General features: G+C 40.2%; 1 protein-coding gene across 1 annotated transcript; it reads right to left on the bottom strand.

Annotated features, from left to right (window-relative positions):
• Positions 1-18,884: 18,884 nt before the first annotated feature.
• LOC135478096 (inhibin beta A chain-like) lies at positions 18,885-112,068 on the bottom strand. The gene is made up of 3 exons (XM_064758367.1): positions 112,026-112,068; positions 21,777-22,178; positions 18,885-19,759 (listed from the first exon to the last, which is right to left on the bottom strand). The coding sequence occupies exons 1-3, from the start codon at positions 112,066-112,068 to the stop codon at positions 18,891-18,893; spliced, it is 1,314 nt and encodes a 437-aa protein (XP_064614437.1). The 3' UTR covers positions 18,885-18,890.
• Positions 112,069-119,649: the final 7,581 nt, after the last annotated feature.

Raw genomic sequence — 119,649 nt, 5'->3', positions numbered from 1 at the left:
TTTCCTCCGTGAGTTGACGTGAGATCTACGACCTTTTCCCTGTATACCACCACTGTATAACATGGTCTCAACGCCATAGCTCTAAGTCGGGGACTAAAATAACACTGCTGTGTAAACGATGTCGCTCGGACGACCTTAAGTCAATATGAAAACAGGTAAAATTAACTCGCGCGGTTTTGTACACGTGCGCGAGAAGCAAACGTTAGCTACGGATGAAACACTAAATAAACATCATCAAGACCTGTTCACTTTGTATACACTAATCCACGAACTAAACACTAAATTTAGCGTGATTCTGTTGATACGGTGGAAATCTTTGTGCGGCCATCTGTATTCTGTCATAGACACACTACTGTTGCAAATTTGGAATTCAACTCCAAAAACATACCTAAAATTTAGCTACCAGCAGTTCATGTACATATTTATGTATATTTCCTACATAGCGTATCCCTCAAGTTAATCTTTCTCGAAAAACTCATATTGTTTTCACAAGAACATTATAAATTTGCAAATAATTTCCACGCATATTTATGGAAAGTACGAATTTTCAAGCACGAACCACATAAAGCTTGATAAAATTATTCATTAATAACATTTGATACATTTACGTTGGGTTTCGGTGAGACTCAAATATTTGGTAATTTTTTTGACAGGTGCTCTACGCGGTTTATTTGGCAAATATCACACTGTCGGTCGCCTCTCTGGTTATACCCTCTATGCTATTGTCTTGTATGGTATATTCCACGTTAACTGTCACCTGTAACGTAAAATGTCTACGCAGAAACTGTTTGACGGAATGTTGATATTAATGTGTCGTTGTGGAAACGGTGACGTTTTGATCTCTTGAAAATATTTATCAATGTGGGGTAGAGTTTTGATCTCTTGAAAATATTTATCGCTGTGAAGTATTAAATAAGATATATGGAAACCGTTAAAATTTTTTTTATTTAGATCTGGACTGATCAATGAACCAATCAATAAATCACTCAACCAATGTGCCTAAATGCTTTGAATATTCTCGCAATATTCAAAAACAAATTTTGAGCGGAGGCGATTGATAATATCTCCTTGACATGGAAGCTTCAATATAGCAATAACCCGTGACATGGATTGATGTGGACATGAACAGGATACATGCGTGCATAAATTCCATTAGCTGATCTTTCAGGATTGAATATTTCAAGGACGGACGTTCGAATCCAGAATGCGCCTGGTTGAAGTGCACTATTGAGAGCTATTGATTAACGTCACTGCCATGCTCAAAACAAATATGGCAACCCTTGACGATCAGCAAGCACGCGAGTGGAGTACTTGTAATGGAGGTAGCGTGAAAAAGAAAGAAAACATGGCAAAAAAAAGAAAAAAAAACATCTGGCAGGAATGTGAAATTAGGTTTGGAAATGCTTCCTGTCTCGGTGGGTAGTGTTCGGGATTTATGGCAAATGTCTTTTGATATTCTGTTTGAAATACTAATGGAGGAGTAAGAATATTCTCCATACGTTGATACAGGAAGCTAAAAATTGCCACCTCTAAATAAGCCACCCACGCATACACCAGTCACAACTGTGTTACCGTGTATCAATGGACAATGGTAATTTGTGTCGCGGAAGAAGCGCATAACGGCTTAGGTAAGCCTGTTACCCTTCATATCTTACTTGAGAGCTTATAATAAAGCAGCTTATGTCTTATGGGATTTCACCTAGTCGTACAGTGCTATCTGTTGTAACGAGATGTTCAGTGTGTTTCTTCACTGGTAAACAATTGTATGGTTAACATGTTAGATGAATTAAGCACACAGCACATGGTGCGAAGTGTCATTAATGCATGTAGGGGGCCTCCGTGGCTCAGTTAGTTAGCGCGCTAGCGCAGCGCAAGAACCCAGGATCCTCTCACCAATGCGGTCGCTGTGAGTTCAAGTCAAGCTCATGCCGGCTTCCTTTCCAGCCGCACGCAGGCAGAAACCTGCGGATGTGCGTGGGTTCTTTCCGGTTTCCGCTTACCATAATGCTGGCCGCCGTCGTATAAGTGAAATATTTTTGAGTACGGGGGAAAACACCAATCAAAATAAATAAATGCATGTACAGCGTACGAAACATGAGCAGTTACTTATTGCGTTGTCTTTCATGTACTTATTGTGGTAAACGAATGCTGTCTGACATTACTGGAAATATTGTGCGCAATAAACGTCATATGGTAATGGGCTGTTTCATTATCCACATACTATATGTTTGTTTATTTATTTATTTATTTGACTGGAGCTTTACGGCGTATTCCCAAATATTTAAGTTAAACGATGGTGGCTAGAATTATGGTTGGAGGAAACCCTCGACGATCCGCAGGTTGCGGACAGACCTCTCCACGCACGTACAGGCCTCCCCACTCTCCGGAGAAAAAGTCAGCATGGGCTGGACTTGAACTCACATCGATCGTCTTGGTGAGAAGCTTCTGGTCTTTGTCCACATGAAATTTAAAGCAACATATTCGGAAATAACTGTATAAATCAGCAGACATGAATATCATAATTTATAGTAAAAAAATTACATGCAAACGTGAATCACCAATTAACATAATACGTGAACCATATATTATTCCTGAGCATATGGCTTTAGAAACATAATAAATAAATCAATCTTATATTTTGTGAAACCAAAATTTATTGGAAGCCACCGTAGTTTGCAGAGTGGGGTTAACTTTCATCCAACAATAATGCGTTGCGAGAGTTACAGAGAGAAACAATCCCAAATGTGACAATTGCAAGGATCTTTCGCGAGCGTACTAAAATCCACTTGACCAAAATCGCCGATAAAAATCTATTGATACTGCACGACAATATGTCTCCATACGTCCTGGTAGCATTTTTCTACAGATAACAGCACTGTCAAAAATTTACAAAGACAAACGGAGTAGATGTACAAAAATATTATAACAATATAGGTGCCTGCTATAGGTTTAGCGCATTGGCCTATACCATTGATTTGCGGACACTCGTTTAGCTGTAATTTTACATCATGTTGACATATACTTGTGTGGCATTTTCACCTTTACAATACTTTGGCTTCAAAAAAAAAGAACACATTAGACGACCTTGTGCTTTTCACAACACTTTGCCTTGGTAACTACGCAACTGGCTCTACATTTTTCAATCAGAAGGGAGATGTTTATCTCCAGGAAACTGCAGTTTAGGCCAAGCTGCCAGCAACTTATTTTCTGTGAAAATACAAGTTTGAAAAAACTGCAAAAGTTATTGGTTAACATGGTCTAAACATCAAGAAACAAGAAATGTGTAAACATTTGCCAAAATAGAATTTAGATTTGTTTTCAGCTAAGACATAGGTCTATACTACAATTCAAAAAATGTTAGAAACATTCGGTGTCTTTAATTGTAATGTCTTTGACGGTTTATCATTGACACGGAGCCGTCTGATAAATATGACATACGGGAGCGTTTTAGGCGTGTTTTAATATTAAGTCAAATGCATGCAAACTGAAATTTCGAAATGCACCTTCACAACATTCACATGCGAATGATGTCATGCAAAATGTCGGAACGGTATTGGTGTGTTTTGATGATCATCATGACAGATTAACAGCATTTCTGTTTCATTCCCATTTAAACAGTCATATTTTCGAGAAAAACGAACTGAAATATACCGAACTTTTTTTTGTATAGCATAGGTATCCAGCAATGTATTTGTGACTAATGGGGTGGGAATAACACGGTCTTCCAGAAAGAACTAGGCTACAAAGAATACCAGGGTAGGGTGAAGAGAAGGCCCGAGTATGGGCTTCACATTCAATCACATAGATAACCATGGCACGCTTTGATACACATGCACTACAAAAGGATGTATGAGTAAGAAATCAAAGGTCGGCATTTCGTGGCTCGATTTAGCCATACGATTCAGTGTTATTTTTTTACACCTTTCGCGAACGACCGGGTACAATCTACGGGAGATCACCAGCCTTGATATATTCCATTCATCAAGGCGTATAGAAAATAGGAACGTGTCGTTTGGGATCTTATCCAAATAGATACATGTTTTGTTTGGGACTGAGTCATTCCCCTTGGTTTAGCGCACCTCCAATCCTCCAGGGGTCGAACTTAAGACACCCGGCTACCACTTACCACATTTTCGTCCCGTGAAATTTGTTTGCTTCGAGTACAATCTCTGATCCGAATGATCGACATATGGATGTGATATTCATCACCGACATATGAAGCGACAAAGTCTTGACTGATCACAAAGGCCTACGTTTATCACTCACGACAAAATTATCCGCCAAAAACATTCATAGATCAACGAAAAGTCATTACATGGTCATGTCACATGGCTAAAGCCAGTCAAGCTGACAAGAAACTAGCATAAGCGGAAGGTAATACTGTTTATGTATCTTCTTACAAAGATTTACATTAGGTATGTACTTTTTCTGAAATAATTTTAAAAAATGTAATTGCAGTGGTTATTTTGGAAACGGATGTCATGATTCCTGAATTATATTTCGACTTTATGTTTTGGGGAAATCTTAATAAACCAGTTTTAATTGTTTCTTGTATAAAATGGCGTATATTTAAGGCCGAGGTTATACCTCGCACCGGGCTGACGTAAGAGCAGGCGAGCTCAGATTGGAGAACGTATTTACCATACACACCTCTCATCTTAAGACCTTATTTCAAGGGATTAAAAGTCGTGTATATATATGGCTCTAGGGCGGAGTGAGCAAGGATCAGTCAAGTGGTGAGAAGTTGACGTCAGCCTGTAATCACTTAAGCTCATTTCGACATCAAAAGACACTCTAGGGAGTTCTCTGGCGCCTCTTCATTCTTACAGCCGCAAGCGTTTAAATTATCTCTATCATTCAAATTACACGCGCCAAGATTCCACTGCCAATTATTGACGTCACAGTGCGAGAAGGTGTTTTTTTAAGGACACGCCCTCTTTGCCACTTTCCCATCTGAATAACACAAAGTGAATGGTGATCTAGGCCAGGGGAATAAAAAGAGCGAGAACAGGGAAAATTCGAGATCAATGCGATACAATTGTGAGATAACTTGCTCGTTATTCTTCTGCAAGCGAGATTTGTGCCATTATTTGAACAGATTTGAGAAAAAACTGGAACGCCCCAGGTCGTGCTGCTTGTTTAGAATCCGTTAAGCTCTGCAATTTGTCTCATCAAAAAACAGCGACTTTACACAGATTTCAACTTTACGTTTGATGGTGTTCGACATCTTGAAGAATGGATCCAGTAAAGACATCAAAGCCATTTAAGTGTGGCCTTAACATGTTGGCCACTGGTGTCGTAGAACGACAAATGGCTTTATTATACGAGTCAGGGAATCTTTTTTTTCCACATCTCATGACGTGATAAGAAGAGAGAGTTTGGCGAACAAGCGTTTAACTGCAACGAGTTCAGCAATGCTATAAACCGTCAGAGCATTGCTTCAGACAAAGGAATTATTTCTGCCATTGTGCGCATATATATTTGATCTTAGGCTTAAATTTTCTCAAGCAGCCTCCGTGAGGATTTATTTATTTATTCATTTCATTGGTGTTTTACGTACTCTAGAATATTTCGCTTATACGACAGCGACCAACATTATGGTGGAAGGAAACCGGGCAGAGCTTGGGGGAAACCCACGACCATCCGCAAGTTGCAGGAAGACCTTCCCACGTACAGCCGGAGAGGGGCCTCCGAGAGGAGGTTATCGTGCTAGCTCAGTACAATGATCCGGGAGCTTCTCAACGATGTGATCGGTGTGAATTCAAGTCCAGCTCTTGCTCATGGGATGGTCGACTTCAGATGGTCGTAGTTTCTCCCTAGTTACACGTCTGCTGTGGCGTCACGCTATTGTTTCGGCAGTTGATTATTTTTCAAGAATCAACACTTGCGATTTTGTGGCTTGAGTGGTGATGGGTGACGACTTGTACCACCCGAGTTGTACCACTTGAGTGGTACCACATTAGTGTACGGTAGAGTGGGATTCGAACCCACGAACACAAGGTTTTAAAACAATCCAATATCCCGGAAGACCATAAAACCATCTCCTAAATCCTTTGTCTAACCGATCATAAGAATGTTATATATGAAAGGTTCAGTCGTTTCTGATCAATGTGAAATTTATTTTCTAACAGTTTCATTCTTCGCCTTTATTTCAAATACACCAAATGTTGCCAGTGTGAGCAAAGGCAGAGTGGCGTCATCAATTCTCTTAGGCACAAATATGAAAAGCAAAACAGAGTTAGTACTAAGGTGAACTGGTGGGTCTAATTTGTGGCATTCTGATTACGAACATTTTGGATATCTCGAAGTCAATGTAATAGAAAATCTACTATGAGACTTTCCCGGATTTTATGTAAGCTTCAATCAATTCAGATTTACATTCCCGCATAACTAATCATAGACCTAGTCACTGTCCATAATCTTGCACTAAAACTTCATGTAACCCCGCCACAAAAGATCAACCATGCTACGTATTATTTTAACTATGCAAATAATGTGGCTCAACCGGAACAAAAGAGCATTCATTGACGCTAATTGTGATGTAAGGTTTTTTTTTTAATAATTTGTTTGAAATGACACAGCGCGTTTAAAATGACACCGTTCCACGCTTTGTCGATTCTTTTCAAGAACCTGTGCCTGGTTTTTTCTCACCATAATGCTTGCCTCCAAAATATAAATGTAATATTCATAGGGCGTAAAACACCAATCAAATAAATAAATCAAATAGACGGTCTTAATGGACCCAATAGTTGACGCAGATGGTTTAAAGCGTTGGTTCTTGCCACTGTCAGGCCAATGGCGGATGAGGTTGCGATTGCGAACCCTGCCCTTGTAAGTTCAGATGTTGTATAACATGTAAATCCGGAGTTTTCATAAAATACCTATATATGTCTTTTGTGTTATCCGTAAAAACTTCTAAAGCAATGGCGTGTTAAATTTTCAAAGAAGAAATGGGGAAAAGGTATTATTTTGATGATAAAGAAGGCGACACTGAAACAGAATTGATCGTGAACTTTTCGAAGGATACTTGCCGCAAGTCCAGAAATGGCCTAATAAATTGAAGACATGCAGCATAGAGAGTAAAACCAGAATAGCGACGACAGTGTGATAGCTGGCAAATGGCCACAAGTAACCGGTGAAATATGGCCTTTTGTCAATTTACCTCAGTCAGGGTTTTATTTTAAATGTTTCTGTAAATGTATAAATAGTAGCAATTTACACGCCCCCTAGCACCATAGCTTAAGCAAACTTAGGTAAAAAAAATGCAGTGATATTAATTATTAGACGTCACTAGTGTAGAATTACTCAAAGTGTTGTCGGGCGTTAGAGTATCCATACTTTGCGATAAAATATGGTATTCTTGGTAATATGTGGTTCCGAAGTACCGCATGTGGTTGTTCACAAACTTGAAGACATACACTTTTCATAGTCAATGTGACGTCGTATTAACCATCAGAAATGACTACAGGTGTATAAATTAAGCATTCCTCAGAGCTGATGTCACTTCTGAACACTCACGAGCTAAACTCTCTTCCTACCTTCCTCTGCCAGGTCAGTGTGTCGCTGAGCTTGTCCCGTTTTCCTGGCCATCTTGATGAAAATTTCCACACCGTTTTGGTGACTGGAACTTATACACAACCCTAACCATATACAGTTATGTTTATTTTGATTCCTGGCCAACAAATGTTTAAAAATTCCGTTTCAAAATGCTGTTAAACAAGTCAAATGGTAGAACACCAGTTTCTATTTTATTTATTTATTTGTTTGATTGGTGTTTTACGCCGGACTCAAGAATATTTCACTTGTACGATGGCGGCCAGCATTATGGTGGGTGGAAACCGGGCAGGGCCCGGGGGAAACCCACGACCATCCGCAAGTTGCTGGCAGACCTTCCCACGTATGGCCGGAGAGGAAGCTAGCACACCAGTTTCCATGGAAAAACTTCGTGTCTTTGCATCCAGGTGTGACTAATAAAACGTAGGATGTTACGATTTAAATCCGAAATCATGCATGAAAGAGATGGCGTCACCCTGTCCATAAAATTGTTATAAGGGGAAAATGATGTTTAAATATTAGGATAAGCTGGCAAGGACTACTCCTTTTAGGATAATTAGATGTGTCATCATTTTGCCAGCTGTCACACTCTCATCGCTGCTCTGGTTTTACTATCTATGCAGTACGTCTTTAATTATATTTCGATTGCTAACATAATAGTCTGTGTCTTTGTTATCATCATGTCCAGTACCATGCTATTTCACAGCTAGGACAGAACAGTTAGGAATATATTTACGTACGACTACAACGCCACCATGTGATTTTTTTCTTAACTGGTTTGAAAATCTCCATTTGTGAGTATTAATTTTTTCCCTCTTAATATTTTATCTTACTTATTTCACTTTTGCCTTTTTGGTCGACATAGACGTAGCTAGTAATCAGGCCTCATACAGATTTTCCCAATTTTCACAGACACAACAAAATCAATACAAGTCGGTTGGATCTCCGCTATTTATCATTACATCTAGGGATTTTTTTCACGAGTGGAGCGGATTTATAAAATGACAACAGTGGGGTGGCCTGACCAAGTGCGAAGTGATTAAGATACTAATCTTTCAGTGGCTAGAACACACGAGGATTGGGTTTGAATCCGATCTTGGACAGGGATTTTGATAATTCCCGTGCTCGCATTGTTTGTGGAGCCTTGCGCTTGAAGATCCCTTATTTTTTACCAGTATGGTGTGCTTATCTCTTCTTCACACTTCAGAAAGTTGGTCAGCAACGTGCCGAAAGTCGACCGTTTCCTCTGGATACTCTGGTTTCCTGCACACACTCCTGCAGCTGACCTCTATCAAAAATTCTTTGAGTATGGATTTTAATAGCAATCAAATATTTAAAACAAGATTTAGTTCACAACGAGAAGCCAGGAGCCCTGTTACACGTGTACTTAAACATTTATATTCTAGGCTATCTTCACGCCCAGTTATGAAAGAATTTTCTGTCGTCAAAGATTAGACGTAAAGTGTAAGACGTTAAGTAGATCAGAATGGATAACCAGTGATTTATATTACTGAGTGAGTGCTTGGGGTTTAACGTCGTACTTAACAATTTTTCAGTTATATGAGGACGAAGGAAGCCTTAGAGTGCATGTAATGTGCCTCCATGTTGCAGGTCGGATTTCCACCGCTCTTTTATCTAGTGCTGCTTCACTGGGACGCCTTACCGAAGGCAAGTAAGCCGCACCGCCCGAGCCATTATACGGGTCAACCAGTCGTTGCACTATCCCCTAGCTTAGCTGAACGCCAAGAGAGGAAGTTACAGCTTCCTCTTTTGAGGCCCTAGGTGTGACTCGACCCAGGATTGACCCTGGATCTACCGCTCCCGAAACGGACGCTCTACCAACTATGTTATCTTGGCCGGTTTTAAATCATTGAAGTAGCCCCGCTGACTCAGATGAGTACAGCGCTACCTGGCTACATGTATGAATATCATGCATGATCGGGCTCTTCACCAATGAGGTCTGCTGTTTGAGTAAAAACTCTCGCTGTTTCGCCTACGGCTTTAAAGGCAAAGAGTACTCTAAAATGAAGCATATATCAGGTGAAAGGCCATTAAAAACTGTCCCGGAAGACATTGGGGTTTACTTTTTATTACAATTTACATAGCCTAGTAAAAATGCATTTGTATATTTTGTCCTGGCCTTTCTTACCACAATGGGAACAGTGACGTCACATAAGGCTTTCTTGCTATTTAAAACACATTAAACCGCTACATTTCATCATTCAATATTCATACACATATAGATCTATAAATGCATTCGCTGATTTGACCTTGAAACCAATTATATGAGACAAACAGTATAGATGTAACGTAATTAATACCTCCTGGGTCAAAACAGACTATCGTAGAATCCGATCTTTGAACACAATTATACTCGGCTAGAAAAATTCTAAAAACATAAATCCAACTATTTTTCTGGACAGTGTTTCATGTCCTTTCATCTGATATATACTTCATTTTAAAGTGGTCTTTGCCTTTAATGTTAAAGAGTCCAGCACGGTACTAGCGGTTTACTTCTAGAACAATGATTAGCTTCACTCATAAATGTTACCGCAATCATATAAGTGAGAAGTTCACCTATTTTTAATAAACAAAACAAATAAATAAATAAATAAATAAATAAATATTCATAATTGGTACATCTCCCCTAGCCTGTGAACATTTAAAAAACATAGTGAACACGAAAACAAATAAACGGAATTTACAATACATGTGATGTCATTGGGTTTTGTACAAGCTTCAACGTCTCACAAAAAGCAAAGAGTTGTTGAGGATGTTTTGCATAGCGGTATTGTTTACTTAACTGTTTTCAATAACCGAATAACCGAACTCTTGGAAAAGATGTCCTTAATAGGCTTCCATATACCAGTAAAGCCTGTAGAAATAGGTGAGAAGGCCTGGAGACAGGCACACACAAGAACCTGCTTTACCCTGAACTATGACGCAATTTGGAGAGCCCTTGTTCGAGCTAGCCTTGAGTGTTTCATTTGTGTCTAGCACACTGGTACACGGCGTAGAAAGGAGACGCTATGTTCATAAACTACCTTGTTCAGTGCTGCTAATCCTTCTACTTCATTGACATTCAACTCGATCAGTAAATCATTTAGCTATTGATTCAATCAATTAATGATCCTGGGTACAACAGGCCAATCAATTCTCCATGCCCATGTCGGTGGGTTGGTGGAGAGAGTTGATGAGGAAACGCAATATACCATCCGTCTGTCGTTGGATCTTGACAAATGCAGCAGGCCACGTTGAAGCTATTACAACCCGATCGGCCTCAGGCAAACTGCAGTTTTCCGAACAGTCGATGCATGTGTTAAAAAATACTACCTAATACATCACTGTGGAAGCCAACAAACACGGTGTGGCAGACTTACTGCGTCTTTCTCTTACATGAACTCTGAGTGAACTCCACGCTTTACCAATAAATGTTGTTTGTTGTTTGCCAGTAGGCCTAACCACTTCACTGTGTTGATAAACAAATGAGGTTATGCAATGTTCAAATCAGACTACAACTAACTGTCTTCCGCGTATATTAACCTTTTTTGTTTTGTTTTGAAACACCCCTTAAACAAAGGTGTTCATTAAATCGCTCCCGTATGGAAGCCGGTTTGAGCGAATTTTATTCCATCGTCCCACTGTAGTATCACGAAGTGATGGCGCAATGGTGCGAAGCGATGACACCAAGATACGAAGCGATGTCGCGATAACCATGGGTTCTTATCATAGTGACATCGATTCATATCATGATCAGATCGGTTTTTACCGTAGTGCCATCGCTCCAGGCCATCATGTCACTGGTTCTTACCACAATGTCATCGCTCGTGCCTTGGTATATTACTAGTCTTTTTACTTAATCCATGGTGCTAGAAGGACGTGCAATTGGCTACCATTTAAGCATTTACATGAGCAGTTGGAATAAATCCCTAACTGAGGTAAATTGACAAGAGGCCGCGTTTCACTGGTGACCATTTGCCAGAGACCACACTATCGTCGCTGCTCTGGGTTTACTCTTTATGGTGCACGTATTTAATTATATATTATTTTGACGTATATTTGCAAACAAACTATTGTTTATTTCTGTAAGTATTACGGTTGAGTCTTTGTTCACACCAGTACATCAATTAAACTGTCTTTGGATAATTTCATTACGTTGCCTTAGCGGTACCGTCTGGAGCTCTCGAATTTGTGACATTTAGTCTATGGACGAGTTGGAATTGGGCGACATATATATAGTATTATCTGGGAAAGCGACATTGTTCATTAGACAAAGGATATTATCCCTATGAGTGAGCGACACTATCCACTTGACCAGAGACCAATGCCGACCAGAGACCAATGCCGTCCACTGGGCCTGTGACTTTCAATGGAGCCAGCAGGCGTATGTCTGATCAACAACGTTAAGGAACGGGCCAGCATATTTACCCTTTGGACTATTGGTTTTGTGCACAGGCTCACCAATGAACCATTGACAGTATCACCAACTTTGCTATAGAGGTCAGCAAAAATCTGTCGAAGACCTCATCATGATCGTGAACTTTCTGTCAACTTTATCCACTTCAACAATGGCCACAACTTCATTTCGTTCGACAAGTGTAACTTTATTTGCGGCGAGAGATAATATCCACTGTACCAATGGCTCGATCCAACTCTTACATATCAGTCGATTCCCCATTTAGGAAATTTAGCGAACATCAATCACAAAGACACCCAATAGTTATACAAAAGACGAAATTGGTTAGCAGCCCATGAGCAAAACACTCAGAAAAAAAGCCCAATACGTCTGACAACATAAAATTGTAAACGCACGGTTACATAAGACTTAAATGTCCAGATCTACTTCTTTATATGTTATATATAGACTGTTTATTACATATGTCTGGCCTAGTGGCTAAAAAGGAACAAATTAATCAATTCTTTGTCATATGAAGGTTTTTTTCAAAACATTGAACATGTATTTTGCGGGAAGATTGAGTAAGGAAGATAGTGTCATGCGTATTACCTTGTAGAATCAAGAAGGGGTTCGATTGTAAATCGGTCATGAAAATTTGCACTGTCAGTAGTATGTTATTTATTTGTTTACTGATTGTTCTTTAACGCCATACTTAGAATTTTTTCACAGTACGCGATAGAGTTCTGGTGATCACTTACTGACAAACTTTCGCACACGTGACCAACAGATATGCACACCATATTGATGGAAGACACGTGGCCTTCAACAAATTGAATATATATCATTAAAAATGCACAGTATAGAGAGCAAAACTCAGAGCAGTGACTGCAGTGTGTTAACTGATAAATGGTCACAAATAATCTGTAAAACACGGCCTCTTGTCAACATACCAGTTAGGGTTTTATTCTAACTGTTCGTGGAAATGCTTAAAAACTAGCAAATATACACGTCCTCTAGCATTAACTAGTTAAACAGAATACGTAATGATGGTAATAGTAGACGTCACTGGTCTAGAATTACTCAAAATATTGTGTTGTCATCATATTTGACATACAGTCACATTAAAACAATGCAAAGGGCCAGGCATCGGGGGACCAAATTGTCCAGAATGCCCGAACGAGTGTCGTCCATCACGTAAGGCCACTAAGTCACTAAGTCCCCACGAAGAATGAGAGAACCGGATTGTACAAATTCCTTATCTGAGACCAGAACTGAACCCGCGCCTAGAGTACCAGAACTTTCTTTCTATAGCTTCTTACCCTATATGCTGGAGGAATCATTCACTATATAGCCATTTGTGAAAAGTTCCATTACAACATCGTGGAAATGAGTGGCTTCCGTCATTTTGGAGGAGGGCAAAAAATTTTTTTAAAAAGACAAGACAAAAAACATTTTTCACACATTTATCACTATTTATTGCACCATAATAATAGACTGTCATATTCGAGTAACAGGAAAAAACAATGAATAATGCTTTGTTACAAGATACGATAGGCTGTTACAATAATAAAGACTTTGCACAGTATGAAGTGCCTGTATTATTGCTCACAACGAACACGTTGTAACAGCAATATGCAAGTTTGTCGGAGACGATCTGCGTATAAAATTGCAGAGAGAGAGACATACAGCTATTTAACTTAAGAAAAAAAATGAAAACATCTTTAAACAAAACATTTAATATAAACCAAACTATTCAGCATTAAATTGGTTTCTATTACAAACACTAACGCACAGACATAGATGAAGTTAACATTGCACCGGTGTCTAAGTATTGTGCACTATTTTCATTCATTATCTTACTCATTGTGAATTGATTAATGTAACCATGTTACGTTTTCGCCATCTAATATGCGTTATTAATAGGTATGATCATTAGTTTTACTATTTGTGAAGGTGAGTTACTTACTGTGGTTCCTCCATACTCTCCATACTCACTCCAATTACGAATAACTCCAAATCCCCCCCCCCCCGCCCCGCCCCGCCAAATGTGAACTAGTTATTCAGAGTATCTTACTTTTGGCCCCACCCTCCTCCACCTAGCCATTGGGACCATCCTCTGATTAGAAAATAACGGTAAAGAAAAACTGGGGAGAAGTTTCCTTGTATTTCAGCCAGTATGCATTTATGGTAAACATTTTCTATTCGTGTAGTCCTTAGAGGTACATTGATTTGCTTTCTGTTGCTTTTTTTGTTATAGTTTTTGGTAGGATGGCGCAGGCGAACGCATTAAGACATAAACAAATGACAGAGCATGATGTTTGTTCTACCTCTACCATCAACATTACCTTCATAGAATCACACGTTTACGCCGCCTTCACGGAATCAATTTGACCAAACTGTTATACATGTAGATAAACGTTTTTCCTCAAAATCCTAATTTATGCTCACTTCTAAGGAAGCGTTTATTCTCCTCTGACAGGTTGTGGGAATAGCCTTCTGTACATAAAATGGTACAAGATACATGTTACATGACGAGATGATCTCGTGATAACTTCTCTTCCGCCACTGGTTCAACCCGGTCACGTTGTTAATCCATTCACAGTCGTAGCCGTGTCTCGGTCAGTAATAACAGCATAGAGATATCTGTAGCAAATGTGAGTCACTCTAAGGCCATGCGACGTCGAGTAGCAGGGACTGACCAGAAAAAAAGGTCGAGATTTTTGAGGGATCATAGGTGAAAGTAGCCTTTTTTCTACATTGTTTCAATGAACAGATTTTTCAGCACCACCTTAGAGTTAATAATAGAATGGACCTTCTTTCTAATGGAGCAATTTTAAATCTTAAATCGACAAGTAGCCGGACGAAGACAACAGAGCGTACAGTATATGGGATATAAAACACAAAAGCATTCGGCTTGTACCACAGAGTACACTCATGTTCATAACTTGTTTGAATCATATAAATACAGCCCAATTAGCAAGTACAATTAACATACTTATTTTATCAAGACTTGGTTGCAAATATAACAATATAGCATTATGTGTGGAAGTGCCGAGCTGGCGTATATACAGAGACAAGTGCACGCATACGAATCTCTCAAGTCAACGTCTAAACGCGTCGTGTCCACGTACATGTCAACTGCAAACATCTGCACGCCACATGTCAACATACCCGTCAACTGCCAATAGCTAAACGCAACATATATGTCAATTGACATCAGTTGCTCAGAGTTCAACATATATTTCAGCTATCAACGTCTGCATGCAACATGTCGACATATATGTCAACTGTTAACATCCGCATATGACATGTTCATGCATATGTCGTTTGCTAACAGACATACGCAACATGTCACATGACATATATGTCAACTGTCAATAGCTAAACGCAACATGTCAACAGATATATCAAATGTCAACATTTTATAAATACATAGTTATCACTCCATTTCACCAGACAAATGCGATATCTGCCATCACTCTGAATCTGAAATATCATCGCCTTTATAACCGTAATATAGCACGTTAATAAACGTCACCCAAAACATACAACGTGTCAGCATGTAACGGTTCAGAGGCAGTACCATCGTTAAACACTGTAACCAGTCTACAGCAATGACAACAAAGCTGATTAAATTGTCAACAGCCAGCAACAAGGGAACCATCCAGCGCGTTTGGCAACTGTTGCACCTTGTGAACATATCCGTGTTTTTTTTTTTTCTCGAATAGAGAAAAAGAAGTTGTACTCACTCAAAATACAAATACAACATCGAAATTATGCCCAATCAGGAAATCACATCACTTTAATTACAACACTTGTGTGTTCAACATAAGTATTACCCTGACGTCATATAAACATATGTCCTACATCACAGGCAACATAGTGAATGATCCACTACGGGACAAGGTAAACCAGAAATATCACGTGATGTAATGACGTCATGTTTCGTAACGAACGCGTCAGCTGACTTATAATCGAACTTACGTTAGCCAAAATTGTAACAGGGCTTGAATCAACTACGTAACAAAGGTACATGTATTTTCGTGGTTTTTCGAAGAGCCTGAACTGATGTTGCGACGTCGAGTGAGACTTGGGCACCCTTCGTGTCACAAAAAAAAGAGAGAATGGGATCAATGTTGGGATAACTGGGATAACTGGGATAACTGGGATAACTGAGTCAAGGAAAGATCAGCTGAATTATTGGTATTGCACGAAAAACAGACATTGTACGCCATCAGGAAGGATCAAGATCAAATTCAAGATCTCCCATTGTGACTTCCGGCTCATTTTTTATTCTATATTTGCAATCTCAAAGAGAATATCTGCCCTCTCCACAACGGAGTGGGGTCCGAGCTGTTAAGGCCATAGCTTATATTGGTGTGACAATTTTCATATTGTCTATGTGATTTATGCGTCAAGGTCAAGAGCTAATGTACACTATGGCTTGGACTAAAGTCGCTTTTAGGCAGGGAAGTTTATATTCCGTAGTTGATATAATTCAGGGCAATGTCCCACAGTGTTTTCGTAAACCTGTTTCATTGTAACAAAATATCTGCATATATTTTTAATGTGTGTTGCTGTAATACTTACACAAAACTTAATCTACGATATCTTAACGGAACACGACCCACAATGATCCCATACTGTAAGGACGCTTAGTACGACGCGCAAGGAACACATATCTCTTACTCTTTGTCTATTTATACATTCTCTATATGTTACACGCACAATAACAATCATTTACAGCAAGACATAAACACATATACAGAAGGTGAATGACATAATAGGTAACTACTGACACATTTATATATGTGGCAGTTGGGATGATCGGCAATGCTGGCAAAGTACCATTTGAATCGTGCCACATCACAGTAACGTTAAATTAGCTGGCCCCGGGATCACGAAGCGATCTTGGGTTTAAGTCAAACCTTCAGTCATTAAAATTAGTATGTTCATTTCCGTTATATTTTAGCTGAAAATTGTCTTACTTGCCCAGATTTTACATTTTCCATCAAAATCTTGAACTTGTAATGTAACAAACAACAATTTTGAAGTGGTTTGAAATTTTGCCTCAAGCCTAAGGTCCCTTCCCGGGCTCTCATGTTCAGCCCACTTTAGAAGGGGTTTTAACAGAAACCAAGAGGAGGGTTTCGGGGCGACAAATGCGGGGTTTCTGGCAAAGACGTCGGAATTTTCAAGCCAAGTAAAATCGGTAAAAGAGATTTGTAAAACTAACTGTAAAATTCTCCGTTACCAAAGTTTTACCGGTAGGTTTCAGATTTGTTATTATACCATAACTACAATGGGGCGTTCAGTTTAAACCGATACAATGTCATAAACTCTAGACATGAAGCTAGCATAAGTAGCTATGGTCGAGCACACGCTTCATATCTTAGCCAAGCACATCAGAGACACCATTCACACACACAATATTATTGGCTAGATAACATAGCTGAGTGAAAGAAGAAAAAGGGCATGAAGAAGATTGTAGCCTTACCTAGCATTGCATTAATAAATATGTCATTTGGATACTAGCTATTTGGGCGCGGTCTTCACAATATCATGTAAAATTGGAAATTTGTCAGAACTTTAAGCTTGATCTTGTATCATTCGTACATGTGACTGTAAACTTACACACAAAAAGCATTTGTGTTGAAATCTTGCACGAGAACTTCAGCACAAGAAATACGTTCCCCCAACACAAACACGTGTTACAAGAGAACAGAACACAAAATTGTGTTACAAGAGAATAAAACACAAACTTGTGTTGAACCAAAATAAGGTAAGTTATGCAATACAACAAAAACTTGTGTATTTTATTTACAACATGTATTCTTTCAACACAAGACCTTGTGTTAAACCAACACAAGATATAATTTTTCAAATATTGCACAAGGTTTTTGTTGGAAAGAACACAAGTTTGTGTTTATACAACACAAATGTTTTCTGTGTTTACAAACATGTTAAAATGGTGTGTTAAGAAACCTTTGCTCACTATAGGGACTGCTAACTATATACTGTGGCCTATAATTACCTAAGTGAATATTGGGTTTTCGACTTACGCTGGAATCTCGCGAGAGCCACGTGATTTTGCGAGCATAGGTTGCAACTGCAAGAAGGCCAGTCACTTTACTCTGGACATCTCGATTTGGCCAGTGAGTACAGCCCAGTTATGAATTAATATGAATATAAATTATCCATCTTTCTTTTGTATGTCTCTACAAAGTATTAGATGCATCATTTTGATGGAATGCGTTGGAAGATAAAAAATAAGATTCAAAATAAATAATAATCGAAAGGTGCAACCGTCGTCCATGAAATCCTGCTTAGTAGCTTCAGGCCTTTCCGCAATCTGTTGTTTGCACTCACAAATCTCATGGCTCTTGTGAGATTTTCTTGGAAGTCGAAAATCGTTTATTCTTCATTGTTCTGAGTGCGAGGAAGCTGCAGGTTTAAGCTATGCTATGATAATGCGTTTGTAGCACAAAATGACGAAAATGTTACACGTATATGGGTTTTAACTGAGGATTATCGAATACTACTGTACAATGAGTCCCTCTCTAGGGGCGTTGAATACGTCAGCAGCTTTCGCCAGTAGGCTAGATACATCAGCGACCATTATCGATTTAATATACAATGTTTCATAAAGCGCTCGGTGTTCTCTTAGTAGTCGGCGCTAAATGCATTAAAACATTTTACATGTAGAACTAACAGCAAATGGCTCTTGTTCAAAGTGCATTTAAGAAAAAGAAAATGAGAAAAACAGCCACGTTGATATGTTCACACGGCACAACTATAGGAGCATACGGCTCAATGCGATGAATACCGTGAGTAGATCAAAGTGATGTTTCGTCGATGATAGCGTCTACACAAACTGAGAACGTCAAAATACCGCGGATGGTGAGACGGGTGGGTCCCATATATATACGTCTGTGTTTTGTTAGTTCGCTTGCCGACATCCACAGCTCGAGACTATCATGTCAGGTATTCGTCTCTGAACGACGTGGAGAGACTCGTTAAAATACACCATGACAAGTGGCGAGCTTCTCGTAGGACGACATTGTCTGTTCCGCTGACGGCGCCCTCTACCGGAAGGCTGTCCGCGTGACGACACGGAGTCCAGGAAGGAGGTTGGCCTCCTGTTGCCACAACGGCCGTTGCACTCAGCGACAACGGTTCCTTCCGGCGAAATGATCCAATCGTCCCAGCCTATATCCGTAAAGTTTAAATAATAGGATCTTTTACAACAGTTGTTGTTGATTTCGCCTACAATGCTGGCGTTATGGGGATGCGCATGCTCGCTTGATCCCCGCACACAGCTGAGCGTATGCCTCTTAGAACGCGTCCTCAAAGTTCGTGTGTGGATGACTATCAGCGGACGCTTTTTGTTCAAAGATGGCTTCCTATTCCGATGCTGTTTACGTGTACGACCTTTTCTTGTCTTACGTCTGTTCTTGTTTGATTTAAAGAGAAGAATGGGTTTGACACTTTTCTTGCACTTTTTACACCGCACATGTAGCTTAAGCGGAGAGCTAGGGTTTTTCAACACCCCATTTAGAAGGTCAGAGGGCAGGCCGATTTTTTGCCATTTCGATTCTTTTAGTCGCATTTTCAGCGAAGTCAATAATTCATCGGGTTTGCCCTTGTCATCGACTGTGGAAATTCGCAAAGTGATGCGTTTGTTTCCTTTCAATTTTTTCCCGCGTTTCTTCAGGAAGACGTAAAGGTATCCCCTATGGACACCCACGCCGTCTTCCTTCTTTTTCTCTTGCACTTTAAACTGAAGAACGCTTTTATCGTTGATACCATCTGAAAAGATAATGCGATACAGCCTTAGTACTTATGCAGATCATTTTTTTTCTGTTGAGGTGAAAAGGACTAGTTTTCTGACAAACACACTATGTATAATCTAACACTCCCGTCCATATACCTGCAAAGTTATTGTAACGTTTACCTGATAATAAAAACATTACATGATAAGAAGGGATAAGACATACCGCTATAGTCTTCCAAAAAGCAAACACAATGTCAATATATCCATACTTTTGTTTCACGGAATTGTGCCGGAAAACTGATTATTTGTTTGACTGGCCTGTTGGAGTGAAGATTATTTCATCTTTATGAATACTACCTTTATGTCCATGACCTGGCTAGTAGCTTTGCTTATAGCTGTTCATATAGTTACAGAATCGAATTTCTTCTCTCGCTACACAGAGTGAACCCAGTGACCGGAATGACAGGGCCCTCAGCACCTTTTGCAAAGCCCATTTTCATTTCAGTCAAAATTACAAACGTCAGAATACTGATTTCCAGTATTAATTGAAATTTCAAGATATTTGTCTTAATATATTGTTATCAGGGCGCAAATTAATGTCAACATTGTATTTACTATGTCCATTGCAATAATCTGGTAATTGTGCGTCAGCCCACTCATAGGTCTGCCGATGAGCAAGGCCATGCACCTGCTTTGGCTTGAACTAGTAGACCTATTGTTTATTAATCTCACAGATTTGGCCGGCAGACGTTTTGATACCAATCCCGTAAGTTCCTTTCACCTGCCTGCCTAGCAAGTCAGAGCATGTCAGGTACTGGTACTTAATTAGATGTTTGATTTAGTATAGAAGGCCTTACCTTAACTTGGTAAGGCAGATAGGAACTTACTGTCACACTAGTAGGTTTGTGTACTCCTACACTGCAAATCCAGAGTGTGTTCTGGTTCGCATTTAATCAGTTGTATTGGATATTCCTACCATTGATAAATTGTACATCGCTGATGTTGCGTTACAACGCTGTCTTCTGAATTTATTTGGTGATCATCGAGCCACATCCCCGCTAGCTCCCCAACCAGCGATTTATGGATAGTGGCTCGGTGATGATATCACCTGTTACGAGGTCAAAACAAAATCATATGGAATCTCAACCCAAACATTTTTATTAAACCTTTCGAGATTAAAGGTGTAGAGCAAAACTAAAAATGCATGCGAAAGGACTCCGTGGTTAAGATTGTGTGTGGTGGAGGGCATAGGCTTTACATAGAAGAGTCCATCTTTACGAAGACGGCAATGTCACGGTAGGCCATCGAATGTGCACCAAACATATTCCGAGTTTTAGTGGGCTATGATGCAATTTCAAATACGTCTTTTAGGTTTTTCTGAGAATCCGTTTACTTTCCGGTCACCATAAATCTGAGTGTCACAATATCGGTGAAATGGCTTTCAATGTTTTTTTTCAAAATTCTAAATATTTCATTATTTTTAGCATTTAAACCGTTAAAGTCGTACCAACGCCTAACTTGTATTGAATTCTTTCTTCCACCAAGTCCCGGCAAGGTCACTGGCAAGGTCACGATCCACTCTGACGACACTCCGATGATGACTAATTACAATTTTACTGGAAAACTGATAAATTCATCTTAAAATTCCTATCCAGGGGACTCTTATTCATTGATCAGAGGGCTCAAGTTTTCAAGGCAAAGAAAACTCGAAAATAAAGAATATTTGAAAGGTCATTAAACATTGTTCTGGAAAACAAATCGTTTGTTTTTTAAAGAATGTTTCCAAAACAGTAAAACGTTTTTAACAAGTGTGCGGTAGTCTTTGAGTCCTTATATATGTTTTTCTAATGCTGTGATACGTCCAAGTGCGTTAAGTGGCAATAGCTGATGTGATGTCACTGGTCAATGTACAGCCAGAAAAGGCCACTGTCGAATCCAATGTTTTAAATGCACTTTACTAGAGAGAAAGTGGTCTTATTTTCCTGCACAATGTTTCATCTGACATATATTTCAAGCTAATGCTTCCCTAGACTTTGAAGAGCTTATGCTTACCTGGTGGCTCTGCTTTGGAGATGATGTCGATGTACTGGTACATGCCCGGTTGATCATCCTTAGGCGCCTTGCTGACATTCACTTCAGATTTACTAACTTCAGTTGTCGTAAGCGCTTCTGCAGTTAGTCCTGGTATAGTTTTCAAGCCAAGTTTTCTCATAATCCGGTCTTTAATTCGCTCCAGTTCAATTTTCTCCGTCACTGATCTGTTAAGGCCTACAATCGTTCTAGTACAGTTAACACAGCGACCGACGCCAGGGCGAGCTTTGTACAGCTGCTCCGGAAGTGCCGGTGTGTAGGATGACGTCACTTCCACCGGAGCTATCACAATGGCCACCAAACTAATTGCCAACCTCAGCAAGGCCTGGGTTGGCAGCATGTCCAGCGCTGTCAGTGGCAAGGCTGAAACAAGTACAGGTAAAGGTAAATCCACGGAATTTCCGCAAAAATCTGCTGTAAATCAAAGAAATAAATTGACAATATGAAGATGAGATATTGGAGAAAGGCTTTAGATAAATAGCTATAGATATATGACAGAAGTGTTTCAACGCTAAGTGAGCTACAAGAATATACTCCAGATTCCGAATCGCTTATGTGAATAAATGAGTGAATAATTGTTCATGAATGTTTATGAGCTAACAACACTTCAGTCACCTAGCAGCCATATCGTGGCGATAGACTTCTACGTATGCTCATTATCTGACAGATAATTTTAGTTCACATTCAACATACACATAATGTCCGTCGTATTCTGTTTCAGTAGAAGGAGATTAACAAATATCGTCCCTAGTCCGAGAAGTCGGCCTAAAACTGGTAAATTAAGATGTAGGATCGCATGTTATATATACAATATGTGGTACATTTAAAACTTTTAAGAGAGGGCCGGTTTTTACAAAGAGATGTACACACATCTAATGACTCCTCGTCGTTATGTGACTGATTTTTTTTTACGTAGGCCTACCACGTAAAACCCCAAGCATACTTACGTCCATACAAAGAGATGTTTGATAGAAATAAATATCTGAAGAATTAACCAGGTGAAAGTAAGAGTAGAGATCGCTAAAGCAAGCGTTTTGTCTTTGTTCAATTAAGGAAAAAAGTCCTAAAACTGTGTATTAAAACGTACGGAAAAATTGACCCCCTGATAAAAAAAATTTACACAATTAAAAATGAATAACAGAGCCTTGCGTATCGTTTAACTTACGAAACGAGATTAATGGACAACAGGTATTCTCTGCTCTTCACACAATCTTGTGGTGTGTTTGCGGTTTTGGATAAATATAGACATCTGGCAGGTGTTTTACGAAATGTTGTTGGTTTGAACGAAATCTGTCTGCTTCATCCACTCATAAAAACTAGTTATGTAAGAGAAAAAGTGGATTGACTGGTGGCACGTGCTCCTCAGAAATAAGGTCAATAAGAACTAACCGTTACGACATCATTATAATGCGAAATTTGTGTTCAACAGGAAAACAAGCAAAATTAACATAAACGATGAACACTAAAATTCATGGGTGCTTTCAAGTTTAAAGCAATAGTGAAAAGAAACAAATTGGCTCCTTTAATCAAGAACAATGATGATGGTATGATATTTTTTTTTTAATATCCTTGGGGCGAATGGACTCAAAATAGGGACAGTCGTGAAGCTTGGCGTCGAAACAGTCTCGAGCTCCTCGTTTCCGGCACAAGTGTAGTTTTTAGACACGTCTCAAAAAGAGCGTAAAAGGAAATGCACAACCAAGCTAATTGCAAAGTATGGTGGCGATGATCGTCACTAAATGCGGTTGATTCATTTATAAACTGTATCCAAATACAGACGAGGATTGGCACCATAATGATATATATATAACACACGTGAACAAGAATTCATTTACTTTGATGTTGTGTATTCATTTACTTTGATGTTATGTATTTACAGACAAAAGGTGATTCGCCACTGTGTTTATACCCTTATTCAACGATTTTCGCTTGCATAACCCGTATGACCAAGACGTATCCCCGCGTGTTTCGCGACAGCTTCAAAGTCTAAAGCCTGGGCTCAGATTGAAGTCTTGAGCTTAGATCTGTCCACTACAAACTATTCACTCTAATCGACTACAGTATTACATTAATAAACCCTGCCTACTTCATGAACACTAAAAAGATTGGAGTCCACTTACTGCACCTGTGATCATGCATCCAGAGCTGACCTACCTCTCTCTGTCCAATATTGAACTAGCAATTTACTTTTTTGCCAAGTCACTACCCGATTTCCATTAAAGTATTAAAGCTTCCATACAATGCCCACCGACTTCTCCCTGGTGACTACACTATGCCAACATTAAAACCCGTCTGTCCTCAATAACACTTTCCTTACTGAATTCCCTGTCAAAATCAGTACGGTCTATCCATCTTAGTACTGATTGAATAGTCCCTGCCCACTACAGCGCTATCCACTACACAACACAGTACTGACTGAATAGTCCCTGCCTACAGCGCTAACCACTAGACAACACAGTACTGACTAAATAGTTCCTGCCCACTACAGCGCTAACCACTACACAACACAGTACTGACTGAATAGTCCCTGCCTACTACAGCGCTTACCACTACACAACACAGTACTGATTGAATAGTCCCTGCCCATTACAGCGCTATCCACTACATAACACAGTACTGACTGAATAGTCCCCATCTACTACAGCGCTAACCACTACACAACACAGTACTGACTGAATAGTCCCTGCCCACTACAGCGCTAACCACTACACAACACAGTACTGACTGAATAGTCCCTGCCCACTACAGCTCTAACCACTACACAACACAGTACTGACTGAATAGTCCCTGCCCACTACAGCGCTATCCACTAGACAACACAGTACTGACTGAATAGTCCCTGCCTACAACGCTAACCACTACAGAACACAGTACTGACTGAACAGCCCCTCCCCACTACAGCGCTAATCACTACACAACACAGTACTTACTGAATAGTCCCTGCTCACAACAGCGCTATCCACTACACAACACAGTACTGACTGAATAGTCCCTGCCCATTACAGCGCTATCCACTACATAACACAGTACTGACCGAATAGTCCCCATCTACTACAGCGCTAACCACTACACAACACAGTACTGACTGAATAGTCCCTGCCCACTACAGCGCTAACCACTACACAACACAGTACTGACTGAATAGTCCCTATCTACTACAGCTCTAACCACTACACAACACAGTACTGACTGAATAGTCCCTGCCCACTACAGCGCTATCCACTACACAACACAGTACTGACTGAATAGTCCCTGCCTACAACGCTAACCACTACAGAACACAGTACTGACTGAATAGTCCCTGCTCACTACAGCGCTAATCACTACACAACACAGTACTGACTGAATAGTTCCTGCTCACTACAGCGCTAACCACTACACAACACAGTACTGACTGAATAGTTCCTGCTCACTACAGCGCTAACCACTACACAACACAGTACTGACTGAATAGTCCCTGCCCACTACAACTCTAAACACTACACAACACAGTACTGATTGAATAGTCCTTATCTACTACATCTCCAACCACTACACAACACAGTACTGACTGAATAGTCCCTGCCCACTACAGCGCTAACCACTACACAACACAGTACTGACTGAATAGTCCCTGCCCACTACAGCGCTAACCACTACACAACACAGTACTGATTGAATAATCCCTGCCCACTACAGCGCTAACCACTACACAACACAGTACTGACTGAGTAGTCCCTGTCTACTTTAGCGCTAACCACTACACAACACAGTACTAACTGAATAGTCCCAGCTCACTACAGCGCTATCCACTACACAACACAGTACTGACTGAATAGTCCCTGCCTACAGCGCTAACCACTACACAATACAGTACTGACTGAATAGTCCCTGCTTACTACAGCGCTAACCACTAGACAACACACTACTGACTGAATAGTCCCTGTCTACTACAGTGCTAACCACTACACAACACAGTACTGACTAAATAGTCCCTGCGTACAGCGCTAACCACTTCAGAACACAGTACTGACTGAATACTACTGACTGAATAGTCCCTGACTACTACAACGCTAACCGCTTTAACCACTAAAGAGTACCACAGTGGCTACATAGTTCCTACCCACCACACAGGTAACCAACTAAGTACTGCCCATATAGTGCTGATTGAATAGTTCCTACCCACTACGTGGCTTGCTAAGTAACCGCTGTTGAACTGTTCCGACATATATGCCTCCCGAAATGAATGTTTAAGACATAAGGCAATCAGATTTTATTGTGAAGAAAACCTGAACGAAAATGCTATCCGAGTAATACAACGAACTAATTTACAAAGCGCTCCTAAATCGTCGCAAGCTTCACCACATTTCTGGAGGGTTCTTGCGTATTGGATCCGATTGGGTTGAATATTTTGCCTCCGAACTGAAGAGAGCTGGAGCACTGGGCACTGTTTATATATGTTCAATGGTTTTTCTGTGTTTTGAAAGATGTGGAAATTTTCCACATGGTCATTATGGTGACAAAACGTTCTGTTTCTCCCGAATTCTGCCCGGTTTCCTCCCACCATAATGCTGGCCGCCGTCGTATGCGTTAAATATTCTTGAGTAAGACGTGAAGCACCAATCAAAAAAATAGACAAAATGTTTTGACCTCAATTCAAGCAAGAATAATTAAAAGCGTTGATGATCCCACTACATGTTAGTTGAACTTTTTCTATGTAGCAGACACCTGCAAGTTACCCACAATGGAATGTGATAGTAACGCACGGATATTGGGTGATACAGGCACGCAAAGTTTTCCGTTCAAGTTGACAAATTTAATACATAAATACTAAGAGAAATACATGTGGTCAGTAACATTGACATATCACTGTGCTAAAATAGCGCAATCGGATGTGCAAGCCGTCCTGAACAGCTCAAGTTTAATCACACTCTTACCTATGCCTACGTCTTTGTAAACAGTAACGTCATCTGACTAACCCTATGTTATACACCAGTAATTGACAGCGCAAACAAAAGACAAACAGGTTTTTTCCCTAACAGAGGATTTAGAGGCATTTCCGGAAATTCCTTTATCTCACAGCTTTACAGAGAGCACAGAAAGTGGGAGAGCAATCGAGCTGCGTGACTACTTTGTGATTACAAACGGCGCTGAACATATGAAGCGTGACTGGGCATTTTGAAACAAAAGCCGATAATGAACAGGTTCAGCATTTCACGGCGTAACACCGGTACAGGTTATACACACAATTCAGCTTCTATAACCTCCAGCGTCAGGGAATGGTTAATGGTCATCTGACCGACAGCAGTGAAATCTAGCTAGACCTTAAAGGGACAGGTTCACATTACCGGGTGTATGACTGCTGAAACACCCTCCCAATATACATTGTACTTCGTCTTAGAAATTTGGCTTCAGAGTTTAGCTGTGCGGTTACTTTGTAAAGCGGTTTCGCTAAGAGAGATATCTTTTAATCTTGTTTAAACAATACTATCTTTAATCGGGGTGTAACACAGATTCTAAAGCTGAAAATTAGTCGAGACCACTCCTGGTTTCGAACCATTAAACCCAGAGTCAGGCACCTAATCGCTAACGCTATGTGTTCGTTGATAGCTTAGGCCACTTGGCCAGCACCGCAAAATGAGAGTTACAGCGGGTAAAGAACATACCCTGTTTAATGATTTAAATTTTCACTTAAGTGTAAGCTCGCTTCGTGATAACGGGGTCAGATCCTGCAAGTTGAATACTAAAGGTCAGAGCCCGATTCCACAAATCCAAATTTGAAACATGATTTTAGAGCTCATTTTCAAGCCTTTTTCAAGTCAAAATTTTGAAGACCTAATCAATCTTATCTTAAGGCCAGTGTTTAAAAATTTCAACTTCTAAATCCAAAAACTAAGCCTTGTGACAACGTTCGAAATTTTAACTTAAGTCAGACATGTCTTTGCTAAACTGGCCCTGGATATTTGAGTCTAGGCGTCGCAACACACATACGGATGCCAGCCGTCAACCAAAATGAACGTGACAGGTCAATAATCACATGGCCAAAATTCCCCCAAAACTATACCTTTAACACAAACCACCAAAGAGCTAAGAAAGTATATAAAGTACGAAATTAGGTCAGATTCATGCAAAGAGAAGCAATTAACAGTTTTCAGTGATGATGGAATGACGCAAGGAATGTTCAAGGCAATTGGATGAGGTCAGATCACTTGGAGTTCTCGATGGTTTCATAGCAATGCTACGTAGACTTATGTGGATACAAAACCCTGATCGTGAGCCTATTCCAGAATGACGATAGTCTTGTAAAGCCTACATAGACTGGGCTACAATACACCCGTATCGCTGAAGAAATACGAGGTTAAGAGGTCTACTATATCGCCCCAACTAACTAGCTCTACACTACACGTATTCTTTAATTAGTGGCTGTGAGCCGTTCACAAAGGCAAGCCTTTGTCTGCGCGGGCTATCGGACCACTGATATGTAACCTATTTCCAGCTTAACCCGGGATGTGGTTGCTACAGTCGTTGTTAACCTTCAGTGTTGTTACGCTGGCCTAGATCGCTACTCTTTACTTGAGGACACCTTTCCCCCAAAGAAAAAAAGGCCATCAATCTTTGAAAGTAATTTTAATTTGGAGTGACCGATGCTTGCTTGTTAAAGACCCTGTCGAGAAAAATAAAGAGAAATGGCAGGAGTAGGCGATAAGGAAGAATTGCGCAAGTCCGTTAGCTTCTGGCTTTAAACGATATTACCAGTCATTTTCCTGCCACTGGCGTCAAGGCCGAATTAAGCTTATTACCGGGCACTTTGCAGGCAGCCAAGGGATTTCCATTACCAACGATGGCCAGTACGGAAGGGATAATCCAACCGCGAGCCGTGCCAACCAGTGATAAATTAACTTCCACGCGCGACGAGTAGCTTGAAACAGTACAAATTGATTTCCTTCGGTAAGAAGTGATTAAATATCATTGCCGTATCTGATGTGATCGTGCCTCTATAGCTACGCCCGTATCCCGGACTGTGCACCACCCACAAACCCTCTGGCGGCTCGTGCGTTACTTTCCCAAGTATACACAGAGTTTCAGATGCTGCAGCCGCCAACAGTTAAACTAAACACAAATTGAGGTCTAGGGTAGACAACCTACTCAGCCTTGGAGAATACGGATCGCGCAGATGACGAGCTGTTATCTAGGATAAATCTAGAATTGCAGATTAAAAATATTGATCCAACCCTTAACATGTACAAATCAACGGGTGCATGATTAGATGATTAAATTTTTTGACATCAACTACATAATGGTCTGGCATGTTCTCTATGCAACCGAATTATTTTATGACCTGTCTATAAGGTTATGTTATGGATTTAGCCTTTTATGGCCTGCCCATTGAGTGTTTTGCTTCACTGGTCGATTGAACGACATGTTAATAAAATTCTCCTCAAAATAAATAAATTAAACGTCAAACACCAAAATTCTCCCATCGGCTCATTCACTTATATGTTCAAACAAAGAAAAAAAAACACGCTCTGCTTGTCTGTCAGAAGTATTGTAATACAGTTGGTCCATAAGAACTTAAAATCTTAGTGACACATGTGTGGAATATCTCAAACGAACCAGAGCTCCTAGCAACACAAATTGCCGTCAGACTTACCTTTGACTGTATTATCTGAAGCGTACGTTACAAACGGGTTCGCGGACTCCGGCCAGATGGTAATGTATCCGGATAGCTTGCCTTCACTACTAACACGATAAGTGTGCGTTTCCGGCCCTCTAAGCTATCGACTCTATTACGCTTTCGATTGCCAAACAATGGCTCGATACCTCACCTCCCTCCAGTGCTGCGCAGCCAGTCCGTTCTCGTTGTTCCGTTGACCAAACTTCCCTTTGGGAGGCTGGTAAACTTTGGCGCTCTCTACACTCACACTCTGCATGTGGAGGCAACTGGTCCTCACTGAGTTTATATAAAAGAATAAGATCAAACTCCCACGCTCATTGCTGTTTTCGGCAAAGATCGGCAGGTTCCGCCAGCCTGAGCGTGTAACTCACAGTTGTTGGTGATCAGCCGACCGACAAAACAGAGTTACCACCATGCGTTCAAATTCGTGTGTGGCACTTTTATATAGAAATTTAATCATACGGCTTTGTCGGCGACTCATAACGCAACGTAGATTTACGAGGCTAATGGCCGGAGACTGAAGAGAATATGATGACATCCGTTTTAAGCGTCCTAGCCTGTATTCACGTGATGTGTTTCTTGTCTACACATGTCAGGGTTCGAATCCCATTAGCGTCGATTTGTTTCTGTCCTATCCACGCAATCATTGAAAGCTAATTTAACGCTGTAAACTACTGAAGATATAGTGTGGTAAGTTTTGAAATCATCATTATCTCGCCTCTTGTCGCCTGCTGATGATTAGAAGCTGTTGAGGGGAGATGTTATCCTCCTTATGAGACGTACGTGGGAAGGTCTGTCAGCAACGTGCGGATGGTCCTGGGTTTCTCCCGGGCTCTCACCTGTTTCTTCCCACCATAATGCTGCCTGCTGTCATATAAGTGGAATATTCTTGAGTACGGCGTGAAACACTAATCAAATAAATAAATAAATCCTTCTTATGAAGGTTAACATTGATGATAGGGTATCTATATGCGATATTCGTGTGTCATACCAACAGTGAGTGTGGGGTATCTCCATGCGATATGTGCGTGTGATATCAACAGTGTGTGGGGGTATCTATATGTAATTTGCGTGTGACGTATCAACAGTGAGTGTGAGGTATCTGTATGCGATATGTGTGTGTGTCATATCGACATTGCGTTTGTCATATCAACAGTGCATGTGGGGTATCTTTATTCTGTATGTGTATGTAATATCAACAGTGGGTGTGGGATATCTATATGAGGTATGGGTGTGTCATATCAACAGTGAGTGTGTGGTATCTATATGCGATATGCTTGTGTCATATCGACATTGCGTGTGTCATATTAGCATGTGAGTATGGGGTATCTATATGCGTGTGTGTCATATCAACAGTGAGTGTGGGGTGCCTATATACGATATGCTTGTGTGATATCGACATTGCGTGTGTCATATTAGCATGTGAGTATGGGGTATCTATATGCGTGTGTGTCATATCAACAGTTGTTTGTTGCGTAGGAGCTTTAAAGCCTGCAGGAAGAGATGTATACGCATTCCATTCATTTTTATTGATTGATGACAGAGAGTTAATTTATTTATTGCGATTTAATTACTTGCTTGGCGTCTCAAAATAGGGCTCATGGAAGCCAAGTACCGGTGAAGCCCATGGAAACCACCGCCATTCGCCATTTCGTGACAAACCTCCTGATTTAATGTAGTTGGATTCGACGTAAAGCACTATTTTCGACTTTCAGGCAATGTACCAAGTAGGTCAGTTCGAATCCATGTCTTACTGCTCCAGCCACGGCATTTAATCAGGTGATTTGTCAGGCATCTGTCAAAGGGCGGTGGTTTACAGGGCACTCCGATTTCCTCCACACACAAACCTGGACAGCATTATGGAAGTTAAAAAGATCTGTACGCTACTAAACACAAATCATCAAAAAATACATAAATAAATAAGTATTTGAAAATAAGTTTAAAAATCGTGATCAGAGGTGCGTTGTGTAGTTTTGTCTCTTGTATTAAAGTTTGTCGTGATCAGAGGTACGTCGTGTTGTTTTGTCTCTTGTATCAAAGTTGGTGATCAGAGGTGCGTCGTGTTGTTTGTCTCTTGTATCAAAGTTTGTCGTGATCAGAGGTGCGCCGTGTTGTTTTGTCTCTTGTATCAACGTTTGTCGTGATCAGAGGTGCGTCGTGTTGTTTTGTCACTTGTAACAAAGTTTGTCGTGATCAGAGGTGCGTCGTGTTGGTTTGTGGTTCTCCTGCTGAGGAGCGCCTATTACTGGCCTGTGCCACGTGAAGATATTGTGTGGTGAGTTTTGCCAGTGGTCAAAGAGATGACTATGTACTATTCGCAGGAATGCACGGTCACGTGGCACTGTTTTACAACCACGTACACCTGTTTGCCTAATAAAAATTTAATTACATTAGGAAATCTACAGCAATAAAAATCTGTCACTGGTGTTTGACTGTCATATTTCATTACTAGTTTCGCTGGGAAAGTCCATTGTTTTGGTGAATTGATTTTATTGAATATATCGCATGTGACGCTACGTCCTAAAATAAATCTACATCACCGACACACTCTGACTGAAACACTAAACAGTACACGTAACAATGTAGGCTTGGATAACTCGCACTGGTCGCGATTGGCGTCTCAGTGAACAGCGAACTCATTTGAATGCATTACTGCTCCAACTGTGAAGAGCAAAAGCCACCCTATCAGTCGCGCTTCTCAACCTACTAATTCCCGAAGCAACGGATTCAGTAGATGCAGCTTTGGCTGAGCCAATTCTTGCTTTATACTCCCCGGAGTTCTGAGCTACAATCGCTTGTGTTACACACATCAAGAGACATGGTCATTTATCACAGACAACAATCAGTCACGGAAAGACAACACAAATTCGAAACCACCCGCAATCCAACTAACGAAACAAGCTGATAAGGGCGCACGTGGGTTTCGTCAACACTGGCACAACCCGTGCCCACGAGTATAAACCGAACGAATGCTTTTGTATTATTGCATTCAGGCCTACTTCTGTCTCTTTTCCGTTGGTGTCACTTATCTATCCGTCCGTATAATCCTTCGGCGGAAGGCCCTGTCCGTTACACAGCCGTTGTTGCTGGTGAAGTTAATGGAATGTCTGTCCCACGCGTCCCATGGTGTAATACTACGTATATTTTGATTATAAGCTGATATACTGTGTCATCTATGTAAACTAAGGCGTGTCTCAATCAAGTCCCACACACGCGTTCGCCTACATTCCCAATGACCTGTGTCTGTTTCAAACCCCTATTTACATTCCTACCATACGGCACAGGAGTTTTGATGTAGTATGACAATGCGCATACATCTCACCCTGCCGTTACTTCAAGCATACACGTGTATACTAGCGCACGTCAAAATATACGTGTGTAGAGATAAAGTAATACACTGTTATAACACATTTATATTTCTATATCAACATTTCCTTGGTGCACTGCTTTTTACTGTAGATATACAGCTCTCTTCTCGTCGTAAATTTTTACAGCCATTTGCCCACTTACATACGCAAGGGGTTGTAAAAAGTACAACATCGTGTCATGTTTTTTCATTACCAAAGCGCTGTAAATCTGCAAACGTCAATCGAACACACAACAACATATATACGTACACTTATCGCTAAAATGAGAGATTGCAAATGGACGATGACTCAGTTTGGGAAACCTTCAGTAGGTACTTGTATTTGAACCTTGTATTTACCATTTCTTTGATAAACCTGCTTCATTTGTGTTGTACAAGTTGACAGCACATTCCCTGCTGTAAAATTCAGCCAGATATTGTCTATGTTTACAGCTAGTTTTATACAATATTGGCACGGAGGCACTTGTTGGTGTCTGATGCACAAATCGAATGCAAATAACAGAGCCTCAATTTCACATTTTAGTTCTCAGTCAATTTCCAAATCAAAAATCCGCACAAATCCAGAGAAATGCTACAAAAGCTCTTCAAGTCCGTTTGCCAAATCGCACAGCGTGAACGTGGCTTAAGATCTAGGCTACTCAAAACTACTGTACCTAATTTAAGATAAGTCATAATACATAAAGCATAATACGAATGTCGAATCAGATATTGCCACAAAACGCGCTTTCTCAGGTCTATTTCCAAACAAAATCTAAATACAAATCCGCAGAAATCATAACACAGGAGAAATATTTTGACACTCGGCGTTACTTGTTATGTAGACTGTAGACTGACCGCTATGTCGATCGTACAACGGACCCAAGGTAGAGTAAAACAAACAAGCTAAATACAAATATCCAAGAAGGACCTTTTGTAATTCACTATATTTCAAAGTCCTAGTCCATCCCAAGTGGAATAAAATTGATGTCATGATCACTAAGAACGCTTATTTTGTCATAACCGTCAGAGTGGCATGTAAAACTGGAGAAAACAAATAAATAAAGAAACAAGAAAACCAGACGCAGAAGTATAAAAGTGTAAGAAGGTGTACATGGTGTCTAACATATGAAGATGGAAAGAAACAAATTAAGGAAACAAAAATAAATAAACAAATCAGAACAGAAGTACTAAGGTACAAAAGTGTGTATACAACGTCCTTCGAAGAAACAGGCCAAGAAAGAAACAAAGAAACAAACAAACGAAGCATACAAGGAAAACAAATGCTAAACCAGAATCAGAAGTATAAAGAAACGAAGTGCGAATAGAGCGTCCTACAAGGCACGAATGAAACACGCACGCCAAGAAACACAATTAACAAAAACAAACAAACAAATAAACCAGAATCAGAACTATAAAAAAATAGTGCGCATACAGCGTCCTACAAGAAACAAATGAAACACACACGCAAAGAAACAAACAAAGCTAACAAAAACAAACAAACAAATAAACCAGAATCAGATGTATAAAAAAAATAGTGCGCATACAGTGTCCTACAAGAAACAAATGAAACACACACGCAAAGAAACAAACAAAGCTAACAATAAATAAATAAGTAAATAAATAAATCAGGATCAGAAGTTAAAAAATTACACAAGTGCGTGTGCTGTGTCCTACTTAGATGAATCATCATGGACACCTGGTGGATGACAGTTTTATCCAGTATCTGAAACTGTTCTTAATTGCGATTATGGGGCGAAATGGCTTAATTTATAATTTTATGACATGAACTTGAGGTATCTGTTAGTTTACGATCGAATTACAAATTGGAATTTTAATCTGCTCTTGTTGATTGGCTTCACGGGGGATATAAATCAAAACCCCAAAACAGCTATGTATCATCTGTACTTAAGCATGACAAACATAGAGTTTAATAGTTCTTCTTGCACATGAATTCGTACAATGCGTGGGAATGATAAAGCAGTGGAGATACTGAGCGACGCTGTGATAGATGACATTGCAACATTAGGACGACCTGCAAAGAAGGCTCTCTAGCTCATGTGTCAGCTGGCGAATATCATAGCATCAATTTCTCCAGAGATGGTCAAGTGAGATAAACCAAGTATACTGGAAGGATTATCTTCCACCTACCAGGCGTTCTATAATAACTTACTGCATGTATCATGATTTCGATAAAAGCAATAGTTGCTAGCTAAAATCAATTTATCCGTCTTGAAATTGGTTTGTTAGCTTCTTTACTCCTGATATCCAGTTTTGTTTCAACGTTCTACAAAGACGCGTGGAATTATTGTTATGTTCATAAACGTCACGACGTTTGAAATTAAATGGAGATTGAATGAATTACACAGTTTGCAAGTGTGGCTTATCTAGTTCGATGCTGAGTTTTAACAGTGTAAGATAAGTATGTGGCTCTCAGTGAGGACGCATCCTCTCAACAGCATGACTTACCAGTTTCCCATTGACTTCTTACAGTCCTAAACTGCGAGTACTTGATTCCCTTATTTCCCTTATATTAGAAAATATACAGATGTAGCCTATTTGAGACCAATGCACAGTGAATGGAAAATAAATTGGCTTTATATCAAGTAGCTGTTTACGAACAAGATGTGTTAGAAACTTATCAGGTGCTATTTGTCCAAAGTGATTTTAAACAGCTTTATAATGATTTTTGCTCTTTCGCTGACGATACCTTGTGTGTGTGTGTCGGTCTGTTTTAGTTTTATGGCATGTCACATACATGTAAAATGTAAATTCATTTCTCATATCGACATATCACCAAAGACGAACGAAAAAATGAATAGGCCTACATGAATAAATGAATCAAACAATCGGACACAGAGCCAGATTGTCTAATTTCCGGGACGTACCACCCACAATGAGTCATTAACAACAGACCATACGATGTTCAAACTGTAAAATAATAACTCTTAGAACGACGTAAAATACACAAAACAGGATCATAATGCAAACGGTCATAGCTACAAAACGCAAGAAAGCGCTCAATGAGGGTCACATGGCAAGCCTAAAGGAGACTATCCGATTAAAACAAGAAGGTTCCTCAACAAAGGGGAAGCGTGATACAGAAAGAAAAATGATCTTCCTCACAGAAAGAAGCATGACCTTGCCAAAAAGCAGTGATGCAGTGATGCTACGCAAAGTGTAAGCAAAATACAGGTTAATAAACTTGTGGATTTATTGGTTCGCAGATTGAGGAAACCGGAAAAGTCCGCAAAAGATCACCCTTTTTTTTCAGGTACGTAACAAACTTCCAGACTAAAAGCCGTAAAGCCGTAGCCAAACCGCAGCGTACTGGATTGCATCCCGGCCGTGAACTTATTGTTCGACATCAACACCATAACGCAGTGAGTACGGATGGGGGTGGGGGGGGGGGGGGGGGGTGCTGCGGTGGAGATCTTTTCAACACTACTTCTGACAAATTCAAGGTTCTTTTGCAAACTCTCTTTTTTCACGATTTACGCCGTCTAGGACGCTTTATACAACAACAATCTGTTAACAGCCTACAAAGCTACAGTAACGGCAAAACGTAAAGCTGGGATTTCCAGGTCAAGGTCATTATGAAAATGTATACACCTGTGGAAAACGCTCTTAGAAATCAGCCTTGAGACTTTCAAAACACAGGTTATTTAGGACAACGTCCTCCCAAACAAAATATAAATCTCGGAGAGGCTGCCTTACGTAAAGTTTAAACACAAGTACGGCTCACAGAAGTACCGACGCATTGCTTGTTATATTTTGGGGCTTACTCAAGTTAGAGAAAGGGTCATAATTCATGGGGATGCCAGAGACACGGTCAGTAGTTTTAAGCCATAGGTAGTTCATCCTGGTGCCATGCACCAAAACGCTCTCCAGATTGAAACGACCTAGATAAATACTCAGTCACGAGGTAAAAGAAACGAAAAGTTGCCAGAATGGCAAACTTTTCTTGTCTTAGGTAATTTTGGGAAGACCCAATCTCGAAACCACGGCCCGTATTTATCAAACGTCTTAAGACTTAAGTCAAAAATTCAAACACAGCTACAAATAGAATGTTTCGCTTTAGACAGATTAAAATTTGCACAATGCTTCTTTACTGCAGGACAATGTACTAACCAACACTTGGGTTCTTTCCTGTCCTGAGTTTGGTTTTTTAAGGGCTTGCAATTTATGACATAAGTCTTAAGTTGCTTGATAAATACGAACCGTGTTGTTCATTCGTATCTTTGCGATAACGTTTTATGAGCAAACCGGTAACTTTATACGCATGCATTTCAAGAGAACAATTTCTCTGAGTTGGAACTGAGTTATCGTGGTTTCCCCCTGGCACTTGCTTTCCTCTCACCATAATTCTGATTGCCGTCGAATGAATGAAATATTCTTTAGCACGGCGTAAAACACAAATCCAAAAAAACATTGTTCAGTCAATGAAACATGCTAGTCTGGCAGTAGTCTGCGGATAATCGTATGTTTCCCCTAAAACCATTTAGCTTAGACAATTCGATAGTATTTTTCCATATGTACAAGTGAAATACTTGGGATACGTTAATGTATACGCCAACGAGGACAAACGAATACTGTTTCAGCACTGTTCCCAACATTATCCTTTGACCTTCACCTTATGGCCTCAATTATACTGACCCTTTCCACGTCTATTAAAGTTTCCCGCCGCAAATGACGTGTTCTTATTCGTCAAACAAATATAGACATCCTATATCTGCATTTACTCGCAAATGTACCTTACAGAGTTTCAGAATGCTAGCCTCGTTTCAAATTCACCTCTGCTGTAACCTTCCACTAAGTCACATGATCTGTAGCATCTACTTGTTTCAGGAAATAAATGACACACAAAGTTTGAATTTTGAATCAAGTTACCACCCACGTCTGGGCGTCTCAAAGCAGAAAGCAGATGGCATGTTTCGTGGGAATGAATTTAACATTTCAGATTTCATCACCAAAGTCATAAATCTGTAGTGTAAACTGTATCTGTAGTGTTTTGGAAAAACACCTACGATGTTTCCAATAATACTAATCTTATAAAGGCATCATAAGGAAAACGAGAAGACATTAAGTGTGTATACATATACCGTATTTATTGTGGCAGATCGACTCCATGCCGTAAATAAAGCATCATACAGAAGGCACCGGACATGACAACCCATCCAGTCACATTTTACTGACTCGGGACCAACCAGTCCTGTTTCCTTTTTCTCACCCCTTCATGCTGAGCGCCAAGGGAGACAGCAACCAGTAGCCATTTTAAAATCTTTGGCTTCACCCGACATGGGTTTGATCCCAAGTCTCCCGATTTCGAGGCAGACACTCTGACCATCAGGTCTCAAAACCTATACAATGACAGCCTCTACATATGCATGAACAATGATTACGTTTTTAAAGTCCTCCCTTCACACTACTTATAGACGGATTACAATCCAAATAAGGCAGTTCTGACCACATGCAACGATGACTACAAACTTAGGGTAAGGGAATCCATTTGAATTACATAAAAATAAAGAAAAAAATATGAAGGATGCCCTTTTCTCTAAAGCTTATCACTATGTCGCATAATAAAAAAATATAATTAAAGTATAATCAAAGACGTGTAGCACAGCGTAAAACCAGTGCAGCGACGACAGTGCAACAGCTCACAAATGATCACACGTAACTGGTGAATTACGGCTTCTTTTCAGTTTAGCTTAGCGTTTTGGTATGTACGTTTAACCATAGTGTATCAGCTAACATAGCGTCTTCAAGTAAAACACATCCTAGTCATTAACGGTAGTATTATTTTCTTTCCATACAGCACCATTGCATAAAGTTGGGTTATTTTTCCCAGTGCTGTTTAAATGCTCTGTGATGAATTTGTCTGTTCATTTACAACTTTCGTGAAGGAAGCAGTTTGTCTATGGAAGCTGAAAGATGTACAAAATGACATGGGAGTTTTCGGTTTGAAGTCTTTTATGGCTGAAGGTAAAAACATCCTACCGTACCATGTGACCTGTAAAAATAGTTACACCTGCAACTACTGTTGCATGGTGTTTGTCACTAATAGCATGGAGTACACGAACGATGGAGAGGACTTACGAGATAGACGTTTATGGACAAGAGATGTCAATTACGTATCCGGGATAGGGCGAGACAGGTGATCGTAAATTAATGACCTCAAAAGTTGCCTATCATATTTACTTTTACAATAGCACTTTTTACCTTTAAGGACAAAAGAGTTCGAACTCGAAGCTCAAATTGTTCCTAATAATTGTCAAATGTTCTCACGAAAATTATCCTTTTCCATTCATTATTGCTAGGAGTAGCCCAAATCACCACACAGTACAGTTGAGGAATGATAACGAGGCCGTAAGTTACTGTGACCTTTGTTCACGGACGTTAAAGTACGTCATGTGGTCAGGCCGTTGGTGTTGTATGTCGGCTCGGTCCGGATCTCCCTCACAGACATGGGTGATAAGAGGGTATTGGTTACGAGGGGGCTTCGGCTCAGCAGCTTAATGGTTTATTGCTTAGATTATAACAGCAAGTTGCGCATAAGCGAAATAGTTTATGGTTTCCGGTTGAATGACAGAGCTATAACTATAGCAGCGTGAGGATGACTGCAGTAACCAGAGGGTAATAAACTAACATGGAGCACGCGGGCCTACGTGTTGCTGCACAGCGTCGCTCTGTACAGATTCCAGTGTGTGTTAAGGTACATTCTCAATACGATATGTCTTCACTGACAATGATTGCTGGTCGGACGTGAAATGTAGAGCACTGATCGAGGTGGTATTCACATTATAACGGTTTGGCTCGCGTAGGAGTTGCACACGTATCGATAATTAGGACCATCGCACTGGAACTATTGCCTGCCAAACAGTTATTTCATGTTAGCAATTGGTCAAAGGTTATTGACCTGTTTATTTATTTGACTATTGTTCACGCTGTACTCAAATTTTACTTATGCAATAGCGGTCAGTTTTATGCTGAAGGAAACCGTAGCGCCCAGCGACCTTTGGCAGGTATGCACATCGCATTTGTACAAGGCAAGTTATCTTCAACAAACGTTAGAGAGTGCAACTTGCCACACGGGCGTCATCGTGCACTTGTTGTCACCAAAGGTCTGTGAACAAGTGGAAAAAAGAAAAAAACGACAAATTCCCTGCCCAAGGCCGGTTTTGAACCTGCTCATCATTTGTCCCAGCTTTTGAAAGGCTCTCTCATTCAGCCATACCCCACTTACCAGGTTGTCGTAACACAACACTGGAATAGTGCATGCCAGGTTTGAGCATATCATTGCCTCTATCTTCATGTCTTCATAATTCAATCTTTCATTTACCGGTACTATGTTAGTCCAGTCACTTGATACACTTATATCGCTTATGATAATTTACGAGGGCCTACGCCGACTCATTCATAAAAGATGTCAATCGCCCACCAAACAAACAATCACATCCCTAATGTCGACGTATGTTCAAATACAGCCCCAGCAGGTTGGGCTACCCTGTTTTAGTTCAGAAGATATTTCAAGATTCTAATTCTTGATTGTATTGTAGGATAACCAAAATATACAGTCACTTGTACGGCGGCGGCCTTGTGGAGGGAAGAACCCAGGGGAACAACACCCATCCTCAGCTTGCTGGAAGATTTTCCCACGCACGTCCGGTGAAAAAGCCAATATGAGCTGGGCTTGAACTTACAGCGATCAAACTGGTGAGAGAATTCGGAGTTATTGTGCTGCATTAGTACGCTAATCACTAGGCCACGGAGGCTCTTGAATGCAATATACTACAAAACTCCAATCGTTATTATAAGCAGAACTTACTAAGTCAAGAGCCAAACTTTACTTTGTGAAACACGAGCCTGAATCCTAATAACGTAAACATGCTTGTGTATGGTATTGAAAAAAATCCAACAAACAAATAACAAAGCTGTGTTAGATACAATAATTCAGAAATATTGTGGCACAATGATACTAGTACGCTGACGTCGTAGTGATGGCGTCTGATATAAGACTTTGAAACGACAGGGTGAGATGACAGCAAGGCAAGTTGTAGAGCTGTGACCCGCATCTTATACCGATGGGGTAGGTGCCAAGTAGACAATTGGTCAGTGGGGCAGAACACGTATTGTCTAGAAGGTCGTGTACATAGTAGACGGCAAGCTCATTGACTGATAGGCTAACGGATCAATACATATTTTCTTTGTTTTCATGCTTGGACGTTTCCCTGCACTACAGGCGTACACAACATAGACAGACTTTGACTTTTTGCCATATTGTGTGAAATTGAAATGTCTCCTAGCGTCATGATTTATATCTTTTTGTTTAGTTATTTATTAGTTATTTATCTGTTATAAACGCGTCAGTTAGTGGAGACGAATATAAAACACACGAGCAGCAGTGTCTTAGAGAACTCGGCCGGCGAAGAGTGTTGAAACTTTGTGAACCTAGGGTGTTTTCAGTACGTGAACATCCCTGGTAGTGCAAATTTCTTACGTGATAAGTGTAGTACGTGGTACGTTCCCTAATGGCCAGGATTAAAAACTATGATCATGCAGGCTTTTTCTCCGGCCTTACGTGGGACGGTCTGCCAGCAACCTGCGGATGGTCGTGGGTTTCCTCCGGGCTCTACCCGGTTTCCTCCCACCATAATGCTGACCGTCGTCGTATAAGTGAAATATTCTTGAGTCAGGTGTAAAACACCAATTAAATAAATAAATCAATAAAAACTACGAATAATACTAAACTTTAAAACTGATTCATGCAAAGCAAGAGAGACGGCTTTTAAAATTCAGTGAAATAAATTGAGACCGGTAATGGTTTTGACAAATGCAATAAATGATAAATTTAAAAATCACATTTGCAATAATGCAGACAAATGTGCCTTGAAAATGTTCAGATAAATATCGTCTTCAACATTTATTTCGTATTAATGTGTGGAACTTGTAATAAGTTACAAAAAGTGCAGACATAGATTCAAGGTCAAAAATGATATTAAAAGTCTATAGCACATGCATCTTGGTTGAGGCAATTCAATGTAAAAATGTTTTTGTTTCCTATTTATATTGAACGTTGGCAGCAAATCCGATAATGTTTTATTCCCTGTGCCTGTTATTCATCCAGTTTTCCATCTGCCGTCTGGCATCTATGTCAGTTTTTGTCGAGATTTTAGGAGTAAATGACAAGTTGGTTTCTGTGTAAGGCAGGGTAAAAAAAAGAGAGATATCACTGGAAGGAAGATTGGGTTAAACTAATGCAATGTTTGGAATAGAGACAAATAGAAGAGGTGAGTCATAGACAGAGTGTTCGAGACAAGTCTTGGCAACGTGCCAGAAAAATCGTCAATATGACCCAGTCAGGTTAACGCAATCATAGCTCCACGATCAGCGTAACGGCAATGACGGGACGTCCAGAAACACACTGAGCAGTCTTTTTGTTCGTAATCGGTAACGAATGAATAAAGAACTCACCGGACTGACTGATTGACTTTTAGATTGACTAATTAATTGATGATAAAATGGATTATCTATAGATATGTCTCAGTGTTCTTGTATTTATTTATTTATTTATTTGATTGGTGTTTTACGTCGTACTCAAGAATATTTCACTTATACGACGGCGGCCAGCATTATGGTGGGAGGAAACCGGGCAGAGCCCGGGGGAAACACACGACCATCCACAGGTTAGTGTTATTGTATGTTTTGTTTGTAGATATATAGGTCTGAGTCCATCAAATAGTTGGATTTCTGCATGATCAGTTTACTTACGAAAACGAAGATGTTTTTTATAGATTCATTGCCAATTTGATCAAATGGTAACGTAAATTAGTGTCATAACTGAGTGACGGAGTATATTGTGAATCTAAAGGTTAGCTGAAGGATCGACTGACTGTGTGATGACTGGCTGACTGAAACATTCATTCAATGACCGAATGACTGACGATTCAACAGAATGAATCAGATTGAAGAAAGGAACAAACGCCGGGGCGAATGAAAAAAAAGGAATACACGAAAATGGAAATGATTGATAGATTGAATGAATGAATAAGTCGCTTGAGAATATGTATGTATTTATTTATTTATTTATTTATTTATTTCATTTGATTTTAAACCCATTTCTTCACTTATTTGGTTATTTGTTTGATTTTGCATGGTACTTTTCGGGACTGGTTCGTCCACAGAACAATGATTAGGTATTGACGCCAAGAAATCCAGAGTTAAAAGCTATGGGTAGGTTTAGCCCTCCAAGTCCTTAACAAACTTGCTGACTATATTTAGCGCCGACTAATGTAACGACTCCATAATATCTTGTGTCCTCCCGCCCGGCATGAGCCAGACCACAGGCTTAGAAGTGCGACGGACTAGTTCTGTTCCAGAAATATCGTACATTTGTGTAGAAATACAGGCGACATCAAAGGGCTGGCGAGTTTGTAATTAGGTGAGTGGCGGAAAAGAGTCTTATCCTTGGCACGGCAGCCTCACGTAAAACCGTGCTTGACACCGGGGCCAGTTCGTGAGGAGAGATCGCTCTACCCCACTGACCGACATTCGTCCGCAACTCCAGTTGTGTGTGGCAAGCCCTTTTTTATAACCAACTAACGACATTTGGCTTTTCTCAATTGTTGAATTCTAGGAATCACAGCATGGAGGTCCAGTCACATGGACATCCAAAAAGATCGTTTTACAATATAAATATACATGCTTCCAAAACTCCAGGCGAAGCGAGCGAATAACGCCTCAATCAGACTACTGACATGAATCAAATTGCTCCCTCGTTTGATTTTTATTTGATGGTTGTGCATCCCATAGTTAATTCACGAAGATATATTATCACTTAGCCGTCTTTGGAAGGCTTCAAAGCCATGAAAAAAGCCCTGAAGTATACATAGCCTTATTATTATGTATGACGGAAATAAAGTTCCGAAGGTCTTATCCTAAACTATGCACAATAATAAGAGTGTTTGCAAAAGCCATTATGTCCACAAAATGATAGCACATGTGGAGGTAAAACACGTGAAAGTTGTCTCTCCTTGCTGATCCACGTCAAATTTGCTATTGCTGGCATCAGATTCTAAAACCATGGACTTACAAACTTATAAATTATTGTCTTGTTGATAATCTTGTATGTACTTTTGGGGCTTTACGTTGTAAGGATTAACATGAGTTGCCTGTAAATCACGCTGCCTTCAAATATCAACAGATGATGATGTATCTTTGCTCCGATATTGCTACATAATCAATTTATTTATTTATTTGATCGGTGTTTTACGCCGTACTCAAGAATATTTCACTTATTCGACAGCGGCCAGCATTATGGTGGGAAACCGGTGGAAACCGATGACCATCCGCAGGTTGCTGCAAGACCCTCCCACGTAAAGCTGAAGAGGAAGCCAGCATGAGCTGGACTTGAACTCACAACGACCGCATTGGTGAGAAGCTCCTGGGTCATTACTCTGCGCTAGCGCGCTAAGCAACTGAGCCACGGAGGTCCCTGATACATAATCAAGCCCTGATGGACTGTTACATTACGTATATTTGCTCCGATATCGCTATATAATCAAACCCTTACATGCTGCTACATAACCTACAGTATATTTGCTCCGATATCGCTATATAATACAACCCTTACATGCTGCTACATAAACTACAGCATATTTGCTCCGATATTGCTATATAATTAAACCCTTACATGCTGCTACATATCCTACAGTATATTTGCTCCGATATCGCTATATAATTAAACCCTGACATGCTGCTACATAACCTACAGTATATTTGCTCCGATATCGCTATATAATCAAACCCTTGATTGCTGCTACATAACCTACTGTATATTTGCTCCGCTATCGCTATATAATCCAACCCTTACATGCTGCTACATAACCTATAGTATATTTGCTCCGCTATCGCTATATAATTAAACCCTTACATGCTGCTACATAACCTACAGTATACTTGCTCCGCTATCGCTATATAACCAAACCCTTACATGCTGCTACATAACCTACGGTGTATTTGCTCCGATATCGCTATATAATCAAACCCTTACATGCTGCTACATAACCTACAGTATACTTGCTCCGCTATCGCTATATAACCAAACCCTTACATGCTGCTACATAACCTACGGTGTATTTGCTCCGATATCGCTATGTAATCAAATCCTTACGTGCTGTTACATAATATATCTTTACTCCGATACTGCTACACAATCAAATCTTTATAGTCTGTTACATAACTTATCTTTACTCAAATACTGATACACAATCAAACCCTTACGTGTTGTAACATAGGGTATATTTGCACCAATATTGCTACATAATTAAACCCTTACATTCTGTTACATAACATATCTTTACTCCGATAATGTTACACAATCCAATCATTATATGCTGATACATAACATATCTTTACTCCGATACTGCTACACAAAGAAACCCTTATAAGCTATTACATAGAATATATTTACTCCGACGTCGATACATAATCCCTTAAGTGCTGTTACAATGTACTCAACCCATTTTCCCTCCAATACTGTTACGCTACCAAGCATTTTTACTCCGTAACAAGGTTTTATACGTTATTACATAATATATGTTTACTGGGATAGAGTTACATGTTTATTTATTTATTTCACTGTTAAGCGCCATATTAAAATTTTTGTCTGCACAGTGGAGGTCAGTTTTAAGGAGGGGGAAGGAAACCGGCGGGCTCGAGGTAAACCTCCGACATTTGGCAAGTTACTGATGAACTTTCCAAAGTGTACAGAGTTTACTGAGACCTCACATGTGGAAGACAAGAGGTTTTAAACGAACTTTAAACTCAAATGGCCACATGCATACACACAAGAGAGAAATGTTGAAATTATGTTAATACATGGCGTAAAATCCATTCGCTTTTGATGATTCCATTCTGTATGTTCAGCTAATCTCTTCAAAATTTTTACAGCAGCGGGGCGTGATTGGTAATAAAATCGAAAAAAAGAAGATAATAAAATAGTCATTCTTATACAATACATGTATTTAGGCGTTATTTTTAGGTCGCATTAATTCAGTAATCCGCTCATTCACAATTTACCTGCCGGAAGCGCCTTTGATCCTTGATCGGCGCGTGCGTCGGTAGGCGAGGTTGTATTGTTTACAGGAGGTATTAAGTGGGAGGCCTACATGCGCTGAGTGTCTAGTTAGAGCTTGTTAAACATGACATGTAATTCATGGGATCGTGGTGCTCTGGGAAAGGTGGGGATAGAGGAAACTTTGCTACTCTGGGTTAGACAGTAATCCGGGGGTTATTGCAGACGCCTCTAGAAAGCGGGTCACCATACATACGGTGCTACTGCCTCATTATACAGCGCTCCATCCCTGGGGCGTTTTGACAAGGAGGCGGTTGAATGACGTAGATCATCAGCTAGCCTGGCCGGGTATACGAGGATAAACAAACACACCGAGCAGTACTTTTCAACAATTATTTTTAACTCGAATTGTCCGAGTCTATTCAGATACGAAATGCGAAAAATAACGTGTGAGGTTAGTGGTAACGTTAGTGGCGAAAATCAAAACCTTGTATAAAATTAGTGCTATAGTGCTAATTTTTACTATTAATAAACAATAATCTAAGATTTGTTTGTATATGTATGCTGTCTTTTTGAAAATCTGTATGTATATATAGTCAACACAGACATTCGATCCGAAGGACAACTATGAGTGTTATCTAATATAAGCCGTCAAGGCTTAGAAATTGTATGAGGTAAATTTTCAACGCATTTCTTCACTCACGGTGAGAAATGGAACAAATAATGTAAACCCTTACGGTGGACATCTCACGTATTTTGCCCATCATTCATTGGCTGATTTTAATATATCAACCGTCAAAAATACAGATAGATCCTCGACACGGAAAGGAGTGACGTTATCAGATTTAGGGTGGATTGGCAAGAGAGATACCAAACATGGAAAGCTTTGTACTTTGTTAAATGTTTTTCGCATGCCAAATCAGAAAGCAAATCCGAATAAATTCCAAAGCGATGTAATGCCAGGCAAAGTTTTAATCATGTTTTATACTACATTTGTACACCACATCAAAAACCTATAAAACCAAAAACAAGGAACAAAACAAAGAAATAAATCCTTTTTACACACTTAAATCTGCAACGGAACTAATAAATAAGGTACCGGTAATGAGTATGCTTATACAATGTTAGGAAAAACGGCTTATGAAACCCTGAAGCAATCTTTGGTGCAAGGCATCATGGAATCTTTGTAGCACCCCTTCAAATGAGTTTAATCATCACAAAGAACCCTAAATTTCCCTCATTCGGGTACTACTGCGTAGAACCCCTTGTATTCGTAAAGAACCTTCCAAGAACCCCTTTCCCTAAAAGTGTACTGTGATCTTATTAGACGTATATGAAGGCTTAATTCGCATACACCCAGCAAACAACAGCCCTTATCAAAACCAAACATTTCGCTGGCAGGCCTTTCTTCTGAACGATTGGACAGGTGTGGGTTTACTTCTTTTCTTTTTTCTATTTTTTTTTGTCGCACAACGTTTTAACAGCTTTTTTTATATCATAATAGACTCTAGTCACCCAGACGTTCTCAAAGTGACTGAGTGTGAACTATATTCCGTCTTGGCATACTTCTATTCTAATTAATCTATTCATTGGTTTCGCTGCTGTTTAATGCCACATTTAAGATTTTTTCACTTATTCCATGGCGATCAGTTTTATGTGTGACTGAGTGCCGGCAGGACTAACCCGACCGACCTTTGGCGAATTACTGACGAGCTTTCAAAAGTTCATTGCATATATATGCTTGCCATATTGGTGGAAAACAAAAGGAGTCGAGGAAACTTTATCTAAAACCACGCCAGCGAGTACAATTAAGAACTTGTAGCCACAATGGAAGAATGGAAGCATGGAACAACTGAAAAATTCCCTGTCCAATATTGGAGCTGAACCCATTCCTTGTGTGATTTAATGGTTGGAATGCAATCTATTATATTTGAATTTTTCTTAATCATGTACATGCCATGGTGCCAAACGTTGTTTACAGTGACACAATTTACATGCCAGCCCTGACCGGCGGCCAATCCTCACACTTCCTTCCCCGCTTTGTATTTGCTTAGTTGCATGAGGCACATTTTTATATCAAAAATCTCACATGGAAACCAATAAAAATATAACTGTATAACACCCTTTTCTATATCTAAAGTAAAGCCAAAGAACTGAATCCATGTTCATGATATTATGTATGGGTTGGCACACTTTTTACAAGCGCACTGATCTTCTAATGGCATTTATAATAGTATAAATTCACATAATATATGCTAACGATTGATATATATATATTGTTCCCCACAACAAAAAAAAATGTGAAATCTAAGTCAACAATCGACGCTGCAATACTTTTTCTAGACATGAATCCCAAAATGACAACACTATTTACCGGAACTTGTTACATGTGAAAAGATTAGACTCACAATGAGGCGCTGAAGCGCTATTTCGTTTGTCATCTGCGTAATGCTGGTTTAGAATGATGTAAGTATATTTGACTACATGTGGAACATTAACATTTTGCCATGTCATCACGATGGCATCGGACACACGACTGATTCCTGACCTCACAGCTGTCTGCAGGTTACCAATAATTGTCAATAATAATCTATAGTAAATAAGGGCTGGGCCCATGCAGTGATTGACCTGGTTGAAGCTATTTGCACAAAATCGCTGGAACATACGTGGCGCGGATTCAAACCCAGTCGTGGGAAGGCAATTTGTAGATTTTCCTGATCGCACAGCTTGTGGAGTCCTGGTTTATTTGATTCTTTATTTGATTGGTGTTTTACGCTGTACTCAAGAATATTTCACTTGTACGACCGCCGCTAGCATTATGGTGGGCGGAAACCGGGAGGAGCCCGGGGGAAACCCACGACCATCCGCAGGTTGCTGCAGACCTTCTAACTTACGGCCGGAGTGGAAGCCAGCATGAGCTGGACTTGAACTCACAGCGACCACATTGGTGAGAGGCTCTAACCAACTGTGGAGTCCTGGTGGCAATATTAATGCGCTAAGCGAAGCTTGTCAAAAGTCGGTGGTTTATCCCTATTATGGTTTCCTTTCACCCACAAAAACGTCCCCTCTTGAACAAGGACTAATCAAGTGAATAAACAAATATTTACAAGAATATCAAATGACATGTCATGGATCAGGAATCTATCAACTGAGGAAATAGGAAAGGGCATATGCCACAGTTTCAGAAAATCTCCACAATGGAATCTAAGAGAAGAATGAGACCGTGTACGAAAAACATTTATTGGCTTATTTCAAGGTTCCACAAAGATTACCTTTTAACTTTTGTCATAATATCATTTCAGATACTCTCTGTCCAAGTTTACGTGGTCAGATCGACATTGATGATATGGACTCAAAACAGTACTGTATTTATTTTATTAGTGTTTTACGCCGCACTCAAAAATATTTCACTTATACGACGACCAGTATGAATGCGTGCTTGGGGTTTAACGTCGTACTTAACAATTTTTCAGTCAGTGAATCCTTAGAGTGCATGTAATGTATCTTCTTGTTGCAGGGCGGATTTCTACCGCTCTTTTATCTAGTGCTGCTTCACTGAGACGACTTACCAATGTCAAGTATGCCGCCCCGCTCGGGCCATTATGCTGATACGGCTCAACCAGTTGTTGCACTATCCCCTTCATGCTGAACGCCAAGTGTATCTTCCTCTTTTAAAGTCTTAGGTGTGACTTAACCCAAAATTGACCCTGGTGGGCCAGTATGATGATGGGAGGAAGCCGAGCAGAGCCCGAGGGGCCCCACAATATAACAACGGTAAGATAAAACCAACACACGCCAGTCAGCCGCACTGGTTTCCCATCGAAGCAAACAGATATAGTCGATACAAATGCCAATAAAATAAAGCATTCTGTTCCTCTGTGGGCTGTTTCTGAAAGAGGACGTTAATGTTACGACGTCCTAATCACCATGACGTCGCATACTGACGGCATATGCTACCTTGGTAGTTACGACCGGCATAACGTTACGACCCTTTAAGAAACAGCCCCCTGAAGAGGAAAATTCTTTACCCTAGGAGTGTATATTCTTATCTGTGTTATGAAGTTTTTAAATCTCCTTAAACATCACACGTTAATTTTTCTTTTCAGAATATTATGCACGTACACAGCCTTAACTAAATGGCCATTGCATCTCTCAGACCCCAAAATTTACTTACTTATTTATTTTTTTGGTATCTTACGCCCCACTCAAGAATGTTTCACTTATACGTCGGCAGTCAGCATTATGTCGAGAGGAAACCCGGCGACCCAAAAATCTTTGTATTTTCAGTCAAAATGACGAATTGATAACACCTAACTAATAGACATGAAATTTGCACGCATTGACCATTTTTATGGTGGTTCGTGTTGGAGCATAATATTTAGCTTTCAGTCAGGCTGTTAACGCCTTAGCTAGAAAGGGATTAAGTTACTATGCATAGTGCGACCATGTCACTTTTCACAAGCACCATAATTCCTATGTGGGCAGCACTAAAGGGTTCAGTCATATGTTCCCCCAAAACTGCAGCCTTTTCACACACATAATGTGTTTTATTTTATTACACGAAATAACCTCGACTAATTAATATATTTCCCTGAGGAGCTTCTCTGGTCTCGTGGTTACCGTGTTAACGCACTGCAATGACCCAGTAGTCTCTCAATCAATGCAGTCGCTGTGAGTTCAAGTCCAAGTGATGTTGAGGATGGTTTTGGGTTTCCCTCGGGCTCTGCCCGGTTTCCTCCAACTATAATGCAGCCGCCGTCGCATAAGTGACGGTAAAACTCCAATGAAATAAATAAATAAATAAATAAAAGTATTCGTCTGGATTAAAGGTCAAGCTGAAAAATATTGCACTAATACGGGAAGTTATAAATATTCATTTATTTGATTGATATTTTACGCGTACTCAAGAATATATTTCACATATCCGACCGCGGCCAGGATTGTTGTGGGAAGAAACCTGGCAGAGCCCGGGGGAAAACCACGGCCACCCGGAGGTTGCCGGAAGACCTTCCCGCGTACGGCAAGGAGAGGAAAAGTTATAAGTATATGTACACTTAGTTAACTAGCGCGCTTATACGCATGCGCTAGGACACACGAACTGCGGGTATAAACCCGCGGTCTTGTAATAGGAATGTTTCGCCTATAGCACTCTTACTGACTGTGGGTCCTTGGTGACAATACGCAGTAGATTACGTATGAAACCCACGACCATCTGGAGGTTGCTGCAGACCTTCCCACTCACGGCCGCAGAGGAAGCCAGCATGAGCTGGATTTGAACTCACAGCGACCGCATTGGTGAGAGGCTTTTGGGTCATTACACTGCGCTAGCGCGCTAAACAAACTAAGCCACGGAGGCCCCCTACTGGTGTTACAACATTCTAAAACGTAAAAAAGTACATTCTATCCTAAAAGTACTACCTATCAGGCAGTGCTGGTTCATGCACAACTGGGCTAGTTTTTGTATATTCTGGTTATTAGGTATAATCCAACAAATTCATTCCTTGTCACTTGTAAATGGGCTTTTCTTGTTGTGATTTTAGTCAGAAAAGCGATATTACAAATGAACATTCCGCCATATGTAAACCCATCACACGTTCGCAGCGTGAAGCCATTAGGCCAACACGTCTGTCATGTGAACCCATCATACGTCTGTCATGTGAACCCATCACACGTCTGTTATGTGAACCCATCACACGTCTGTCATGTGAACCCATCACACGTCTGTCATGTGAACCCATCACACGTCTCATGTGAACCCATCGCACGTCGACACTAAATCGGGGCATCCAGACGGCTAGCTACATACATGTACTAATCCAATGTTCCTGTTCATTCTTCACCAAACGTGTCGTGGTTTTGGCACCATTTGAGGTTCCGGTTACGAAGCTTCCCCTCCCCAGCGATCCGTCTGCTACACGCCCGCGGGCTGTGGGTTAGGGTTAGTGTGTTACTGGATCACTGGCCCAGGCAACAGTGTAAAATAACATAAGAAAACTTCCCAATATCTGTTCACCCTGTATAACCTTTACCCCAGGCCTCTTGTGAACTCTTATACAAGGCCGCTGTATGGTGCGACTACAACGAGCTGCCTTCATGATGGGTCTGATACAGCAAAATAGCATCCCTCCCTTTCTACCGACATCCTCATGTTCTTGGCACAAAATCTAACGAAATAAAGCTGATATAAATCCAGCATCCGTAGTTCGTAACCCGCACTGCAATTAAATTTGTTTCTATAGGAGATAAATTTAACATACACCACGAAGTGGTAACAAATAAACCGAAGATTATAAGACAGTATCGTAGTTGGTTCTGGAATCGCACATAACTAAACAAACTACAGCTTAACTGTTTTAACGCACACATATGACTGGTGATTCGTATTTTAACCGCACACAAGCCCAAAAGCTTTCGACAAACCAAAGCAAAGATATCGGTTTGGTACTTCGTAATTGAATCACACACAAACATAAAAGCTATAGCTAAAGATCGTTTAACGAAATTAGAAATGACAGTTTGACAATTCGTAATGGAATCGCACACAAGCAAAAAAATTAAATATCGTTTAGCCAGAGCAGAAATGACAGTTTGATACTTCGACACGAAATCGCACAGAACCTAAAAGCTATAGCTAAAGATCGTTTGACCAAATTAGAAATGACAATTTGGTAGTTCGTAATGGAATCGCACACAACCTAAAAGCTATAACTAATTATCGTTTAACCAAAGCAGAGGTGACTGTTCGGCGATTCGTTATAAAATCGCACGCAAGGTAAAAGATATAACTAAAGATCGTTTAACCAAAGCAGAGATGACTGTTCGGCGATTCATTATAAAATCGCACACAAGCTAAAAGATATAACAAAAATCGTTTAACAAAAGCAGAGATGACAGGTCCATGATTCGGAATGGAATCGTGAGTGAGTGAGTGCTTGGGGATTAACGTCGTACTTAACAACTTTTCAGTCATATGACGACGAAGGAATCCTTAAAGTGCATGTAATGTGCCTCCTTGTTGCAGGACGGATTTCCACCGCTCTTTTATCTAGTTTTGCTTCACTGAGATGACTTACCGAAGGCAAGTAAGTGGCCCCGCCCGAGCCAAGATACTGATACGGGCCAACCAGTCGTTACATTATCCCCTTAATGGTGAACGCCAAGCTACAACTTCCTCTTTTAAGGTCTTCGGTGTGCCCGACAAGGTATTGAACCTGGATCTACCGTCCCCGGAGCTCTACCAACTGAGCGATCGGGGCCGGTAAATAGAATCGTATTCAAGACTATGAGCTATAGCGAAAGATCCGTTAACCCTTACACAGATAACAGTTTGGTAATTCGTTATGAAACTCACACAGGCAAAAAATCTACAGATAAAGATCGGTTAACCAAAGCACAAATGAGACTTTGGTAATTCGCATTTTAATCACACATAAGCACAAAAGTTTTCGTTTAACCAAGGCAGAGATGACAGTTTTGTAACTCGTAATGGAATCGCTTCTTATGACTTTTTGAGAAAAGTGGTATAGGCATAATCTTTCACTAATTTATTTACTCTATTGTAATTTTGTTTGGTTCGGCATATTATGGGGTTTTAAATTAAAAGCTATATAACTTCGTCCAATCATCTTGTCTATGAGGGGCCTCCGTGGCTCAGTCTGGTTAGCGCGCTAACGCAGCGCAGTGACCAGAAGCCTCTCACCAAAGCAGGTAGCTGTGAGTTCAAGACCAGTTCATGCTGGCTTCCTCTCCGGCCGTACGTGGGAAGGTCTGCCAGCAACCTGCGGATGGTCGTTTTCCACCCACCATAATGCTGGCCGCCGTCGTATAAGTGAAATATTCTTGAGTACGTGTAAAACACCAATCAAAAAAGTCTTGTCTATGATTGCGCCATACATGTCATAAATTATTCACACTTTCATTCATATGCACTCCGAGTTTCTGGACAGAAAAGGAAAAAAGGTAAAGGATGTGTGTGGAATAAAAACCCTGCCTGAAAAAATGGGGTTGTATTTCTCCACTTAAAATGGAGAAATCCACTGCCAACATACTGATTATCACATTACCATCGCTGTCGCTTGAAAACCTGGAAACACCTGGCCCCACAAATCGTGCACAGATGTGAAACTTATTCAAAGTAACATTTACCCGGCCATACTGTAGTTTATCAGTATTAGTTACAACCTAAGACATCCTGACAGGATTATATGACGGTCATTGTGATAGAAAAGTGTTTGGGAAAATGGATGGGCTTACCACCTGCATCATGAAACCGGGGGCGAATACAGAACAAAGAATGACCAGGATTTATGTATCGATCTTTTGAAACCTCACCCACACAGGACCTAGTGGCGAGAAGAAGTTGAGATTGCGTCCTTCCTCGCTCCTAAACGGATTACAAAAGTTCCCCTCAGGTGCGAGCATTTGCTGGAAACACAGGCAAAGGGAAATGGGAGAAGAGCTTGCCATGCTCACCTCGAAACTCGTCGGTATTAGCTGGACAACGGCATTGCGTTCAATTGGATATCTCGTTCACTCGAACCCAGATTTGTCATAATAATACCTTACATGAAATCAATAAATGCGTTGCACGCCATTAGTGCTAGTCAAACACGGATTACAAGACCTCTGGGACTAAATGAAAACAGAAAGGCGATCGGCGGAAGGCGTGACGGCGTCCCAGGTGAAATCTATCCTGCGTAAGTGTCTCCAAACATATCACCTATTGGTGACCAACCCCGCCATTGATATAAGCGATCATTTCGTGGAAACGTAACGCGGTGGCAAACACTGGATCAGGCTGTAATCTGTAGAGGACGCGGACTCGGCCGAACCCGCCGACTAACTAACCCCATTTCTCTATACTTCAATCAAACGTGTGGGAGGACGAATCGTATTTACTTAACCCCTTTGACGTTACAAGCGCACAACAACCTTCTCTGCTGGAAACACGGATTACTAACTCCCTCAGATATATGTTTCTGCTTTCCTAACTGAACTGCTGTGTCAATGGACGCACGTTTTTGTTTCCTTTGCAGTTATCGGTTAGGCCAACACGGCTTACAGTTTTACAAGTTCAGAAATCGTTATCCATGGGATGAATATTTAAATCAGGTTAACAAAGTAAACAACTGGTCACTCGTACCAACATTCGATTTAGTGTTTGGAAGCGAAGCCATCCTTGTATAATATGTGACACAAAAGTAATGTCTGGAATATTCCAAGCACAAACGATAACGTTTTTAAATAAGTTAGAAAAAGAGACTAATTGGTTTTCGTATTGTAGCAACGTCAAAAGAAAATGAAGCCCCTTTGAAGCATGCATATTCATGTGTCATATACACGACGTCTAAATTCACGAACTAAAGGAAAGTGTCAACAAAGGAAAGGAACAGGGAAGCAGTTAGACAGAAAGTCAGCAGAGCACACTTTGGAAGTTTGTCATGGTGTTTCGTCAGTCCTTTCGTAATGACTGTATTTTTCGAAATGAGAGACTATCTATTTTGTTGTGGGCTATCCATTTTGTTTTGCTCTTTTTATATGCGTCACAGCTTGTGACCTGATGTCCATATAAGCTTATGTTGTTATTTTCTACCGATCTTATTTCGATCGGTAGAGACTATTCGTGTATGATTTAAACGTGGATGAAGCCTCTAAAATCGCCAACTCATCATTCAATAATGTAGGAATAAAAACTAGTTTGCAAAACTTAAGGTGAATCACACATTAATACCTTCCAATAAGATTATATATTATATATTATATTTTTTTATAAAAATTTGTAAATAGAAAAAATATTAGCACAAAATTTACAGTTTCAGTAAGATTGGGTGTGTTATATGGCTTTCAGAAACATTACCGTCTTAAAAAGGAAATGACCTTGGTATCCTTGATACTTTGATGAAGAAAAAATAGCCTGTTCATGTCATCCAAAGATTTAATCGGTATATTTATTTGGTGTAATATACACCAGAACTTAGCATCAAGTCCGGCATTCGTATACCACTCGTAAACCATGAAGAGGCGTAGTCGATCATTGCCCGATCCATTTCCGGAACAACTAAAAACACTAGTTCTCGATGGAATATGCAAGAAATAACATATAAACAGTAAATACTGCTGGGATCATTTAATGGAGAAGCAGTGAACAGTTTTCATTGATGCAAGGAAAGTCGTTATTCTAGGCATGGCATCTAATAAGCCTTTCCGCACAGTCAATGAAGAAAACGCAGTTGACCAATCATAAGCACTATTATTGCAAATAGGTCAAGGATGTCCCACACATTGGTGTAAAATGTTCAATCTTTCTGTGACGTCATGACGTCACAATTGCTTTTACCGGGAATGGAGCGAAAGAGTGGTGGGACATCGAATGTGTTGGATCCATCCACTTAAATTTCAAAATTGCGTAGTCCGTGAAAAATTTACAGCTCGAATACATTATACAGGTAAATCAGTAGCGATTTAATAGCAATATTGTTTATAAACCATCATGTTGATGTAAAAAAATGCATGAATACTTATACATCCCCTATAGCCGGATTAGTTACAACCGTGACAGAGAGCACCAGAGACCCTGCAAAATTAGCAACCGGAACTGTTCGATTTAACGGTTCATTGTTTGTGTACAAATGTTGCACTAGATCTTGCTGAGTTGCAAAATCCTTTTCATACACTGAGAAACAAGATAACTGAAAACAGAACACCCTGGTCGCATAATAGCCAAAATGTTTACTTTTTTCATGTTTAGGATCTTTATGGAACTTGTTTAGTTCAATTTACGAAATAAGTCCATTTCCGGAGCGGCTAGTGATACACAAATGTCTGGAATAAACAGGAATGTCCATTTCGACAGTTAACATGTATACACGTCTGAATGTCTGTCCTGACATTCATGACCTATTGTATATGGTATACAACTGTCTGTGTTCACAGGACACTCCTATCTCTTGAATATTCTTTGATATATATGAATGTCTGTACCACAAGAAATTGTAGTTCCCGAGAAATGCTTGATACGGCAATGCCTGCATTGTCAAGAAATGTTTATTTAAGAATTTTTTTATTTACTTCATTTTGGTTTAACACCATGCTGACCCACTTATTCAAAAGACGATACTCCGATTCTTGGACAGATGAAACCTGAATAAACCAGCGGCTTTTGGCAAGTAAGTGACAAACACCATGTCTTGCGCAGAAAGACCTATCAGTGTTTGTCGTATGACTAAGCATGACATATCTAATTAAATTACAATAAAGATCACATAAAATGACCTTCAGGCGCCATCCTGAATACCGTATAACCAGGTGTCTCTCCAGTCGGGAATTCAACCATACCTAGGGTGTTAACTCGATTGAAGGGCACATTTTGCCCCCCACCCCCCACCCCCCGCCAGTGGGTATATTACTTTTGCGATTATTGAGCTGGAACGTCCATTTTTGGTTGGACGGCTAGTATAACAATGTCTGTTTTGAATGTCTTTTTAGATTTATACGTTTCCTTATTTCTTTCGTGGTTTGTGTTGTTTGGTTTGGGAATTGGCTTAGAAAATCAAAACTTTCATGTCCCATTTTTGGTTGTTAAATGTCAGCTTTGACGCTTTCATTTATATTTGTGACAATGACGCAGTTAGGGAAGCTTGTCTAATACCGTTCTCATAAATGCACATTCTCATAGCGACATTACACTAGCTTCCATCGGCCTTTCATGGATTAGCACCACAAAATTAATGACCGTGATTAGTAACCTCGTCCATTATTATGCCCACCATTACTGTTAACCTTTAAGACTTATGCCTTGTTCTTGGACACACGGCAAATGGCTACCTTGATCATGTTAGTATGAACGGTGTAATAGTCTTGTGGGCTGCAATCTCCACTCAGGGGTTAAGGATGTGCCTGGAGGGGAAGCCATGCTGTTTTTAGCTCGCCATCGGCTATTGTATTCCGATGACTTCCTGTTAATCACAGTTATAACTACCTGATCATAGATCATTGGCTGCTCCACAACCAGAAAGAGTTCCGTTAGAGATTCTATCAAAATGATGCTGTGCCATAACCCTTAATATGTGCCAATTTTCAAGTCATTTTCGAACCTCTCCTCACGGGCGCACTGAAGTTGGTTTACTAGTTATTTCAGTCCAGAAGTATTTGATGTAGCTGACTTACGGAAATACGTACAAGACGAAATTTTCTATCTGACCGAGAAACGTGATAGTACCATCTATCCCGATACAAACTGGCAAACATTTTCCAAAAGCCCTCTGATCGAAAGGTAATTTCGTACTGAAATGTGGCATACTTGTTATTTATTTATCTATCAAAACAGAGACAAAATCTGTGCCCTGAGCGAAATGTGACCGAACAAGTCGAAATAAACCTACATTTACTTTGTAACGATAAATCTTCGTTGGACAAATGTCAGACAGTTATCATACATAGTTAAACCAATCATAGTTCAGCAGGGTAAGGCAAAGTCAACAGGCCCAAGTACCTTACTAGAGTATATTTTACTCTTGTAAGAGGAAAAACCCGGAATAGAAATAAAAACGAGTCTTTTATTTGTCTGTCTAACAGAAAAACAATGAATATTTCACTCGGTTGAGGCACCTGGCGGCGAAACTTGCAGATTTCCCACGAGAATATTTAGCCGAGTTGAAAAAATCGTGACTTAATTTGATATAAAACACCTATGTATATTTTCATGCGTAACAACACAGAGAGTGAAACCAGAGCACAGACGACAATGTGACGGCATATTACAGGTGAAAAGCGGCTTCCTGTTAATTTAACTTAGATCCAACTTTTCATGTAAATGCTTAAATAGTAACTAACCACACGCTCTTTGGCACCATGTTCCACGCAGAATTAGATAAACGAAAATGCGTTGATGTTATTTGCAATGTACTAGACGTCACTGGTCTAAAATTACTCAAATTGCTGTGTTGTCATCACATTTAACATACAATAACAATGCCTAGATATTAAAGCATCTGTCAAGTACGTATGTCCACTTACAGGAGAAAAAAAAAGATATTATCGCCGGTCCAAACACCGACTAGTCGCAAACTGAAGAAAGCAACTCTATACACTCTGCTAATCCAATGTCGGCCAAATCTAATTACTGCTTCCGTATTTTGGGAAGTGAGGGCCGGTCTTAGAATCTTTTGTGAATTCCGGCTACGATCTTGTCTGGTATTAAGGTTTGACCTTTCCAAGAAAAGCAGTATCAGCGCACGTGCTTGGAGATCCAGTTAGAAAACAGAAGGGCTAAGGAAGTGTCGTGTTTGTTGGCTTATAACTAACCTGCAGGATAGCATAATAAACAGTGCTACATGGGAACGGAATTCTTTTGGAACGAAGGAAAACTCTCAAATGAAACTGAGATTTAATCTTAAATGAAAGTTCTTTGCCTCTAGCTCCTGTAGCCAAAGGATTTACTTTTTGGACATTTTTTCTAAGAAACTACAATTTTTTTGAAACTAATGTTCATCCGTGGGACCATCATTATTGTGTCTATATAGTAGCATCTATTGATTATTGTTTGAAGTAATTGTGTATATCCAGGTTAAAGAGAAAGTCAATATTATGTAACTCATTGTCAACTACTGTATACAGATGGACAGAATGGTTTCACTTTGCGTGATAATAATAGCCCTAGTGCGTTTGTCTGTTTGAAAAAAAAGAATTATTTCAACATTCATGCATACATATCCTGGTCAGTTTTATTCCGAGATCTTAAATCGGTAGTACAAGTATGTGACATGTTTAACTAGTATTTGGACGGCAAATCTGGAATCGAAATTGTCGATACAGCAGGCATTTACGCCGTTGAATATAAAGTTACTCTTAACAGCGTTAAAGTGTTGCAGCTGAAACTTTCTGAGTGAACCAGTTCCGTTTCTGCAAATCGACCGCTGCGAACAACCGTTCAGAACCAGTTGCGAAGAGAAGGTATTTCCAACTGCTCCAGGCTTTTCAATTTGGCTTAAATTTACCGAAGTGCTCTCATTTTAATTCGATCCTTTTTTCGTCAGGTCGCCATTTAAAGATTATCAATAAAACAAATGGAATACGGGGGGTTGAATGGTGTCCGGTGTCCGATAGAAGGGAACAGAGGCTTATTGAATCGGAAATTACTGTGGAACGAGTTGACCTTCAGATGCTGACTGTGTAATACCCTGGACCGTTCTGTTATTTATACATTCCGCCCTCGCCCATCTATACCCGCTCTTTTTACGTCTCCTCTGTCTTTATCTAAGACTAAGCCTACAATGGCGGACCCGTCAAGTCGTGACGAGTCTAAAGGCAAAAGCTCGCTTCAAAGCCAATGGTGTAGTTAGAAGTGACGATTTGAGTCATTTGAGGAAACTCCTACATTTCTTGGAAAATTGTGCGTGGGCGGTTTTCCAATTGAACCAGTTCGTGTTGGCAGGCAAAATGACTGTTTAATCCCAGAGGTTTACGTTAATCTATTTGGGTGAAACATTTAGGGGGGAAAGCGGAAAAAAGTTCTTGTTAAAAAGAGGTTTTATCCAGTAACGTAATGGAAAGCGGTTAGAATCGTTTACCCCGACAAACGTGGGACCTCTAACCTAAGAATTTCTTCACATCGTTTGAACTATCAGTAAATGCAAATCAAGCTAGAGTGGAAACTTGTAGCTAATTTAGTTTACAAATACATTCATGTTATTCTGGGGCAATCAGCGTCTCAGTGGCCTCTGTTAAAACATCAATAGTCGACGAAAAAAAAAAACGGCCTTTCACCAAATAGGTGGCGAGTTCGGATCCAACACTGGCTGGACCAGCAGCGGTCTTTCGTCGGAGAATTTGTCAAACGCCGGCCTGACGTGCAAATATGTAGGCTTCCGATGAGTGTTTCCCGAGCAATTTACCTAAAAGAATTTACAGGCGAGGTGGAATTCACGTACAATACCTTGATCGACGAAGTTATGTTAATATCAGGGCCTCCGTGGACAACTTGTTAGCGGCACACATTTAGAAGTCCACCTCATACTGGCTTCCCCTCCGGCCGTACATCGGAAGGTTTGCCAACAACTTGTGGATGTTCGTAGGTTTCCCTTGGGCTGTGCCCGGTTTTCTTGAACCTCACAATGCTGGCCGCCGTATTATAAGTGAAATATTCTTTTTTGCGGCGTGAAACACCAATCAAGTAAATAAATCAATATATTAATATTATGCCCCCTTTCAAAACTGTTATGAACATCAATGATTATAATCTTGCTTTAGTGAAATAAAGAGATCTTTAAGTTTGTCAAGTTCAAGAAAATGTTATCAGTCAATTCCTCGTATCTATATAATCAGGGTTTATAACCGCTCGGGGATATTTCACCTTAATGACAACAATCAAATGTATGGATGAAAGAAGCCCTGCTGGCGGATCAGACAAAATTCCGGAGGAGGGCAAGCGTAGCTTCGATCACGGGACTCGATTCTGCGTATACATAGTGCTCTGAGATGAAACAGTCATTTGACCGCTCAGTCAGGGAAAGTGCTGTAATTCGTTTTGATGACAAGTCGGATTAACACAGACACAAATACCTATCAGCCAATGACTCAATCTTTGATTCAGCCCTAACATGAATCATGCCTATGTCTGGGTGTTCCATAATATTACACACACCAGATGTATTACGTCAGATCCCTGTTTGTCTGGCTATTACCTTGTTAACATGGATCCATGTTTATTCAAGATTGTGTTTCAAACGTAATCCCCAGATAAAGCGAGGGAATCTTACAGAATGTAGTCTCCCATTGATTGTGTACGTCTCTCGTGATTAGTTAGTCTATGTGATGGTTAAAGGCGCTCTGGCGACGCCCTAAATTACACTCAAAAAATTAATCTGTTAATTTTAGCCGAAAGTTTATTGTCTGAGTGATACTAGAATGTATTCTGATATTGCAATAGATTGCTCTGTTAACTATAACATACGTATTTTATTAATTCCAAATAAAGACTATTAGAATAACAGGATATAATGTTGCGTATGACACAATATTACGTTATAATAATAGAATATTTGCTTGTATCACCCATACAACAGACTTTGCGTTAAAATTAACAGATCAGTTTTTTTAGTGTAGGGACATTCATACATTAGAGTAATACAGGAGTATTTTTCTAAAACAATCCCTTTATCTGCACTAATTCTAATTAGTTTATGTAAAATAAAGTAATACAAACGACATGGAGAGTGAGACTAAAGCAGTGACGACAGCGTGATAATTGCGTGACAAAGCGTTAAATACGGCCTCTTGTCAATTAGCAATTCGCTTTTATTCCAAGTGTTCATATCAATGTTTAAAAAGTGTAAAACGTATAAGGGGAAAAGTGTGCGGTTTTACATATACTCCAGGGGAAAATGGCAATCTTCTTCGACTTTAGCGCTATTTTCGTCGGCTCCATTGTGGTCGAAGGCTCGAATCCCAATCTGAATGGATTGCAAGAAGTAGAGACGTTGGTAAATACCCAGCTAAGGGAGATGGCCTTCCCCTGGTTCACTCATAAACATAACAGCAGTCGTAGTAATGCTAAATTCTCCAGTACACCATAAATCTGGAATGAAATGTAAGCCCGTATACCTGGTTTAGCTCAAAGCTCAAAGCAGCCATCGAATGTCGATCATGTCAATATCTTTCCACTATTGTCCATACCACTGGACAGAACAATTCTATGTGTTATAAATCGACGCGGAGGTGGTGGATGCACGACAAGTAGTATCTGAGAGGGGACATAAAAACAAATGGTTTGAGGGAGAGGGGATGAAGTTGGTGAGCCGCGGATTACGTTCCGTGTTTTGACCAGTGAGCCAGAGGGGAACAGACTGCAATCAAACGTTTGCGGTCACGTCAAAATAACATAAAAATATAGTTGTGTACAGGTTCTGAAGAGTAAGCCACGCGGGCTGGCCGCTACAAAGCCACTTCCGAGAACTGCAGACTGATCACGGTTCGGAGGTTAAGCCACACAACTTTAGGGAAGAGTGGTCTTTCAGGAAGGGCTGATACAGAGAATAGATATTGCAGACAAGGATACAGGAAAGAATATTACCACCTACTCTGGTAAATGAGAAGAATTTGTCTTTGGCAAAGATACGTACGATTATTTGCAGCCACCCACGCTTTGAAAGAACATTCCAAGCGGAGACAGGCTGCCGTCTTGTGTCCACTGACATTTTCTTCGGCATAAGCTTGAGTAGCCACGGAAGGAGTGTGCCAAAGAAAATTAAAAGTGATTGCCTGACTCGAAGGCTTTCTTATGGCCACTCGTGCTGTTGTAAAGCTTTCAGAGACACGCTGGCCTATCCCACGCCGCTGTATCGAGGACCCGTACACTATGGTGAGGATACATGGAGAGACTTCACCAGTGAGGTTAAGCTGTTCCGGTTTAAACACAGAGAAACTAGAAAAGCGTGGGAATAGATGAAACCGAAACAGCCGCGACATGGATGTGTGTGAATAGCCATCATATCTCATGCCAAGAGAAAATGGAATTAAACACCGGTTTCTTTAACACGAGATCTAATATTAGAAAGCCATTCACGCCTTTCACTTACATGTGTCTTCTTGAATACTAATGATGTTAGTGATATTAAAGCTTTAACGCATATTGGGGAAGCTACACATACGTTAAAGGAAAAAAAAATTAAAGGAAAAGTAAAAACTGTAATTTTCTGTAGAAATAAAGATCCTCTTTCCAAGTTTAACTATATGTAAGGTAAGGTATGTTATAAGTGAGGTAAATTTGATCGAGCTTGTTCGAAGTGTTAGATAGACATGCCGGCAGATGTTTCTTTTGTTTTTTGAAGCGCCTGGACCGGAAATATCAAAGAATTTATAAATCAGTTCATCTTAACTAATGATAAATAACATAAATAAATCATAATCATAAATCATAAATTTATAAATTCTCTCTGGCCCTACGTGGCCACAGACCTTCCACAGGGCTCTGCCCGGTTTCCTCCCACCATAATGGTGGCCGCCGTAGTATAAGTGAAATATTAATGGGTGCGGTGTAAAACACCGATCAAATAAAATAAATAAATAAATAAATAACAAAACCTCAACTTACAAGGAATAAATAAAACCTGCATTAATGAAGAGTACATGGATCATCCATTGGTGAAAAACGCGCTCCTTTACAAGAATTATACGAGAATGCAAAGGATTACATAATACGACACGCTTTTTTCACTGAAAACGAATACTAAAACCGATAATTGCGAAACTATTTACCAGACAAGATTTTATTCCCCTCCAGTAGACTTTTATTCCCCTCCAGTAGACTGATACAACGCAATTTTCTCCTATGTTTTTCAGTTTGTTTTTCTTACTAAGTCTGTTGATTTATACGATTTCTGTTTCTACATGTAATATATTAATGCCATTTTTTGGGTCACTACACACTGGATACAGAGTTGCCAAGACCATAGTCAGACTAAAAAAAATCCCTAGGTTAAACTGAACAGATTCTGTTCGCGACCTGGACAAACTGACATGAGCGTATAGCAGCAATAGTAACACAACTGGAGGTCGGAAGACAACTTAGGAAATCAACTGACTGGAGATTTATTGGCATTGACCGCTAACATCAACGAAAAACAATTATTTTGTCTCGATTTTGACAGCTGGCGGCGAACCCTCGCCATTTATACCGTTTTGTCAGATGATGAGCTTAGGGTCAGACGCTGCACGTTTCTGAGCAAAACAACAATCAGCTGTGGATCGATATGATGGTGACATGACCATTGTATATAACTCCACCAAAAACACTTTGAGGGGAGACCTGAAGGGCGAAGGGCGGGAAAAAGGTGCGAGGACAGTGTGATGCGAACTAAACAAACTCGCAATCTTGGCTTTCTTTGTAACGCCGAGTTAGTACAAAGACACATGGCGCAGCGTAAAGTTTATCAGCAAAAACACCTCTGGTAGCACATTATGACCTATGAATGTTGACATGGACCACGCGTATCATCCCGAATCGACCGTATCAGGCAGGTAAATGGTCGATATCAAGATTGCTCAATCGACTTGCGTTTTTTAGACATTTGTCCTGCAAAAGGTTACATCTTATCTCTGGAATTTTGCCAGACAGTACATATCACACTTCACAACTCTAGGCAGATTTTGACCCCAAAACCTAAACAAAACAGAATACAAAAATTTGAATGGGTCTCCTTTCCGGAGACATTTTCAATCATAGATATAGCGTTGATTCTAATGGTATATACAACAGGTAAGATATTATTATAAAGCATGTATAAAGCATGTATTTATTTAATCCATTTACGATATAGTAGCTAAAATATGTGAAAATTGTAGTCTCCATATGCGGAACTTATAGTTACGATACAGCAACGACACCTGGAAATTGTAGCTAAGATTCGTGCAAACAGAAGTTACGATATTTATGAATTCTAGTTAGGACACGTGTGAATTTTAGCTACGATATGTGCAAATTGTAGTTAAAATATGTGTAAAAGCCAGGATGCCAAAGTGGATGAAAAATCAAGCAGCCAAGATCAAAATGTCTTTCAGCACTTATTGAAGTTATGTCCTCTTTTGAACATTTTCACTGGTTTGTTGTAGCAAAGTCACATGTCCAGCTTATAACTTCCGACCACCATTGTGATAGCTGGTATCTGGCCACACATACCCGCTTAAGGAACTGTGAGACCTACTTCACGGGGTGTATACCAAAGACTTTAAAAATAGTTAAGTACGACGTAAAGCGTTAAGCATATATACATATATTTATGGGCTGGGTTGATTGGAGCTACAGTCATGACTTACTCGGCCATATGCGGTGTTCATGCTTCAGAAGATCGGACTCTAGAATATACTTTTGCGTCTTTCCAACATCATTGAAAACTGTGAACTGTTTTTAGCCTGATCCCGTCTTATTTCCGTACTTTATATACTTTCTTAGTTCTAGGGTGGTTTGTGCTATGTTTGTGGAACGTGCTTATTGGTTGACAGCACATTCATTTTAAGACGTCATGAACGTTACTTTAACAAAGCTGCTTTCATCAGCCAACGCTACTTTAACAATGCTGCTATCATCAGCAAACCGATGTAGTCACAATGGCGGAATTGCAGTATCGAAGACTTGATGATGTAATGGGTGGAAACGTTTATATTCTCTGTTTCTTATGAGCAGAATGGACAATGGGCCAAAATTCCCCTGGGGACAACAACATCTTTTTTCCTTCTAACTAATTTTTTTCATTGTTTTCAACATTAAGTTGCGTTACCGGTACATTCGACAAGTGTTCAAGCGTCGTACAAAAAGTCTCTTCAGAAATTAGAATATTGATGAATCCTCTAACTATTTTCATAATAGCTCTTCATTCACAAGCATAGACATTTTAACTATTAGATTTTACCCACTTGCATTAGAGTCTTGGTAGATGAACAATTTCAGATTGCCTTGTTTTGCCTGTTATGAGAGACCAGATACCAATTTCCAAACTGCCATCTTAGGTTTGTCTCGGCATGACTTACGTTTCCCCTATAAAATAATTCCGCTGTCGTATGAGTAAAATATTCTTGAGTACGGCGTAAAACACCAATCAAATAAATAAATAAAATATAACACAACGTATTTGGGGAAAGTGTCAGGTGTATGACATCCCACTTGTCCAAAGGTAATACTTCAGTCCGCTTGTATTTTAAACTTTCAATGACAATATGACCAATACATCAGCATACTGCTCAGAATAAAATACATTTCTCCCTCAGAGTAAAACTGCTTTTATCTTCTTGAAAAAACTTTTTAATCAGTAACATCGCAAGTAATAACGCTGCATGTTTTTACTTAATTCTTCTTAAGACATGGTGCTAAGGGTGTATAGTTTACTACAGAAACAAAAAAAAAAATAGAAGCCCATTCAGTTTCTGTGTTAGGTGAACGCCTTACCCTTCGAAACACTCAACGCTGTGAATTAATACTTGTGTAACTCGATATCATGCGGGGTTCTCCGTGGCCGAGGTGGTTAGCGTGCCAGCGCGTTGCAAAACCAGCTCAAACCGGCTTCCTCTCTTGCCGAAATTCGGAAGGTCTCCCAGCATCCTGCCGATGGACGTGGGTTTCACCCGGGCTCTGCTCGGTTTCCTCTCACCATAATCCTGTCCGCTGTGGTATAAGTGAATACGGCGTAACACACCAATCAAATCAAAGAATAAGTGTACATCATACGGCTGAACTTTCTGAAGAATGGGCAAATATGTGCCCCACTGGAATAGCTATGTGCTACACTGTAGCTAGCCTTATACTTGTTTCAAAGGGGGCTGGTCTTATATCTATTTATTTGATTGGTGTTTTACGCCTTACTCAAAAATATTTCACTCATACGACGGCGGCCAGCATTACGTTGGGAGGAAACCGGGAAGAGCCCGGGGAAACCCACGACCATCCGAAGGTTGGTGCCAGACCTTCCCACTTACGGCCGGAGAGGAAGCCAGCATGAACTGGACTTGAACTCACAGCGACCGCATTTGGTGAGAGGCTCCTGAGTGCTAGCGCGCTAACGAACTGAGCCACGGAGGCCCCAGTGGTGTGATATCATTCACACGTGTGTTTGGGGGAATATATGACCTGTAACGAGGATACCACTGACATCTCCTGTGTTAACGGAATAGGGTAAAAACCATACATTCAAACAAAAACTATCAACCACCTAAAGAAGTTCAAGTTTGACAATCTGGGCACACACATCCAATTCAATTATTATCAAGTCTCAAGTAACATAAATTTACGAAGGGTTAGTTACATGCAACGCAGAAACAGTGGCTTCCGGAGCGGTAGATCCAGGGTCAATCCTGGGTCAAGTCACACCTAAGACTATAAAAAGAGGGAGTTGTAACTACATCGCTAGGCGTTCAGCATGAAGGGGATAGTGCAATGACTGGTTGACCCGTATCAGTATAATGGCTCGGGCGGGGCGGCTTACTTGCCTTCGGTAAGTCATCTCAGTGAAGCAGAACTAGATAAAAGAGCGGAGGAAATCCGTCCTGCAACAAGTAGGTACATAACATACACCCTAAGGATTCCTTCGTCGTCATATGACTGAAAAGTTGTTGAGAACGACGTTAAACCCCAAGCACTCACTCACTCAGAAACAGTGAACGGTTTTCTGTTATGTTTTAAGTACAAAATTCCTGACAAACACGATGCTGCGAATTACAATTCAGGTGCAATGCTCAATAATAGATTTACCTTGACCAGTTCACTGTTGTTCTGCGTACACGAAACAATGCACAGTATTAATGTTTGCACGGACTAAGCAGAGATAGATACGGCTAAGAAACATGACGAAATGGCATCAAAACATATGCGGCATTTAAAATGCCGCTTGGCTACAAAATTAGCAAAATCCTTAACCCAATATTTCACTGACAATCGATCTTAGTTCGCTTGAGATTGGAAGAGAACCTATAACTCCCTCACAAGCCACCTACATGACACACAGTTTCAAACACTCCATGATAACAGACGACATTATGCGACTGCGTAACCAAGCTATTTAAGGCAACCAAGCTACATTAGTACTTGCTGTGCGGGACTCAAAGGTTCAAATATTTATTTATTTGATTGGTGTTTTACACCGTACTCAAAATATTTCACTTATATGACGGCGGCCAGCATTATGGTGGGAGAAAACCGGGCAAGGCCCGGGGAAAACAAACAGCCATCCGCAGATTGCTGGTAAAAGGTTCAAATAACGTGATGCACCAAGGAAATGAGAGATCTATGAAGGGTGACTAATCCACATGACATTTTGGTGACTTTCGTGTGTAGAGGAGCGGTGTGGATATAACATTAACACTACCGCCCTGAAATCGGTCGTTAATTTAAAGAAATACCATTTTAGATTTTATGTCATTCTAAGAGCACAAGCCTCTATGCAAACACTGGACGGCGACATGAATGGAAGGGAGATAACTAGACACCGGCTATGTCAAACTGGGTCTTTGGGGTTACCTCCCTGTCGGAAGACCTGCGAACCAATGGTAACAATTCTTAACAAATGGTGCTTTCTTGCAACGAGCGCTTTACTTGTTGCCTCCCTGCGAATTCAGTCACAGGCGTCTCCTGTTCAGACTAAACAACTACTTTATACATCAAGAGCTTTATTGTTCTCTTTCATCTTTTTATGTGCGCAAAATGTTACAATAAATCTTATTTGATGTTAGTTAGGTCGTCCCCATGTGTGACTAACTTTGAAGTGGTTGTCCCAGGCACATAAGGTCTAATACTTAACACTTGTATGATTCTGAGGCCCATATAGACTGATTCTGAGGCCTATATAAACTGATTTTCAGGCCCATATAAGCTGAATCTGAGACCTATATAAGCTGATTTTCAGGCCCACATAAGTTGATTCTGAGGCCCATATAGACTGATTCTGAGCCCTATATAAGCTGATTCTCAGGCCCATATAAGCTGAATCTGAGACCTATATAAGCTGATTTTCAGGCCCATATAAGCTGAATCTGAGACCTATATAAGCTGATTTTCAGGCCCACATAAGTCGATTCTGAGGCCCCTGTAAACTGAATCTGAGACCTATATAAGCTGATTTTCAGGCCCACATAAGTTGATTCTGAGGCCCATATAAGCTGATTCTGAGGTCCATATAAATTGGTTCTCAGGCCCCTGTAAGCTGTTTCATAATCGTAAATAGCTCGAAACTATTTTCAGCTCATTCTACAGTATTGTAACACGTCATAAAACTGAGCTTATATTCGTGTCCAAATGCTGTATGTTCTCTCTTTGGCGCATCTTTAACATGCGTTTGACACTTAAAAATCACACAGAAGGAAAAAGTAAGAACTTACACGATATTTGTGAAACATAACACTAACTTCTCGATGTGGCACCATTTCCTGCCCCCGCAGGTCATTAACTGTGATCAGGCCTAATTTCCATGTATGAGATAGTAATACTTCAAAATAGCACGAGAACTAAGTACGAGAACCATGTTACAGTCACCCGGTTCCCCCCCCCCCCCCCCCCCCACAGCGCTATTAACGTTTAGTCATTCATCTTTTACTAACGTCATATTCAATAAAATGAACGCTTCCTTCTGATTCATGTATACAGAGTGATCGCATAACACAGCATGCAATGTCTCCAACAGATGCTTCTCTTTCAACCCACCAGGGTAGATGTCCATCTAACGAAGAGTCACAGATCTTAAAAATGAGCGAAAACCTCTCCAGTATTCATAAAACGTTTGGTTCGGATTATAATTCAAGAAGGCTACCCAAATTTCCCACTGGCCGGATTAGCATTTCTCAACGCACAGCACGTGCCATATTTTGTTAAAAATCTCTAAAACGATTGTGTTTGTGTTTCAGAGCTGGTTATGTTGAAATCCTATAGGGTGTAATATTAGGATGTCAGGTACACGTAGTTACGTACTCGGTAATAAAATACACATAAATATGTAGATGGAAACTAGAACATCCCGTAATAAAGTACTCGTACTGTACGCAGCGCTGTAAAACTAGAACATCCCGTAATAAAGTACCAGTACTGTACGCAGCGCTGTAAAACTAGAATATCACGTATCTTAAGTACTCGTCCATTACGCAGGACGTATAAGTAGAGTATCTTGTAACAATCGGTAGACGATCATAAACAGGTTTTTTCATTATGGTAATAAATAATTTGACTTACCTGTTGGTAGCATTTCACCCTCGCTAACTCACTCGTTATTCTGCGTTAACCACGCGGTGAGGCAGCATCTTTATAAAATCCCACGCAAACAAACGTTAATTTGAAGACTTGGTAGTATTCCAAAGAGAGATCAACCTGAAAGTTCCCAAAAGAAAAGCAAAAATGATTATTATGGAATTCCAGATCAATTCAGTCATGCTGCTTTCTTTTTATACAAGTTTATGTGTGTCTAAGACTTGCTTATGGAAATAAACCCTAGGCTGGATAAACCCGTATGTCCTCTGGGAAAGAAAAGTTAAGAGTGGATTAAATGAAAAATGTTGAAGTCAAACAGCACGGCAATACCCATGGAATAAATACAAATGTGTAAATAAGCACACAGATTGTATATGACTCTGTGGTCTTTATTCTAGACATGCGGCCTAGAAATTAAATTTCACCGTCGTATAATAATTCATGATTCTTATCCAGGGTAAGCAAATAGATACGACGTATCTTATTCGACTATCAATGAAGGATGTTCGCGCTGTGACTTCAACAACGTAATTAACACATGCGTCTCTTTAATTTGATTGATATGTTTAATTAATTGTAATGCACCTTTATTTGTGTAGTCCTAAGGGTAGATGAAAGGCCCTGAAGCCCAAAGAGCCAAATGTATTGCAGCGGTTCAAAGGCACATGCTTACGATATTACAGATAAGCAAGATCGTAAGAGTTTTAATTACAGACAGAATGGATCTCTTAAGCGCAATTAATACAACATACGATTACCGTATTGTAGACGATAACCGTTATTACTGTAGAAGCCGTACAAGAAAATCTGATAACAATACTACCAAAGAATGCCATTCATGTCGAGTGCTTTGAAGCAGTTGAGTATGACCGTCAAGAATCCGTTGAGATGGATGCTCCACCCAGCAACCTGACTATCATCGTGTGAATGTGCTCCATCCAGCAACCTGACTATCATCGTGCGAATGTGCTCCATCCAGCAACCTGACTATCATCGTGTGAATGTGCTCCATCCAGCAACCTGACTATCATCGTATGAATGTGCTCCATCCAGCAACCTGACTATCATCGTGTGAATGTGCTCCATCCAGCAACCTGACTATCATCGTGTGAATGTGCTCCATCCAGCAACCTGACTATCATCGTGTGAATGTGCTCCATCCAGCAACCTGACTATCATCGTGTGAATGTGCTCCATCCAGCAACCTGACTATCATCGTGTGAATGTGCTCCATCCAGCAACCTGACTATCATCGTGTGAATGTGCTCCATCCAGCAACCTGACTATCATCGTGTGAATGTGCTCCATCCAGCAACCTGACTATCATCGTGTGAATGTGCTCCATCCAGCAACCTGGCTATCATCGTGTGAATGTGCTCCATCCAGCAACCTGACTATCATCGTGTGAATGTGCTCCATCCAGCAACCTGACTATCATCGTGTGAATGTACTATTCTTGAATACTAAAGAAAAAATAGCCAAAATATCCCAAACACTAACCACCAACCGAGCCAAACCCGGAGATTTTGGTATAAAACAGTCCCATCGAGGGACTGCACACGCCAATATCCCAAACACCAACCACCAACCGAGCCAAATCCGGCGGCTTTGGTATAAAACAGTCCCTTCGGGGGACCCGCACACGCCAATATCCCAACTACCAACCACCAACCACCAACCACCAACCGAGCCAAATCCGGAGGTTTTGGTATAAAACAGTCCCTTCGAGGGACACGCACACGCCAATATCCCAAACATCAACCACGAACCGAACCAAATCCAGAGGTATTGGTATAAAACAGTCCCATCGAGGGGCTGCACACGCCAATATCCCAAACACCAACCACCAACCGAGCCAAATCCGGCGGCTTTGGTATAAAACAGTCTCTTCGGGGGACCCGCACACGCCAATATCCCAACTACCAACCACCAAGCGAGCTAAGTCCGGATCAGCCCAAAATATAACAGACTGTTGTGCTAGCCCAAATCAAGCCGTGCAAACAGTTTCATCAGATACCTCGTGTAACTTCTTAACGACACATCGTTATTGTGAAGAATCGTTCAGGAAATACAGGCTTCCTGATTCACAAGCGGACCACTAGCAAAATGAAATGAATTGTTTCTCCAGAAGCCAATTGGTGAGCCAAATTTCATCCCAATCCACCTTTACCTTCATCCGTAAATTTCCAGACAGACAGAGAGACATACAAATAATCGCCGGCAAAAACATAACCTTGCTGAATGATCATAGTTTTGGGAAAAGTAAAGGCGATTTGAGCAGCGTAGAGCGTAACTTCAAAATTGCTGAATCCCTCTCTGTGAACATTTGTAAACAGCTACACTTTAAAAAGCATTCTGTTCAAATGACAGAATACTCTGTTTCCTGAATGATGGTAGAATCATATTATGTTATTGCTACAAATTGTTATGTAGTATATGGCAGACTTGTTCTGTTATTACAACGGAATACTTTGGCTGGTGTAAAGTTGTATTGCTCTGTCCATAACATAACACCATGTGGCAGTAACATTCTAGCATCGTTCAGAAGACACAAAACATGTCAAAATTAACGGATTACTTTCTAGTCTTTTTTACATACTGTTGTACAGTGTGTTCGTCTTGGCCATATATGCGGTTAAAAATTAAAAACAAAAAGGTGAAACTTTACCTACAGTAACTCATAACGGCTTTTTTCCTAAAATAATCAAGGACGTACACCAGGAGAGAACAAAACCAGAGCAGCGACGGCAATGTGATAGCTAGGAAATGGTCACACGTAAGCGGTGATGGATTTGTACTAACTGTTCATGTAAATGTTTAAACAGTAGCAACTAACATTCCTCTTACATCCTCTGTGAAATTACCTTAAAGCTACGCTTGTGTCGCCTTTGTCCAATGCGACTCAACATCTGTTCATGGCGTGCCTCCCTATCCACACAATCCCTGTAAAATTACCCCCCAAAACCCAAGCTTCTGTACTCTTATCTGTAATGCGACCCTAATCTGATAAGTCACCGCCCAATGAGGATCTCTTGTTTATTATTAAGGTTGCAATATCAAAATGATGTGCCAAACGTCTAACCTTCCGTGCCTGTGACTACAACACCTCACAGCCGGCTATTCGTCACCCTCCGGCACATTCATATTGCGGTTAGTGTAAAGAACTTATCACAGCTCAGCTGACACACACTTGGCATCCGACACGAACGCCCTCAAAAATATTGAAGAGATTTTTTATACACAGGGCTATATTTTTTCATGCGAAATTACTATCGTCACTGACAGATCCAGAAAAAAAGTAACTGTTGAACTAGTTGCATTTTTTATAGCGCGTGTTGCGCATGCCAGTTCAACCCTGGGCTGCTTCATACAAATTTAAATAGTTTTAAATTTGTTTTCTTCTTAAATTGTCAAATTTCATCCGCTGTGTGTTGACTGGACTTGAAGGACAAGCATCTTTAAGTAAGACTGGTATCTTGAATTAGCCAATCAAGCACAGTATTTCTCTAGATTGGCAGCCAAAATCGAAAGGCACAAGACCAATTTTGTATTGCCACTATTTGCACTATTTGCACTATTTTTCTCCTCCCTGAAGAAAAATAGACATATCGAAACACTTTCTTTATATACAAAGAAAAAAGGACAACAGTGCTAATGCACATCAAGCAAGCATTTGGATATGCAGGACACAAAATCCAGATCACATATTAAACTCAAGCTAAAAGTGTCAACCTGGGTCAAATAAAGAGTCAAATCTGAGACGCATCTTAAATGAAAATGAATTTAACTGATTTAACTTATCATAATACAGTTCACTCATTGGGTTAAGCGGATTTAGATGTGATTAAGAAACCTGCACGCCACAGAGCGAAGATTTTCCAGATGTTCATCAGTAACTATCAGTCAGCGTAATAACTGCACTGCGCTTTGGGAATGAAATGTAAGATATTCAGGAAAATCTAGATCGTTAATTAAGGATATGTTTGAACGTGGATTGAATTCAATGTACATTTAGCAGTAGGTAACAACGACTCTCGGGCCTGATATGTGAAAGTTATGTGTGAAACCCTCGGAATATTCTTTGATTAAATGTTCACTTTCTATAAAGAAATACAATTTTGAATGATGGAAATGAAAATTTAGGCAAGTGCCCATAAATTTTCCTCATTCAAAAACACAGCGGAACCTGGATTCGATCCTGTGACCTCACGTACAACACAGGTCTTCACATGCAGCCTCTTTCTTGGCATGCGCAAGATCGCAATAGATACGAAATCCTGCGCAATTCAATATTGTTTTGCACCCAGGAGCCTCATGAAGTAATTGTCCAGTGTTAAAAATAATGCCAAACACATGATTAATCGACCCATGGTAAAAATATAACCCCACTGACCGACCGACATTAAAACCAACATAACAACTAACCCATAGAGACAGAAACAGCGACAGACACAATTGGTTGTCATAGATAAAGACACAGAAGCATTTTTGCAGCACCTTGTACAAAACTGAACGCTACCTGCATATGGTTTGTTTTCAAGATGAACATTATAAGTTGTCCCTCCAGCTTGTCAATAGTGGACATTACATACAGAGCAGATATTTATTTATTTATTTATTTATTTATTTGATTTGTGTTTTACGCCGTGCTCAAGAATATTTCACTTATAAGACGGCGGCAGCATTATGGTGAGGGGGCTCCTGGGCAATTACTCTGCGCTAGAGCGCTAACCAACTGAGCCACAGAGGCCCTTCAGAGTAGATAGAACTGAAGGCTAATTGAACACGGTGTGCCATATACATTACACTGTCATTCAATTAAAGCTAGGAAAACATAAAAAGTACATGTTTTATGCAGGTATGAGACCCTTGGTCGGGATAAATTTCACATTGTCACATTCCATCGTGTTTGCCGTTAGAGGCCATTTAAAAGAACATTACTCATTTGAAATTTGTCATCAGTTGACACAGTCGTACTGGTAATGGCGTCAGAGCTGGCCCGGTTTACGCTCCACCGAGTCACTGATTGCTTTCCTTTACGGTGTAAACTGACGTTTGACGGATTACCGGCTAATCGTACGGGCTTAATCTTTTACTTTTTGAGTTAAAAGAACATAAAGAAGAAAACGTTCATAAAATAGACGTTGAAAATTAAGGTTCAGGTTTCTTTTAGCTTTTAGACATGACAAATTTCATGACAACGTAATATAAAGCTGTGGTAGAGTCGCCTGAAACATTAAGCAGGATGTCGCGTTTGAAGCTTAAACCATTTATATCATGTATACGTTTGTATTGTTCACCGCTACATCCAAGGCAAGTTGAAATGCACGATGATATACATTTATACATTCATTCTTCCTTTCCAACCGGTAACCAAGACAGTTCATTATTCTAATAAAAACTGTGTTCTTCTATATGGCGCATCAAACTCACAAAGTCACTGATGTTATAATCTTGTATATAAAAGGCATGTAGTTATTACTACAAATAAACAAGGCACATGCAAGGCAAAACATAACGTTACGTTAGACATAAACAAATGTGGCCGTTGGATATTTATGCAAATCTGACACGGAACACAAAAAACTGGAATTTGTATGGATGAAGGGTGAAGCACGTGGGACTTATCAATCACTGACCTGTGATATATTAACCAACGCCTTTGTCTTGTCTTTACCTAGTATATATTAAATGTGAAGCAACGGTAAATGTTCATCAATTAATGTCGGGGAAAGCTAGATAAGCGAAATCAGACGTGTCACTGATATAGCAAAAAGAATATTGGGGGCTAAGAGAGCGAGGGCGCGTGTAATTTGCTACTGTTTGAGTGTTTACGCTTACAGTTAGAATAAAACTCAGGTAAAATGACACGAGGTCGTATATCACCGGTTGAACGTATGAACATGCGTTTGCCAATTATCATGCTGTCGTCGCTACTCTGGTTTACTTTCTATGCTGTAATTCTATTATATTACACTCCTATCTCTTTCCTCCCTTCGCGTTCAGCATGAAGGGGATGTTGGCCCGTATCAGTATAATGGCTTGGGCGGGGCGGCTTACCTGCCTTCGATAAGGCGTCTCAGTGAAGCACCACTAGATAAAAGGGCGGTACAACAAGGCGGCACGTTATATGTACTTTAAGGAATCCTTCGTCGTCATGAGACTGAAAAATTGTTAAGTACGACGCTAAACCCCAAGTACTCACTCACTCACTCACTCATTCACTCACCGACATCACTAGAAACTGTTGACCACATCTACTTCCAGGTAACTATATCCCAATAAGTCTTTCACTACATTTAATAATATTTAATTTATACGGCCATATATACTATGTTATATTGAGATCCACATTCCTTTCGGCGGCTTTACAGGACTGGCCGGCCCGGTGTCAGTGTTATGTGACTAGGTGGGATGTCATGCCTGGTGTCTTGGACATGACACTTCAGTGGCACCACAAGACACCGCATATATACACACACTGAATTACTCCTCGGTATCATATGATTGAAATCTTGTTGAGTACGATGTAAAACTCAAGCATATACGTTCAACTATATTTAAGCTTAGAGATACAAGTATCTTGTTTGTATCCGCTTGATTTAGCTTTATATGTGATGACAAAAAAGGCAAGTGGAATCCAAAACGAGATTTGAGTCAAGATCGCTAGCTTGTTTTAAGCCGTCAATCAAGTGTGACATCATCTTACGCTCAGTCATGTCCACCCATGCAGGATGAGTATACTCGAGATTAGTGTGGAATGGTTGTGTGTACATTGGAGAAGACTGATATACAAATGTGTAAATATTTGCGGTGAATTTTATCTGGGAAAGGATTGGAGATTCATCTATAAGTTGATGACTTACGTCTGATACACCTATCCTGAAATTGTAAGTCAACGTTTGAAAACAGTTTTTACATAACGTATATAGAATGACAAACCGCCATGGTCGGGAACCCATGTGCTAAATCAAGAAGCTCATACACCAAAAATTATCGAGGTGAGCACAGAAGTGGGTTGCTTTCACCGACGGGGGAAAGTCTGGGAATAAAGAAGGTTATTCGGACACAGATTTACTTTGGCACGGTATTCTTGGGTGGAGATAAGAACATTACACTGGCTAGATATGGATGATAAGTGTGTCTGGTTAAATCCAACCTGGGAACACTCAGTTATGGTCCCAGTGTAAATGCTTAAATGGTAGCAACTATGGATTAACTTGAAATTGGGACATGATGTAAACTGCAATTTATAGTACGTCACAGATCTAATTATAATTAAGACGTACAGCAAAGAGAAAAACCACAGCAGCGCCGAGTGTATGATAGCTGGCAATAGGTCACACATAACCGGTGAAATACGGCCTCTTGCCAGTTTACCTCAGTTAGGGTTTTATTCTAACTGTTCATGAAAATGGATAAATAGTAGCAATTTACACGCCCCCTGGCTTAAGGAGAACCAGGTAAAAATTGCACTGATGATGATTGCAATACATTAGACGTCACTGATCTAGATTTACTCAAAATGCTGTATTGTCGTTACATTTAACATAAAATCACATTCCGAATGCTATGATTCCATAATCTTTAACAGGGAATTACACAAAAACAAAGCAAAGGGACAAATGCTTATATCGGCTGGAGTTTAATAATTTATGCATGCACACAAACCCGAATTTCACAGATTGATGGAGTGCAAAACCAGAGCACCGAACACATTGTACTAGTTGGCAAATGGTCACACGTAACCGGTGAAATCCGATCTTTTGTCAATGTTTAGAAAACACCATGACTTAAGTAAGACTATTTAAAAACTAAATAAAGGGGTATTAGTTGCAATTTATTAGACGTCACTTGCCTGGAATTACTGAAAATGATGTGTTGTTACGTTCAACAAGGAAGACTATTTAAAAACTAAATAAACGGGTATTAGTTGCAATTTATTAGACGTCACTTGCCTGGAATTACTGAAAATGATGTGTTGTTAAATTCAACAAGGAATTACACGAAAACAGTGCAAAAGTGTTTGGGCCCTAAATTAAATTAGTTTATAGCATTGTCTTGTTCAGTGCCAATATCCATCCTTAGACATCCAGATCATGGTCACCATTGAGGTTAAGAATACGCTTAATATTGTGGACGAGTTCAGGTTTCATCAGCAAGATGGTGATCCTGGTCGAGATCACGATCTTCGTTCGCCATTCAGGCTTGTGATCGTGAAAGAGATTTCACCGCGGTAGAGACATCGTTTTTGACGTGGTGATCAATGGCTTTCGTCTTCGTGATTTATATGGCCCTTTTAATGGTGATATCATCATAATCGTGGAACGGATCATCGCGGTAGTGATGAAGTTCGTCATCGTGGAGGAAATTAGACAAAGATCACGTTCTTCATAGTGGTAGAGATCATGTTCGCCATCGTGGTAGTGATCATTGTCGTCGAGATCACGTTCGTCATTTTTGAACCCGCTCAGTCAACGTGCATTTTATTTAACACGAGCCATGCCCTAAAAGTGCAAACATCAGCTTTGTTTCACATTGAAACCTACCCTTAAGAGCTACACTTTGGAGTCGTTACAATAGCAAAATAGATATCAAGGAAAGAGCTTTAACAATAAGCGCTGCCTTTGATCTAACAGTACAACTCTTCTATGTCCCATCGGGCGTTCAACTCCGGTGATCGTATCACAGGAAGCAGACGTCACACTGCACATAATGAACAAGGCGTCACGCACTTGTAAATTTTTGATGGTATCACACATAAATGGGTATCAAAGTGAATTAAACAAAACCACTGGCGACAGTATGATAAATGATACTAGTAAACGGAAAAGAAAATAAAGAGAATGTTGAGATAAAAGGCAATTATTCTACCATCGGAGAAGTTTCATGCAATATGGGTTTACGGTAATAATTTACTATACGCCGTCTTGGACCCAAATGCCGTCGGCATTTATGAGAACCTATCTATTAATATCAAAACAACACTGATACAACCGCCAGTGGAAAATCCGACGGAACCTGTCTATACATATTGCTCATTGCTATATATTTTTTTTTACTTAAAATGAAGTTATATGAAGTCAAATGTATTCGCAATCTTGGACCAAGTGCTACAGTATCACTAAACGTTATGTTTTTCTGTACATATGTTTTTCTCTAAGTGTCACGTATGTGTTAGCGTTTAGGTTATGGGCATTGCAATTGAGGACGCAATCTCAGCTGACCAGACAACTGAAAGTCCTACAGAGTTATTATAATAGTAGGATCATTGCGAACTGGATTCGAACACACGACATCATTAATTAAGCGCTTTGCTTGCCGTTACGGGGTCAGTTACATATTCAAGTCCAATTCATGCTGCGTTCCTTTCCGTTCATACCTACGGATGGTCGTGGGTTTCATTCAGCTTCTGACCGGTTTCCTCCCACCATAATGCTGGTCGGATAATTGAAACGTATATTATTGAACACTTTGTAAAACATTAAATAAATAAATCGTTATTTGGACATTTTTCTCTGTAAATGCGTTTGAGGTCCCCCCTTTCGACGGATCTACGGTCATATAGCCAAGCACTTCCTTTAATTCAGAAGTCGTCAGTAATTCATTCTTATACAGCACAATATGCTTCAGTCTTGCATACATTTTTATGTCACTTTTAATTTCCTTCGTATAGAAGGGGAACCAATTAAATTAGAGCCTACTACCTTACTGGTCATGGGCGGATCAGTTGGGGCCAGAACAGCGACATTGTGCGAGGGTATCTGTTATTCTGTGAGATATAAGTTCGGTGTAAATATTACTATCCACTGAACTATATTTCCTTTAGAACTATACACAGGTTTCATGGAAACATATGTTTTAAAATATTTATCACGTCATTCTGCTTGAGCCATGGTGCTAGAGGATGTATACGTTGCAGTACACAATTTTGACATAAACTCTGACTGGGGTAAATTGACAAGACGCCGTATTTCACCGGTTACGTGTAACGGCTTGCCAGCCATCACACTATCGCCACAACTTTGGTTTTACTCTCTGCCCTTAAACAATTAATCTGTCAATTTGACTAGAAAGTGATGTTAGAATGTATTCTGTTATTGCAGCAGATTGTTCTGTTAAATATAACACGCGTATTCTGTTAATTTAACATTAGATTCTAAGATAGACTAACAGGATATTATGTTTAATATTATGTTATAATAACAGAATACATTCTAGCAGCACTCAAACAACACACTTTGTGTTAAAACTGACAGATTAATTTTTTGGGTGTACGCCGTCTGTCTTTAAATATATTTAATGCTCTTCTATCCGCTATAACATAAATGTTCACGTATATAAAATCACAAGGCACTAGGGTATCGTATATATATATATCTTGGAAAATACCTACACATCCATGCTTCCACTACACTTGGCTCTAACATTCGACCACTTATGGCAAATATTTCTGTTTAGTCTACTGTCAGGGTCAATCATCAGCGAGGCTGGGATATATCCATTCGGTCGATGAAACATACCAGAGAAATGTAGAACCATGCGTTTGCATGTGTTATATGACCTAGTTTAATACCAAATTACAGTTGGTTTTGAGCGTTGCTACTTTGTTGTCAAGGGTTCAAATCCTACATCCGTCGGCTTGACAGACGACGATGATATCGTTACTTTTATATATTATACATTAATTCTATTACGCTGACATTAAACTCTAGAAACACCGCATAAACATTTACTCAAAAATACAAAAAATATTTACCCAAAAATATATAAATTTAATGAAATGACGTTTTATCTTCAGTACAACATAACAAGTCAACACAATTTTAGTAGTGGGTCAAAACTGCTGACAAACTGAAATATACACTATTGTTAAATGTTCCGTTTGCTCTGGGTTTGTGGGTCAGATTGACACTGGTGCGCAGGTCATACCTCGAAGCTAGCCGTTGTGTTGATGTTTACAAAATATTACCTTTAAGGCTCTCTTGTTTTAATCCATACAGCGCATGTGTCGCTCTCCATCACTGCCACCACTAGCAAAATTTGTACAGAAATCTTGATCAACGTCGAGGTCACTAGGGTCACGGTGATGAAGCAGAAAGGGAGGTAAGAAAACACAAAATTTCTGTATCAACTGTTGTTTCTTATAATGCTTTATACACAAGCATTCGCTTTACCTAAAGTATGCACAACACCTGAAATAATTTTATTGATGAACTCTGATTATAGCTCAGCGCAAGGATATTAGTTTTGCGGCTATGCCTACGTACCTAAGTATGTCTAGTGGTGGTAGTGTTGTAAAGTGGGCGTGGAGTATGGTTCTGATCTTGGTGATATGACCAACGGATAACAAAGGGCGATGCTACGCACCAATTGGTAGAGCTGGTCTTTTATTTGACGGTCGTTTATTTGATGATCGCGGAAACGAGCGATTTGTTGTCATCTACGTAAGCTGGAAAGGTCAGCTGTATATATATGTACTTACAACATATTAAGTATGGAAATATCGCCATCCTGATTTCGTGGACAGAGTGGCTTGTATTAATGTGTAGCTTGAAAGTGTGAATGCTCTGTTTTCGATAGATATCTCTAACACTTTAAATGGGAAGAACGACGCAAAGTTGTCCCTCCGGAGAGCCCATGACACCTCGCCCACAATTCCGTGAACAGTTACAACTGTTTCCAGCAGGGATACATTGCAAAGATTGATATCAGTGTGTTATAACGGGTATAGACTTTACAGCTTGAGACCGGTATGTTGCACCCCTGCATAGTATGTACAGTATGAGACTGGTATGCTACAAACCTGCATAGAGTTTACAGATTGCGACAGGTATGTTACTAGCCTGCAGAGATTTTACAGCTTGGGGCCGGTATGTTACTAGCGTGCAGAGATTTTACAGCTTGGGGCCGGTATGTTACAAGCTGTCACAGGTATAGACTACATAACTTGGGACCAGCGTGTAACAAAACTTTTTAGAATACACAAATAAAGACCTGTGACCCGACCAGGTTCAATCCTGATCGGGTAACACCTAAGACCTTAAAAGAGTAAGTTGTAGCTTCCTCGCTTGGCGTTCAGCATTAAGGGGATAGTGCAATGACTGGTCGACCCGTACCAGTATAATGGTTCGGGTGGGGCGACTTACTTGCCTTCGGTGAGTCGTCTCAGTGAAGCAGCTCTAGATAAAAGAACAGCGGAAAACCGTCCTGCAACAAGGGTACACATTATCCGTACATACACTCTGAGGACTCCTTCGTCGTCATGTGATAGAAAACTTGTTAAGTACGACGTTAAGCCCTAAGCACTCACTCACTTATTTTGACGATCGGCGTGAACCTTGACTTTTCATTTAAAGGTATTCGAACTTCATTTCTAGACAACAACTAAATTATGGCTGAGCATTGAATCACAGATTGGAACCATAAAACAGAAAGCGACGACGTGGCATCTTTTCACAGCAACAATCCCAAACAGAGATAGGTCTCCAGTACAACCACACAGAGCTAATACAGAAAACATCGGAGACTGGTTAACATGCAGGCAGACAGTCGGTTGTAAATCAGTTTGTCACATCCTGTACAAATTCTCGGTTGGAATGCTATTGTAATTACAGCATCATTACAGCACAGCATCTTGAGTAATTTTAAACCAGTGACGTCTAATAAGTTGCAATTAACATCACTGCATTTTTAACCTAATTCTGCTTAAGCCAAAGGGGCGTGTAATTTGCTGTTATTTACCGATTACCTGTGACCAATTGCCAGCTATACACTGTCATCGCTGCTCTGGTTTCACTGCTCTTCCAAATCTGGTGGTGTCGATACTAATGTGACCTGTCTGCTACATTGAAAGAAAACTTCGTCCTTGTTATAGGCCACACATCCATACAGTGTAAGGGTGAGCTCCTCTCAGTTTAGATGTAACATTCTTATATGAAACATGCTGGCAGCAGGGTAACTCGCCCAGGAAGTGATGCTGCCGCCAAAGAGACGGATAGGTGTGACCTCATCGTGAAGTCTATGAAGACCAAGATGCCTAGAGAAAGTAATTCATGATTATCTCGATGTACACGGTTTTCGATGGCTCAATTGATAGAGCATCCGTTTCGGAGGCGCTCCAGAGTCAATCCTGGGTCAGCCCTGGGTGGGGTCACACCTAAGACCTTAAAAGAGTAAGTTGTAGCTTCCTCGCTCGGCGTTCAGCATTAAGGGGATAGTGCGACGACTGGTTGACCCGTATCAGTATAATGGCTCGGGCGGGGCGGCTTAGGCCTACTTGCCTCAGTGAAGCAGCACTAGATAAAAGAGTGGTGGAAATCCGTCCTGGAACAAAGAGTCATATTACACGCATATGCACTCTAAGGACGCCTTCGTCGGTATATGACTGAAAAATTGTTAAGTGCGACATTAAACCCTAAGCACTCACTCATTCAAAGAAATCCTACCTGAGGCCCAGACTTGGTTAAGCGGGTGCTCTCTGCGAGTCAGTATCAGTATCCCCGATCCCGCAGCTTCCGACGGTGGTGTAAAACAGTTCGTTATCTAAACCCACGGCTGTAGTAAAGACAGGCTCGTGTACATGTATTAGACACGGTGATGGGCGCAATTTTCACAAATAAACACGTTTATGTCTGATTTGGAAGTGGTATGATTTACATCAGAGCAGATGACAGCCAGAAAGAATTGAGACCCGCGGCGTAACCCCGTGACCTTTGTGATTGCCGCTAGCCGGGGTAATAGCTAATGTAGATCATCATTTCTTCCCAGGTGACAGAAACTATTAATCTGCCTGAAATGACATTCGCTGAGGCGATCCATGTTAAGGGAGAGGGGGCGGTCCCTTTGGCACTTTTCTTAAAATAGACAAGATCACCTACATAAAAAGGGCCCTTATGCAAACCTCGGAGTCGCTGACGTTCGACCTTAGATTAGTTGTTAAGGCAGTTATGTGTATGTGGTTATTTGTTGTGTTCGGGGATGTTTTAATATCTCGGTTACTATCTATTACGATGGGGTGTGTGTAGGCATAGGCGTTAAACAAACATCTGTTGTCAGCTTCATTGTCGTTAGGACACAAAGTGAATCGTTCTGGTTAAACGAGAAGCATGGACACCTGCACTTGACAGTGTCTTAAATTTTCAACACATGGTACATTTCTCTTGTAAGTAAATATAATCGGTATGTCCAGAATCTGTTGCCCTCCGCTTCATAATAGTGTCGAAGGTCTGCTCAGTATGGGTTGTGAATCGTGCATCGTGCACGCTGATAAAAGTCTTCCAGTTGGACATAGGAACAGTCAATGAATAAATTTGACTAACGGAAACTTTACTTACTGTCGTGGTTCAGGACTTGAGTGCTAAATAATTTTTCCACGCCTAGAGGCTAGAGAATGACTTGCGTCTAGCCATTACCACTGAAAACTGTTGATTGCTTACTTTGTATAGTTTCTTTAGTTCTTGGCTGGTTCATGAATGACGTCGTTAAGGAAACTGGTCGCGCAATTACAGACCCGGGAGGGCCACTACGTTTGACGACTGATACCAGTTTGTTACAATGCCTTTCAAACCACAGTAAACATTAAACGCGATGACACAAAACACCAGAACAAAAGCTATGAAGATGCTACATAAGTTATACATATAACTTCACAAGCCGAATGCATAGGGACTTAAACTATGATATGTAGTTAAAACTTTAAAAAGAAATGAACACAGTGTTCGAAAAACATCGTACAAACTTCTCTGCACCTTGCTGGAAGTTTTCCAAAAACAGTGCGTTAAACGTGACTGTAGAAGAGGCAGTAGAATTTGTTCTCTGCACGCTGTGAGATTTACCGCACAGAGCGAATCCACGCCGGATGGCCTTGACATGTAGTACCTAGCACAGTGTGAATTCTTTTGTAGGAGATAAAGTATTTTAACATAGTCATTTGCCCCACTTTCCAATGCAGCCGAGTGAAGCTAGGGAGCTTGGCTACCTCTCACGCCGTGACAAACACACGACGATAAATGTTATTTTTTCTTGTGAAGGGTGCTCTTGCTCATTCTTATTAAGTAATGCGAAGATTTAGAGCCTGTCCGAAACAAACGCTATAGCTTGAACACAAATCCCATAATGTAATAACACATATGTGTGTATTTCATTAAAATGATTGTTGTGTAATCGGAAGATTGAATAATTATTACTTTTCTTTAAAATCGTCTCTAAAAAGCCGATGTCAAAATTCTAAACATGAAACTCAATTCAATTTCATTCACGTTGTCGACGATTATTATCCGGGGTAAAATGCAACGACGGAAAGATTTTAGTCGTCTTTTAAACCACAATCGGTCATAAAAGACGCATCGTTCTCAGATAGTGATGTACCGTATGTGAGATGCCCTAATGTAAACGGTTCATGTCATTCTCATACGTAAGGTGAACCAGGGGTCGGTGTGATATCACTCTTTGTCTCTGAAGCAGTTATGCAAATTGTAAAAAATCTTTCACATAACGTTATGTATGCTCACAATATGTGTATACGTTTCGAATCAACGGTATCATATATCATTACAGTCATCTATGATATATGATACAGTTATCTAATGGTTACACTAAACATTACATTCAGGATATTCAACGGGAAGAAATTATATCTGCACTACTCAATGAGTCTTGTAAACGGAAATCCTTTTTTAAAACTAGAACAGGACCTTGTGAGTTACACCTCTGCCTACTCTTACCAATGTTAAAGAAAAAGAAAACACTAAACTTAAGAATATGTCAGCTAATATACCACTAATCACTGTTCAGGAAAACGCTCCGATGTATTTGTGGAATTTTTTTATCGAGTGAAAATGTTTAAAAACATCAGATTATACAGCGGTGTGTAATGACGTCACATCCATAGTTTGCCTTAAAATAGTTCGATCCTGTTGCTCCTCTATTTGTCGCGTGAATTTCCAGATCTGTATGTATATGCATTTAGAATGATGAAAACTGGAAGGCTTTGTGTATTAGGCGAAAATAATCTGCTATGATGCCAATGGTCCTTATGTGGCCAGAAAAGGCTACCACAGAATCCAAAGTTAAAATGTAATTTACTAGATTGAATACATTCTAAAAGTCGAACAATTTCTATGTAAAGTGTCCAGTTGTCTTTTTCCTGACATGTACTGCACGTTAGTGTTTTCTAAAGCCTTTAACAAACTATTTTCTCAACTACTTGGTCTAGGCGACAAATCCGACATTCGTATACCAACCGTCAACCAAAATGGACGCCCAAGATTAATAATCGCAAGGTCAATTTCCAAAACTACGTTCAACACAAACCACCAAAGAACTAGAGAGTATATAAAGTTTGAAACTAGGGCAGATACATAAAAAGAGGAGCAGTCAGCAGATCTCAGTGATGGAAAAACTCACGAAACCGTAATGGATCCCTCTGGAACCGTAATGGATCCCTCTAAAACCGTAATGGATCCCTCTCAATCACTCAAAGCTTTTCATCATAGGCTCAAACTTTAGAAAAAATTATATTTTAATTAGACCGTTTTCATTAAAACAATTGACGTAAAGTTTCTATTATTCGATTGCTCCAAGCGTATAATAAACATAAAAGACGTACAACACAGAAAGCAAAACCAGATGTACAGCAACGACAGTGTGATAGTTGGCAAATGATCAAGCGCAACTGGTGAAATACGGCCTCTTGTCAATTCACCTCAGTTTGGATTTTATTCTAGCTGTTCATTTTAAATGCTTAAAAGACTAGCAACTTTCACGGGAACTGCAAAAATAATTCAGGATGCGCATTCATATTCACAAAAGCATTGTCTGTTAAGAACTTCAATCTTACGTAACTGCAGACATCTGCGCAGCTGGTAATAAGATTATCAGTTCTTGAGTTGTAGCTTGTTTGTAATTTAGTTGAAGGGCATGGTTCCAGGGAAGCCATAAACCAAGTACACATACATGTGAGTGTATTTGTCAAAAAATGAAACTTTGATCAATAATATTACACAGAATGTCTTAAAAACAAAAATAAATCGAAAAAAGTGTATCACAATTAAATAAGGCCGTCATAAGTTGTTCCACTAATATTATATGCGAATGACATTTTGATGTCATTGATGTCTCCTGATGTAACAATAAAGAAAGAATGAAAATTCTCACCATTAAAAGCTGTTCTTCTCTCAGTTTGAAGATTTCGATCTGCCTTTCGTACCTAGCTTTACTTCTATTTATTACAGGGATCGTTCCATCACGTGTTTTTATAGACTGGCTTCACGCGGCATGTTACGTGACGATCAGGCGATGTTTTCTTGATAGCATAACATATGTTCGTTTTATGCGCTCCAACATTGCCCGCCCACCCACCCACAAACATGCCGTTACTTAACTTTCTCGCCATAAATCATAGTCTATATTGAATATTAAAAACATTATGCAAGATTGGCCTTGATTTGGCGCCAAACTTTCTGGTCAGTTAAGTGTGGAATGCACATTCGAAGCCGCCTCTTTCCGTAGGAGTACTACCGGTAACAGGGGCATGTGTTCGCGTGCACGTGCACCCATATCGTGTAACATCTAACATTTCATTGGTCCTATAGACAAGGTTTGATGACCAATAAGATGGGATCACATGGTCAGTGGGATGTTTCTATTTTTTTTGTTTAACCTCCAAGACACTTACCGATCACTAAATAAACAAGTGCCAGAGGCACATCGCTTACAGCAAATAATCTTCAAGTAACAGTTGTTGGTCAGGGTACGATTATTGTAACCACAGCAAACATGCTGCTACTGGCACATTTAAAAGACATATCAAATAGTACCCATGGTAAAGCGTTACACAACCTCAGGGGTTTTTTTTCTGTGAACATATGTAAGCGCCACATTGTTTATCATCACCAACACAAAGGCTGTTTTTTTTCATATAGTCTTTATTTTGTAATCGTTGGGACCCCAATAAGCCGTGACTTATATATTGTGACCCATTTGGTGAATACAACAATTTGACAGATGAATAACTGTATGTGTGTATATATATACACAAAGGCTGTGTATCTGATGCGATTATGGGATGCATCATGTCATTGTTTATATTAATTTACAGATCAGGATTTCAACTTCACAATAAGTAACGCTCCACGATGTAAGGTTGTTATTACACTGCTGTCAGTTGATTTCTGCTGTTACACTTCCGGTATTACATATATCTTATTACACTTCCCTTATCGTATTTCTGTTATTACACTGATGTCGGTTGCTTTCTGCTGTTACACTTCCGGTATTACATATATCTTATTACACTTCCCTTACCGTATTTCTGTTATTACACTTCTAACAGTTGATTTCTGCTGTAACGCTTCGGGTTATTACATCTATCTTTCCTTACTACATTTCTGTTATTACAATCCTGTGATTACGCGGATGGTACAGTTACTATTCTTTAAACAAAGCTCATAATTACCATAAAACCTTATAACCAGAACTGAGTGACCTCCGTGGCCGAGGTGGGTAGCGTACTAGCGCAGCGGAATGACCCAGGAGCCTCTTACCAATGCGGCCGCTGTGAGTTCAAGTCCAGCTCATGCAGGCTTCTTCTCCGGCCGTAAGTGGGGAGGCCTGCCAGCAACGGCCTGCCGGTTTCCTCCTGCCGTCGTATAATTGAAATATCCTTGACTATGGCGCAAAACGCCGACAGAAAAAATAAATAAATAAAGCGAGAGTTGCATGCAGTTTTTATTGCTGCCCAGCAGTCATCTGTTTAAGAACACTATGACGTTTGTTGAATTTTATTTCCCCGACCAATTCCGGTGTCACAGAATTATTACAACAAATGACAACCATTTCAACTTCAAAGTTTGTAGAATTAGAGCAGCACTGAGGCTCATTAAGTAAGCCCGAAATAAATAAATAAATAAATAAATAAATAAATAAATAAATAAATAATTGCAGGAGAAACTTCATTCTCTTTTGTATGTGAAGTGCTGTATATGAGGAAAATAGAATCTGACATTTTGCTGATGTTTAACTTCTTAACTTGCTAATTACAAATGGCACAATAGTTCCAGTTAAGAGTAATACCACGAATAAGTATTTATCCTCTCTAAACTTCAACTTTAAACTCTCTAAAAACAACATTATGCAAACTTACACATGCACAGTGATACGTGATACACATGCCAACTGCTGGTCAAATTTTGCCACAGTACTGTGTGCGACTCGCACACAGTTTTTAAGAGAGTATCTTTAATGGCTTTTGGATGTAAGACCTTTAAAGTGTACAAAAAACACAGGTGCACGAGTTTTAAATGCAAATGTAAACGGCCCATCGCCAAAAACTATGTCGCCTTCAGGGGACCAAGCTACATGTAACTGTCTACCTTTTATTCCGTACTCAAAATTAGGTCATCACGTGACATAAGCGACCAGCAGAGAGTTTCACAGTACTCAGCTCATTTGAAAAAAGTTTAAACTTTACCCCATAAGGTGCGGATATACTTATCAAACCTGAAATCAATCGAATTAGCAGTTCTGGACTAAGAAGAACAATGTTCTCATATATCTCCGATATGGAGGCTAACAAAGTCTGCTGGTATACATTTTATATAGGCCCGTTGTTCGTATATAAAGTGAATGTGTATGGTGTCATGTCTGGTGTCTTCGGCATGATGCTTCAGTGGCGGACTCGCTCTGCCTCATGAGTAAACATCATATGTGCAGACACCTATTGACTCCTCGTCTTCATAAAAAAATGAAATACAACGTAAAATACTAAGGATACATATATATGTATATATGTATTGGACACAACAGATGGTGTTCTCGGGTAATTTCTCATGTAACTTGTACTCAGGTGAATTTGGTTGTCCACTCGAGGCTTTGCATCTCTTAGGCTAAAATTTCACTCAAAAATATTCTCCATTGATCCTCACGGCTTCTACTCACACTGGTTTGATTGGTTTCATGGGTGGTTTACGCCGTACTCAAGATAATTTCACTTATACGACGGATTTATACTGCGTATCTTGAAATGATATTTCAGCAAGCACAGCACTTCGTTGTTCTTAACCTGGCGGGATATGGGCTATTGTTCAGGAAGGACCATCCTTTTGGGATTCTTCAGTACAGAAAGATGGCAGAGATTTATAATGGCTGCATTAGCTTTTAAAACAAATATTTATTTATTTATTTGATTGGTGTTTTACGTCGTACTCAAGAATATTTCACTTATACGACGGCGGCCAGCATTATGGTGGGTGGAAACCTGGCAGAGCCTGGGGAAACCCACGACCATCCGCAGGTTGCTGGCAGACCTTACCACGTACGGCCGGAGAGGATTAAAACAAATATGTGGCCTCATAAAAGTGTCTGTATAAAATACATGATTTGTCTAGATTTATATCACTTGTAAGTTTTTGCTTTATGCAAACAGTTTAGCCTAATCCATGTGCAAACTGATTCCGATTGTGTTGTTTGCTCTACGCCGGTGAATTTTGAAGCCCCTTTTGTCAGCATATAGTTGAATCTAGTTGTACTTTGACTGGCCTTACTATAACTTTGTCGTCCTTTCATCTGCAGGACTAGTTTTATTTCAAAACTTAGCGACTGGTTTTATTACAAGAAGCAGCAAATTTTATTACTTTACACGGAAATGTTTATTACTTTACACGGAAATGTTTTATTACTTTACAGGGAAATGATTATTACGTTACACGGAAATGTTTATTACATTACACGGAAATGTTTATTACTTTACACGATGGTTGTAGCATTACTCTTGCATTTTCACATAACAAGGTGTAAGAAGGCACTGTAACGCTTCGACAGCATTTGAAATATGAATCTATACACATATTTTTGAAAAGTAAAAGCTAAACTGCACCAATCGCATACTGTAAATGCCTTTTCATTCACGGGTATAAACTTTCGCGGATTTGGTAAGAAGACACATTCGCGGGAATCAACTTTCGCGGATCTTAGCAGAATTTTTGGACAACTGATAAACGAAAATCAAACTTTAATACGGAAACGTCAATTAATAAACGACGTAAGCATTCAAGTAACAATGTTATCATTTAAACTTGTTTGTACCTGTAAGATGTGACAAAAAGTATATACAATACAGTAACTTGATCAGAGAAAGGAAGTTAATCGATCCTCCTAAGATTTTAATCTTTTGAAGCCTGTTAGTCTTTATAAGACGAAGCCCGTACCTACTGCGTGAGCAAATATTCGTGTCACTTACTCCGGGAGACGACAAAGGATTAAATGTGATATAAATAAATCCCACTGTTTCATTCTCATGCATCAGCAGTGTGAGTGAAACTTTGAGTGAACTGTGACAAATTTGAGTAAATTTCTCAGAAATCATCATTATGAAAAGGAAGTTTGTAGTGCGGAAACCCCTGAACGATGTATCCGGCGCGTCGGAATGCTGATCTGACTGGAAGGCAAGTACAGTCGATCAAAACAAAACCCTCTCTCACTGTATGTATATCGTATCACGTACTCAAGCCCAGTACAAATTATCCATTTGTATGTCTCTAATCGCGGTAATAAATAAACAACAACAGCAACGTCGCAATGCGGCGATACTTAGACGGAGCAAAGCCTCCTTAAAAGAAAGCCAGATTAACTGAAGATCAGTTAAGCTGGATTTGTGAAAGCCGGGATACATTTTAATTAGGTATTTCTAATTAACGTGTTTGAAAAAGTATTAGAAATGTAGTGCTTGTTAACTAATTTATAACTGTAACGCATGCTACATTAACAAAATACTTACATGAGTTTTGTATTCGATGGCACTAACTGTCTCGGAAATGTTTTTGCCGAGAAATCAGCGAAGGTTGGTACCACGCGAATAACAAGGCATTTACAGTACGTGATATTCTTACATAGAGCTAAGAAAAGTAAAAAAGTGGTTTACTCTTAATGAAGAATATTTCACTTCTGCATGATGGTGGGGGGAAAACTGAGCACAGGTAAAAAAGGAGGAACACATAACCAGGTATCCTTTGCATGTACCAAAGGAGATGAAGCCTAAGTGGGCTGGATTTGAACTCACAGCGACCGCATTGGTGAGAGGCTCCTGGGTCATTACGCTGTGCTAGCGCGCTAACCGACTGAGCCACGGAGGCCCCGGGCTGGATTTGAACTCACAGCCATCACATTGGTGAGAGGCTCCTCGGTCAGTGTGATGGATTACCCCGTTAACCACCAGGCCGCAGTGGTCCCCAGGATGAAGCTTAAATCTACAGCATGTGAGGTTATACACATATTTATCCACATGAAGTTACGCAAACAAGAACAATTTTTTTTTTCATCTATATAAAAACCATAACACCTCTGGGAATCTCGTGCATCCGCGTTTACGGCGCCCATTTATAAAAGATTTGAAACAGGACGCTCAGTATGTGATGTGAACGACGGCAGCTACAAGGCTTGCTTACGTGGCCTAGTGTGTTGACAAGAGGCGAAAATTGATATATCTACTGTATAAAAACAGGTCACATCGTGGGTAGTTTCGAAACGCTGAAATTCTATGGAAAGGTTAGATACGCCTATACCCTCGCCCGCCATGAGTTACCTGTGCTGAGCACCCAGTGACAGCTTTAACCCACTACACACATTCCTTGAATATTTCGCCAGCACCGACTGACGTGCCTGCACTTGTCATTAAAAAGAAAAAAACCTGTTCCAATCTAATGATTTTATAAAATATATTAAATTTTGACGTGTGGGCGTGGCTTATATTCACGAGTATCTAACCTACCTTGTTACCTGTGTCGTGAAATAGTTCATATGGTGGTGGCAAACAAGGGTTTGCGTAAGTCTAGTATATCACAAGTAACATCAGTGCACTGTTTTTTCCCCCGTGTTGTGGTCCTTTATATTTACATACCAGATACGTAATTACGGATGGTCTATAGCTGGTGAGAGTGATAATTGTTGACTGAGGTAATAAGTTTAGTGATTTTTTAAAATTGTCTGGTACTGCGAACTGTGAAAATTGACTATAGAGGCCTTGAATATAAAAGACTACAGCATAGAGAGTAAAACCAGAGCAGCGACGACAGCGTTATAGTTGGCAAATGGTCACATGCAGCCTGTGTAATTTGGCCTCTTTACCTCAGTTTAGCTCAGTTAGGGTTTTACTCTAACTGTTCATTTAAATGGTTACACAGTAGCAAAATGCGCACACGTAACCGGTGAAATACGGCCTCTTATCAATTAACTTCAATTAGTATTTTATTCTAACTGTTTATGTAAATATTTAAATAGTAGCAATTAGAATAACAAAAATAGGTAAAAAAATATGCTGAGGTGTTAATTGCTGTATGTTTGACGTCAATGGCCGTGGAAACTAGTCGCCTCTACCGGGAGTTTCCTAACCTTGATCAATAAGGTCGCAAGTTCGAATCTGAGCTGAGCAGGCTTGGTCATGGATTTTTACATCTCTGTGTTTCTCAGATACCTGACAAAGGTCTGTGGCTATCTCGGAGGACTCCGATTTTCTCCACCCCCAAACCCCACCACTCCCTTGTGTCCCGAGCGCCTCGTTTAAGATACAGATAAACAAAACTGAACACTAGATCGTGTCAGACTGGCATCCTGAAGCAGGATGGAAATTAATCCCTGTTCGATAATATTTGTGATTATACCAAGAGTCTGAGACGTCATAAGTGTAAAACCAGTGCTATGAACTGCAAATAGAGGCTGTGTAATCGGGCACAGGTATGCTTGATCCTCTGTACAGCAATCGCCATCTCTGCTCCATTTAACAGCACGGTTGAGTCTCTGGCTGGTTAGCCCGGATAGTGTGGCACGTGGACAACCCCCATTTCTCACCCCCAGACAGCTGTAGTACTTGTGAACTAACTCAACTATTTTATGACCATTCCGAGATACAGCTTAGCTTACCTTGCCGGCCTAACAAATCACAAAGAGCATGTTACGGGCGAAAGGGGGATTTGTCATTCGCATTGCTGTCATTCCTCTAGTGTATTTCATTCGGATGACCGTATTTAGAATGGTGTGCTCGAGTACATATTCTAAAGAATGGTGCGCTCGAGTATATATTCTAAAGAGTGGTGTGCTCGAGTAATTCCTCTAGTGTATTTCATCTGGATGACCATATTTAGAATGGTGTGCTCAAGTATATATATTCTAAAGAATAGTGTGTTCGAGTGTATATTCTAAAGAGTGGTATGCTCGAGTATATATATTCTAAAGAATGGTGTGCTCGAGTATATCTTCTAAAAAAATGGTGTCCTCGAGTATATATTCTAAAGAGTGGTGTGCTCGAGTATATACCCTAAAGAGTTGTGTGCTCGAGTATATTTTCTAAAGAATGGTGTGCTAGAGTATATAATGTAAAAGGTGGTGTGCTCGCGTATATATTCTAAAGAGTGGTGTGCTCGAGTTTATACTCTAAAGAGTGGTTCGAGTATATACTCTAAAGAGTGGTATGCTCGAGTATATATATTCTAAAGAATAGTGTGCTCGAGTATATACTCTAAAGAGTGGTGTGCTTGCGTATATATTCTAAAGAATGGTGTCCTCGAGTATATTTTCTAAAGAATAGTGTGCTCGAGTATATATTCTAAAGAGTGGTGTGCTCGAGTATATATTCTAAAGAGTGGTGTGCTCGAGCATATATTGTAAAGAGTCGTGTGCTCGAGTATATATTCTAAAAAGTGGTGTACTCACGTATATATTCTAAAGAGTGGTGTGCTCACGTATATATTCTAAAGAGTGGTGTGCTCGAAGTATATATTCTAAAGAGTGGTGTGCTCGAGTATATATTTTAAAGAGTGGTGTGCTCGAGTATATATTCCACTTTCATGTCTATTATTAGTGTGGTGAGCTCGAGTTTATTCAATTCACATGACTGTTGTTGAAGTGGTGTGCTCAAGTGTGCATTCCATTTTCACGAGACTTGTTAGAGAGGTCTCCTCATGCATGGAATATCCATTCGCATTGCTGTTATTGGAATGGTGTGCTCAAGTGTATATTCCATTCGTGTGAGTGTTATCAGAGTGGTGTCCTTAAGGATGGAATATCCATTCGCATAAGCCTTAATCAGGTGGTGTGCTCAAGTATGGAATGTCAATTCGAATTACTGTCATATGAGTGCTGTGCTCATGCGTATATTCCATTTGCATGACACCTTGAAGTCAGGAGACCAGTGGACTAAACCTGTTTCGGGTCATACTAAAGACTTTAAAGTGGCACTTGCAGAACTTAGGGGTTAGAGCAAGGAAACTTGACTGGCTGACCCGGTGACAGTATAATGTGACAGGGTGAGGTGTCATGTCAGATGTCTTCGGCGTGATACTTCAGTGGAGGTAGTACTTTGGCGGCAAGAACTCGCTCTGCCACAAGAAGACACAATATATGTACATTCACCTAATGACGCCGTCATGTGACTGAGAAATAGTTAAGTACGACGTTAAACCCGAAGAATACACATAATTGCATTTAGTCGTGTGCTTAAAGAGACAAACGTAAGGAGTCCATGATGTGGTTAACAGTTATGGGTAACCTCATACAAATTAAAACAGACGTTGTAAGTTTGTACACACTTGTATAATAAATACTGTAAACAACTGACCGAATAAATAAATTGCTTCTCTCTGTACTTCGAATTTACACGTGTCTACCGTTAGTATTAGCCGCAGTAAATATACAGAGTCGAACCGATGACACACAGCGCTTAGTCATCACAGGTATACATATCGACGCTAATTAAACCATGACTGGAACGTAACCCACTTAGAAACCAGATCACACTTCTGGCGATAAGATTATGAATGAGAATTACAACTCTGGGTGAACTTTGCACTTGAGCTGATGAATTAAGCTCTTTGCTTATCTTATTCGCGCGAATCTCGTATGTTTATTCTATTGGTGAGGGTCAATGTGTGTAACATATAGCATTATAATAAGGTTCCTCATTAGATCACCATTGAAGCGTGGAATGTTGTAGAAGTTCATTCACATAAATCACGACACAGCAAGGTAATGAACTGGATGTCCTCCTGATGCGATTCGGCAGTTAGGTAACAAACTGGTAACGTTCAAGAATGGAGTTTTCTGTCGCAAATGCTGGCATGATTATTTATTTATTCATTTGATTGGCGTTTTACGTCGTATTCGAGAATGTTTCACATATACAATGGCGGCCAGCATTATGGCGGGAGGAAACCGGGCACAGCCCGGAGGAAACCCACGACCATCCGCAGGTTGCTGGATGACGTTGTTGTTGAGGTTGTACAGCCGGAGAAGAAGCCAACATGAACTGGATTTGAACTCACAGCGATCGCACTTGCATGACTAGGCTCACTCAACCTCCAAGGCGACAATATGTGGAAATCCGCAAATTTTTTCATCCGTATCAAAAAAATAAGGTAATGACGCAAACGAACGACTGTCTGACTGTGACAATATTTATATTATGACGAATTAACCACAATTAATACCAGCAGATGCCAACGGCACTACGTCTTTATGCAAGAATGAGAAAGACACCTTGACGAATTGCAAAATGCATTTAAAGCATTGAACAAATTGTATGGTATTTAACGTAAGACCACTGAGGCGTTCCATGGTACAACTGGCTTAAAACTAAGTCTGAGCAGAAGTTAAAACAAATAGCTAATGCCTATATTTACATTAAAAAGACACATGTAGCACTTCAACTTAGGAGTTAAGTATTTTTTGGGTGTTTTTTTTTTTGTAAGGCTAGATCGTGTATAGTTACCGAATGGAGATATACAAGAACAATCTGAAAGCAGTTCATTTGAAGAAGACGACGACAACAATACTTTGAGCGACCTGGATCACGTGACTACACATCAACTGAGCAGGTCGTCCATCACTTTTGTGACAGCCATGTTTGTAATTATCTCGCGGGGTCATAAATCACGGCAGGCGTCAGCTGACCGCAAGAGCCCTGCTAGCTCTACGTGACAGGTCCGCTTAGTCACCTTATCTTCGATTTAATTAAAGCAAAGGGTCTGACGACGGTTTAAGCTTGGACTGACCTTATTTTCAGTTGTAATATAATACGAATCGCCACTAGTAAAGCGTGACCAATCAGTCTGCTGTTTAAGAGAATGCAAACCACGCAATTCTGGGTAACTTGCCCCGCAGAAATTCATTACCCGACGCCTTTGGTGTCAATTACCGAATCAGCACTCGGATGACTTATGCAGGCTTGTACAGAGCATGTAACCAACTAACCAACTACCTTTAGTTAAGTGGAAAAGACTACTTGGAACTGGAATGACCTAAACCAAGGCTAAATGCGAGTGGAATATCCAAACCTACATCCTTTTGAAATAACGACTAAACTATATAAGACTACAGCACTGAGAGTAAAACCAGAGCAGGGTCCACAGTCTGGCAGTTGTCAGATGATCGCACGTAACCGGTGAAACCCGGCCTTTCGTCAGTTTACCTCAGGTACGGCCCTATTCTAACTCTTCGTGTAAATACATAAAAATTAGCACCTTATACCCCCCCCCCCCCCAGCACCATGGCTTGTTCAGGAATTAGATAAAACGACAGATATACAGTGATGTTAATTGCAATTTAATAGAATGTTTAGGGTTAATGTCTACTAATTACGATTCCACATTTCCACATGAAGTGGAGAACAATTGTACATGATGGACTACAAAGCACTTAATAAAAGCATGGTGGAAGGAAAAAACTGGCTAACACATAGTATGCCCTTTCTGGTCTGACAGTTCAGAATGGCTCTGTTTATACCCCATGAACTACGAGGCGAGTACTTCTAACTTGAGCTTTAACTGACTCTGCTCAGGGTTCTTTCGATTTATGGTTTGTCGTCCTTCTGGCGAATTGCAGTGATTCGAACTGCCCCGTTTGTTTTACCCACATAAACCTCTCACACGAGACACATCAGCAAAATGTCCTAGATATTTTTAATAATCCAGCCAAACTCACCGAGCTACCATAAGTCTGAAGTCTTCACAATAGGATCGTTGGATACATAAAGCAGTACACTCTAAAACTGATCTCTTAAATTTAACATAATATTATGCTTTCTGAATGATGCTAGAATAGATTATGGTACATAATTGGGCTATACACATATGTTAAGGACAACACAATACCCCGTTCAACCAACATAACACACTATGCCACCATACAGAAAACGTAGTACCGCATACTGTCAGTTTGACAACTTAGTTTTTTGAGTTTTTATATTTTAATGATTTATGAAAATTTATATTTGACACAACTGACAAGAACACACTGTTACATACTTAACGTTTCATGGAGTGAAGTTTATTAATATGTGAATGACATTAGTTTCGGGTTTTTCATGTCCTCATATTAATGCTATTACCGTATGTAATGTATCTGTTTAGTAGAAGTAGTCAGTTAACTTTCCAACGAACATATGCCCCTTTTCTGCCCACGTGACCGTCGTTTTATGAGAACTAGTCCCCAGCGTTCTTTGCACAACATGGCTCACACCAGCTTAATCTTAAGTCCCAGTTTGTGTAACATCATGAGGGGCACAGAGTAGCACTGATTAATGGCAGGGCTGCTGGGCATGTGTGTGTTGGGGGGGGGGGGGGAGGGGGTAACAGGATTAGAGGCGAGATAAAGAGCTTTATGCCGGGAACAATTACAATGAAATTGATATGTAACGAGATATTACTTCTTTTTTTTTTAAATAATAAAAAAGCAGACTAACAGTCGAGCGTAAGTAGATTATTTAAGCAATTAGAGGCAAGGGTTATAGACGTGAACGCATGCGCAAGGTAGACGTAGAAGACGGCGCCTGTGGGCGAAGCGTCAGTTTTACACTGTAAAATGATGTGTCTCGGAAAATTTGATTGGGGTCATTTTAGGAGAAACCTTGTAGATATCTTGTAGATACTTCTGCGACAGATTGGAATTGACGTTCCTGAAGTTCTTTCCATTTTTCGTGTCCTAAGGTTTAAATCTTCTACATCCGGAGGAAGCAACTGATATAGAGGGAATGAACATGTTTGATGAAAGGGTTGATTGATTGGCTGATGTAGCGAGCCCAATGTTTAACCCAAATTTATGAAAGGCAAATGATCGTTAACGAGGTTCCCACAACACACCCAGCCAGGTACACGACTTCAATGAACTTCAATGATTTTCTCATGACTTAGTGTGTCCGAAAAACAAATACCTCGTGTATCAGAACGGTTCAAAGACAAGCGTGTTAACTGTTACAGCTGGCCTTAAAAATAAAAAGAAATAACTGAGAATGACGTATTATTGTACATAATTAAGACGTGCAGCATAGAGAGAAAATCCAGAGCAGCGACGACAGTGTGGTAGCTGGCAAATGGTCACACGTAACTGGTGAAACACTGCCTCTTGTCACTTTACCTTTAGGGTTAGGGTTTTATTCTAACTGTTCTTGCAAATGCATAAATAGTAGCAAATTACGCGCCCCCCGAGCACAATGGCTTAAGCAGAATTAGGTACAGAAAATATACAGTGTTGCTAAATGCAGTTTATTAGACGTTACGGGCCTAGAATTTACGGGGGCTGTGTTGTCATCACATGTAATATACAATCACATCATACTTTCAACCAATCTATTTCAACAGGACAGAAAACCGCGTTAGGAAAAAAAACACATATTGTCGACGTCAGAAACAAACTCGTGACCAAACTTGCACTTTGATGATTGAGATAATTATGTACAGAACAGTCAGTGTAAACGCAATGTTCTACATCGGTTATGTGCCAAATACAAATTCTCAAAGTGTCCTAAAAATTTCGTTCAAAAGAAAGTATGGTCGAAGGTAAAACTTGGCCTAAACAAAAACAATTCACACTCGGCTTTACAAGGACATGAAGGCCCCATGGCATATCCGTTTACCTTTCAATTTCGCGGCCAACTTCACATCAGCTAACCACAAGTAGGAGTCGAAATAGCACGAAGTCATACGTTAACAAGTGCATCCCAAGAATGAGTGCATTTAATAGGCCCGATACAGGTCATAGTAACCATGGGGGAAACATAGTCGCACCGGGACACGCTTAGCTTTGTGTAATTCGGGGTACTATATACAACCATAACTAATGCCTTTTCAAAAAAATGTCTCTTAAATGCCTACACTTCATAGCAATGTGCAATCTATTTCACTTCATCTTAAGTTTTTTTACTATGGTCTATGGACCATAAGCATATTAAACGAAAAGAATCAGCAGCCTCTGAAGAAGAAGAGAGCTCAGAAATCGGAGTCCGGAGAGCCCGGAGTCCATTAGTCAGCATCCTACATCAGAAACTTGTTAGCCACAAGGTTGTTCGTAAAATACTTCTTTTATTAAATAAAAAGTCTGTGGCTAACAGGTTTCTGATGTAGGATTCGGCTAATGGACTCTGGGCAGATTTCTAAGTAATAAACTGTTAAAGTTCTAGTAACGACAATCTGTTAATAAAATGTGCTCATTTATGCCCACTTCACGACTTGTAGTACTATATATGCTCACTTCACGGCTTGTAGGACTATATATACCCACTTCACGGCTTGTAGGACTATATATGCCCAGTTCACGGCTTGTAGGACTATATATGCTCACTCCACGGCCTGTAGGACTATATATGCTCACTTCACGGCTTGTAGGACTATATATACCCACTTCACGGCTTGTAGGACTACACATATCCACTTCACGGCTTGTAGGACTATATATGCTCACTCCACGGCCTGTAGGACTATATATGCTCACTTCACGGCTTGTAGGACTATATATACCCACTCCACGGCTTGCAGGACTATATATACCCACTTCACGGCTTGTAGGACTATATATGCTCACTCCACGGCCTGTAGGACTATATATGCCCAGTTCACGGCTTGTACGACTATATATGCTCACTCCACGGCCTGTAGGACTATATATGCTCACTTCACGGCTTGTAGGACTATATATACCCACTTCACGGCTTGTAGGACTACACATATCCACTTCACGGCTTGTAGGACTATATATGCTCACTCCACGGCCTGTAGGACTATATATGCTCACTTCACGGCTTGTAGGACTATATATACCCACTCCACGGCTTGTAGGACTATATATACCCACTTCACGGCTTGTAGGACTATATATACCCACTCCACGGCTTGTAGGACTACACATATCCACTTCACGGCTTGTAAGACTATATATACCCCTTCACGGCTTGTAGGACTATATATACCCACTTCAAAGCTTATAGGACTATATATGCCCACTTCACGGCTTGTAGGACTATATATACTCACTCCACGGCTTACAGGACTCTATATACCCACTTTACCGTTTACCAGTCTACCCACTTTAGACTATATACGACTTCACGGCTTATAGAACTCTATATACCCATTCCACGGCTTGTAGGGCTATATATGCTCACTTCACGGCTTGTAGGACTATATATGCTCACTCCACGGCCTGTAGGACTATATATGCTCACTTCACGGCTTGTAGAACTATATATGCCCACTCCACGGCTTGTAGGGCTATATATGCTCACTTCACGGCTTGTAGGACTATATATGCCCAGTTCACGGCTTGTACGACTATATATGCTCACTTCACGGCTTGTAGGACTATATATGCCCAGTTCACGGCTTGTACGACTATATATGCCCACTTCAAGGCTTGCAGGACTATATATGCATACTTCATTGCTTGTGCAGAATTGTATATGACGACTTCACGGCTTGTAGGACTATATATGCTCACTTCACGGCTTGTAGGACTATGTATGCCCATTCCACGGCTTGTAGGACTATACCTGCCCACTTCAGGGCTTGTAGGACTATACATGCCCACTTCACGGCTTGTAGGACTATATATACGTACTTCACAGCTTGTAGGACTATATATGCTCACTTCACGGCTTGTAGGACTATATATGCCCATTTCACGGCTTACAGGATTCTATATACCCACTTTACCGCTAGTAGGACTATATATACCACTTCCACGACTTGTATGACTATATATACTCACTTCACGGCTTGTAGGACTATATATACCCACTTCAAAGCTTGTAGGACTATATATGAACACTTCACGACTTGGAGGACTGTATATGCCCACTTCACGACTTGTAGGACTACATAAACCCACGCCACGGCTTGCAGGGCTATATATGCATACTTCATTGCTTGTAGGACTACATATTCTCACCTCCCGGCATGTTCGCCAATATGTGTCCATTTCTCGGTTAGTAAGACTATATATGCTAACTTTCAGGCTTGTAGGATGATTTGCCCACTTCACGGCTTGTACAACTGTTTTTTGGCCCACCTCACGGCTTGTAGGACTATACATATTCACTTCACCGCTTGTAGGTCTGTATACGCCCATTTCACGGCTTGTAGGACTGTGTATGCCCACTCCACGACTTGAAGGACTGTGTATGCCCACTTCACCGCGTGCAGGATTGTATATGCTCACTTCACGACTTGTAGGACAATATATGCCCACTCCACGGCTTGTAGAATTATTTATGCCCACTTCACAGCTTGTAGGACTATATATGCCCACTCCACGGCTTGTAGGACTAAATATGCCCACTTCAAGGCTTGTAGGATTATAAATACCTACTTCACAGCTTGTAGAACTATATATGCTCACTTCACAGCTTGTAGGACTATGTAGGCCCAGTTCACAACTTGTAGGACGATATGCCCACTTCACTGATTGTAGGACTATACGTTCTCTCTTCACGACTTGTAGGACTATATATTTCCTCTTTACGGATTGTAAGGCTATATATGTCCAGTTCAAGGCTTGTAGGACTATATATGCCCACTTCACGGCGTGTAGGACTATAAATACCCACTTAACGGGTTGTAGGACTATATATTCCCTCTTCACAGTTTGTAGGGCTATATATGCACGAAATTTGCCCACTTCACTTCTACTGGGTGAATAATTCCTATCCGCATCGTGTACAATGCGTTGTACAGATTCTCACAAGTGAAAAGTAGATGAATGCATTTGAATGAATCCGCTAGGGTAAACGAGGTCGAAGGTTCGAAACATGCTGCAGATGGTTTCACTTTTGCTCGAAGTTGGAAGATTTGTCATGGAGCTGGAATAGGGAAACACTTTGATCTAGCCTTCCCACCCATGAACTTTACTGACGCCATCACAGACAAATTTTTCTCAACGGCGTAAATCACTACATGAATTACACATAAATAAAATTTGTGGCGGAAGCACGAGGCAGGGTCATAGATCTCTGATGACAAGCCTATATATATATATTTTCCCTGTAGGAGTCCGAATTGCCTAATCGTAACCCACTGCTAACAAACTCAGGCTGACTTTTAACACTTGTGAAAAGGTCAAATGTGATAACTGACTTTTACCTTTATAATTCCGTGTAACTATATTTGGACATTGATAGATAGCGTAATCAGTGGTGGTTTCGTGGACTGAGAGAACAACAGGGAACCAAACAGTGTCGGCCAATCCACAGAGCCATGTATACTTAATGCAAAATGTATCCGGTGAGAACTTGTTCAGTATCGGATTGTTACCTGCCCTTTGCCTTTACTGTCATTTATTTAGAGCGATTTTACCACTTTGGACAATAAGCCTATTCAAAACCTATTCTCACAAGTGAAAAGTGCGTTTGATTGAAATGGAGGGTGTTTCATATTCATACATTTTAACGAAAACATAGATTCTGCGTCATTTCGAATCAAAGCATGGAATATAAAAAACACAGGTGTACAATAATTGTCATCGTTACAGGAGAAGAAAATTTAATACCAGTGAAATACCACTGAAAAGAGTATGCATTTCCTCACAGGTGCATGCCATAATAAATTCTAATATGTACCTCAAGTTGAAAAATTATAAATGAAGTCATCGCCAAAATACGCTGTGGGTGACTCCGTTTTGCCTAAGAACTTGTCCTGAAGTCTTTTGTGTTGGGAGGAGAATTGCCGTCGGAAACCGCCGAAATGCAGTTCGTACATCTTCGGTAGAAATCTTCTTCCCAGAAGGTAGCGAACAGTACAGTTCGTTTTCCGCTTGACGATCGGAAATCCGGAATGTTGGACGTGGGTTTCGAGTTTACACGAACAATCCGGCAGGTTTAACAACTCTCATTGGCTGAGAGGCAACACACCCCAAGCATAAACTACAGGGTGTTACAGGGTTAAAGATGGAGGACGCGATGAACTCAGCGATTTATGCCAGCTTTACCGTTTTCAGACTTTACGTGTACGGCGAGGAAAAATCGCAAAATTATGCAGCAGGCACCACCGGATAGAAGAAAATATGCTCTTTTCAGCCTATAGTGTCATTGTTTTACGTTTTCTCCTCCTTTATATAAAAACTAAAATGTGGTAACTGATTAAACATTCTTACATGCACACCTTTATATCAAAAGAGCCAAACATGAAAATACAAGTCTGGTACATTGTATTTAATATAGATTTCTTTTAATCCGGAACTCAACCACATCGTTCGGGGTGAACCACTGGCCAAGTAACTACCAAGTAACTGGTCAACTTTCTCATAGGAAACTGTCATTGGCACAACAGGCTAAACAATATATAACAAGTACTATCGTCCGTTTCTTGCCTGCCCGGTGCATGGGATTAAACACCTAGTCAGGCAACCGCGCGATCACTACAAATCTCTGATATATCAATACGCATTGCGTATAAAAAATGGTTTCATATGAAACTTCAAAAGTCCTCAAAGGTAACGTCATATACACATCACTGTGAAAATTTTAGGGTCAGCTCGATCCAATTTTTCAGGGTCACAGGCAAACTGACCCTGAAATATAGGATCGGAAAATAAGGATCGAATGGTAACAATAAGGGTCATTGTTCTAAACAAGACAGATTTTTAGCGGTTGAAACAGGACACTGACACTAAATATTTGGGATAAGTGACCCTAATATTTGGAGTTGGTCATGTCTATACCCTGAATATCAGGGTCTGACCCTAGTTTTTTCTGGTAGTTTTGACCCTTTTCTCTTAACAGTGATGTTTGCATAAAATCTTTACACCACACCTCTAGTTCCTTTAAATAATAACTCTGAAAGCCTAACGTTTGTATATTTTATGAAAATAGACAAAAGTCAGGCGACTGACGAAAAGAGAAGTTTTTCTTTATCATAATGCTTTACTAACGTTTCAACATCAAATATAGCCCCAGAAAGGAGCGCATATGTCCTTCTGATGAACTCTTCAAAATGAGTAACTTAGAAGAAAATTATTGAAGAATATTAATCGCAAGGTGGGTTTTTAACGCCGTATGTATTATAAACTGTCGGATATGAATGATTTTTAAACATTTTGTAAAAGTTAAGACAGTTGGGCTATGTAAGAGCAAAGGTTCAAATTGTCACTCAGGTAAACAGACTGCATGATAATTACCTTCCTTTGGTGAGATTAAAAAATAAAAACCGGATTTTTAATGAAATTTAATACTACAGCTTTATAATCACAATCACATACTTTTGCGAAGAACCACAGAACGTTTGAAACACGCCACAGGTTTCAAATGTTTTGAGTGATATATATTGTGCAACTTACCTTTACCAGTCTAATGTCGACTTAGGCTCCTACACAAGAAAGGTCTGTGTCCAGACAAGACATCCTGTCGTTCACGAGTCACCGAAACTCTGGGTCGGTCACGTGACATGGAAACTGCCAAACCACACAAATAAACAGTGCTCTGTTGAACTCAGTACAGAATTATCGCCGTCAGAGACTGGTATTACATCTTTGTACTGGAGGATTTAGAAATGGAAATGTAGCAGTAGAGTCAAAGTAAGGCTGAGAGGACGTAATTTACAATACAGCCAAAGTATGAGTGAAAGCACGTGATTAACAATATAGTCAAAGTCAGGGTAAAGGGACGTAATTTACAATATAGACGAAGTAAGGGTGAAGAGACGTAATTTACAATACAGCCAAAGTAAAGGTGAAGGGACGTAATTTACAATACAGCCAAAGTAAGGTGAAGTGACGCAATTTAAAATACAGCCAAAGTAAGGTGATGTGACGCAATTTGCAATACAGCAAAGGTAAGAGTTGAAGGGACGTGATTATCAATATAGCCAAAGTGAGAGTGAAACATTCCCCTACATCAACCCTGATTTAGACGTAATTCACAATACAGCCAAAGTAGTCGTAAAAATATATGCGTCCACATTCTTATACCAGCCGTCAACCAATAGGGACGTCCCAGGTCAATAATCGCAGGGCCAATTCCCAAAACGGCGTAGGCCCATAACACAAACCACCAAAGAACTAGGAGAATATATATAGTACGAAATAGAACGGAATCATGCATAGAGAAGCCGTCAGCAGTTTTCAACGATGTCTGGAAGACGCGAGGTATGTTCCAGGTGACGTAGTGAAACCTCAGTCCGCCTCAAAATCATGGAGACGTAATTTCACAACACAGCCAAAGAAGGGCGAAGAGATGCAATTTAATAACACCGCAAGCAACAGTGAAAAATCCCCCACGGCATCTCTCATTGAGACGTAATTTCACAATACAGCCAGAGTAAAGGTGAAACATTTAACTACCTCAACGCTGATTTAGACTTAATTTTACAATACACCGCAAGCAAGGGTGAAAAGTACACCACTCCAGCTCTTAAAGAGATTTAATTTACAGCCAGAGTAAGAACGAAGAGACGTCATTTCGAAGTGACAGTGTCAAGTTCCCCCATCTCAGCTCTCAAAGAGACGTAATTTCACAATACAGCCAAAGTAAGAGGGAAGAGATGTACAGGTAATAGTAAAAAATGCCTTACCTCAACTTTCATGAAGTCATAATTTCATAATATAGCCTAGGCGAAAAGCCCTCACATCAACTCTCAAAGAGACTTCATTTCACAATACAACAAAAGTAAGGATAACAAGTCTCCACTTCATCTCTCATGGAAACGTAATTCCACGATGAAGTCAAAGAAAGGGTGATAAACCTTTATCCTAAGTCATGATACCCTTATTTTAAGAGAGACATGAAAAACCTGCACAGTATAACTCTCACCACGATGTGTAGCCGCAAATTTGACACCACCTAATTATACCTAAGTCAAGTGGTGTGGTTGGGGTCGATGCTGTTAACGCCTTTTTAAATCTACAACCGTCGGTAGGCCGGTGGTAAGCGGCGCGACGAAGGGACTGGAGCAGAGGGTTTGCAATTTACAACTTTGATATTTGTTAATGGAACAACGTTTGTTTTTCAATAAAAAAAAGGCGTGTAAAAGTCCAAGGCGACGGCGGTCTCGTTGATGAATTTTATTTGTAGCAAAGCTGGCTCCCTTGATAAAGTGACCTTTAACCCCTTGACATTTAGAGGGTAGCTCACGTCCTCATTGCCACGTGAACATTGAAGGTGAACACCTGATGCAGCCGTCCATTGGCTCAGTGCCTTTACCTCTATACAACATCCACTGGTGTACATGAATATACCGCTGTCCGATCCAGGATATAGCATATAGGCTCGTACATCTACTGTTTCAACAATTACCGTTATTCTAGATGTCAAGCGAAGGTTAGGTAGATGGGTTCATTAATACACCCTTCGCCATCCCCGGCCTGTCCCGACCGGTGACAAAAAAGCCTTCTCGACAACCATCTAAAGCAACAGTTCTTTGATCAGGGTAAAAGATCAAAGCCGACATTAAGGTGAAGATTTCGTCCCCATGGTACATAGGCCTGGGGTCACGACGATCTCAATTCAAAATGCAGGGTTGAGACGCCAATCCTAATAGTTCCAGTCGCTATCCGGCGTAAATAAAGAGGCTATTCAAGACATTTGTTCGCAAAAAATCCAATAAGCTAATCAAATCAAATTTTATCTGCTCCCTATGAATTGCTCAAATTATTGCCTATTAAAAAATTTAAGACTTGTACCTGTACAGTTTATAGTGGTAAAATAATTCTAGATTTTCAAAATATTATAATGCAACCCAGATTATAAACTTTACGAAATTTATAACCTATTTAAAATGCAACGTGCACAGCACAGGCTGGTATTTTTAGAGATACTTATTTGAGCTATTGTCAAAAAATACGACAACAAAAATTCGGGTTGATTGGCGTTTACCGATTTTTTTCTGCCAACATTTTAAGTTACCGGTATATTCTCTTTAAATAAAATTTCATTTCCCACTGTCATCCCCGTGATACATCCCCTGTCATACATGCGTGATATTGCATGTATAACAAAACTTAGGCCGTTCATTCAGCATACCAGCCTATCTAGGGACTTCTTTTCTCTTGTTTTGTTTTTCTTTTTGACGAATGGATAGATGACTAGGCTGTGTTGATCGGAAATAATACATGGTTAAGTTCCTTGTACCGGTCGCTGTGAGTTCAAGTCCAGCTCATGCTGGCTTCCTCTCCGGCCGTAAGTGGGAAGGTCTGCCAGCAACCTGCGGATGGTCACGGGTTTCCCCTGGGCTCTGCCTGGCTTCCACCCAACATAATGCTGGCCGCCGTCGTATAAGTGAAATATTCTTGAGTGCGGCGTAAAACACCAATCAAATAAATAAATGAATAAATCCTTGATACCGGATTTATTTATTTTTACCCATTCCATATTAATTAAATACTGTCATTAGTTTGTCAAAACAACCATTATTTGCTAAGAAACCCTTTGAAATTCACTGAAATAGTTTTACCATAATGATGAAGAGTGAATATATATTGGGAAGGCCATTTTTAGAATGTTAATATAATTTGGCCACAATATCAACTTATATAGGCCATAAAACACTCGAAGAAAACTTGTCAGATTGGTCACTAAAGTCTAGAGATATACACACTTTGACGTTTGGGCGGAATGGCCTCCAGGCCTTCAAAATAGCAATTTTCTTTTTTCCTCAGAAATTGTTTTCTCTGCAGATCATAATAGGTCATAAGACGACAGGAGTTTAAAAAAAATGGCCAAAAATTGAATACTGAATTTCATGAAAGTGGTCCATTTCTGCAACCAATTCATGAATTGCAACCAAATCAATCTACTGACTTCTATACTGCTACAGCATTAAGACATTCTCAAACATAGTCTGAGCACACCTCAGACGTGAAAAAGTTTATCATTTACTTGCCAAAGGGCAGCAGTTTACCAATTTGAAAATTTTGTGAATATGGTGTGAAAGGCTAATCGATTAGGTACATAAAGATATAGACAAAACGGAATAAGGTAGTTCGTTCGAAAGGAGTATTGCACTTATATTCCAGGATACCGCTCAACCAGTATGGACATTTCAGAGAAATACTCACAAGGATAATTCCCAAAACGACGTTTAACCAAAACAACTCAAGGACTAAAAAAGTAAATGAAGGACGAATATGAAATTGAAACCGAATCATGCAATCAGAAGCAGTCAACACTTTTCAGTGATGTTGGAAAGACACAAGGTATATTCTAGGTGACCGAGTGATTGAGTGAGTGCTTGGGGTTTAACGTCGTACTTAACAATTTTTCAGTCATATGACGACGAAGGAGTACTTTGAGTGCATGTAATGTGCCTCCTTGTTGCAGGACGGATTTTCACCGCTCTTTTGTCTAGTTTTGCTTCAATGAGACGCCTCACCAAGGCAGTGGTTGCACTATACCGCTCATGCTGAACGCCAAGCGAGGAAGTTACATCTTCCTCTTTTAAGGAAAAGGTGTGACTCAATCCAGGATTGACAAAGGATCTACCGCTCCCGAAGCGGACGCTCTACCAACTGTGCTATCGGGGCCGGTAGGTGACTGAGTGAAATAAGTAGCCCCGGGTTAAGCGGAATTAGACACAATTATAAAGCAGAACGTCAGAGATTCTGAACGCTCTGTCCATATTTACTTACAAGAAAATTATTTTCAGTTTAGGGGCCTCCGTGGCTCAGTTGGTCGCATAACACACCAGATCTAACAAAGGCTACACTGCAAGACATGTAGACTCCATGCATAATCTTACGAGCTAAGAATCAGCTTGGCTCTTCCCCTTACAAGATTGCCTGGGAGTTCATTCAGTGATGAATTCTGGTCGCTTTTTTAAAAATCTCAGTGTAGTTGACGAAATCCCAACCTTCAGACTGTCAATGCATTTTTTTGGCTGAAGTCACTTTGCAACATGTTTTTGTACTACATGTCACTACATGTCAAAAGTTGACTCTTCCAGTTGATTCTGGGTAGCTCAGATGCATATCAATGAACCAGTCAAGACCGCACTCGTCCACAGCCCTTATGGCGACGGTCGTAAACCGGCAATAAATGTCGGCAGCGAATGAGCTATGATTGTATAACCACATGGTATGGAATACCCTGTACTTAAACAGCCATAAGAAGTGCCCTCATGGATCATATGTAGCCGACTTAGAAACACCACGAATTCAGTGTCAAAACGACAATTTGTTAAGGTACAAAACCGGAAATTGGTCTTTACTGACGTAATGTGTACACAGTTTTTGTCATGCATGAAAGTTTTTGTTACATTTACACAATATAAATATTTTCTTGAAAGTGGAGATGCTTTCAAAGCTAAAGAATGAAGATACGTAAAGCTTAACAATATTAAAGTAATGGCATTAACTTAGCTTTCTTTTTTTATTTAGATTTAATTTCAGTCTTAACACTTAGGAAGGCGGATGTGTGGTAGCACCATTTGTATAGCATAACGCTTAAACATTTAAATAGCGATTTAGTGAATACCCAATGAGGAAAATTTCAACAGAAGATTAACACGCATGACAAAGAAGCAAGAGAGTGGAATATCAACAACATACAGGTGAAACTGGAATAAAGCACTAAGGATAGTATAGCGGTTAGAATCAGAGCAGCGACGACGTTGTTACTTGGCAAATACGTAACTGTTGTCGATTTACCAGATTTAAAATTTATTTCACTGGTAAAACGTTCTTACCAAGAATCTTTTACTTACACCACGGCGGTCATGTTTCTACGCGCACGAAAGGGGGTGTGTGTGGAATAAATTGCGGCACTTCACAAGGTGTTTGACAAACCTCGGAAACTTCATCCGAACTGGAGACTGCTGGATTCGAACGTGCGACCTCGAGCTGCTGTTTAATGCCGTACTGTAGAATCTATTTATTAGCCTGCGGCTATAAGGACGCTGCTGGGAAATGATTTATTTATTTATTTGATTGGCATTTTACACCGTTCTTCTTTTATGAAACGAGCAAGAAAAACACCTTTTTTCAAAATGAATAATCTGTACAAACAGTTAAGGCGAATGGAGGCTGGGAACCACAACAGTTTTGAGCCCTGTGATATATGTCTACATGAGGTCATACAGCTACTTCTACCGGATCAACTTTACTTAACCCAGGCGACTTAACCTGGGTTGAACAGGGTTTTCTGTCCGCCAGCGATCAGCTGATCGGTGTGTACAGATACGACTTACCTGGGAACAGGGTAACCCGAGGGGTCTCCTTACCCCTAGTCATGCCTCACACTTGGCACCTTGAGAAGAATAGCCTAGCCGTTATCCCAAATTCGTTATACCATTAATGAGGTAAGGGTCAATGACATGCCATTTTATGTACGTACACAGGTACTGCACTCTGGTCCTCTGTACATACTTTCCACTAGTAAGAATAGACCCTGGTGCGTATGGAAGCCATTTTTTTTTCAAGTGACCGCTTTGACACTCGACAGCTTCAGGCAACTTTTTTCAGGCAACCTGAGATTATTGTTGTTGTTGTGTTTTTTTTACATGTAAAACTACGGTTTATAACAAGTGTAGGATTGGTTTGATTGAATCTCTCAGTAGAGAATAACCTGCGTAACCTGACCAGAAATCGCTGTTCTAGCTGGCCGCCATATTTATTGTAAAAGTGGAACAACTTGGAGTAAATCTAATTATGCTAAACAAAGTAAAACGTGAGTCTGCAACCTACACTAAGCTAATAACTGGCCTTCTGAAGGTCACGTGAATACAGCCCAGAGATCGGTTTACGAGCTGGGAGACGAATTTTAACTCACTTATCTATTTTTCACTTGCGATATCGTCTTGACCCTGTTAGTCACAGCACGCTCGCTGGCCCAGGCATACAGTGTTTCTTTTTACCTCTTTGTGATATTCCATTCGTTAAAGGACGTGTGTGGATACTGCGTGTTGTTGTTCTGGTAGAATTGCTGACGTGTGGATCGTTGCAAAATGCTGGGTTTTCTCCACAGAAATGAATGAATGATTCATTGCTTTATATATGTGTGTAAGCGGTTCAAGGATTAGTTACTTATTTGACAGCGGTAAGTTCTGCGGCACATGGATCGAAACTAGAATGACTTGGAAAGTTACCAATGTAATGGAGGTGATGTCAGGCCGCGAGAGTCACGTCGTTAATTGCGACGTTACAGAAGAGTGCACCAGTGTCTTCGTGCCGCGCTTCGCAGTGGTGAACGAATAGATCACGCTGGAGAAGTTATTTACTGGGCTGCTGTTTAACGCCATACTGTACGTAGAATTTTACACTCATAAGATCACTTTTATGGGTGACGGGAACCGAAGTACAAAACAGGGAAACCATCAACCTTTGACAAGGTGCTTTCAACCAACAGTTGACGTCATAAAATTCCACAGGAGTGTTGTCAGTTCATCTCATCAAGGCCCTACGAACAGTTAGAGTAGATAAGCTTACAAATTCTCTGTCCAGGGTCGGGTTTGAACCGGCACCTGAAGTCGAGATAAAAAGGTTTGTTGCTTGAGAACGAAATGCAAACCAGCGATCTGTGCTCATTTATTTATTTATTTGATTGGTGTTTTACGCCGTACTCAAGAATATTTTACTTATACGTTGGCGGCCAGCAATATGGGATGCAATCGGGCACAGCCCATAAAAAAAAACCACGACTATCCACAGATTTCTGACAGACTTTCCCACATACGGCCAGAGAGCAAACTCACAACGATCGTACTGGTGAGGGGCTTACGGATCAGTGCACCACGCTGGAACTCTAACCACATCGGTCACGGTCCAGTGATTTGTAAACTCCCCTGCTCCCTCTGTTGATGACAATTAGAAATGCAGGTGTGAAAAATGTTATAGGTGTTATAGAGTTAAACAACAAACGAATCAACCATTGAATAAATCAATCTCTTATGCTATCTTCCAATCAATTATAGAACTAAATAAGTGCAAAGAAGTGTCAGATCTCATTTTCTCAACATCAGCCCGATTACAAAATCCAACATTTACGACATTGACTTCGTCGTATCATCCGTCCATTAATCAGTATGATGTCAAGACACGTCAGCGGCGATAATTGTTTCTATTCCGTGGTTAAAAAAGGTCAAGACAATTGTGGTTTCTAATGGCAATGAAAGCCCACTCAGTAATGTCATTACGTTCACCTGGCGCGGCTCATTGTGTAATACAGGAATGGGTCAAACAGCGACAAAGCACGTATAGACGACCACAATACACAAGGCAGAATGGTACAACTTTTCTGAACGTGGGGTATACATAATTTGTTATTGATATGGCTGTACATCACCTGACCTTAACAATTTTTCAGTCATGTGACAACGACGAGTCATTCGGTGTGTGTATCACTAGGCCATCGATGCGGTTACCCAGTACTCGTGAACTGAAGGTTAAAGTGTTATTTTGCAACTCAGTGATTGGATATTTGAACTTGAAGACGGAATAGGGTGGATGTAGTTGGGTAGACACACAGTAGTGACCAATGAGTAGAGGTACACAGAAGTAAGTCATGACACCGTAGTGAGTAGATCGAAAGGTACACTCAGAAGTGATTAATTGTGGTGATTAGAGGAATGTGAACACAGTAATCTGTGGTGATTAGAGGAATGTGAACGCAGTAATCTGTGGTGGTAGAGGTACATGTACTCAGTTCTCTAAGTTTGATTGCCTTATATGGCCTACATAAGGCAATCTGCCTGACTGGTCTGAATTAATGTACATATTATGTTGTAGTAAGTGGAGGTACACGTTACACTGCAGTGTGAGTCATAGTGATGAGCAAAGCACTGAACTGAGTATGCCTCACATACATAGAGACCTGGATTTTTTTCACTTTAATGGCTAGGGAGCGTAAAACTCATGTAAATAAATACATACATACATACATACGTACATACATACATACATACATACATACATACATACATACATACATACATACATACGTACATACATACATACATACATGCATACATACATACATACATACATACATAAACGGCTAGGTTAAATTTTAGCGGCAGAAGAAACCGGAGTGCCCGAAGTAAATCACCAGAGTTATTGGCGAACTTCCCCTCAAAATAACGTACAGATAGACACACCATATTGGGGGAAGACAAGTGGTCTTCAGTGAACGTTAGACTGCAAAAACGAGCATTATCGACCGTTTATTGTCACCAAGGCAACATTTGCGACAATCCCCGGTACATCAAAAGCAGTCACAGTGAAGAATCTAATACATATAACGTATAAGGACATAACCGGTTGGAATATCTCTACCGTCTATGATGCAATTCTTCACAAAGACGTACTTGATAGAATTTCATCTCAATTTTTTTCATTGTTTAACAAAACTTGTCATCGCTCCATTAACGTCAAAGGCAACAAAGCCTTTTTCAGTTCCACTACATACAAGGGTTACCGTTCAAGGGATGTTTCGTTGTTCATCGAGGCTTGAATTTCTCATCAATACTGTCTATGTGAAAACCATATAATTGTACAAAGGCTGAAATGGTTTCCTGTCACATTGCCTCTGTGACAAGAGGGATAATTTAAATTTTGGACACTGTAAATTTCGTTTACTTGGATAGCAATACACCGAAGGGTCCTGTATATGGTGTATGTATATATGGTACACTATTTGGATATCGATTTCATTCATTCCCGATTTCAGAACTCTCTCTCTCTAACATCATTGAAAACTGCTGACTTCGTCTCTTTGTATGAATCTGTGTTCATTTCGTACTCCAGTAACGTTCTTTGATTGTGTTGTGTTGGGGGTTGACCTTGCGATTATTGAGCTGGAACTTCCTTTGGGGCTGACGGCTGTTATTCATGAGTGAATGGGTTTTTTTGTTTTGTTTTGTTTTGTTGTTTTTTTTCTTGACACCTAGATACGCACCTGTAGTGTACAGTAGAATCTATTTTTTCAGACGCGTTTATAAAGATGCAAGGAATGTTCTAGGCGAATGAGTGGAATCGGTATTCCAACTGTGTACCATGCTGGTGTATAAGTAGTCGATAACAACACATGGGTCTCAGTTGCGGTTAATTGCAAGTGTTCATATATCCAACGTGGCGAGGCAATTCAAAACGATGTGGCACAGATTCTGGACGCTCTGTACATATTTACTGAATAAATCCTCACAAAGTTTTCTACACAAACGTAATCACCAGATATCAATAACTGAACATTGACAACACAAACCAACAGTGGCTGTATCTGGCAGGTGGGAAGCAATCCCACTCTTACCTGATCATTTCACCCCACTATCGATAGCTCATGATTGCGCACAGTGACTGTGGATGAGATCCCTCACACGAAGCGATATTTCCTGATCTACTGAGCCGTCCAGAGTTGTGTCCCCTGAAACAAAGTGGAAGTGTATGCAATATACAACTCGAATTCATCTGAGTTCAAACGTAAGAGTCAACAATTTGAATCATTTTATACATATATAAAGATCACTTTCTCACCAAACCGATCGTTGTTTAAGAATACGTGATATTATTATTCTGTACACGCCATGTTGATAGGGGCATGTAATTTGTTACGGTATAAGGATTTACATAAACAGTTCAAATAATACCCTAATTGAGATAAACTGAAAAGAGGCCATATTTCACCAGTTATGTGTGGCCATTTGCCAGCTATCACACTGTCGCCGCAGCTCTAGTTTTGTCCTCTATTAAGTAATATTTTTGTACTTATTTGATCGTTGCTTAACGCTATACTCAAGGCTGCTTTGCTTACACGATGGTTTTCAGCTTTTACACGTGTAAGAGATACATTTACTTGCTGATATGCAGAGAAATATGTAACTATTCCAGCGGACAAAGCTCCTGATAATGTCATCCTTATTTGCAAGATCTGTTACGGTACTTATCAAATTCTTGTAGAGGAACTTCCTACATCTAGTGCAACATCTGGGTATTCTGCTACTACATGAGCTGTGCAGGAACTATGCTACAAACACAAAGCCTTTCTAAAGGGAAGACAAATAACTTTATCTTTCCGTCATCCTGTTATACCACAACTTTACAGAATTCCTAAAATGAACAAGTTCACCTAGAGAGTTCAAGACGTTACACCACCAAACTTTTGTGGACATATTTGACGAGAGCTTTACAAGATGTAAGGTTATTTTGGAACAAGTACAGACTGTTGTGCCTTTAAGAAAAAAATCAGGTGTCAACTGCATGTCGATCCTCAACAGCCCAAAAGGTCCCACGGACGAACTGGACGCTCACGGACGAACTGGACGTTCACGGACGAACTGGGCGCTCACGGACGAACTGGACGATCACGGAAGAACTGGGCGCTCACGGATGAACTCGACGCTCACGGACGAACTCGACGCTCACAGACGAACTCGACGCTCACGGACGAACTGGGCGCTCACCGACGGACTCGACGCTCACGGACGAGCTGGACGCTCACGGTCGAATTGGACGCTCAATAGCCCACAGCTAGAAGTTTTCTATTCTATACTGATATTCCTCAAAAAGATTTAATTGAGAGAACTTCGTTGATAATATTGTATCGGTGTTCTCTAAAACAGTTCACCGTTACATTAATGGCAAAGCCATCTGTTCATACAGGTTACCATTCATGAGATGTTTTGATTGCTCACTAAATTACCGGAATTTCTGTTCAATAATATCTGTGTGAAATTCGATAACGCAATTTACAGTGCAACAGTGCATAGGTATTCCAACGGTTACCATAGACAGGCCTATACCCGTATTTTTTATACGAATTCAACTATTTGCAGATATTCTAAAAAAACGATCTTTTCATAGCGCGATCCAGTTCAATTACCAGGCGGTATAATAACCACGTTTTAGCAATAGATAAGGCCCATATTTACATAGGCGGTGAGAGATATCTCTCCACCTTCGTTGGGTTTAACGGAGACAACAGACAGTTCTGGCGGTACGTATTATTTGGAACTGTACATATTATCTGTGGAATGATAACCGCCGTCTATATGACAAAGTGAATGAATTCAATATTTTGATATTGCAAATTACCCGTGCTTGGACAGTAAGATAGTAAAGGGTAGTGCATATGGCGTATACACATTTGTTAAACCAAGTGTATAGCGTGATGATTTAATCTACATCACTAAGTTAACGACTTAGTTTGGTAAGTCAACGATAATCCGCTAAACATGGCCCATACATCCGTATTGGAGGATGTGTGGGTGGTTTAAAGCTTTTGCACGTTTTGGCGAGAGCAGCCATTTTTCACACATTTAGACAGGCTCCTGGAGCATCGCCTAATTTGAAACCTAACCTCCACGTTAAAACTAATTCCGTTGCCCATCCCAAACACCCCCACTCTAAATTGTACAAAAAGAATAACACACTCGTTGGTTTGTTTGGACAGAGCATTCAGGGCCTCTGGTGATTTATGTTATAGCTGTATCAAATTCCCCTTAATTCGAGGTTAATGGCTGTATAAGCATTCTATCAACGGGATGCTTTTATGAACAGTTGCATTTAAACGGCAACTACGGCACCTATAGTTTTTATCCGACCTGGAACATCATTGTATTTTCTTTCTACCTCGTTCTGCTTAACCTATAGTACACTCCACTACTTTCCTGCATCATTGGAAACTGTTGGCCGTTTATCTCTTACAAAGTTTAAAAAACGCAAATGTTATTTATTTATTTATTGATTTATTTATTTATTGGATCGGTGTTTTACGCCGTACTCAGGAATATTTCATTTATACGACGGTGGTTAATACTGAAGCCAGCGTGAGCTGGACTTGAACTCACAGCGACCGCATTGGTGAGTACTTCCGGCATTGGTTATTGTGCTGCGCTGGCACTCTAACGCCAATATTACCCAAAGTGTACGGCCCCAGAAGTTAAAATTGTGATACACTTGTTAGGCATTCCACGTTCACTTTTATTTATTTTAAATTTTGACTTAATGCAAAACTGTCTTTATGGAACATCATGCGTGGGACTTTGTGGAGTTCCTGGCCAGAGCAGTGAAATAGGCGAAAAATACTAGATATGCTTGTGAATGAAAACGAATAAAAAATAAGCTAATATTCCACGTCCTCCATTTTGAAAAGGTGATTATTTACATACACAGAGAAGGGCGACAAGGAGTGGGGCAGGAATACAATCTGGATCATAAAAACAATACTTCCCTAGAAATTCGTCCTTGTATACTTTCTAGCATTAACCCCAATGTCACAGGTATTGTGCAGAGATTACTGGCCGACAGCCGAATAGAAGCCCCAAATATCACACGAAAGCCTGAAGTGGTTTTCCTCACAGTGGAACAGGCCAAAAAATGTCGAAGTCAAGGGATTGAAAGAAGCTGACCGGAATAGTTGGGTTAAAAAAACAAAACAAATACGAACACAAACTTAATGTTTATGGATATATCTATTTCTCACTGCATTGTTTGGTGACGGTGTTTTGGATTTAATGTACATGTAGGGGTACTGCCTGAATCACATGATCATTTTTATTTAGACGTTATTTTGCACTGACTGAAGCATTTGTGTCTAATAACAACCCATGTTTCTCAACAGCACAGTTCGCTCAAGTAGTTGATTTATTTATTTATTTATTTGATTGGTGTTTTACGCCGTACTCAAGAATATTTCACTTATACGACGGCGGCCAGCATTATGGTGGGTGGAAACCGGGCACAGCCCGGCGGAAAGCCACGACCATCCGCAGGTTGCTGCGAGACCTTCTCACTTACTACCGGAGAGGAAGCCAGCATGAGCTGGACAGCGGACAGCGACTGCATTGGTGAGAGGCTCCTGGGTCATTACGCTGCGCTAGC

This window comes from Liolophura sinensis, chromosome 11 (genome assembly GCF_032854445.1).
Source record: "Liolophura sinensis isolate JHLJ2023 chromosome 11, CUHK_Ljap_v2, whole genome shotgun sequence".
Classification (NCBI taxonomy): domain Eukaryota; kingdom Metazoa; phylum Mollusca; class Polyplacophora; order Chitonida; family Chitonidae; genus Liolophura; species Liolophura sinensis.
Note: the sequence above shows the minus strand (reverse complement) of the source record. Positions and strands in the feature narration are given on the sequence as shown.

Excerpts from the sequence above, each read along its gene's own strand:
- LOC135478096 (XM_064758367.1), bottom strand. The coding sequence starts at position 112,068 with ATGACTAGGGGTAAGGAGACCCCTCGGGTTACCCTGTTCCCAG. Across the intron at positions 22,179-112,025 it reads TCGGGTTACCCTGTTCCCAG|CCTTGCCACTGACAGCGCTG; the intron begins GTAAGTCGTATC and ends TACTTGTTTCAG. Across the intron at positions 19,760-21,776 it reads CTCCAAAGCAGAGCCACCAG|ATGGTATCAACGATAAAAGC; the intron begins GTAAGCATAAGC and ends TTATCTTTTCAG.